Source organism: Calypte anna, chromosome 2 (assembly GCF_003957555.1).
Source record: "Calypte anna isolate BGI_N300 chromosome 2, bCalAnn1_v1.p, whole genome shotgun sequence".
Taxonomy (NCBI): Eukaryota; Metazoa; Chordata; class Aves; order Apodiformes; family Trochilidae; genus Calypte; species Calypte anna.
Window position 1 is genome coordinate 144,358,400 of NC_044245.1, and position 144,179 is coordinate 144,502,578.

At 37.8% G+C, this 144,179-nt stretch overlaps 1 protein-coding gene across 1 annotated transcript; it reads left to right on the plus strand.

The window, feature by feature from the left end:
- The first annotated feature begins 13,690 nt into the window (after nt 1-13,690).
- On the plus strand, nt 13,691-99,492 carry KHDRBS3 (KH RNA binding domain containing, signal transduction associated 3). Its single transcript, XM_030445145.1, is given in 10 exon segments — nt 13,691-14,193; nt 40,256-40,374; nt 50,769-50,885; nt 55,720-55,866; nt 62,262-62,401; nt 71,477-71,606; nt 71,608-71,670; nt 81,832-81,914; nt 95,061-95,119; nt 99,081-99,492. Coding segments are annotated over 10 exon segments (1,038 nt in total). The 5' UTR covers nt 13,691-14,105; the 3' UTR covers nt 99,173-99,492.
- The last annotated feature ends 44,687 nt before the right edge of the window (nt 99,493-144,179 follow it).

Below are 144,179 nucleotides of genomic sequence, written 5' to 3' on the forward strand. Positions count from 1 at the left end.
ACTTCCCTGGGGACCTTGTTCCGTTGCTCAGTTGCCCTCTGGGTGAAAAACCTTTTCCTGATATCTAACCTAAACCACCCCTGATTCAGCTTCCTACCAATTCTGACCCACAGGAGTGAAGGAATCAGTGCCAGACCAATCTCTTCCCCTTGTGAGGAAGCTGTGTTCTACACTGAGGTCACCCCTCAGTCTCCTTCAGACTGAACAATCCAAGTGACCTCAGCCACTCCTCATAAATCAACCCCTCCAGCCCCTTCACCATCCTTGTTGCTCTCCTTTGGATGCTCTCCACTGGCTTCATGTCTTTTCTATAATGTGGTGCCCAAAACTGCTCACAGTACTCAAGGTGAGGCTGTACCAGTGCAGAGTAGAGTGGGACAGTCACTTCCCTTGGTCACACTGTGCTTGATGCACACCAGGACACAGTTGGCCCTCCTGGCTGCCAGGGCACATTCCTGGCTCATATTCAGTTTGGCATCAACCAGGACCCCCAGGTCTCTCTTCACAGCACTGCTCTCCAGCCACTTATTCCCCACTCTGTACTTGCCACCAGGGTTGCCCCATCCTCCGTGCAGAGTTTGACACTTGGCCTTGCTAAAGGGCAAGAGATATGTAACATATAATTGATTCACAAAATAAATAGTCAGTCTTGTTTTCCAATAAGCACAAATTGCATCACCCCTTTGAATACAGAAATAAGGTAATAAAACTTGGGATTTCAACTACTTCTACTGCAAAAAAACCCTGTCTTAACAGATTTCAACAGATGATTTATTACATGTTGCTCACTGACCCTATTTTCAAGCAAATAACGAAACCCCAACCCAACTGTCCTACATTATGCTCATGGAAAGCATTTGTCTTCTTTATGGAAGGAAATCAAAACACAGGCTCTAAAATCACCAGACAACCTAAACCACAAGTAGCACCAACTGGGTTATGACCACTTATTACACTCCGGCTACTGCCACATTGTCTTTAAGTTACAATTTCATCAAACACTTACAGCTTATTCATTCCTTTTCCCAATGTGTTAATAAGTTAATTAAAAAAACATTTTCTTTCAATGCAGCTACATTTCACACACTACTTTGCAAAGCACTTCTTTTCCAGTAGCTCTCAAGACCCAGTCAAATCAGCCACTGCAAGGGGTACTTTAGAGTTGTTCTCAACTCAGGATTTGCAAAAAATTGTAAACAAAGAAAACAGATTATTTTTTATAGGGAATTATCTTGTCTCAGCTTGTTCTACTGCTGCATCTGTGCATTGTTGAATATTATAACTGAAACAAAATTTTCCAAGAAATTCCTCAAGAGAGGAAATTTTTAATTACATATAGCATAGGAAACATCTAGGGCTATATGAGAGCTTCAGTTCTGGGGATCATACAAAACCTTAAGGATCACGATGGATTTGTTAATATGACATAATATGGTCTTTCACATTTCCAGTGCATGTTAATTTTTATTTGTTTTAAAATTTCTAATATGAGAGGCAATCCCCTTTTTGGTGGCTTGGTTCAAAGGCTCTGGAGAATCAGAAACAGATTCAGATTTCCAGGGCTGCTACTTTCTCAGTCTGGATAAAGAAACATATTATAAATATCATTAACTGTTTGTGAGGCTTTAGGGTTTGGTGATTTTTAATGGTGGAGTCTGATACCTTTTTTAAAATAGGGTTAGAAATTATTCCAGTAAAGACTCCTGCTGTATCAGCAGATCTGGATTAAAGAAATCAGTGTAAAATGATGTATGGGTTTCTTTTCTTTTTAAAAAAACCCACAACCTCAAAACAAAACCAAACCAAAAACAAAATAAGAAAAACCTGAAAGAAAACAAATTGAGAGTTCAGTGTAAGCAAGAAAAAGCTAGCTGCAATAAAGATTTTATGAATGCTAAATTAGCTTATAATTTGTTCTTTTTTATTCCTGTGTCTCATATGCTATTTTGAAATTACATACTCAGTGTAATTTTATGTCTTTGAAATTAATATGGGGACTAAATTTTCTTATTTTTAATACCAATAACTCACGTAGTTGAATACTTTTCTTCTCCTGAAAGGCACAGACATTATTCCCCTTAATATCAACACAGCCACAGCAATGAAATGCCATGAGTCCAGATCTTTTAATCTCCTTGATATGGGTGAACCATCCTGTAAGATTAGGGCCACAAGTAGTCAAATGATTTTGATTTTATTCTTTGAGAAGGAAACAACTTACTTGTTTCTCAAATTACAGTGTTAGCTTTTCTCATCTGATATCAAAAAACTAGACAAGCCCTACCTCCTTTTAATTTCAGTTTTTTAATTAAATTAAGGACTTTTGTCTTAACACTAAGATAGCAATAATACTCTCCACATCTATTTTCTGAGTTCATTCCATTTGGAGCAATTTTAAGATTGAATATTGTTTTTTGAACTTTACCCATCCCATATTGCAGTGCATAGCAATCCAACTAAAATGACTGAAGCATTAACATTTTAATTATGAAGACTTTATTCAGAATTTATTCTTCAAAAGCTCATAGCTTTCATGTTAACCTTTCACAAGTGCCTTCCTCTGGCCTTTCTATTCAGGGAGACAAAGCAGACCATTAGTCTGCAGCAATTTTATTGCAGTGGGTTTAAATAAAAAATCAACTAGGCCATCAAACTTTTTCAGCTAAAAAGAGGTTAATTGGGAGATAGTATTGCTAGTTTATTTTGATTCATTGAAGACTGAAACATTCTAATTGAATGGTTTGGAAAACACATGGATTCTTTCATGTCAGATTAACTCATTCCACATTTGAACAGATATTGTGGTGTCAGTTCAGCACCTTCTTCAATGAGCCCTGAATTAAATCATTCTTACCACTGAAAATAGTATAGTGGTGGCTAAAATTAGATTTTTATCTGATATTTAATTTAAGAAATCAAAACTAGGCGCTTGTAGAGAGACCTAGATTCTAATAAAATAAAATAAAATAAAATAAAATAAAATAAAATAAAATAAAATAAAATAAAATAAAAAGAAAAATTGTACTTATTCACATTCTTTAGGGTGAGTGGACATTAAAAAACAAGATGCAGGATGCATAAGAGCAACCTGCATAACCTGAGCAAGTGGATAAATATTATATATGTTGTCTTATAGCTTTAGGGCAAAAGCTCAGGTTGTACAGTTAGGTCTGTCCTGATGCACTTGTATCCCATAATGTTTTACATCAAAGGAGATCTCTGCAGGTATAAGAAAAAGCCCTTACTAGGTTCATTGTATCCAATTCTCTGGCAAGGCAGTTCAGCAGCTATCCAGTGTCTCTTGGAGTCTTTCCTTGGGCAAACTGTTGGTTTAGATGACCTTGTGGGATCTGTTCCACTCCGTTTGCCTTCAGTTCCCTACCATGCAGCTCACTGTGAGGCTGTAGTGTCAAGGAAAATAATGTTGATTTTTTTTCTGCATATAGAGGATAGAAGCATCTGCCAAAATGACCTTTTAAAAAGCTGCAGCTGACCACTGGCCCTTTGTGTCAAGGAAACTTGAATATTTATATTTTTCTCCATATGAAAAAACAGTGAGACTTTAAACACTGCCATAGCTAAATACCATAATCTTAAAATGAAAGCATATGTTTCTTTCACACATTCCCACTTTTATGCTTTAATTTGTCCCAGCCTACCTGAAGTGATTTTACTCAAATTAGATCTGCTACTAGTATAAAATTATAGCTGTGCTATTTATGTGACATTAAAAAAAACAAAATAGAAATGAGTACACTTAGGATTGGATATTTTTCTGATTGCTTCCTAATCTGCTGTGGAAAAGTAATGTAATATGGAACATAAGAGATCATGTGTTTATTCTTATAGCTTTAATACAGGATATTGTGATAAAAAAAATTAAAAAAAAAAGGATGCAAGAATGAAAATTAAAAATACAATTATTTGTGTCATCCAGAAGATTGTATTTGTTTCATAATATAACCAAGAATATGGCACATTTACATAATACATTCTATTATTGAATAACAAATGCAAAATTTTACCTACATATTGGATCACGTGCACAAAAGATCTGTGGCAAAATAGCATAAAAAAATCACAGTAATGAATGAAAAAAATCAGCAGGTGAGAAACTTACGGCTAGGGACTCATTTGTTCTTTAGGGTTCTTATGCTAATTTTCAGGACTTGCTGCAGCAGCAAAGTTGAGATTTAGGATGAATGCTTCAATAACTAACTACTAATGGTATAAAGATATACTTAGCTTCTCAGGGTAATTTAAAAGACCCATTCATGTCCTACTTTTCAAGCATTTCTCTTTTACTTGAACTGTATAAGAGGTAAACTCTTCGGAATTCAATAAAACTTAACAGCTTGATTTAGAAAACAGGAGTAGTTTCTTTGGGAAATATTATGTTCTAATTCTCAACTAATTTAAAAAAATAAAAATAAAAATAAAACCCTATCAGAAGCCTGGGAGTAAGACCCAGAATTGAGGTATTAGCCCATTGGTGTATTATATTCACAGAAATTCATTCTTGGATACAGCTAAAGCCTTACTAAGCATTCCTTACCCAAGCTCACTTTCATGGTTGCTCACTGCCAAAATAAGAGAGTGCATTAGTAAAGCTCTAACTATTGATTTTTAGTAATATAGTTTTGACAAAAGATATATTTCTCAATTTAAGTCACTGAACAACAGTAACACAATGTCCTAAATTATGAAGGAAAATGATTAGGTGGGGGAGAGAAACTACATTTGAATAAAACCTTTTAGCAGGAAAGCAAAGGCATATTTTTGTCTTAGCATTTCACTTCATGCACTGATCTATAATGAATGAGTGTTGCTTCTTACTTTCCCTCCTTTTGCTAAAACTTCATGCTTGGAAAAAAGTGTTGTGATATTTGTGAGCATATGGTCAGCACAATGGATTCCTAATTGAGCTCTAAATTAAAAATCTGAAATCAGGCCATTCTCATCCACTGAATTCTCAGGCATACATCGTAGAGAAGTTCTCTTCTTCTTCTCACAGTCACGTTTTCTTTTACCATCCCCCAAAGCAAGAGCTCTCTCAACTCTTCTTCTATTGCCTTATTCTATATGTTCTGTCTTGTTTCCACAACACATTTAGGACTCAAAAATGTGAGACATTCGCTAGAATTGCTCTCAAAGTCTCAAAATACAGTTTCCAACTACAGAACTGCCAGTCTGTATTCCCAGAGCACTTTCACCTGGGATTTATTAAAGCTCAGGTATTTTTTCAAAACGTAACTGGCTTGGGTACTTTTGTAGACTTTTTTTTCTTCTACATCATAAAAAATCCAAAACACTCTGTAATTATAACCTGTCCTTCTGGATTTTTTTTTTAACAGGACAAGTGAAACTGATTTCTACCACTTAAGATGAAATTTGGAAATTATCAAAGCTCTTTATACACTCCAGAAACCCCATGTGCAAATGGAAGCTGTGAGTCAGCTAACGAGATACCACCTTGTAACTGTACATCTAAAATGAGGCATTGTGACAGATGTTGTAATAACTCTCCAGACTATTTTATCTTAAATACAGAAATAAATATGTGGTTACTTAATGTAAATATTAGAAAACATATAATTATTGCAAGCAATTCAAGATTACTATTCTAATACAGTATCATATAGCAGAGTAGAAACTTTAAATTTCAGTTCATGTCTAATATAAAAAAAAAAACAACCTAAAAATTAAACCAGCTTTCCTGATATGGAAATAACCTGGTTTATTTATTGTCCAAAGCAAGAAATACTAAACTTAAAGAGATAACACTTATTTACCTTATTGTAAGTATTTACAGAAATTCATTTTAAGTAAGAAGTTATTTTATTTCCACATATAAGACCTAACCACAAGGATTAAAAATTTGCCAGATTTAAAGAGTGATTTCCTTGTAAGACCAAATTCATAAATATAGTAGTTGACACAACTTTGCCTTGCCAACATAGGTACTTCCTTCTTCCATTACTAATAATTATCACGATAGATGCATCTCAAATGTTTTTTTAAAACAAGGGGTTTGCATATACTGGCTACCTGCTTTGTGTTGTTACAAGATCAGGCAATGAGACCTGTATGTAACACTCATACCAACACTAGTGAGGTATTGATGGATGGCTTGAAACAGCCACTGCTTAATTAACTCTCTGATGTCAAATGTTTGGTTGTTCCTCTCTCTTAAATCTGCATCACAAAAGATACCAAAAACATAGAGTACTGAGTTGGTTGTACAACAACATAGTTGGTTGTAGGACAGATACCTGTTCATCCTCTTTCACCCATTGCCTACAGAATGTGCAGAAGGAGCAGACTCCTGTTTCTAAGCAAGATGAATGGGTTACAGGGCTTTAGTATTTCCCAACAGTTCCTTGAGGTCTCTACCACAGCTGCTGCTTTGCTTCAGAATCTCACTGCAGATGCGGACTTGAACGTCACTTAAAAGTTTTATTACTTCTGTGTGCACTTTGGTCTCATCATAGTCTTGAAAGTTTTCATGAGGTGTGTTCTAGCTCACTCTTATACAAGTAACTGGTGCAGGTCAACTACAATCCTCCACCTTCCAGTATTTTAGAAAAGATTTTTTTTCCCAAACTAAAATGGAAATGTTCCTGTTACCTTTATTCCCCCTTAACAGAAGCATTTTCTGAGACTGCTTCATGATTACTGTGTCTGAGTTACCTACGTTTAAAAGCAAATGCATTAAACTACCATCACCAAATGCCCTCTATTATGCAATGACTTTAGCTTACCTGAGCTCTCTAAGGATCTGAGCAGTCTGAACGATGATATTTTCTGATATCCTATCAGGAGAAAGGAAACTACCTAGAGTTTTCATCCAGAATAATGAAAGAAATGAGCCATGGTGTCATGGTTTCAGACCGTGGTAGATCAGAAAAGAAATATTGCAGAAAGTAGTGGTATGTAGAAGATATTAATGGAGTAGATTTCTTTCAGGGATAGGGCAGATAATATCCTTCATCCTGAAAAGGCACTCGTTCCACTAGGTAACAAGGAAAAAGGCAGGGGTATTTTCAAAGCTCAGATGTTCAGTAAACTCATACAAGAAGAAAGGAAAACAAATTATGATTCTGGATAGAGTTCTGCTTATTTTTAAAGAAAACGTCACCATACAAAGACATGTTTTGAGACACACCAAGGTCTTACTAAGAAAACTGATAAGTTATAACTGATGAGGTGTTGGTAGTTAGGAAAGACAGTGTGAAAAGCAGGCTTTTAATTGGACTCAATATAAGAGGAAAAAAAAGTAGTGACAAAAGTAACAAACAATTTCCCACTGGAAAAAAATTCCCTAAGAATAAAAAAGAATATTTATCTGCACACAAGACAATGTGCAAAAAGGAAGAAGACAGGTATAACAAAGATAAGCATGTACTGGATTTGGCATCACCCACGTTTAGAGCAATAAAAGAGGTGAGTGGGAGGACCAGATGCATCAAGGTCTGTAATACATCTCAGCTGTCCAGCACTTGAGAAGCCAGTCACAAAGTGCACGAAGCAAACCACCTCTCTAAAGATACAAGACAGGAAAATAGGAAAATAAGGAGCACACAGTTTTGCAAAAGCAAAATGCAGAGGAATTTACCTGTAGTACAACATTCATTTATAGCTACAGAACGGGATCAAGAAAGGAGTAAGAGAGACATACTTATATACAAACATGATGTCAGAGAAAAGGAATATACAAAAGAAGTCTTTTCACCATGATAATATTGATATGTTTTGCATCACTAGAATGATATAAAGTGAGTATTAGCAACTACTGTCAATATCTTGATTTTTAAAAAATAGATACACAAAGCCAATAGTGGGAGAGAGAGATGTAAAATCACTGCACCTTATTTAAAACAAAATTAGAAAATCATAGAATGAGATTTAATAAATGACTTTTAATCTTACAAAATACTTCAGAGCAGGGAAAATAAAGTTCCTCATGATGCCTACAGGCATATCACGTAATCAAGGTATATGTGTATGCAGTTCCAGGACTATGTGCACCATTACAACTGCCATTAGCAATAATTCCTCAAAGGAATAAATAAATCCTCTGGATCATGACATACATGAATATAATGAGAAAGGTGGTGAACTCATCACACTGTATCACTCCAATTACTGCACTAGAAACTGGAGAGACTGTTCTGATACATTGTGTTAGCTTTTAAGACCTAAAAAGAACAATAAGGTGGAATGCTAAAATTCGTCTGCTACAGATGATGTAACTCTTTTCTCTGCAGGTCTCATAGTACGTGCTAAGTGTTCTTAAATGGACACCAGTAGTTCAGGCCAGGCAGAGCGTAACCATCCACTTTTAGTTCTCTGAAAGATGGCAGTCCAAGAAAATATTATTTATTATTACTGTTGTACATGAGAATTTTAAAGAATGCATAATGATATACTAGAAGGACTGTTTGGAATTAGCCATAATTGATACTATAATGAAACAACAACAACAAAAAAGATTATGGAAAATTCTAATGTCACATGCAAAGGTACAAGGAGATGCAATCTAAAATTCAATTACACTTGATGGAAAACTGGTGTTAATAATTTTGTTATGGCTAGGAGTAGAGATACATCTGTTTCACCAGAGTTAGTGCTTAAAGCAAGTAAAAATATTTTCTTCTTACAAGAGGTGAAGAACATAATGATGATGATGACTAAGACTAGCAGAAATCTAGAGCAATTGAGGAGGAAAGGATGAAAATGGTACTGGGATCACAGTCAAAATTATTTCACAGATGATGTTTTCCATAATATGAAAGACTTAGTCATTTATTGGTTCCATAGTAGTATCTTAGATCATTCAAGGAAACACAGTGTAAGCCAATACATAACAAGGAGAAGAAAAGACCTTCATTAATGTAAAATTATGTTTATCAGAATGGTAGTTACATGTAGACACTATTATTGTGGGGATTTTTTAACCACACATATGGGTACAAAGGACTTCTCGAAACAAACCATAATCAGTTCACAGTCAACAAAAATCTTGATAAACCTTTGGCTATTTCAGTGCTGACTCTGTAACACAATATAAAAACTACAAATGTACAGCTTGAATGAGGCATATAGTTGTTTAAAAAAAATGAATAAATCCTTTGTACAGAACAGAATCCTGTCCAAATCTTCTCCTTCCTCAAGGCCACCTAGAGCCAGTTTCCCAAGACTAGGTTCAGGTGTCTTCTGAGAATCTCTGAGCAGGGAGACTCCAACCTGTGCCAGTGCTCAGCCATCCTTACAGTTAAAAAGTACAACCTGATGTTCAGAGGGAACCTCCTGCATTTCAGTTTGTACCCATTGCCTCTTGTCCTGTTACTGGGCAGCAATGAAAAGAGCCTGGCTCTGGCTTAATGGCAATCTCTTCAGGTACTTATATAAATTAGTAAGATCCCCTCTGAGACTTCTCCAGGCTGGACAGTCCCAGCTTTCTCAGCCTTTCCTCACAGGAGAGATGCACAGCATCTCCTTCAGCATCTCTGTTGCCTTTTGTTGCACTTTATCCAGTATGTTCATGTCTGTCTTGTTCTGGGGACAGGACAAACACCAGGACACCAGCTCCTTTCCTTCCAAGCTGCTTTTCAGCTGGATGGCCCCCAGCATCTGCTGCTGCCTGCTAGGTGCAAGACTTTCCACTTCCCCTGTCAGCCCATTTCTGAGAGTTAGTACCATAAAACAAGGTATACACCAAATGGGAGACTTGGATGCATACTTGCAGGAAGAAAGTATCTTGCATCAGGAAAAAAAAGTCTTTTATGAAAGTTCTTTGCCACTCTTTTCTGACACAGTAGGAACACATAGTACCAAAAGAAAAACCAAAAGAAAAACCAAACTTGTAAAAAAAGAAACAACCTTAACATAGCCAATTCTATGATTCTATGATTCTATGATTCTATGATTCTATGATAGCTGATAAGTTTCATTAGGGCTGAAAATAATCTAACCTTTGAACTATGGGCTAAAAGGTATGAAAGATGAAGACATGAATTTTTAGAAGAAAGCATCGAGATCTTTTGAAAACGATTCATGGCGGATGTTGTGATACGACAGTATAATCTTGTCTATTTTCTCATACTTTAATCCACATGTAACTATATAAAAAAGGAAATGGCCAAAGGAATTTTTAAGAAAAGGGTGCAATGGTAATTTCCATGTGCCTAATAGCAGTTGGCAAGTGATACACTGGAACACTAAGGAAGCCTACTTAGCAACATGCTGATCAGAATTGTGGTGAGTCACATCAAGGACATATTCACTAGATGTGGTATTTGTGACAAACTAGTTCCCAAAATAGATCCTGCTTCTATAGGTCTTCAGCTGTGTGCATTTTAATAAGCTGAAGTCTCAAATAAATAATGATTCTGTGACAGCCTGTTATGGTCTGAGCTTTAAGTCAGGACCCATTAAATCAGAGGCAGTAATTACATCACAGCCACATAAGGTTTGCCATGGTCAGCGGTGGCTTGATATGATCATACAATGAATGGAATAACACTGGTCATATGGAAAAACAATAATAAAAAAGTAGACAGCAATTTAGACAAAATTGGAAATCTTTGTGTACTTACAATATTAGGTATAAAGGCTTCATGGTGAAAACACTGCTTACTATGCTGACCCAGCAAATAAGGCAAATGTGACTTCAGTAAATTGCACAGAACCTACCAACCAGAGAGAGGATACAGCTCATTTTCATCCCCTTCACACACAGTCCTCAGACATCCCAGTGGCTGCATCAGAAGGTACAAGGAGTAAGTGAGTGAATCTGACTCCTGAGAGGGAAGGTACTAAGGTGTCCTAATGCTTCTATTGCATAGGTATTCGTTTTGACATCTGCAACTTTTGCATAAAAATTTGTAGGCACCCTGTCCAGTCAGACAGAAGGTGCTTTAGGAGAAGGGATGGATAATACTCTGACACCAGTTCTTGATTTATGTACACCTGCCAAATGAACCTCCTGAGACTACAACATGCATATAGACAGCAGAGCTGATGTATAAAAAGCTGTTTGGTTTTCTGTTGCAGAGCAGGGATAAATACATACAAATCATCATTGGATCCATGACTTTTAAACATTTGTGAATACTAAAGCTAATGATTACTGGGCACTTCTTTGGTCAAGCTGTTTTGCAAGCTTTGTAAAGGTTTCAGTAAAAAGAAAGTAATCCTTATGAAGCTGGTGCTTCTTGCCTTTTCTGGACAGAAAGAACTGTGCTAAGTGGGCTTTTTCCAGGTACCCACATCACAGGCTGCTTTCTATGGCCTGAGTCTCATGATTTCCCATCCTTTCTGTCCTCTTGTTTTATTACGTCCTAGTGAATTTCACTGGATAAAACAATATTCTGCACTTGTTATGTGCAGGTTTGAGTTTGAACAGCAGAGTAAAATGTGAATAATTTTATAATTCCTATATTATTACAAACCTAGTGAGAAACAAGTTTTCAGACATCAAATCATTCTTTCTCTACTGTAAACCAGAGGGAATTAGTATAATTTGGGAAGAAATACTGTGGTTTCTTGAAACATCAAATGTTTATTTAATCAGGTACTAAGTTCAATATTACTCTTTCCTAGAAAGGTACATTGGATTTTGCACCATTTCTAATAATAAAGCTACCTTTCTATCCGAGGTCCTGTATGCTGCAGAACAACTTTAAACACATTTTTGGCTTTACTGGCAAAGACAGGGATTATTGTGCTCCAGGTCATTCCATAAAGATTACACTCCTACATATTGGTCTGTGTCAAAGTTGCAGTTGCTTGTGTCTGCCTGTTTTACAACAGATGGCTCTATTTCAGAAGTTTTATATAAAACATGTATATAAAAGACTGAAATAAAACATTTATTGTAATCCAACTTCTCCCAGTTGCTTGTTTGTTTTAGTTGCATTCAGCAAGCTTGAGGTCATGCAGGAGAATTTTTCAAACATAACTTTTAAAATTTGTTTCTTATAGTCCTGAGTCAAGATTTATTTGGAATAGCTGTAGAGAGAAGGTATATGAAGTGTATTTCATATTGCAACATATCAGACAATAGTTTATGAGATATTCTAGTCTGTAAAGTACAACAAGAAATAAGATACCTTTATATACAGTCTTTTGGTTTCAAGGGTGAAAAAACACATGTAATTCTGAGAAGGGAGCCTTCACCTCTGCTTCCAAGATTTAAGTGAGTGATGTCTCATGCTAGTTTTTTCTTTTCAAAGCTTTTTTTCTATCCATCTCGCCAGGATATGACTAAGATGCATTGCATAACTTTTTTTTTTTTTTTTTTTTTTTTTTTTTTTTTTGGTGTGAAATATCAAAGAAAATGTGTGATTGTTTGATTCACAGAGATAAGAATATTTTCAGTACTCTTTTAACTGTATCTTACCACCCAAATTTTCTTACTGGCTTTTGCTGGTTTAAAACCAACAGTCAGAGAGAGGAAAGTGTTACTTCAGCATTATGGTTTTGGCTTCAGTGATTTAATAATTTTCCTCCGTTTTACCCTTGTGCTTTGCTTCAGAAAATAGCTGGTCTCTCTTCCTTTGGGCTTTTGCCACCAAAGATTCATTGATGAAACACCTAAGGTCTAATGAGGAAACTATGTAAAGCCTCAAAGCTAAAGATCAAAGTGAATAATGACCTAATATACCAAGTGTATCCACTGCAAAAATAGGAAAATAGGCTTGAGCCTATTAAACTTGGCTTCTCCTTCTTGTAAAATATGCTGCTACTGAATCACAAACCCACTTACGATGGCCCATCAGTGTAATTCAGTGGAAATAAGATTTTCTGGCTGGTATTTATGAAGTGCTTTGTATTACTGGCGGCATAAGTACAAAACGCTAGATTAATAGAGTACCGCTCTTCGGAAGGGGGGGTGGGAGGGGAAAGAAGTTAAAACTGCAGTATTATTCCTTCAAAAACAAATCTCGCCTTTCTTCGCTTCCCCTCCCCTACAGACTTTGAGGGGGGGTCAGCGGCATCCCTGAGCCCCTCTCACACCCCTGTTGCCTCAGGGGGCGGTCGGGGGAGAGCGGCCGGCGAGGCGGGACGCCCCGGGAGGCTCCTTTCTCCCTTCTCCTTTCGCCCCTTGCCCCGCTACCGCTCCCCTTCAGGGCGCTCCCGCCGGCCGAACCCCCCCGGATAGATGACGGGACGGTCGTGTCTTGAGGAGCCCGCGATCTGCCGGAGGGAAACAAGCACCGGCTTCCCTCCCAGGAGAGAGCCCGCTGGCGGCTCTACCCCAGGAGAGGATCTGCTGTGAGTTCTGAGGAGACACCGCGCTTCCAGGGGACCTCGGACCCTCCCTGTGAGGAGCCGCGGGGCAGCCGCTACGTCAGCGCCTCACCCACCCGCACCCATCCCACCTCCAGCTCTGCCCCGGCAGTCGGCTGCGGGGCGGGGAGAAGAGCAGCGACCAATCGAAAGCTGCGGCCCGTCCTGATTGACAGCTCACACCACCCAATAGGAGGAGGCATTGGAGTAGGCGGGGAGACACTGAAGGGCGCTCCGCGATCACCGCCCATGGGGAGGGGTCTGGGGTGGGGCAGTGGCTGGGGGCGGAGCTCGCTGTGCAAGGGGCGTGGCTTGTGCTCTATTGGGGGCGTGGCCTCAGCGAGGGTATTTAAACCTGGCGCGGCGGGGCTCGCCCGGTCAGTCGGCGCAGCGCCGGTCCTGGTGCGGGTTGGTGCTGCGCGCCCGCAGCCTCGCGTTCTCCACTTTTCTGCTTCGCGCGTGTGTGCGGGAGGCCGGGAGCCCGTCCCGCCTGGGTCGGCGGCTCCCGGGGTGCATCTCTTCTTCCTTCCCTTTCCCCCCGCCCCGTACGCTTCCGCAGAGGGATTTCTCCTCTCTCCTTGTCCGTTGTGGGGGGCGTCCCCCCAGTCCGCGCCCCTTCCCTCCCCGCTCCCGACCGGGGTCTTGCGGCGCTTCCCTCTGGATGCGTCCCCGCAGCCCCGGGCGGGAGGCGGCCAGGGGGAAGCGCTGCCTCAGAGGATTTACAGCCGTCTGGAACTCGGACCCGTGTCGCTGCCTCCCCTTTCAGCGCGGGGACACCCGGCGCCCCAGCTCCGCTCCGGGCCGCCGCCGCCATGGACGAGAAGTACCTGCCTGAGCTGATGGCGGAGAAGGATTCCCTGGACCCGTCCTTCACCCACGCCCTGCGGCTGGTCAACCAAGGTGAGGGTCGGCAGGAGCGAAGCGGGACCGCTTTGTCCCGCCGGGGATGGGCTGGGTGAGGGACGAGCCGGAGTTAGTGACGGCCGCCGAGGATGCTCGGTGAGGGATTTATTCTTCGTTTCGCCTAGCTTAGTGGTTGGGGTTTTTTGTGTGTTCAGCCTGCCAATGCTTACCGGCTCCGTTCTCCCTCCCTTTGCTTGGATGCGGGGAGGAGTCGGGGGCTTCTGCCCAGCATCGGCGGCCGCTGCTCGGGCAGTGCCCTCCCTTTCCCCGGCGCTGCCCTGCGGCTCCTCCAACAGGCAGAGCATCTCCCTCAAAAAGCAACAAACACTGCCCTGCCTTCCCAGTTTTTTCACCTTTCATAGGTGTTTTTTTGAGAAAAGCGAAGGCATGATCGCTCGCGGCTTGAGTCTTAAATTATTCCAAGTTGAATTGCTGCGTGGAACAGCTTGGGTCGTCTGTGCTCTGCTTGGGCAGATTAAAAAGTCGATTAAACCCTCTGAAGGTTCTGCCCTTTTATTCTGCCACTGTTTTCCTGAACAATAAATAGCCTATTGTTTATTAACGTGTGAGCCTTTTTACAAAGGAGGCGATAACCTATGTCCTTTCCTAGGAACTTTTGGCTCTGTAACTAAAATATTAAGGCATCACCAATCCAACTTGGTGAATGGTTTCAAAAACACAAAAGCCTATTTTTGTTTTGCAATGACATAACAGTAGATGATAAGCGAGCCCTACTCCTCCGTCTGACATATCGGTTATGCTTCAAAGTGCTAGCTCTTTGTTTCAATGATACTGTGCTAAATAGAAAAATAATTGTGTGCTTTACAATATGATTTAGTGTAAATTTGGAAATGTTGTATAATTGTTGTGTGACTTCTGAGTACAGTTCTGGAGACAAACACTTGACACAGTGCTTGAGATGGTCAAGTGAAGTAAGTTATAAACTGCTTTTCAGATAAAACTGAATGAGAGCTGAAATTATTTCACCTTCAGTTAAAGTGATTACAAGCCGTGTTGATGCACTTGACTTCTTGTAACAGGAATAGGTCTAGATCAGTGTGTTATCTTCTATTGCATTGTTGTAGTTTTTATGTAATGGACTGCAAATGCCCATCTCTAAGTCAGGAGAGTCAATTATTGTCTGAAATATTCTGGAGTTATGGGTAGCTGTCACAGTTTAAGCCGTGGAATGCATATGCCCTATAATTTACAGCTGCATGTCCTTGGATGGTTGGCATTTTGCATATTTTATAAAAATACTACTGTTGATAGTGGCAGAAGGAGAATTATGTTAACAAACTGATATATGTCTTGTTTGCTGTAAAGAAACTTGTTAAAAGTTAGCTTGATGGCTGAGAATTTAAGGCTGAAAACAAGTGGAATTCCCTTCCAGCTAGTGAAGGAAGAATGTCTTTTGCATATGTATATTGTTTTATGAAGTTACAGATGTATGTAATTTACTGTTTTGCAAACAGCATTTATGGGACTTGATACAACTGCATGGCTGTTACTAAAATTGTGACTTTTTGGGACTATTATATTTTTCTGAGGTTCTCATAGAAATGAGAAATTAGAGGACAGACAAGTTTCTGCCTGCATTTGCAATGTAATACTTGGATTTGTGTGACTATTTTCAACTGATAAAATATATCATCAGTGAAAACATAAATGTAGATGGATGTGGATCCAATGTTTTTATTCAAGTATGCCTGTAGGGTTTTATTTGCTTTGAAAGGAAGTCTTGCACTGAATCTTTTGCATGTTACAGATAGGTAGAAAAACTAAGAACTGGTTAGCTGTCATTAACAATGTAAAATTTTCCAATATGTATGTAAAACAGATATTTTAAGCATCTGTAGATTCATAAAAAACCCAAGTAAGGTGAAATGACTGTATGATACATGTGGGACATCTATGACTAAAGGAAGAGGTGTTTTACTAAACCATTATGTCATGATGCTAACTTCATCAGTAACAGTCTTTCTAACTAATTACTCTGTGTGGTTAAATGAAGGCAATTATTAGTGGGAATGGGTATCTAATAGTTCTGGCATATACTTTACGTGTCAGGTCCACTGAACTCTTTCTGTGATAGTTTAGTGAGCAGGCAAGTGAAATGGTTTGTATAATGTTTTTTAAACTAGTCTTGTTTAGCTTTTCAAAATTGAATGAAATGTGTTTCACAGTTTGGTTTCTTTCAGGTATGTGTAAGAATGTCTTAGCAAAGGTTTTAAGTGCTTAAAATAACCAGCTTTATTATGTAATAGCATTTTGATGTCTTACTGGTACTACACTTACTATGTGTTTTTACTTAAATACTGTAGATCAGCCAACTTTCTTTAAAACTCAGGACTGATTTGTGAGAATTCAGTGGTTGAATTAGCAAATCCTAAGATGCTGAAAGAACTGAAGTGTGTGTGCTGTGTAGACAAGAGAACCAAATTGCTCACACATTTCTAGCAATGTTGAAATTTGGTTTCTAGGGAAAGGTTCTGTGTCTAGACTTCCAAAATCTGTTAATTACAGTTCTCAAATGGAAGTGGACGTATTTGCATACTATGCTTATAATTACAAGTTATAATTTGGGTACACACAAATTACATAGTTTTAAATTATACAGGGGGAAAAAAGTGGAGATTTAAGTGCTTGCTGAGCTCCAGAGTAGCTTCTTGAAAAAGAATAATATAGAGATAACTGAGATGTTTAAAAAACGCTTTCTTGGGCAGTATTATTTATTTAGATTTCAAAATTCGGAGATGACAACATTTCCTCTTGCTCTAACAAAACCTTGTTTTAAACATTTTGAAAGCATTAAATCAAAGATCACTATCCTTCATTGTACTGCATAGTGCATGGAAGTGCTGATATTACTTGTTGAGAAAATTGCTTGAGTATTTGACAGCTTGTCTCTTTGAGACACAAGTATCAGACCTATTGCTTAAATTTTTCTTTAATCAGTCATTGAAAGAAGCTGCTGAAATTTTTGAACATTAAGAGTCTTTTGCAGGAGACTAGACTATATCCTTTGCTTGAGTTAAGGTGATTTACTTGTATACTGGAACATTAAGCCTTCCTGAGAATGGTATTTTTTACTTGTAACCCTTTAAATATGTTACAGATTGGAAGTAGATTTTGCATGTGTTGTAAGGTGACCATGCTAACAGGACTAATTTGCAGCTGGCACGAGGCAGTGGGAACTGGACTATTATGCCCAATTATTATCTTAAGTTCCGTAATTGAAGAACCTTGACAGATGAGATTCTGTGAAATGGCAAGAGCTGAGTACATGTGCATTTGTATTCTTCCTATGTACAACTTTTTGCTCATTTTCTATGCAAAATCAGAGAAACATTTTTGCATGTGAAAGTGAGGCTTGTGCTGAAATCAGGCGAGGATTTTTGTGTTTATCATTTCAAGGCACTCAGCAACTTCACTTTTTTTTGAGAACTTCATTTTGAAGGCTGACTTTGCACTTGGGAGTGTATGTAAATATAGGTAAATGTGCAAGTGTAATGTTGATTGTCATAACTTTAAGTGGTGCTGTAAAAATAGTGAAAGATCTGTGAGAGCAGCATTAACTTTACCTTTTCACAGCTGTGCATAGTACTGATTCATGAAAAAACATTTTGTGAATGCTGGGTACAAAGTCTTGAACTGCAGACAGAGGAAACTAACTGGAAATAAAACATGTTGATAGCAGACATGTTTTGTGACAGGGGAGAGTGCAAAATGGTTGCCTGGCACTTGTTTGATTTGTGTAATGTTAAATGTGTGGGTGAGGAGAACCCTGTAATCAAGGTTGGATTTTCCCTATACCAGAAGGTAAGGCATCCTGGTGCTATTGCTAAAAGACAGCTTTTTAAATTCTGTGTAGACTGTACCTGTGGAATTCTTCCCTACAAGCTCATTTTAGCGACTTTGAGACTTGAGGTAATATCTTAAATTGGTGAGGCTTCTTTTAAATTGTCAACAAGATGAAATACAGGCATAACAAGCCTTGCTATCAGTAGATGGCTGTATGTGCTTAGCTGTATCTTGAATGACTTTACTGAGCCACGTGATGAGTGCTGATCAGTAGATGCTCACTGGTTCTTGTGCTGAATTTGGAGTAGGATTTCAGTAATCAAATTGAGCAGTACCTCCCTAAATATTGGAGAGAATGGAATGTAAGGGAAAGTACAGTGACTTTGGGCATCGTAGAGGATATTAAGTATCAGATTCTTTTAGCAGGTAAGGGTTAGCTTTGCAGAAATGTTTGAAGTAGGCATCTACAAATCAAGATTCCATAGCTGTTACTGATTTTAAATAAATGTCTTGGCATTGAAGAGCTTCTGGGTGCTTAGCAAATATGTTCATTAATTTTTCAAATAAAATTCTAATTTTTTACAATTCTGAAAGGTGTACTTGATTATGTAGCAAAGTGACATACATATGGTTTTTAAATAATCAGTTTGCTACTGAATCATCCACTTTCCTCTGAGGACAGGTGTGTCATGGCATGGAACAGACCTGTCAGGCTGCTGGTTCCCAGTCCCTAAAGGTGTTTCATGTGCTCTGTTGCTGTGTAATTTCATTCTCTCCTTAGTTTCTCATTGTAGTCTCAATTATATGAGCAGCACTCTTCCAGCTGTCCAGCTCTTGGAGTTGAGCAAAACACTTTATGAAGGTCATAGGTGTTCTGTAAAGCAAATACAACTGAAGAAATCTGAATCAGTTTTAAGGTTAGACAGAGCATCCTATTAATTTGAATAGTTTTGTAATTTGCTCTTTGGACAGATTTTTTTCAGACAGCAAGTCACTAAGCTGTCTTTATTAGAGATTACCTAGAAAGAAACTCCTCTGTTTTCTAGTAATCAGGCTTCAAAATAACAGTCTATGAAAATATGCAGGGGGAATTGGTTATTTGGCAGGCACAGTGTGGTGAGAAACTTAGTGACAGTAACAGGAATAGAGGCGTTGTGATGGTAGCACTGTTAAATCAGGGAAGGCTGACTTCAGTTTTATTGCTGTTTTCTTAAAACAACACTAAAAGTAATAAGAACTGAAGGGATATTTTGGAAATTGTCCCTCATGTCTCAGCCCTCCTTTTTCAGTAACACTTAGCACTTTTTTTTTAGTAATGGTTGCTTTTTGATTTTACTGCTGTGGAACTGTATTGGGAGAGTCACAGGACTTATTAATGATTGCATTCCAGTCTTCATCTCTGAAAGGCTGGGGAAGTGATTTGTCAGGTATTCCAGTCATGTTAACAGGGCTGCTGTGAAATGCAGCTGAAGATAATCATATGTACTTCACCCTGGGCTCATCTGCTCTGAAGCATGACTCTTGCCTGCAGCCACTCACCAATGAGCACATTTAGACTAAAGCTGACTTCTAATTCACTTGCACACTTACTTTGGCAGTCAATGAGAGAGATCGAATTTAAAGGTTTCAAATTTAGACTGACATGGTTTGTCACTTTCAATCCTTTTCGACACCAGCCATGCAAATTAAAACTGTAACCTTCTGGGTATTTATTTACTGGAGAAATTGGAAAGAAGGTCACAGCACTGAATGGCTCCTCTTCTGGCCTGTGGCTTGTTTTCCTTAACTTAGAGGTACTTAAATTCTGTGTATGTGACCTTTCTGCCTCCTGAGTCCTATCTGCCCCCCAGATTTCAAGTATAATTAAGAAAAAGAACCTAGGATGTGCTTGGATTTGGAAGAATTGGGTATCAGAGTTCAGGGTTGAGTAGCCTCTGTACTCAGAGGGGTATTGCATGACTTTTTAATTAGTGTTTAGCAGTTTCAGTAGAAAGCATGTTGAAATGCATTAAATGGTAACTGACACACTTAATATTTTATGCTGAATTACCTGACTCTTCTTAGCTGAGCTCTGCAGGAATCTTGCAAGGTAATGTTTACATTACTGAGAGGTTTTTTTCAAATGGAAAATTATAAAGGACAGGACACTTATACTGGGTAAGTGGATTATCTTTGTGAAGGTGTTTTTTTTTTTTAACCCTGAGACCTGGAAAGGGAAATCTCACCTATGAGAGCTGCATGGTAGGGGTGGTAGTAGTTCTGGGAATGGCTTAAAAGCCATGAGTGGGCTCCAAGTGCATCACTGGCTAGAAAATTAATATCTTTATGGCCTTTAGCTGAGGCCATAAGGGCATATGGACTAGGAATTTAATTTTCTTGTGACATTCTAAATACAGAAGTCAATGTGTCTTAATCTTTAAGAAGTTAATGGCAAAAGCATAACACTTGGAAGCTTGAAGATCTGTAGGCCTCTTGCCAGTCTGGTTTGTGGAAGTGGTCATTGAGCTGTGGTTTGAGTGCCTCACCAATGTCACAGAGGTAAACAAAGGTACAAAGAGACCCTTAAAACTTATAGTGAAATGTTTGGGTAAAAAAGTGCAAAGGAAAAAAATGAAGCACGGTGCTTTAGCAGTGGGTGTTTAACTCTTAAAACACAGCCAGCAGATTTTCCTCTTGACTCCTTTGTTTCAAAATGAGATGCATTTCTGGGTATTTAATCTCAGCTGAATTGTCAGGCTCTTTACTGAACTGTCGGGGACTGGGGTTATACCCTAGATGTGAATTCCTGGCTATTTATGGCGAGGAGGAAATCAGAAGTGGAGATGTGGAATGAAGAATTTTTGTGAAGCTGAGAACTGTATTCTTGAGTGTCTCAACAGCTGTGCAGGACATCTTACCCTGTGTTTATCCTATTGTAAAATATTCTTTGGATTGAGCTCAGCTTGGTCATATTTGACTAATTGTTCCTTTTTTGTTGTCATTTTTCATCACTTTACTGTATTGTCAAGATAAAATTAACAAACCAGAAAGTGAAATTGATTTCCTTCCTTCCTTCCTATTCTCCATTTCCAGTTGCTGGTTTTTGCTGGCTGCCTTCTGTTTATTTTGATGTGTTTATCAGGCTTTTGGCTTTAGCTCCCAGCTCAACAGCAACAAAATTGCAAGGCAGCAAACAAATGTCAGTTTAATTCTTTTAGTCAGTAAATCGTTCACTTTTTTGCCTATATAGGTGTTCTTTTATAGGTCTATTTCTAAGGAAGCATTTTTTTGGCAAAATAATTGGAAACCTAAAAGATTAGAAATCATTTCAGTAAACCTATTGTTCTAGCACTTAATCCAAAAGAAAATTTGTTATAAAAACTGCTGTACTGATATTGGTATAATATAGTGACAGGGAAAATCTAAAGTTGCAAATCCTTTGGGGATTTACTGATTTTCTTCAACCTTAATCCATTTGGATTTTTTACAAAAGGAATAGTCAGGAGAGGAAAATGCCTTTCGTGGACAGCACAATTTAGGAAGAAGTAAATTGCCTTTTTTTTTTCTCTGACACTGCTGCTGCATTTACTGAATGCATGGAGAATAAATACATCTGTAGTCTCTTACTGCTTCTGATTACCCTGTAGCAATACTCAGGAAAGCACTAAGATGTGTTTGAACACAAAGTTTTAGGCATTTTCAGCCAGTTTTTCCTGATGCTTTGGGGTAATAACAATGATTTTAAAAGATGTAGAAATGGAAGGACTGTTTTTAATGTTATCATTCTTCCTTTCATGTGTCTTTTGCAGTTATTGATAATGGACAAAAGTTTTCACTACTGGTTTCTTTTGATCTGTGTCCTAATAAACTAGAGATGGTGATGAAGCACCAATCCTGATGTCTGGTGAGCAGCTCAGTTTCTGCTCCTTGAGCTCCTTTACCCTCAGATACTGAAGATCTGATGTTTTTATTCCTTTCCTTCTGCTACCAAGCAGAAATGTATGTGCTGTTGTATGCAGACTTGAGTGATACAGCTCTATGGGGTAAAGTGGTGAGAAAACACCTTTGTTTTCTGCTTAGCTCCTAACTAATGTTAAATGGTAAATTTCACTTGTGCAAAAGTGAAAAGCACTAAGATCCATCATGTCTGTTTGGTTCTTTCATGGCTTTTTGTCATGCTTAATGATATTCTGTAGCCCTCTCTGTATCTGAAAGATTTTTTTTTCTGTTCTAGATTTGCTTTTGCTCAGTTTGTATTTAATGTTCTTGGTGCATTTGTACAGTGATGGAAGTTCAGAAACTTAGGGTGGTTTATCACATTACTGGTTACCTGAGTGTTCAGTGACCACTTCCAGTTTACTGTCATTAGAATTAAGAAGTCCTAATTTCAAGGATGATGGTAGTGTCTCTGCTGAGTCTTCTGCCTGCCTTGTAGGAGTTACCTGAAATGTTTGTGCTAAGTGGAGGAGTTTCTCAAAGTGAAACAGGTTCTTACTAGTGGTTTCATTCAGTTTCTCCATTTAAATTCTGATATGTGTGGAGCTAATCTCCTTCACTTGTGGCTTCAGCAGGTAAGTTGCAGGGGTATCTTGAGCCCTAGTTAAGACTTGCTGCTTACCCTTGACCTTTTTATTGCACCATGTGTCTACACTCTTGAAAAATGATTAGGTCTTTCTTAGCCAACTGTACAAAAGAATACAACAGAATATTTATCATGTTATAGTTTACTGTATATGTTCTTCAGACATATTTTCTGTAGACACCTGAAGTCTTTATGGTAGCTTGTTAACACCATGTCAACAAATGCTGAGAATGATGTAAATCTTGTCACACAAAATGCTTGTGAAGGAATGAATGACTTTTTAAGATCCGAGTCCTATTTTTTTTTCCTATGAATTTGGGGATCTTGGGCAATTTTGAAGTATTGGTATGAGCACACTGGAAAATGTAGAAGTGTTCCACAATGGGTTTTTCTGTAGGATACCTATGGAGCATCTTAAATACAGTGATACTGAATTTGGAAGCTATAACTTGGCTAGGAGGGTTTTTGGATGCTATTTCTGTGTCAGGAAACTCTATTGCATGTTAGTTTTAGGAGTGTTGTGGTTTGAGCCTGGCAGGTAACAAAGGACGATGTGGCTGCTCACTCCTCCTCACCCTTTTTGAAATGGTGAGGAGGAAATCCACCTGAAACCTCCTGGGTGAAGACAAGGGCTGTGAGGTTTTCACTCACCACTTATGGTCATTAGCAAAATGTACTCAATATGAGGAAAAAAAAAACCACCCACAAACCAGAGCTTAAATACTTTTCCCTACCCCTTCCCTCTTCCTGAGCCCAAAGTACTTTGTTCTTGTTATCTCTACCTCCTCCTCCCTGCCTCCCAGCAGCATGGGGGGACAGGGAGTGGGCTTCACAGTCCAGACATCACGGGTTGTTTTCTGCTGCTTCTTCCTCCTCAGGGAGAAGGATTCCTCACAGTCTTCCCCTACTCCAATGTAAGGTCCCTCCCATGGGAAGAAGTCCTTCACAAATCCATCCAACATGTTCCATCCAGTTCCTCAGGAGCAAACTGCTCCAGTGTGGGTGGCCCACAGAGCCACAGACTCCTTCAGGAACAGTCCCCTTCATGGTTGTAGGCCCACAACATCTGCTCCCTGATCCTCCACAGGCTGCAGATCCACAACTGTTCCAATGGGATCCTTCATGGGTGGCAGGTCCACACCACTTATTCTGCTGTGATCCTCTGTGGCTTGCAGTGGACAGGCTGCCATCTCACCATGATGTAGGGGAAAATATCTGTTCAGGCACCTTCTTCCTCTTCTTCCTCATGGACCTTGATCCCTCTGACATTGTTTTCCTCAGGTGTTGCTCTTTCTCCTGGTGTTTCTCTTTTTGTTGCTTTCTCTTCTCCCTCTCCTCTGCACTGCTCTTACTGCCTTGTGTTTCCCCTTCTTGAAGATGTTAACACAGAGGTTCACATCCCTTCTCATGGATGGCCTCAACATTAGCCAGGAGAGCTTCAAACATCTCACAGAGGCCACCCCTGGGGCTTCCTTCCCTGCTACCTAAAACAGTACCACACAAACCCATAACACAGAAATAATAATGCAGGTTTTAATTGTGCATGGAGTTTTTTTTTCTAAAGGGCTTTGTCAATTATTGGAAATTTCAGCCTGTGTTTCCAGCCTGATGGCAATGTCCTGCAGCTACAGTGCTGGTGCCTGGAGCCAGGGCTCCCTGGAGCTGTTGGGAGGTTGGGGGTGGGTGTCAGACCCCTCAGGAAAGTTGGGGTCTGCACCTGGGTGCCATTGGTGTTGGCTTGTCACAGCAACTCTGGCAGCCAAATGAATTCTGTCTGCATCTGAAAACACATGTTCCTTCAGAAAGCAAGTACTGGATTAACTTGAGGCTTCAGTGCTTAGAGAATCATTTTCTCAAGATTACTTTCCACCTGGATTGACTATATGAATATAAAAAGTCGATGCTCATGTTATAAAGGGTTTAATTGGTAATGTGCCTGCTGGAAATTAGCATTGGTTGCATCTTTCTGCTTGGGCTGTCCCATAGGTATTTGTCTTTATTGCTTATACCTTGGTCACAAGCTTAGGCTCAAATATAGACTGAATGATGTGGCTGTAATAGAACTACCTTATCTTTGGACACAGGGTTTCCAAACACAATTGAGATACAAATGGGACCTGAAATAGCTTTGGCCTGTGCTGTTCACTTGATGTGTACTTTAGTAACACTGTTGTCAGTCCAATTTGGCAAAGGCTGAATGAATTTTATTTTAAAAAGTTACTTTGTCAGACTTTTAAACTTTAAGCTCTTAGCATATCGCATTATTATTTGAAGGGACTCGAACACAGATCCTATGAGGAGAGGCTGAGGGAGCTGGGGCTGTTCAGCCTGAAGAAGAGGAGGCTCAGGGGAGACCTCATCACTCTCTACAACTATCTGAAAGGAGGATGGAGCCAGGCGGGGGTTGGTCTCTTTTCCCAGGCAGCTCTCAGTAAGACAAGAGGGCATGGTCTTAAATTGTGCCGGGGGAAGTTCAGATTGGATATTAGAATTTTGTCACGGAAAGGGTGATCAGACATTGGAACGGGCTGCCTGGGGAGGTGGTGGACTCTTCGTCCCTGGAGACATTTAAAAAGCGACTCAATGTGGCACTCAGTGCCATAGTCTAGTGACTGTGGCGGTAGTTGATCAAGGGTTGGACTCGATGATCTCTGAGGTCCCTTCTAACCCAGCCTATTCTATGATTCTATGATTATTATCAGCTGATTAAATGGAGAATGCTGTAATGTTACTTATAAATCAACTTAGAGTTTACAGATCTGAAATAACAGTCCTTGTTTAAAACTCTAATTGCTCACATGGTTCTAAGATTCTATGATAGCTCAATATAAGGATAATTAAAAATGCTGATGTTTCATTATCACAACTGGTGAATAGCTGGCTGTGTGAAACCAGCTCTGTGAGGTACTCTAGATAAATTATCCTTTTTAAATTAATGCCCTTGTTCAGAAAAAATGGATATGATTTGCTTTCTTAATCAGTAGATCATATTTTCTTCAGGCTTCAGTGGCATGCTGACCATTATGGTAACATTTTCTGCTTCTGAGTAGCTTGTAGGTTTTTGAGGCACTGATCCCTCATTTTTGCAGATGTCCTCAAAGCAGTGACCAAAGCTTTCAATGGCTGTTTGGTTAGGCTGGAAGGCTTCCTGTGAGGTTGGCTTGCATGAAGGTGATGCTGAGAAGTTAGCTGCTCTGGCCACTAGCTGAAGTACTCATCTTGCAACATAGCCTCCTGCTTGGTCTTTCTTCTGGGGAAAACAGTAAAATGAACAGACAAAAGTTAACTGAAAGTACTTGATATTACTATATTGGAGTAATAACCAACTAGAGTGCAAACCTGTAGTTTGTAGTAAGTAAACTTTTCAGGGTAGCTACTCATTATCCATAAGTAATTGGTGCTAATCATGTAGGTGTGCCTTGTCTGCATTTGTAGGAGGCATTTTTAGTGACCACATTTGGAAGATTTTGGTGCTGTTACCAAAGCAGAGATTTAAAGCTGTTCTGCAGAGTCATCTGAGAAAAGCTGAGTTCACAGCATCCAGAAAGCAAACAGTCCCTTTATTCAGATCCTGAAACATGGCTGTGCATACTTCTCAGTAATGGATGTCAAGCTGTGTTGTAATAAAACAAATGTTAGAGCATGTTTTTTTCTTCATTTTATTGATGACTAATTGCTATTTGAGCTGTATCAATTATAGTCAATCAGCTTTTGGTAATAACCCCACTTCAACTTACAGTATTTCATCCTCAAGACAGCTATCCTGACATGGGAGAAATGTTACATGTAACTAATTGAAATCCTAACAGAATAGTGAATGCAATTTAAAGCTAGGCCACAAAATGAGGAAATAAGAGCAGATGGCCCCTTCAGAAAAATAAATTAAAGAGAATAGATGCTCTTGGACACAGTTAATCCCTTGCTTCTTATAAAGAGGTACTGCCAATAGATAGTCACTATGCAAGGATGAAATAAAAGCTGTGTGAATTTACTGAAGAAAAAGAAATATTTTCCTCATTCCCAGCTCCTTCTCGTATTTTAGCTTTATGCTCATATTTTAAAGTTTTATCTATGGTGCACTGGAATAGTAACCTGATAACTTCATTGTGTTTTGTTTATAAAGGGATATTACAAAGCAGTCCTGGGAATGTTGTTCCATTTATATTCAATTAAGAGTCACTCAAGCTTTTCTGGTATTTTCTTGCTCTGTGAAATGACAATTGAGTCTTCAAATCCTCATGTCAAATTTGGTAGAGGTATTTGTGTCTAAATTTCTCCTAATGACTTGAGGAGGAGGTTAACTTCTCCCTTGTCGAATGTTCTTTCAAGATTTATTATTAGTAGATAGATAGACTTCAAGTTCAGTTAAGCATTGTTATTTCTTGAATGTACATGAAGTAGCTCATTCCAGCAGTGTAGTGGTTATTCTATTTGTAACTAAATCATTCCTTCAATTCTCTAAAATCAATGAATCAAGATGAAGTCAGATTTGAGACTTAACCTACTCATGAATTATTATTATATAGGAAGACTTATTCATGGGACCATAAGTATAATCATTATGACTGTTTTGTTCTTCCCAAATGCACTTTTATGCTTTGCTTCTCTCTAGTAGCAAGGAGTGGTAGAACAATATACTATATGAAGTGGTTATTGCTGCCTCAGCTGTCTGTCATCCTTTAGGCACTCAGACCCTGAATTTCTTGAGCAGCTGCATTTTTGCAATGCCTCCCCTTTGTCCCCTGTCACATCTAGAAGATAACCTGGTGCAATACTTTTGGAAACTGGCATGTCAAAATTTCCTTTCCCATATAGAAGCAATTCAAACATTATTGGACTAAGAGGTAAAGGCACCTTAGGTTCTTGGTGCTTATCCTTTTTTATTGTTTCTTAGCAAGCAGAAGTAAGGAAGGAGCAGGAACTTGGATGTACAGGATTATGAAGGCAAGTGGGGGATAGGAATGGGTTAGTAGCAGCTTTGGTGTTTTCTCAGTGCTGCTCATACCTCAGTTTATGTTTACTGGTGTCTCAGTTAGAATGTGGTTTGTTCTACAAGATGCTATTTCAACTAGTAAAGATAGTAAAGGTAGTAATTTCTACCCCAAGAAAATTCTTAATGCACACAGACCTCATAGTGTAAAAGTTGCAGTGTTTAGTAAAATCTGGGATTTTAAAATCAGCTGGATTAAAACTAAAGCAGTAGCATTTCTAAAATTAGGCAGACAACTACAAGATAATGTGGCTTCTCATACTGCAGTAAAACTGAGGCATTCCATTCTCCACTTCTACAGAAGTGCTTGGCTTTAGCATCCTCAAAATAAAATTGTAATAGAACTGAATTTGCAGTATCTTGGCTGAATAGTTGCAAAACATTATTCAGGTATCCTTATTATCCTTATTTATTTTTTATTATCCTTAACATTATTCAGGTACCTTATCATACCTATATTATAACTGTGTCTACTGGAAAGAAAGTTGACCCTGAGTTTTGAAAAATCCTTTTTTTTACTGAAGAAAAATGTTTTTTTATAAACAAATTTACCTGAAATATAGGAATTATTCAGAAGGAATTGTTCAGTTTTAGTTAAGCTAAACATGAAGAAACTTCCTTTAGAAATCATAATTCAGAACTCTTTCCATGGCAAGTAGAGGGGTACAATAAATGTGCTAAAACTGTAGTATATTTTAACTTTCTTTACAAGATAGTTTTCACCAAAGGCTTCCTGGCTTAGGTTGGTATTTTTTTTTCAGAGATTTATGCAGGCACAAACTATGAAGTTTTGTTTTTCTTTGATTTGAAAAATTGAGTATGTTCTATTAGGTGAATGCTGGAAAGCCTGTGTCTAACAGATGCCAGAGAAGTTGGAATGTTGCTTTCAGCAGTGAAGGTGCTACATGGATATGCAGATGGTCCTACAGAGAATAGGCTTATTGCAGACTTAGATTTCACTTTTTTCCTGGATAAACTGATCTGTTGGCAGAGATGTTAGTACCTTCCCTTGTGAGTTGCAGCTGGAATGAGTCCATGAGCTGGACTTTCAAGGTTTTTCATACTTTTAGGGAAGTCTGATCTCAGTCTAAAATGCCATGAAGTGATTCTACTGTTTATGAGCATTAGCTAGATAAAGTAATATTTAGAAACAGTCTAATGTGGTAGCAATTTATTTAATTCTCTGTAATATATATATTCATAGCAAATATATTTGGATTCACCTGTTATTGAGCATATGGAAGTCATACTGATTAATGTTATCCCTCTTCTAGTTAAAAATTAGCTTGGATGGTAACAGTTTTTGACATTCCATTTATATTGAAGCTCATACATAAAATTTTCACAATTTTAAGCTACACTTCCCATGGGGCAGTAGATGTACAATCTACCTTTGTAGGTTTTTCCTGCCAAGCTGTGTTAGTGCAGCAAAGGATATATGATATAATAATAAACAACTACTATCCACAATAACTTTATCAAAAGTAGTGTTTTGCCCCTTTTGTCTGATGGCAGTGGTAGTAAAGGCCTTCTGAAGGATTAAAGTTGTGTTAAAGTAATTTGGAGTAGTGAACTGGTCCCCTTTCTTCATGTACCAGCTAACTCTGTAGCTTTGTTTTATACATATGTGGACCAGAATGTGCAAATGCTTTAGGATTTATTTTATTTAGAAAATAGAAATGCATTTGGTTGTTACTGTTTTTGTAAATATTCTGAGAGCATGTTTAAAGTTCTTGGGGTTTTTTATGGATTTAAATTTGACTAATTCATTGTTACATCCCTTGACATTCACATGTATTTCTGTGGTTTCCTGTACAAGTTTGCCTTTTCACACATGCTACACATCAATAGTTTGTGCTCCAGTAAGCAAAGTTGCAGGTATGAAGTCTCAGGAATCTGAACAATTTACATGAGAGGAGCAGGAAACTTGTGTTGGAATCAGTAAACTGAGATTTATAAACTTGTACTGAGGCTGTGCAGATAGGCATGAAGGTTACTCCAGGATATTGTGTTTTCAGTAGTTCATCTTTTACAGATACCAAAGTAATGGCACTTGAGCAGTGCAGTTGTGCAGAACTTTCAGGTGTTTTTCTCAGCTTCTGCACTGAATGAAATTACACTTGATGGTAATGGCTTTGTTAGATTCAGTGTGTATGAATTTTCTAACAGTTTCTTGTGCTGAGTTTCACTGAATGAAATGTGAGAATTTAAATGTGTTGCAGGTACTTGTTACAGCCTTGTCTGTTCCTTCCTCTAACACTAAAATATGAATAATAAGGTGGCCATTTTAGACAGCATTCTGACAGCATTTAGTGTTCTGGGAAGTAGTGAGAAGAGATGTGTAATTTTGGAAGGATGTGTACACCTCCAGCTGTGCTCAACAGAGTAATGGTGGGGCTATGGAGGGGGGAAAGACTGGACAGCTGTACACCAGATCTGTCTGAGTCTGTATCTCTTGACTGCTTGAGCACAACAAGAATTTCTAGCATGCTTTCAGGTAACAAATAATGGTTTTCTGAGCCTGCAGTAGTATTTCATGAGAAATAAATCTTGGATGGAGACAGAATTGATTAGAACTAGTATTCTTTCAAAATTCCAAAGATGGAGCAAATCTTTCACTTAAAAAAATCCTTTCAAAAACAGCAGAAATGAAAGAAGCAGCTTGCTAGAACTTGTACCAGTGCTGGGTAGAGAGGAAGGATCATCCCTGTCCAAATGCTGGCAATGCTGATCTGGTGTTTGAAGTTTTCCCAGCTTTCTATTTGTAAACTCGCTGAAGCTGAAGTCTTCATCAAAGACTTGGGTGATGGGATGGATGTTAAGCAGTATTGACCCTTGGAGTACACCACTAGCATATGGCCTCCAAGCTGGAGTGGTTGTGATGCCACTAATCACAATCCTTTGAACCTGACAGGTTAGTTTTCAGTCCACCTCACTATTTCCCTAGCTGTTAACTCATCAGCTTAGAAGAGGATGGTATGGGAGACAGTACCAAAAGTCTGAGTACAGATGAAATGGACAGCATCAGCTCCTTTTGTCTTGCCTGTCAATGTGCTCAATGGAGGCTCTTTGTTTGGTATGCCTTGGCTTTCTTGTTGTAAATTTGTGCACACTGCTCACAATCACCTTGTTCTTAGTATGCTTGGAAATGGTTTTCCAGGGCTGTTTTCTGCATCACCTTCCAATGGATCAAGGCGAGTCTCACCATCTTGTTCCTGAGATCCTCCTCCTAGCTCTCAAGGATATGACTGATACTTGCTTTGTTTCAGTCACCAAAAAATGTTCCCTGCTGACCATGACATTTCAAAAACAGTGACCTGTCATCAACTCCCTCAGAATTTGTGGATGCTTCCTGAATTACCTTGTTTAGTGATGATTTTAAGTAAATTTTGATTTACAGGTATGAATTGCCTGGTTTAGTGATGATTAAGTAAATCTGGACTTGCAGGTATGAATTGTTTTCTTAGGATTTATCAATAGGATATGACACAACTGAATTAAGGGTTGTGAGAGTGTGGGGCTGCACCCTGGCCTTCTGTCAGCTAGGATGTAGGGTACTAGCAAAGCTTCTAGAGTTGCTAAAGAAAGCTTCTAGAGTTTTTATAGAAGTAGGGGAAGATAATGTTAGTTTGTCTTGCTGATAGGTACATACATAAATCTTGCATAATGCTGGGTAAACAGTTGTATACTTGTGTAACTTGATTATCCAAAATATGTGGATGGAAAATAACCCAAGGTGTATTTTGGTAGGCATGTTCCATTAACTGTTTGTTTGAATCTGTTGGCAGATTTTTAAACTGCATGGTCTTTGCTAATGCCCTAAAAAAGCCTTAAAACACAATGTTAGGGATTGCAAAGGAAGGTTGGAAGGGTTGGGATCCAACCTCCTTGCCCTGGCAGGATCACCTAGTGTATGTCACACAGGAATGTATCCAGGCAAGTTTTGAATGGAGGCTCCACAACCTTACTAGGCAGCCTGTTCCCAGTGTTCTGTCACCCTCACAGAGAAAAAGCTTTTCCTTAAATTTATGCAAATGTGGCATTTGTGATCAAGTCTGTCTGCTTTAGGGTTAAATAACTGGAAATATTTTGGCTAGTGTTTCAACATGGCAGTTATATAAAAGGTGGTACATGCTTATTAAGGGTTGTGGGTCATGCGTCATACCTATTTTTCAAATGAGATCTGAATTATGCCTTTTTTTCTTGTAAGGGTTGATGAAGGAATCAAAGAAAGTTTATTGAATTGTGCTATGTACATAATCAAGATGAAAGGATATAAAACCTTCTTGACAATTCATCAGAATGACAAGTTAAATCTTGCATAAGGGTTATGTGATAGTGTTCATACATATAAATGAAAAAAAGGAACAGCTTTTTTAAGGGCTCTTGATACAAAATAACTTCAAGTAATGTAAGAACTGTATGTTGAACACCCTTCTGAAACTTAAAGTAATGGATTTAAACTTGAAATCAGCATCCAAAGTAGCTCTTTGTCTATACTGCCAATTGTCAGATTTGTGTGTGTGGCTTTTTCATAGAATCAGAGTTGTCATGGCTGGGAAAAAACCTATTAAGATCATGGCACCCAGTTGTCAACACATTAAAAACCAAAACAAACTCAAAACCCAAAATGCAAAACAAACAAGCAAACAAAAATCGAAGAAACCCCACCATCTAGCAGTCTCAGTAGAGCATGTCCTGAAGTACCTCATCTACATGTTTTTTTAATACCTTCAGGGATGGAGACTTCACCACCTGCCTGGGTGGCCTGTTCTAGCACCTGACTACTCCTTCAGTGAGGACAATCTTCCTAACATCTAGTCAAAACCTCTCCTGGTGCAACTTTGGACCATTTCCTGCAGTCCTATTGTTATTTACTTGAGAGAAGAGGCCAACACCCACCTCCCTACTTCCTTTCAGGTACCAGTAGGCAGCACTAAGGTCTCCTCTCATCCCTCCTCTTCTTTGAGCCAAAAATCCCAGTTCTCTCAGTCTTTCCTCAGTACTTGTTCTCCAGACTCTTCATGAGCTTGGTTGCCTTTCTCAGGGCAATGCTTCAGCAAATCAATATCTTTCTTGCAGTGAAGGACCCAGAACTGAACACAGTGCTCAAAGCATGGCCTTGCCAGTGTGGAGTACAGGGGACCCATCACTGTCCTTCCTCTGTGGGCCACATGATTTCTGATACAGGCTAGTATGGTGCTGGCCTTCTTGGCCACCTGCTCACCTTGCCCTCCACCTAGACTTGGCACATTGCTGGCTCACTTTCAGCTATTTGTCAACCAGCATCCCCAGGTTCTTTTCTGCTGGGCAACTTGCCAGCCACTCTTCCCCAAGCCTGCAGCACTGCCTGGGCTTATTGTGGATGAAATGCAGGACACAACATTTGGCCTTGTTAAACCCCATGCAGTTGGCATCAGCCCATGGGTTCAACCTGTCCAGGTCCCTCTGCAGAGCCTTCCTACCATCCAGCAGATCAGCATTCCCACCCAACCTAGTGTTGTCTGTAAGCTTGTTGAGGAACCACCTGCTCCCCTCATCTGGATCATTGGTGAAGATATTGAAGAGGACTGGTCCCAAAACAGCCCTGGGGGACACCACTGGTGATGAGCTGCCAACTGGATTTAACTCCATTCACTACAACTCTTTGGGCCTGGCCACACAGCCAGTTTCTAACCTAACAAAGAATATACCTTTGTCTGCCATGACTTTCCAGCTTCTCTAAGAGAATACAGTGGGAAATGGTGTCAAAGGCTTTGAAATCCAGGTAAACAATGTTCACAGCCCTTTTCCTCATCCAATAGGCAGGTTATCAGGTCATAGAATGAGATCACATTGGTCCAGCAGGACCTGCCTTCCCAGGGCCTGATGCCCTGGCTGTCCTGCACTTGCTATGTGAGTACATGCAAGATGAACCTCCATGATTTTTCTGAATGATGGAGTCAGGCTGGTAGTTCCCTGGATCCCCCTTCTGGCTCTTCTTGTAGAAACAGGATTGTATTATCTATAGGCTGTTGCTCAGCTGGTACAGGTGGATAAGTACAAGACTGAATGGGTCTCCTCTTGGACACCTTATAGGAAGAAGCATAGGATGCATCAGGCTTCAAAGAAACCTCTAAAGGGGCAGACTCCTGCTGAAGCCAATGCTTCTTGCAGTATTCAAGTGGGAAAGTTGCTTGTTCCTGAAGGAGGATGGAACAGGGGAGTAATTTTATTATTTTTATTCTTATAGGATGCAGCATCCACATTTGAATTACTCGACTGTAGGATATTGGGTACTGTTTTTCCACAGATATATATGTTGCTTTTGGAATTTTAAGTTATGGAGCAAATGAGCTGGCAGTTATTAGATCTCTGACTGTGCTAATGTACAAACATTCATGTTTAAAGATTTGTCAACAGCAGGTAAATCACATGGGAAGTTTTAGCACTTTGTTATAAATTCAGAATCTCTCTTCACAATAAGAAACAGTAATTTTCAGTGGAGTAGGGTGGGTAAATGGGGCTGAAGCTTCTGTTTACATGTTGGGTTTTGTTCCTGAGCAAGACTGACTGAATGTCTGTTAATGTCTTAGGTGTTACTTTTGACAATTTCTACTGTGGTACTTTCTGTTCTATTGCTGATAGTAATCAGTCTGAACAGATTTTAGTGTAGTCATATTTGATGTGAAAGTAATAGGTGTTCAATTAGTTTTGAATTGCTTAAATAAAAAGGCCTATTCAAAATATTTGTCATACTTGTGACTGAAATGTATTTTCAGAACAGTGCAGACAGTACTACTTAGACTGTAAAACAGAACTTACAATGCCTGTGAATGCAATTTAAAGATTGGGTTAAGTCCAACAGGAATATTAATTTGAGCATACTGAATGTTGTAGACATCATTCTAGCATGAGCCACTTATTTTATTGTAAATTCAAATCAGATTCATTGTCAGTTGGTTCTGCAAAATTAAGGTGGCATATAAAAGTTATTCTAAATTCAACTGTTGTAATGTGCATTTGTTGAAGCAAATTGCCATGTTTCTTGTGTGTGGTTCTAGCTCTTCATGTAGTAGTGCTTATACCAGTCAAGAATTAGGACCTACCATGGAGGCTAAACTTCTGATTTAAAAAGGCTTTTTGTGCAAAGTATGAAAATGGCAACAGGGGAGAGTGGGTGGAGTTTTTTTAATATCAGAGAAAAGGGGGTGGGTACATTTAATAGTGCAGCTACATTTATTTTTTCTTAATTGCATTTTTGACTCAAGTATTTAAGACTCATTCAGGATGCATGTCTGTGTAGCCATTCCACATATTTAACTCCTTTATTTTAAACAATTTGAGCTATTTTTTAATTTGCTTGATTACTATTGTTCTGTAATTTGGAGTCTTTGAAAATACCCTAACCAGTACTTTGAAAAATCTCATGTGTAAAAAGGGTATTTGTCCAACCATTTACTTATATCAATGTTTAATTGCTGTTCTACTAATTGTAGATTGGGTTTTTTGTTTTTGTTCGGTGGTTGTTTTTTGCTTTTTCTTTCTGGGGGAGTGGGATGCTACCTGCAATTCAAACTGAATTCTGTAATTCTTGTGAATGTATATGCAGAGAAACTTGGCTATGCTCAACACTTTTTTTCAAACAACCAAAACCAAGAGGTTAATTTTACCTCTTCTGTTTAGTGCAAAAATTGGAAAGTCATCCAGCTTCATACTGAGCATGAGGACAGGGACAGTGAGTAGTAGGTCTTTTAGGGGCTGCCTTCAGAAAATTTGTGGGCTTCATTTAAGAAAGCCTTTTGAAATATATTATGTACTGTGTTGATTATAGTTCAAGTTCCTGTTGCTTCACAGCTGAAAGACAAGAATTATTTGCTGGAGAGGTACTGTTTCAGATAATTTTTAATTGCCCTATTAGTGGGGGAGGAAATAAATGAGTTGAGTGTAAGAGATGAATAATCTGAAGCACAGTCAGGACCATTTTATTACAACAAAGGGATAAAGCTGTCATCAAAATTAGAACTATTGTTGGCTTCATCATCCTACATGGCTGCACTTTGGATTCAGCAGAATAAGTAATCAAAGGACTAAGCATTAAATCAACAGCCAGCATAGCAGACGTTTTATCACTTGGCTTCATTGCAAAGGTTCTTACTTCCAGTATTTTCAGAATAGGGGTGCTTAAAATGTTGGTTCTGAGATAAAGTATGGGGTTTGCCACAAAAAAAATTTTCAGATAGGAAACGTTATAGAATGGGGGATAAGTTCACACATGGTAGAAAAATTTTAATCTCAATGACTGTCAGAAGTACTTACTGATACTCTGAACTTGCAAGGATTGTGGGGAAATTTGAGGAAACTGAAGCAATAAAGTCCATGTTTTTCCTCCATTAAGGAAAAACGCTTGTTCTGAAATTCTGCTGCAACTGACTTGAAGCTTGTCCTCCTCTGGAAGCTTTTCTCTTGGTCAAAGTTTGTCTGTGTTCCTTAAGTAAAGTCTTTATGAAATGCAGAATTATGTATCAAAGGATTTTTTGTAGTACCATCATTTTTCTTTTTTTCTAATGTGAAACTAAAGAATTGTACTGTCAGACCAGATATCTGTCTTGCTCAGTGTTGCATTTCCAGCACTGGTCAAAAGAGTTTTTTCAGGGATTAAAAGGTCAGGGAAAATATATCAAGATATTTCTACACCCTTCAGTTTGACTTAAAACCTTTCTGAACTGGAGATACTGTGTTTTTTCTAAGTCAGCATTGAAGTTTTGAGAGTTGTCTGAGAAATACTGTTATTTTGGGGGCATGCTTCAGTAGCTGTATAACAGACTTGTTTGGTTAGTTTAGTCTAAGTTTTCATCTTTCATTCTCTAAGCTACAAGCTAAAAAACCCACAAAAAATGAAACAAGAATTGCCCCAATAAAGCAAAATATATGGGTGCCGTTGTGTAGGGTTAGTAATTTCCCAGTCATCTTCAGTATATTTCTGTCAAGAATTATTTAGGAATATTTGTAAAGAATAATGTTGTTAAAATAGTTTAATCTTAAACAATAGTGGGGAAATTATTTTCAGTTAAATTGCTGTTCAGTTCTTCCATCACCACTATATGTTCTGAAGCCACATCTATTTGGATGTCCTAAAATTTAAATGTTGGATTCTTCTTCCATCTGAAGTAGTAAAAAATTATTAAATCCTAATAAATATGTACCAGGGTAAGACACATGAAACTATTAGTATTTTCAGACAAATTTACCTGGTTCCTTTTGGAAGCACTGTTAAGGAGAAATACAACAAACGTTTTCATTTACTTTGAATTTGGCATTTGATCTTGTATTGATAACATTGATCTGCAGACAAATACACAAAGCATTACTTTGTTCAACATTAAACTCCAGTATTTATATTGGCTTAACAGAGGGAGCTGGAATTCTGGCTTGTAGTTCTGCTACAGGAAGATTAATTCTACCTAAAGATTAACATAGAACAATTCTACGTTTTCATTATCTGATGCATCTAGAAACATTATTTGGTGAATTAACTGAGGAGTAATCATTGCTTAGATCTCTCTACTATGATTAAATTTAAAGAAAATAATCTGTGCAGTTATTACTTCAGTTAAACTCCTGGACTGTTGTATTAGCAGCATCCTTGGTCTGAGAACATGGGTTTTTAATCTCTAGCATTATAGGAATCTTTAATCAGACATTTATTTGCTATTTGTGAGCTAGGAGATGTCTAGCTTTGTATAGCTAAGCAGTACAGAATGTAATCTAAGGATTAAGAAAAGGAAAATCTCCCTATCCATTTGACCTTGAAAATTTTATTGGATTTCCTGTGTGATCTGGCATGATTCTTTTTCCCTAATTATCTAAAGTTTGATGTATGTGATAGATACTGAATGAGCTGTGCAGATATGGGTAAAATTCTAATAGTTAACTTTTCTTTACCCTTAACTCTAACATGAATATTAAATATTCAAGACAATATTCAATGACAAGAAAATAACAAATCAGAAAATGTGCTCTTAATGTAAAATCTATCAGTAATTCAGTAGACTTGACATAATTCACTCAAAATTTAGGATGAATAAAGAAAAGGTTTTTCTTAATAGGGATGATTAAAATTTTGTAGCTACTTGGGGTAGGAAAACTGATCTTCATAGTAATGAATGGATTTCTTTTGATATTTACTTTGGCCAGTGGAGTGATCACTCCAATCAGTGGAGTGATTCCTAGAGAAAGAATGTTGTTTCTACAACCTTTTAAATTTCTTTGTGTACTAAGGAGCTCAAAATAACATTATTGTAGCATTATACCTATCATTATGCAAGTTGTTTCAGTCAAGTCCTTCAAATAATGAATTCAAATAAGTTTAACCTAAAACATTAAATACAAATAAGGGTATTGATCTTTGAAGGAATTCATGCAGCTGGGTCTTCTGAAGAATGTTACTGAGAGATTGTTAGAACTTGTCCTTAAATCTTAGATTCATCAAGGTTAAAATGTACTTTGAGACATCCGAATGTTCCTGAAACAAAACTCACTTTTAGGTGTAATTTTTCATGCCAGCATCTAAGAATGTCCTTAAACCACTGTTCATTCATGAAGTTGTGGTTCTAATACCCTGCTACTCCTAGAAATGCAGTTTTCATGACTTCATGTTTCAGGTGAGCAGGGGCATTGCTGTGCATGTTATACTTTACAGCTGTGTACTAATAGTCTGTGACTCAAGAGGACAAAATAAATTAACTTCACCAGTTCATAACATTATGGGATTTGATGTTATAACTACTTTTATTTTGTAATTTTAGATTATTTCAGAAAAAATCCTTCACTATATCAGTGATTACAGCTACTTCTGTGCACTGGACTGTTCTAAAATACCACATAGTGCATTAGATTGATTTTTAATCTTGAATGGAGCTGAACTGTACTTTTCTGATTTTTCTGAATCAATCTTACTCTGAATATTTGAGGTCATATTTGAATATTTCAGTCATAACAAAATGGATGTATTTTATTACAATTTTAACATTTCATATTTCTTGTAAAGTGTTGCTGAAGAACAGCAGACTTCTGATCAAGTTAGAACTTTCAGCATTTATACTGCTAATACTGTACACCAACTATAACATTAAAAATCAATGTCATGTTTGTTTTCCACCTGTAAAATGTACAAACTTCTATGTATCTTGTTTTGATTTCCAAGAGGAATTGAAGAGCCCTTGTTCCATCCGGATGCAGGGGTGTTAAAAGTTCTCTTGTATGAATTCTGTCATAGTCCTACACTCATGTCTGAATATTATATGCAGAAATTTTGACTTTGTAGAAAATTCCAGGCCCCTGCTTTCTGAATGGGAATGTCATGCCTTATAAAATTTCTTTCAAAGCCTTCAGGTAGTCTTAGGTTGGTTGGGCTTCCTTGGTTCTTCAGTTACCAAGCATTAACTTGAATAAAAGCAGTTGTATTTATTTCTGGTTCTGTGCTAGTGAGGTGAAAACTTTCATGGAAGACTGAAGTTTCAGTTGTTGAGAAATATGCTTCAATTACAGTAAATGGGAATGAACTGGTATTCATTGAACAGTTGCTAAAAGTGTCTGGATTTTTTCAGTCGTAAGAAACCACTGATTTCCTACTCCTGTTTTTCTTTGGAAATACTTTCAAACCATGTTTTTTGAAAAGCATACACAAAGGTTGATTTCCTGTTTTTAATTACATTTTTGCTCTCAACTGCTTGTTGCTGTCTCCTGTTGACATAAGATCACATTCCCCCTGAAGAAAATTCAGGGTCTTGATAAATGTCATTAACTTCTGTTGCTTAGAGTACAGTAGAAGGATGTATTTTATTGTGCAAAAATGTTTGAACTTTTGTGGGGACAAATGCTAGATACCCATAGAATACCATCTGTTGCACTTACTGGATTTTTGTGTATCCTGTGCTACGTTTTACATTGCAACTCAGTGTGTTGGACTCCAGTCCAGTGCAGACTTCAGGTAGTGCTTCATTTTTAGTCCATTCATGCTCATGTTTCCCCACCAATGAAATGAAATCTGCAGTTTTTCATTAGCACATTGGGAAATCTCCTATTCCGAGAGAATTATAATCAAGCATCAGTTCTGTATATACCTCTGGTTATGAGTCATGTAGTCTGAGTTTGAACTTCTAAATATCAATCCTAAATATCATTGGTATAAAACTAATCTCAGATTTTTTTGGGTGTGATCTGTGTGCCTCAATTACATTCCTGAAATTCTGAAAGATTGATTTGACATTTTCTCTTAAGTGTGCTCTAGACAACCATCATTAAAACACTATATTGGAAACAAAGTATAGATGGATAAAAAAGTCAAGAATTTAAACATAGTATAGCTTTTCTAATTTAAAAATGAATAAAAGACTCTAAGATTAGTGTTTGCTGCTTAAGCCATATCTAATATGTAAATTTACATATATTTACATACATGTAAATGTAGCTTAAGCTAACAGCATTTAAGATGGTTACAATGCTATTTCAAGGTACTGATATAGACATGAGCATTAAAAAAGCCTGAAAAAGCCAGACACCATTTAACCCATTGACCTGTCTAAATAATCATAACGCATTATTCCATATGTACTGCTCCATACAACATTATTCCTAAAGATTTTAATTTGTATTGCGTTTGAAGTATCTCAGCTTTTAGGTTGTTGTATTAAACTGGGAAAATACCTTTTTTCTTTTAACAGAAATTGAAAAATTCCAGAAAGGGGAAGGAAAGGAAGAAGAAAAGTATATTGATGTAGTCATCAATAAAAATATGAAGTTGGGACAAAAAGTTTTGATTCCAGTAAAACAGTTCCCTAAGGTAAGTGATTTTTACTTTTGATAAATCTAAGTGGATCTAATACCTTAATTTGTTACATTTTCAAAAGTATTAACAAGCTCTGCTATTACTGTTCTGCAGTTGCTTCTGTAGAATTTCTAAGGTAGGAATGGCTGTTGTTGGAATAAATGTGGGAAAGTGGGCTGGTCACGCAAAAATATAGTATGTTGAGAAAAGAAAAATTATTCACTTTCAGGTTAGCCACATTTTCCTCTTCAGAATAGCAAAAGAAATGAAATATTTGATGCCAGGCTTTGAAACTTACTTGCTGTAGGTAGAAGTGCAGAGTAAAATACCTCATTAAAGGAACTCACTATATAAGCTCTTTGCTTTGTTGCAGCCATTGCCAATCTTGAATTAGTTTTATCTGCATTATGAAATTATGCTGTCTATTCTGTATGAGTAAGGACTTAGTATCTTTGACCACTATGAGTCTTTACTGCCCAGAATTATACTGCACTAAAACAATGCTACCTGAAAGCATTTATTCAACATTCAATAGGCTGCAGGACTTTATTCTTTTGGTTCCTTTTTTAAATTTTAGTATTATTATTGTGGAAACAAAATGAGCAGGTTCTCGCTTGTTTGAAATGCCTTTTTTCCTGCTAGGAATTTCAAGACAGCTTCTGTTTCTGTTCATGGAAGAAGGGAATTTTCTTCCTCCATTTCTTCAGGAAGACTTATTTTTTTCCTCACACTATCAGTGTTTTCCTCAAAGATTATGATGAGTAACTTGTAGGGACTGCCTCAATAATGTTAGTAGTTTTGTGAAATACTGCTTTACTGAAATCAAGCCTCTATTACCTTTTATATGTGGGTATGCCTTTGGAACTGTAAAGTCATCTTTATGACTGGAAAAGGCTATATAGAAACATGAAGAAACAAAAAGATGGGAAAGTAAAAGGAAGGGGAAATTTACATGGTCAGTGTTTGTAACCAGGATGTTTTTCTAATAGATTCTGAAATGCAGAAACTTGAGCTCAAGGGGAAGAAAGCAAAATAGAAACTAAAAGGGAAAGACTACCTTTTGAAATATACTTCTGCCTCTTTATGTAGTGTCAGCTTTGAAGGACTAAACATTGCAATTCTTACTTTGTGATAGCTTTTAGGAAAGCCCTTTATTCAACAGATAGGTATGATTTGCTCTGTGCTGTGTCCAGTTCCAAGCATCCTTCAGGAACAATATCAAGGTGCTGGAGTGGGTCCTTCTGCTCTCTTCTGAGAGCAATGAGGCTGGTGAAGGGACTAGAGGGAAAATCTTATGAGGAGAGGCTTGGGAAGCTGGGCTTCTTGAGCCTGGAGAAGAAGAAATTCAGCCTCTACAGCTACCTGAAGGGAGGTTGTAGTCAGGTAGGGGTTGGTTTCTAATCTACCAGAATAGAATTAGATCTAAAGAGAACATAAACAGATATTAATTCCTACCCCCCACCCCTCCCTTCTCCCCAGGCCCGGATACCTTCACTGCTGCCTCCCCTCAGGGCACAGGGGACGGGCAGGGGGGGTTCAGGGTCAGTTCCCCACCTGGTGTTTCTGCTGCTCCTTTCTCCTCAGGGGAGGACTCCTCACATTCATCCCCTGCTCCAGCTCGGGGTCCCTCATGGGAAAGTCCTTCAGGAACCCCTGGGACATGAGGCCCTCCCAGGAGGTTCAGTCCCTCAGGAACTGCTCCAGCCCAGGCTGCCCACAGAGTCACGGCTGCTGTGGGAACAGTCACCTCCTCTGGCACGGGGTCCTACATGGCTGCAGATCCACATCTGCCCCACCATGCTCCTCTGTGGCAGATCCACATCTGCCCCTCTGATCCTACATCAGCTCTCCATCTGACCACCGTGATCCTTCACAGGCTGGAAATATGTCTGTCCTACTGTGGCCCTTCAGTGTGTGCTCCCTTGTGCTCCTCCATGGGCTTTAGGGGACAGCTGCCATCTCACCATGGGCTGTGGGAAAATCTCTGCTTGGGCACCTTTCCCCCTCCTTCCTCACTGACTGTCTCTGCTCTGCCATTGCTTTCACCTCCTCCTTTCTTCTGCAGGTTTTTGTTCAGATGGCCGTGGGTTTTTTTTTGTTTTGTATGTTTTTTTTCAGTTTCATATTCCCTGTCTTGAATACTCACAGAGGCACATTCAGCTTCCCATATCTGCTTGTCCTGGGCCAAAGGCAGAGCCCAGAATTCAAGGCAGGGAAATTTCCAGCACATTCTCACAGGAGCCACCCCTGTGCCCTTTCCCCAGCTTCCAAAACACCACTGCCCTGACCCAAGACACTAGATATTCTCTGTTTATAAATATTTTCACTGCAGCACAGGACGGCTCAATTTTTCTTAAATTGCCATTTTGTTACATATAGACTAATATTTATTCAAGCTTACTCATTAAAAATTCTGCATAGTCAAAAGGAAATTCAAATTACTTGCTATAGAGTAATGTGGGAGGTAAGGATGAATTCAGACTCAGGACAGGTAATGGTGAACTTCTCTGAAAAGCTTATTGTAGGACACAAGCAGTCACTGCAGCTTAGTATCACTTGTTTACCAGGACCAGGCTTGTGGTTTTATTCCTGAGACCTGATCACTCTAAAGATGTTGTTTGACCTGATCACTCTAAATATGTTGTTTGAAGTGTTGTAACCTCAATGTGGCAAACAAAGCCTTATCCTGGGGTACTGTAGTCTGCAGGGAGGGACATGAGTGAGAAATGCCTGTATAGAGGGGAACAGTCTTTTTGCATACTTATGTTTGCTCTAAAGACTAATCCTCTTCCTGTTAAGTGTTCAGAGGAGGGCTGAAATTAGGAATCCTTTATCAGGTCTTTTGGGGTAGATATGAAATTATTCCAGTGATCTCTGTCTCAGTGAGATGTATTTCAAGTGCTTGCATTGTATATGCAAATTCTGCAGAACTTCAGCAGAAGGTATTATGTGGTGCTTATAAAACCTGAAAGGGTGATTTACAGAAATGCCTTTTGCTTTTCTGCTATTCTTTTCTGTGCATGTATGCAGCTTCCTAGACAAAAATGTGTTAGTGCAAAGTAAGTATTATTTGTTGAATGTCCCAAATAATAGCACCTCAGAAAAAAAGATTACAAGATTTGGTTCTGATTATTATCACTTTTTTCTTAACTTCTGATTAGGATTGTTGACAAATGCTTCAGAAGAATGGAAATTTAGACAAATATGGATGAAATCCATGTAAAAGAGCTTTTCAGCATGTGAATATTGAAATTTAAGTAGTTCTAGCAGGCTGATATTGGTTTCTGTATGCCTGCACTCCACAATAGTGCTGTTAGCTGTTATGCAAGATGCTGAACAAAGACACCTCCAGTCATTTAGATGCTGTAGGTTTTCTGCTTGTGAACTGTTAATCTGCTGTTTGTAGCTGACCAAATCACTTCAGGAATTGATAAGTCTGTCAAACTAACATAGAGGTACTGGTTGGGTTGAATCTGACAAATTTGGATATCAAGAATTTTTTTCAACTTCATGAATAGTACTACCCCAAATAAATGATCCTCCCTTTAAACAGGATTTTTAAAAGTTATCAGCAAATGAAACTAACTACAAATATAAACAACTCTGATAGAAGAAACTACTCCTTTGTTTATATTTGTCAGTGATGACTCCAGCAAGCAGAGATGCCTCTACTTTATATCAGTAGGATTAATGAAGTTTCAATCATCATTTTTCTCAAAAAAAGTTAGGTATCTGGACCAAACCAGCTTACATTACAGCATTATATCCATTCAGGCAGACCTGTCACCAGGTTAACTAAGTTTCCTTTAAGTGTTTCATTGTGTTTTTCCTCTTAACTTGTCTCTGACTCCTTGAATAAATCAAAATTATTTCAACACAGGTCAGGCAGTCCTAGGGCTGATCTGATCAGCCTGGCATTGCAATGCCTGCTCACATTACCTGACCTGTCAGATATGTTCTCATATGGGCTCATGGCTGGGTCCTGTGCAAATTCAGCCTCATTACCTCTGACAGCCCTGGGAGGTGACAGGATAACTGCAGCAGAAAGCTATGCAACTGAAGGTCAGAGCAGCTGTGTTTCTATTGGAAAAGGATCTGGTAGACCTCAGATTCAAAAGCAGGTGTCTCACTTTTTTCAGGCATCTTTGATCTCCCCAAAAAAGACTGTTTCTGGTCATCTAAGTGTGCAAACAGTTGAGTATCTGTGTTCACGTGTGTAACTTGCTGCCTATCTAACAGCTCTTGGTTGGTTCTGTGGTCTTATTTATTTTAAAATCTGTGGTCTTATGTAAAATCTCAGACTTAGTTGGCCTAAATGTTTTTCATGTCTAGACCTTGATAGAAGGTGATAGAATAACCAAGACAGATGGAATTTTATCTGCTTTATGAAGCAACTTGTCAAGATAGTTAATCCCAGGAGTTATGTTTGGTTTCTGCTTGAGGCTAGTTGTGCAATTGAATTAATTTCTTGATTTGTTCTTCACAAACTCATGTACACATTAAAAACCCTGGAATTATTATGTCTTGATGTGGTGACAGTCTTACCTGGCAAGACAAAACCTTGTGCTCTAGAAGTTAATCTACAGATTACAGGTCTGGTCAAGTATTTTCAAAATCTGACTGAAAACAATGTTAAGATTTTTTCAGGTTGGTCCAGCTCTACAGATTCTGAGAAATGTCTGTGAGTTGCTGTGATATGGAAATTAATCTGAGATATTTAGGTGAGGCTTCAATATGCCTTAGTAATGCTGTTGACAATCCTCTTGTAACTGGGATGTGCTGCAAGCTAGGATTAAAGAGGTTAGGGCTTTCATGCAAACGTGTAGGAAAAGGGCTGACTTTTTGAAGTAGGATTTAGTTCTCAATCAAGTTACCTACACGTAGGGGTGCATGTGGATGCTGGATGCCTAACCTATAGTTAGTGGAATGAGATCTTGCCAGCTTAGGCAAAGGAAATCAGAGTGATTTAATACACTTTGCTCTTTGGTCGGCTGAATACCTCAACTGACTTCAGGTCAAGTGTGAAAATGTGACCCTTAAACCTGTACTTGTGTTACATTTTATGCTTGAAAATATTCTCAACTTGCACAAGCTTGATAAAGGCTGAAAAAATGAACTGGCGGTGGAAGGTGATAATGTGATTTCTTGGTGAAAGAACTCTGGATCTATCTTAAAAGTATGAAATTCCAGCAAGTATGAAAGGTTTTCATAGTTTAGATATGTACAAATGAGTCAGAAGAGTGTCACCTCCCTCCCATGCATTTAATTAATATGCATCATGAAGTAGGTTAGTGTCAGGAATCTCATTGTTTTGACAGTTTAGTGAAGTCAAGTGTCCTGAAACTGAAGGAAAAATAGTTTTCATGGGTGATAAATGCAGTTGCAGATGTTTTTTCTATGTTATGGATCAAAACTATGGGAACAATTGTTTGCTATGTGATGGGCAACCATTTAATCATTCATCATAAAACTACACTTAAATACTTGGTGAATTTCAGAATTTGGTAAGAAATTGTCTGTGTTCAGTTGCTGGAGTGATACTTCAAATAAATATTCTCAAAAGTCACTGATTTACAGAACTGGTGTCTGTTGGAGCCTTTTAGCTTAATGCTTATATTGGAAATAGTCTTAAATGTCATTGTCATGTGCAATAAATCTGCAATTCTTACATGGACTCATGGAGAGATGAATGTCTTAATCACATGACTAGTTAGAAAACATTTTTCATAACAATTAAATTCTAAGGGCTTCCAAGAAAATGAGAATTTAGTTGTATAATCATAAATGATATGGAGGAACAACATCAAATGTAATACCAAGGGTAGCTTTTGAGCAGCTTTACAGTAATTGAGCTTTCTGTTGTGAATAAATGTTTAAAGACCTATTATTGTGGTTTGTGAAGAGAGTAATTTGATGTGGCAGAGCATAGATGCTTCAAGTTTTTACCTTTCTATGTGGAAACCTTATTTTCTTCAGATGAATAATACCAATCTTGATGTTTTCCTGCTTTCAGGTCATTGTGAGGGAAAATGCTCTGAGTCTTAATTTAACTATTTTTATTTTTTGTTGTGACCCTATCACAGGGGAACCATTGCAGAAAACTAATATGCTAAGAAAGCTTTCTGTGGCTTTAATGATAATGGCTTACTTAGAGCTTTACAGGAAAGAATTTGGTCAAGTGTTTATACTTTCACTAAGTATTTTAAGCTGGATGAACCATTCTCAGCAGACTTGTCTTGGTGGAGATAAACAAGGATTACTTTTTCTATTATATCTCCTTTTCTGTAATATATATATATTTTAAAATGCTGTAGCCTTGGCATTAATTCCTTTTCTGTTGACATTCAGAGATCACATACTTCTGAAAAGAATGTCTCACTTGTATACTCTTTGTACATGTGTTTTCTCCTGAACTGTTTTGAGGAAATAGTTTGAAATGGTGATCTGGTAAGGAAATAAATCTCTAGGTAACTTTTAAAGTTGTATTTTGATTTGGGGATACTAAAGAAATGGGTGTTATGTGGTCATGTCCATGACCTCCACTGTACTGTATCCGCAAAAATGCTTCTTAAAATGAGGATTTATGAATATTTTAAGAGGAAGCTATTTTCAGTCAGGCAAAAACCTGATTGATTCCTTTCTATTAAGATTTTTTTCTATTAAATTTACAAATTGGTGATTTTGTAGCTATACAACAGTTGGAAGATAATCTGTGTAAGGGAAACAACATGGTTTCTGTATAGGTAACCAGTATTTGTGGGCTAGTGGACACCATGACCAAAGGGTAGAATCTCCAATATTTCTGGAATTTGGGAAGGATCTCTTGTACATCATGGTGTATCTTTATCCTCGAGCTGAATGAGAGGTGTAGATATGGGAGAATCTGCTTTCACTCATCAGAAGTTTTATGAACTAAGAACACCCCTTAACTCTTGCATCCTTTTTCTCAAACTAATGGTTTGTAATGATGTAGGACTGGAGTGTTTGGCTTGAACTATATCTGAGGTTATGCTTCCCATCTTTTCCCATCGTCTCCTCCCTGTTCTTTTAATCTGTATCCTGTTTTGTTTTTTTGTTTAGGATTGAATTGGGTATTTTGGTTGGGTTTGGGGTTTTTTTTTGTTTTTTTTTTTTTTACAAAGTTGCCTTGAATGTTTTTTTTATAACTTCATTTTACCATGTTTGGCATAAACTTCAAAGGTAGTCTTAGAAGCAGCTTGGAGATACTCCAGATTATCTTCTGTATACAGACTGTTCAAATTCAATGTTAAGGTGAAATATGACTGTGCTGTGCTAGGTAGAAGGGTGGCTGAAGTCTGTCATGTCTGATCATGAGCCAGAACTAGTAAACGTGACTGGTCTGACTGGTACAGAGCTGGTCAGACATTTTTTGGTACCATCCAGTGCCTCTAATTCAGAGTTTATAAGCTTGAATTCAATACTAGATATGAACTTATTTTTGTTCTTATGCTCTTGTGGGCAAATAAACTCCAGGAATATGAGGCATGGGAAGCAGCCACAAGACTTCTACATGAGCTGTCTTGTGTAAGAGCTGACTGGCTTACTTGCTTCTGTTTGACAAGCAGATAGGCTGGATTTGTTAACTTTGTAATTAAAATGTATCTTAGTGTGGTGGTTTTCTACCCTTAGGTTTGAGTCCCTCTACTCATTGATTGGTGGGGATAAAGAAGGGTATAAATAATGGTAACTTGGTGGCTGATATCTTTGAGTGTTTCAATAGCTCTATGACGTCTTTGAAGATAAGCCTTTGCTAATCAGATATTCCCAATGTAACGTAAAAAGGGGAAAGAGCAATAGTTTGAACAAAAAAATCTGGTACCTGTTCAAAATAATCTGCTTTCTACTGAAATGATTCATTCAATATCAAAAAGTTTTTACTTATTGAATAACCAACTGAAGTATTCCAAAGCTCTTCAGCTTTGTTATGGGGGAGCAAAAAGGTTTTGGCTCTGCACTGTAAGCCATTTTTTAGTAACCTTGAATGTTTGCCATGTTTTTAAGTTACATTTAGAGTTACAGTGCTTTTGAATCAGCAAAATTTCCTACTTTCCTGGCAGCACAGATTTCTCATGCTTCAGACTTGTCAAATCTAATATTTGGAGCCTCAGTGCACAGGAAAGAATAGCTCAGTGGATCTCAGGATACAACTAATACATTTTCATTTCATTAAATGTGTTATCTAGAACGTGTCCTTTGTCCTGCTACTTGTATAGCTACCATAAAGTCCACCTTCAACACTGGAGACTGGTTTTGAGAAGGTCACAATTTTTGGTAGTATTAAAGCTTTGTAGATCAAGTTATAAAAATTATACACAACTTATTAAAATATTTGGCTGTCATTAAAATAAACGAAGCAGCTGAAGTAAACGTGCTTTGGAACACTCAAGTATTTTCTGAGCACTGAACTTTTAGTTACTTATATTGCATATCAAGTGGGTTTTATTTCAGCTTTGGTTATGCATTTCTTTGTTTTCATTTGTCGTTTGTATTCTAATTATCAGGGAGTTGTTTGGTCCAGTTAAGAAGTGATATTCAGGCTACACATTGCAGTTAAACACATGCTTACCTACTCCTAAATTGCAGTCAAAAACTGAGTAGAATTTCATCTGAATATTTTAATTTAACTATGTAAGACTGCAGGTACTCAACATTCTGAAATTTCACCACACTTCACTGTGAATGGAAGGTACATAATTTTAAATTCATGCAGTGTTTATTTTTGTTCCTAATAACTTTGAAGGCTATTTGGAGTAAACATAAATGATCTTAAGTAATGATTGAAAAAAATTGATGGTGGTATTCTACTAAATGAGTGATTACATTTGAACTTAACTATGAACTCATTTATTATAAGTAATGATCCTATAAGCAAACTGTTGACGAGGAGTTACTGACTTCTGAAAGTTCAGACTTGTTAGGAATTACTTCAGTTTGTTTTCTTCCCTTGCTTCCAGAAATAAGACAGTCAGAAGTTGGAAGAGACCTGTAGAGATGTGGTCCAACTTTCTGTTGAAATAATGACTAAATTAGACTACTCAGTGCGAGTCATGAATATTTTCAGCAAGGGAGATTTCTACTACTTCACTGGACAACCAATTTCTGATTAATTTTTTCCTTGTCTATGTCTTAGGGCCTATGAAGAAAAAAATTGAATATACCTCAAAAAAAGAAACTTCCATAAATTGCCTGAGGATTTCTTGAAATTTGCCCTGATTTCAGAAAATACTAGTTCATGTAACCCCATAAATATATTAGCATCTGGCTACAGTTATCCATATGCAATTTTACTTTATTGTATCTTGGTTCTAACTCAGGTCTATGTTAGGAACTGAATTTGCAAGTTCTAAGGGGTGTCTTGGTTTAGTGGTCAGGGTAAACAAAACCCACAGAATGGAATTGCTCTTTATTGCTCCCCTCCACCCACTTAGGGGAAGATAAAAGTGGAATAAGGAAAAGAGACCTAAAGGTTGGAAGCTAAAACTATAACAGGCTTAACAAAATGGGGAATTGATGAATCTCTTGGTATGAGGTATTTCCTAGTATCTCTTGGAACTTTTCTCCTGGTGTATGTGACTGGGAACATATGTCCTGTGGAGCAGTGTTCATGAGTACTTTCTCATGTCCCAGCTCAAAGTCCAGTTTTGTGTCCTTGGAATGACAATAGTTCTCCCTTTTTGTTTTCCTTTGTTACAAATTGGATTTTGATACATATATTTTTTAGCAAACTTTCCCCCTGAAGCACCTTCTGGTTTTGGTGTTTTCTGTGACTAGAAATGGTTGGGTTTCTCTAGTCTTCCTCACTATTTTTTACTTTCTTCTCCCTGGTTACTTTAAGGGCTTGATGGGTTTTGAGCCCTTCTGTTTTCAGTGAACTTCAGTGGCAGTGGGTGTTGAGTGGTAGTTAGGAAGATCTTGAGTGTTTATTCTGGTTTGGGGCTGGATTTATATGCTTATGTTCTCTGAATTTAATTCTGTTTGTTTCAGTGTAGGCTATATTGTATGTGTTGCTGTATTCATAAATCTTCAAGGGACGATAAGGCAATTAGGATTCTTTTTCAGAGCTTTGGTTGGATTGTATTGTATCTGAGATTGCTGCTTTTATGGTTTTATATACCTGCTAACAAATGCTGAAAATTGAATTGCAGCTTGAGCACATCTGTTCTCATTGTTGAATGTGATGAACAGTTCTCTCTATATTGTTTGAGTTCTTGGAGCTCAGATCTGTTTCTCTTGACACCTGGTGAAGCCACTGATAGGTCTTACATATTTGAAATTTAGTTTGTGATACTTGTTTTTAGCTAGAACAGTTTTTTTCAACAAAATAGTATGCTTTGCTTGTTCATATATGCTTGAAAATCTAATTAACTTAATGATCTTTTCTCTTACAGTTCAATTTCGTGGGAAAACTTCTGGGTCCACGTGGCAATTCTCTAAAGCGCTTACAGGAAGAAACACTGACAAAAATGTCTATTTTGGGAAAAGGTTCTATGAGGGACAAGACAAAGGTAAGACCTGAGTATGCTAGTGGAGTGTTTGATACCTAGATTTTATTTTTTCCTAAAATCTTTGGGGGATCAACAACACCAATGACAAAGTGGGAAGCAAGTAAGAAACACTGGACATCCTTGTATTAGATTCAGATGGAGTCTCTTTTCTCTGAGGAATCTGCTCTCACTGAGTATTTTGAGGCTATCGTGAGTTGTATTTAGGCCTCCCCAAAACTGTGGTCCTTGAGGATGTAATTAGGGCATCATCAGTGGCATGTTCTAGATGGGTCTTATATAGCTTGTGATGAAGCTGTCAGTGGTCTCACTTTGGAAGGAACCTGAGGCCTAGATAGATCTAAACATTTTTATGTAAAATAGCACTTAAAGTTTGATTTTAATATTTAATTACATTTCTAGACAAGACACAGCTGATGAAAGGAGATAAATTGTAAATATTTCTTTGGGAAGTGTTTGTGTATAGTGGACATGTCCATTAGAAGGGCCAAAATAGACACAAGAGAAGCCTTTAGCTTGATGAGATGTATGTACACATCAGTTTCACTCTTTACTGTAATAAATCTGACTAAATTTGTAGCAAATAACTATGTCAGTAAGAATATGTCACCTGTCTGGTAAGCTGCATGTTTTAATTGGAGCATTCCTAATGATACAATTTAAAACAATGAACATATTTCTTGTCTGTAGCACACCATATTTATAGTCTCCAGTGAAATATTTCTGTGGTTATATAGCCTGAAACTGTGTGCTATAAAGATAGGTAATTATGTCCATATAGAAAAGTGACTTAAAGGAGTTGCTTCTCAGTTTCCTAAACTGTATTTTTTTAACATCTTTCATCAGAAAAATATATTATAATCTATAGTCTGTTAAGAGCTTGATCAGAGGCCATAAGTTACTTTATTCTCTGCAATTTAAGTGCCGACTCTTAATTAATATCTTTATTAAGTATAATTTACATAAATATGACTTAGATTTATGCAGCCACATTATCCTATAAAAGTCTTGAAGAAGAGAGGGATTTTTTGAATGGGGGCTGTTATGCAATACATAATACAGATAAAGCAACTTTAAGATTTAAGTGTTACACAATTAGTGATGAAAAACTACAGTGTTAGTAACTTTGAGAGGAAATAAGACAGTTCAAACAGAAACAAGAATATTAACTATTCAAACTGAAAAGAAAGAGGAATAAGTAAACTTGCTATAAGCCAGGATGACAGTTGGTCTCCAAATTCTTGGTGAACTTTCTCAGTTGTGGAGTTTGGTATTTCATTATCACAGACTTACGAAAGCTTCCTGAAGCCAAACTTGCACCACAAAACAGCTGAGGATCTGATTTATTCTCTCTGACAAGTTCATTGCAGCATATTTGCTGTAACTGGAGCTGAGACAGCATATGCTGTGTGTCTACTTAGTGATGCTGATAACATATTCTGGGATGAACTGATTGTTGGAAGCTCAGGATCAGATGTTTCTAAACACTTACATGTTAATACAACTGATATATTACCAGTTTTAAGTGAGTTGTGATTATTATTATTATTATTATTGTGATTTTCCTCTTTCCTGAGGAAAAGTGACAGTAAGCTTCATAGACTTCTTTAAGCTAAATTTCTAAATACTTAGTTTTAATTTTTATTTAAGATAACTCAAAGGCTTATGGAAAAAAGCTAATTGATACTGAAGGTTGATAAAGTGTAGTAAATATCACCATTTCCATTTTGAAGTTCTCTAGGGAAAGATCTGGATAAACAAGAATAACAGATAAACCAGGATGACATTAAATTAATTTTGGGCAGCAGTATATCTCCAGCTCTGATTATAATTGTCTTTGTAGAATGTCCAATTTGGTTCCTAGCAAGAGGTTTGGGTTTGAGAGAACATTCAAGGAAGGTCTTTTTTCTTCCTGTATCTTTGTTCCTTAGTCCTTAAACTGAGTTCTAAAAGTATTGAAGGCTTCTATTTCCATGTCCTGGTAACATCTGGAGTATTTAATTTATTTGGGATGTACAATATCTACAATCACTGTTCCTTCTCAGTTAACATTTTTTAAGATGTGCTGGGACCTCATCACTGACCTACCTCTAGACTATTCAGGATTCCATGAGGCTATGGGAGAGGGAAAAAGTAAGAAGGCCCATTCTAGAATTTCTTGATTCAGTTATAAAATGGCTTTTATACTGCAGTCCTGGAGAAGTAAGTTAAAGCCTTCCACCCCATGTGTTACCAGTAGCTCAAGAGTGGTATAGACCTTTCACTCGAGTATTTGGAATGGTCTATAAAATCTGACAAAAGGCAAATTTATGGTAACATTAAAAATATCTATTTTACCTATAAGGTAGTAACTAAAGAAACTTAAAACCTACATCAAAGGGGGTATAGTGAAGATGGAAAGAGTACTAGGAGTGTGTTCTGATAAACATTGCAACTCGGCTTCTGATTTCAGGGCTGATATCTTGTTCTTGATAGCTTGGCAAGTATGATAAAAGGTAAAAGGCTCTATAGGCAGAGTAGAATCAGGGGCAAAGTATAGTAACTGTATTTGGCATATTGAATAATGCCTTATGCTGCTGTGAATCATAAGCTGTGCCTACTATTGAGTTTTGTTCTGGCCCACAAAGGGATGAAATGAAAGAGCAAAAGGCGCCAGGTAGGCAGTAGCTTTCTCATAGTGGCTTCCAGAGTGCAGCACTGAAGGGATGGGTTTGCCCTGACAACAAAATTAAATCAGGTTGTCCAAACCACGAGTTGTTTGATGTGATAGATCTTGTGTGAGAAGATAGAGATTTAAAAGGCAGTTTTGTTCTGTTTTGTTTTAAATCAATGGCATTCTTGCTGTGTCTCCTCCTTTCAGCAGCTCTCAAATCTCCATTGCAGTAGAGGAAAAAGTTGTTTCTGCCAGCCAAGCAGCATCCACATGCACTTGTCAAGCTTAGGCCAGATATGTACAGCCAAGTAATGGAAGGCAGAGGATTTTGTGGGAGCTAAAATACTGAAGGATAGTGGAATGGAAATAAGCTGTGGCTGCTGTGTTGGTCATCACAGGGAATAAAAAAAAATGTTGAAATGCTTAATGTGTGCCCAGTGTGGGAGATCTAGGCCAGTGAGTGAACATGTTCTCATTCATGTGGTGTTAAGAGCAGTGTGGTGCCAAGTGGTGTGAGAAGTGAAAAAAAAAAAAAATTTAAACAGTGAACTTTGCAAACAAAGGGAGAAAACAGCATGAAGTTCTGACCTTAATTATGGGAATGATTTGAGAACAACCTGCACTAAATTTCATATGTTTTGTTTAAATTGCTGTTTGAAATGCTTCTTCACCTGACACTGCACATTAAATTGTGATATTTATTGCCTATTGCTATCACTAGGCAAGTTGATTGATAACCACACATGATTTTTAATTCTCAATTTTCTGCAGAGCTGATTAACTGCAGTGATTTTTTTTGCCTTCAAAAAAAAAGGGACAGGTGATGCTTGATAGTATGTATATACTGAAAAAGGGTATGAGTAACCACTGAAAAACTCTAGCTTCCATCTAAATGATTGTTTACATGTCTTAAATAACTGTGCTTATTTATTTGAGAAACAGTTCCTATTGAAACTCTATGAGGAGTAATATTTATTAGTTTACTTCCTGTTTTTAACATCTCTTTTGTATGGACAAGGTAATTGCTTTGCTGACAAAATCTAATCCTGATAACTCTGGCCTCTTAATACTCCTGTATTAAGCTGTGGATTCTCTAAAAGCTACCTATAGATTAAATTGATTTGTAACTTATTTTTTTAAACATCCCTATAGTCAAACACAAAATGATGATTGTTATTTATGAGAAGCAGAAATAGATTGTCAGTTATAAAACTCAGCCTGTAATTAAGGCGTGTGAGTGGCTTCAACTATCATTGAAGCTATAATTTTAATAATATAAAGAGTGAAGTACTTACCTGGTATATGCTTGCCATATACCATAAGTAGTAGAGGAGAATTCATAGGGCATTGCTTTTCAGATAGCAGAACTGCAACGAATTTGATATGAAGTTCTCTGGTAATAAAATTAAATTCTTTTTAATGATGGCTTAGCCTCTTGGGAAGCACCAGTCAAATGCACATTCAGGTTTGTGAATGTTTTGTCTCAAATGTGCAAGCATCTGAAAACTGAGCTCTGCTCCACTACATGGAAAATTGTTTCTCAGTCACAAGTGCATTGGGTGAAGCAGAATAAAAAAATGTTCTGAAATACCTGGTGAACTCTTTTTCCCTCTAGTGCTCTGCCTTTGTCTTGCATGCTGTTAGTTTCATGTCCAACGAGTGTAGTTCTGTGGAGGGTGTACTCACTAGGTAGAAATCAGAGAGCAGAAAATAAATATCTGGGCTGTGCAATAATACTAAGAAGAGACTGAAATAATATTGATGAAAGAATCTTGCTCTTGTGGAATATTAGATCAAACTGTTTTCTGAAGACAATAGTAATGAGAAACAAGGCTTCAAGTTCATGGTATGGTTTTCTGCCTTATGTGTGAAGCTGGTACACTTGGGAATACTCCTGGGAATGTTCTCCCTTGTGCTACAGTTCCTGTATATGATCAGAAGCTGATGTGTCCTATTTTGTTGCTAGTCACTTACTGGTGACAAGCAAACTGATACTAATCTGGTATTCCAATGACATTATTGATTTGAAGTGTATCAGAAGTGTGTAATTTTATACTTCCTTTAGCTGTTGACATCTGAACATGAGTAAATTGTATGTGCAAATGCCTCCAAAGCAAGTAACACTTGCACATTAATATCTTGAAAATAAGGTGGAAAAAACCAAACTTTTTTCTTATCTCCTAGGAGGAAGAGTTGAGAAAAAGTGGAGAGGCAAAGTACTTCCATCTAAATGATGATCTCCATGTTTTAATTGAAGTATTTGCTCCACCAGCAGAAGCATATGCCAGAATGGGACATGCATTGGAGGAAATCAAGAAATTTCTCATCCCTGTTAGTATTTTTTTCTTAAATTTTCTAATACTAACTTACTGTATGATGGTAAAGTCATATTGCTTAATTTCCTTCACCTGCAAAAGAAGATGCGTTTACAAATACTTCTCAGTCTGTTGAAGGCAGCTATTGGGTAAATGGCTAACATTCTACATACATTTTCCTGGCATGGGCTATTGTAAAAAAATTTAGTCTTTCTTAACTGGTTATGTGCAAAGTACTCAAGTTTACAAATAACTGTAAAAATCTAAAATATGGAAAATCAGCTTTCTTAGCTTAATGCAGAACTTAACTGTGTTGGTGCACCTGAAGCATCATCATGAGTTCTGCTTCATTAAGAATAAATTGGAAGTTGTAGTATTGCTCCCACCCATAAACCTAGCTTAGGGTTCAGTGCTGGGAGTTAATACTATTTTATCTTCTATCTTTATTTATCACACAAAGCTAGTAATACCTGGGTTATATTTGTCTTATGTAAACTTCAACTTCTGATATATGGATGTGTATAAAATGACATGCAATATCCAATATTTTGTACTCCAGGTTTAGAATATTCATAGGCACTACTTTTAAATGGTTTCCAGTGTGTTTATATAAAACATTCCTTTATTTGCTTCTCAAGTAAGAACCAACCTCAATTGTTTTGCAGTATTAAACTTCTCAGAACAGTCCAAGCTCTGGAGTCGAGGCATTTTGAGGCCTCTTATTATGGGAAGTTCCTAACTGTGAACTCTGAGCTCTTTAGTGAACATTCTTCTATTTGGTTATCAAATGAAAGAGTATGGAAAGCAAAGAATGCTTAAGGTGCAGTGACTTCTGATTATTTTCACTGTCAAAAATGGTACCCAAGTTTTTTTACTGATTACTGTCAGGTCTTGGGAGTCCTGGCTAAGATACCTTTAGTTACTCAGGTGTGATTCTGAGGGGCAAGAAGACATAAATGTTGTGAGAGAATCTAGTCAGTGTAGCTGTGTTCAGGACCAGCTGGGGGTTCCTGACCTAAGGTCACTACAGCTTCTTGATAGTACAGCTTCTAGTTGTACTCCAGGTTGAAGTAGTTGGTGCTCATGACTTGACTGTGGCACTACATGCTTTTGGTGGAATTTGGTTTGTACTAAATCTGTACTAAAGATCCATGGAACCAAGTCCTCAAGTGACTGGAGTAGAGGATTTGCTCCTTGAGTTTTTCTTCTGGCTTGTTTTTGTCTGAATGAATGTTTGTTTGTGTACCCCAGCACCACTGCATAACATGAACCAAAGCATGGTAAGTAATGTTCATCAGGAGGTTCATTTAGGAATACATCCTGATGTGACATAACACTAATGTAGATGCACCATAAGACAGTTTAACCCACTGTGGAAAGTGTCCTGAGCATTGTTTCATAACTTTGCTTCCAGGTTCCACGTGGCTTTTGTCTTGATGTATATGAAGAGCGAAATAAAGATACTACTGTTTAAACATCCTAACAGAATAGGTAGTAGTTACTTAACTGGGTATTTGTAGGAATGTTGGGCTTTCATAATATCAAGGATTACTGTATTTATGTGATTCATTATTTGATTGTGTGACAGGATGAGTGAGAATTAAGTTCTTGTTTGTGAGCAAACAGCTGTTTTCCTTCTAGATGAAAATACGCTATTTGGTAAGTGCTTTTTGCATATAGTGAAAGTAAGGATATACCTGATCCCTGTGCCCCCTTCATCAAAAATATTATTTCTCTTGAGTGTGATTCACCTAATGTCTAATTTATTCAGTAAGTTTATGAAAACCTACTGATTTCTGCTGTTAAGCCTGTAGAATTAGATAATGAGCAATTTCATTCATTAGCTGTCCACTTCTCCATCTCAGTATTGCATCTTTATTTTAGTGAGCTAAACTGATACTACATAATCTTTTCTGAATTATGGGATCAAGACAGCACTGTCTTAATTTCCCTTTGGTTTTTCAAATGTAATCTTATCAGAACTGCTCTAAGTGCTTTAATCTCTTGTCTCCCCACCCCTCCTTGCAGCCAAGCCAGGAAGCAATAAGGAGCAGCTTTGTCCTCTCTAGAGCTACAATTTGGTTATCTGCTGCCAAATACAACTTCATTTTTATTTTCTATAATGTATTTTGTGGCTTGCTTAGGAAATCACCAGTTTTTTTTTCAAGTAAGAAGTCTTGCTATCAGCATAGATGATTACGATCTTAATTGTTTTCCTTCATGTGTAAGATAACTGTACCTTCTAACAACTTCAGATGCTCCTAATTTATAAATGCAGTCATTGTTCAGTGTTCAGGTCAGGCCTACATATGCAATCACAGTTGGTGCTAGAATGTAGGCTACAAAATATTCTTGTAGTACACAACTATAGGAAAAAATGTCTTAGCCTCTCTTTAGACCCACAATTTGATCTACCTTGGCATTGAAGTTCAAACAGGTGCAGAGGAGTGCTTTCCTCTAACCTATTGGTATAACTGAAGACAAAAACTGACTCAAGATTGGTTTTACCTACATTTATCACTTTGCCTTGACTTTCACTCATCTTCTGCAGATAGAACTGTGGGGTTTTGTTTTTTTTTTACTTCAAGTCTTATTTTGTCCTCTTTTAATTAGATAATCCACTTATTCTGGTCAGAGCCTCTGCTTAGCAGTCTGTTCATCTGTTAGATTAGGGGGTGTTGTGATTGGTATTAATTTGTCAGGACAAAAAAACAGGTACGTGCACCCTCTTCTTCCCCCCAGGTCCTGTATTATATCATGATTACTTCTAGCCAGTAGGACTTTTTTTAGTATTTTGCTTAATTTTTCAGTAGTGCTAGTCATTGTTTTGACAGCCACATCATTAATTATGCTTTGCTCTTGGTTATCAGAGTTTTCCTTGACTTTAGAGCAAGGTATAAAAATATATTTGAGAGAACAAGCCATAGCAGTCGATTTACAACGTGAGCAGAATTTACAACTTCTTCCTGCATGCTCAGTTTGTAAGGTGTGTTGATGAAATGGTGTTAAATGGCATTTAGAAGAGCTGGTGGGCTTTGCAAAGTCTCACACATTTCGTTAAGCAACCTGGCAAAAAATGAAGGTGTCTGTAAAGGTGGCTGGAAACGTGATGACTTCTTACTGCTCACTGCCAGGATGAAGATCATCTTGGGTGTTTTGCAGAACTATATAGAGTTTTGCAGGGATCTGTCCTGCCACTAAATAAAACAATGTTTTTACTAATAGTTTTAATGGTAAATTAGAATAAGGTTTAAGTTACAGATGATCCCAAGGAGATATTGATAAATTAGTACAGCTGTTTGATATTCAACAGCAGCAGCATTTGGCTGAAATGTCACCTTTGTCTAAACTGTACAGGGGAGGAGGGAAGCCTAAAGGGTTTCCATTTCCATCTTGAGTTCTGGGTGAGGAAGAGATTTGTCTCCATGAGTGTGCTGTTTTTCAGCAGTGGGCATTCATTAATTGACCATCTGTTACTTTCAATTGATGAATCTTCTTCAGTGTCTAATGAATCAACACTGCTTGTCATGGTTTCCTTGTTCTCTCCCTTTGCTCTGTATCTTCCTCCTGCTTCTGGCCTATGTGATAAGGACAATATTTTCTGTTCTCTGCCTTTGCACAGTGGAGTCCTTTTCTGTGGCTAAGGCTGCTGGTATGCTTAACACTTACAAGCTACAGGAAAATGCAGAACCATCAGGGAGAAAGGAAAGAAGAGCCCAACATGCACAGTGACAACCTAAGCACATCTTGGTTAAGAAATTAAATTAATATCAAGTGAACAAATATTTTTTCAGGCGTTGAATTTGAATCAATATGGATGTGATGTTTGGGCCATTTGTTGGATAAGGAACTGGCTGAATGGTCACACCAAGAGTTGTGTGAAGATGTGCGATGAGTGGTGTTCCTCAGGGGTTGGTACTCAGACCACTGTTTAACATCTTTGTTGGTGACATGAGACAGTGGAATCAAATGCACCCTCAGCAAGTCTGCTGATGACACCAAACTGTGGGGTGAACTCAGCATGCCAGAGGGAAGGGATACCATCCAGAGGGACCTTGACAGTCTTGAGAAGTAGACTTATACAAACTTCATGAAAATCAACAAGGCCAAGTGCAAGGTTCTGCACCTGGGTCGAGGCAATCCCATGCATGAATAGAGGCTGGAAGGAGAAAGGATTGTGGACAGCCTTGAGAAGAAGGACTTGGGGTGGTGGTGGACCAGAAGCTCAACATGAGCCATCAGTGTGCACTTGCAGCACAGAAAGCCAACTGTGTCCTGGGCTGCATCAAAAGAAGCACAGACAGCAGGTTGAGGGAGGCGATTCTCTTCCTCTGCTCTTTGAGACCTCACCTGGAGTACTGTGTCCAGTTCTGGAGCCCCCAACATAAGAAGGACACAGAACTTCTGGAACATCTCCAGAGGAGAGCCACTAAAATAATCAGGGCTGAGGCACCTCCCCTGTGAAGCCAGTCTAAAGAAGTTGAGGTTGTTCAGCCTGGAGAAGAGGAGGCTCCTAGGTGACCTTATAGCAACCTTCCAATATCTGAAGGGGGCCTACAAGAAAGCTGGGGCAGGGCTTTTTAAACAGGGGTGTAGTGAGAGGGCAAGAAGAAATGGCTTCAAACTTTACATTTCCCTTGATGAAGGGAGAAAGTGGGTTAGATATTAGGAATAAATTTTCCCATGAGGGGGCTGAGACACTGCAACAGGTTGCCCAAGGAAGTTGTGGCTGCCTACTCTCTGGAAGTACTCAAGGCCAGGTTAGATGGGGCCATGAGCAACCTGGTCTAGTGGAAGGTGTCCCTGCCCATGCAGGGGGTTTGGAACTAAATGATCCCTAATGTCCCTTTCCAACCCAAACCATTCTGTGATTTTGTGAATTCTGAGAAGGATGTCTCTTGGAGAACTTATAAAGAAGTTACAAATATTGAGTGAGTATCTGTATAGTAGTTGGCCAGAATAGTGTTGAATTGCCTGTTTCACTTCTACTTCGTGTGGTGGTTTGGTTGTTTATTGGGTCCAAGCTGTTTTGTAATGGAATGTTTGTCAAAAGCTTCAATTACACAGTTTGAAACTGCTGATTGTCTTCCAGACATTTTTCCTTCATCTTGTTTGCTGGTTGGTTTCTGCTGCTAAATAGAGGCTGATCTCAGACAGGCAGTTGTGAGTTAAATTTCAGAGTGTGTTCAACCCAGTTTGTACAAAATGCTTTTATGGTGTCACTTTTAGAACACCAGTAAGTATCTTCTACAATGGTGTGTAAGGGCGAACTGTTTCTGTTTGAAGAAGTTTAGGAGAAGCAGAACATGTCAAGGATAATTGAGATCTTTGAATTCATGGAAGTTTTAATCTTCTCTCAATGCAGTTATGTTTCAGAGTTCTGATTCAAGGCTGCCTGACAGTCTTTTGATACCTACCTCGTGCCTGAGTATAATAGATTTCCAGTGACAGATTTCCAGCACATCCTTTGTTTTTTAATAGAATCATAAAATGGTCAATATTTGAAGAAACATTCAGTTTTGAAATGGAAGGATTTGTAGAAGAGCTGTTCTATCACAAGTATAACTTCATTTTTATTAGAGGACCTAATAATGTTTTGATAGTTTTAATACAAACAAGTGAGTAAAATACTTTTGATTCACTTTTACGGATGCATTCTTCAGCTCTACTTTAAGTACAGGGAAAATGATTGAAAAATCTGGATAGCTCTAGTTCATTGCTTTATCTGTTTTATTCCTGTGATTTGCATATTTTCGAGGTTGGTTCAGGGTGCTTTCTGTGTTTGAGAAGTACTGTATTAATTCCATGTAAATAGCTTCAGCTTTCTTGATAGAGCTCAAGAGATGATTCTTGCAGAATAAGAAAAAAGCTGTCTTCAGCTTGTTTACTATTGCATATTTTATTAGCTATTTTAATTGAATCATTGTGTCTGTATTGAATTATTTTCCTTGTTTATTCTTTTGATTTTAAAAGTGTAGATGTCTGTAATCTATCCCTTCTTCATAAGGGGCTGTTATCAACAGTCTGTTTATTCTTTACTGCCTTGCAACTCGAGACAATGGGATTTTTCCTGCTTTTAACACTATCATTGTACAGCTGGAACTGCAAAACTTGATTTTTCTGGTGTTTCCCCCCCTATAGCATTTAACATTGGTATTTAAATTGATGAATCTTCACGGACCTAATATGCAGGGGGAAAGAAAAATGATGTCTGATCAAATACTGCAATTCATATGTAGAATTCTTGCAGAAATTCTAGAGTGAATAATATGCCTGGAATATTATGCATGCTAAACTTCACTAGGATGTTCACTTTTTAGAGAGAAAACTCACAGCAGGCGTGTTTGCTGATACTAACTTGATGTGGTGGTTTAACAATGTTTATTTTCTGACTCTGCCCCACTGCTTTAGGACTACAATGATGAAATCAGACAGGCACAGCTTCAAGAGTTAACATATTTAAATGGTGGTTCAGAAAATGCAGAAGTTCCAGTAGTTCGTGGAAAAGCATCAATTCGAGCAAGAGGAGTACCAGTTCCTGCTTTGTCCAGGTAAGTTTATCAATTGCTGTAGAATTTCATTTTAAGTCTAAATTTTTTTAAGCTTCTCCCTTCAAACAGAAGCAACCCACTCCCCCTAAAATAGATCAGCAAAATACATGAAAGACTCCCAAAGCATGAGTGAAAGATAACTGAAACAGTCTTCATTCATTGAAGTTAGGCTAATCAGTTTAAGCTGAATTAACCATGGAGCTGAATCATGTTTTATGAAACTTGAATGATACATATATTAAACTATGTAAATCATAGAAAATATTCAGTCTTAGTGTGAGCATCTGCTTGACTTCTAACTTTCAGTTGCTCCTTAGGTGCATGTGTGCTCTGTGTATGCCCTATGGAGCTTGTGACTTTGAAAAACTGGTAAATCTGTCTTACCTTGATGGACGTGAGTTTCAGAGAAATTTGTCTTAACTCACAGAACATACGTATTCCTTTTTTACTGTATTCTGATGTTTTTGTTGTCATTAAAAGGTTATAGAAGTATTTTGGAGATAGTATTTGGGTTTAATCTCATTTTAATGGCACTTACTAGAAAATGTCTTTTGCTGGATTCAGGAATAGACAAGTTTTTGTTTTATTTGATGCAGGAGGTGTATTATTCTTACTCTAGCATCCCAGTACTGAGATGACAGCTTCGATTTCTTTGAGACTCAAAGAGTGAAAACTAAAACTAAAAGTGCATAATTATTTCTGTTACTGTACAGAGAATGTGGCTGCAGCAGCTAAGTAACTGGTTTCTGCAGTGATGAATTTTCCTTCATATGTGTCTATTTATTTAATGAAAGCTGGAGGTTTTTTGCCTTTTAAAATAATTTCAAAATAACATTCTGAATAAGCAAGTTCAAAGAAAAAGCTCCAAGGAATTACTACTTTTATACATCTTCAGAGTAGTAATGATTGAAAACACAATGCAGAATGAATCTTAATTTAGAGAATGTACATTTCTTGTTTCTGTCCTGTAAGACTGCTCTTATTTTCTCTAAATCAGCAATTGTATTCATTATTGTATTTGTCAGTAATATTGTGAAATATATCTACTCTGCTTCTTTTCTTTAAAATTGTTGAGAATACCAGTAATTATATACCAAGGTTCACTTCTTTAGTACTGTAATCGGCCATATGAAAGTACTTGCAAATTAGAGACCTCATTTGATTTTTGCAGATTGCTTTTTTGCTAATTCTTTCCAATTGATGCCTATAAGAGCTCTGCTACAGATGCTCAGTACAAAGATCCTCACATCTCTATTTCATGTTTTTTGTATTTTTCATACCTCCTTAAACTAGTGTTTGATACAGCAATTAGTTACCATTTGGTCTGATTTTATCACTGAAGTGTGGTGTAGCTATTTCCAACTACTATGCATGCATAATGAAGTTTTCATATTCCTGAGTTTCTATCATCACTGGTTCCATATTCTAGTTTTTAATCAATTATTTTTTCAAATGTGCATTTTATACTTGCTGTTACGTAGCTCAAAATCCCATATCCTGTTGGTTTACAACTATTGAAGTGTCTTCAGGGTAAATTTAAATATTATTAGCATTTAAGTTGGAGATAGCAGCTAAAAATTGTATTTGTCATCTTTTTTTATGGATGTTCTTAAGGAGACTGAAAGTTGTTTGCTTCACTTTTCCTTGCTTTAAGGCTCGTCTCAAACTCTTAAGAGACTTTTCCCCTCAAATTGAAGCTCTTATTAACACAAGATTTTCTTGAGAGAAATGCAATCTCATTGCTACTGAGATACTTAGAACCATTGAATTAAACATCTCAAAAGCAGTTGTAATGCTCTGATTCTTTTTTAGCACAAATTTATTTTAGTGGTTAATACTTCAGTTGAAGGAAGGCTTTGGTAAAGGCTTTGCCTCAGCGTTGAAGTTTTGATAACAAGCATCCCTGAGATCCAGGAGAGGTTGGAGCAAAGCTTAAAAAACTTTATGAAGTCTGAAACCTTGATACTAACCTCTCTTCATAGTTGGTAGAATATTTTTTAAATATCAGCCTTGATACATTAGATACATAAAACATACGTGAGGATGCAATAACTGAGTGCTTAAGTTCCAAGTTTTTATTTCTGAATAGCTTCACTTAAAAAACCCCTAAGTACTAATTTATGCCTCTTTTTTTTTACTTCTTATCAGACATGTTGAAACTGGAGATAATGCATCTTATCAAGTGCCTTCTTTTAAGAAGACTTGTTACATGTGTGTTTAGCTTCATACTAAAATTTTACTTTATAGAAAACAGTACTTTGTGCTTGCATACAGAATTCTAGCTTGTGCACAGGTGTTCCTGTATGTGGTAAGTAATTACCTAATGGCTGTGGCTTCATGGTAACTTTTTATTCTGCTAATTCTGGCTTGTTTTGTCCAGGTTTTCTGGGCTAAAACTTTTATGACACTAAAGCCAAGTAAGGTTCTGAGGGGTGAGTGGATGGAAATTGACGTAGAAGAGTTGTGTGTGCAAGTTTTACCTCTAGGGATGTGCTTTTCTCATCGTTGCTCTTGGGTGTGTAGCCACTTCCTTTTCCCCCTTGCCCAATTTTTAATTTTTTCTTTCAACCTACTTCTGTCCAGATGACTTTCAGATGTAATCAAGATGTCTATTTTCTCTGGTGTTTAGCATTTAACCTTCCTGCCTCTTCTGTACTATAAAAGAAGGGACAGGAGACTTTTCAGCTTTTCCTGTTGAAAGTTTTATTTCATTCCTTTGTTTTTATTGCAAACTGCCACTGTTCTTAAATTCCTTATTTTGGAGGTGGCTATAGAAAATGAAGGATCATGCCAATTAATTTTGAATTTATTGTATTAGCAAGCATACAGGATTTGTGCTGTCTGTGATGCTGTTACAGTGAGTAGCTACATGATGGAACTCTTCCATAATCAGTTTCTTTGATACATTTGAATTCCCATCCCTAATCAGTGCAATATAAATAATAAAATTACTGAAATGTTAATTGAAACTTCCAATTAACTATGTCACTTACAAGTAGAAATCTATGTTAGAATCATAGAAGGGTTGGAAGGGGCCTTCAAAGATCATCTGGTCCACACCCTCCCTGCCATGGCAGAGACACTTTCAACTAGATCAGGTTGTTCCAGGCTTCATGCAACCTGGCCTTGAACCCTTCCAGGGAGGGGGCAGCCACAACTTCTCTGGGTAACCTGTGCTGGTGTCCCACCACCCTCACAGTAAAGAATTTATGGGCAATAGAAATCTAACCTCTCACTTTAAATCCATTGCCCCTTGGCCCTGGCAAAAAACCCCCTCACCAAACCCCCTGCCAAAAAAAAACAAAACCCAAACAAACAAAAACCCCCAAACTTTGTTATAAGCACCCCTCTAAGTATTGAGAGGCCACAGTAAGGGAGAGCTCATTGGGTTGACTTTGAGAGGAATTGTACTGGAAAGCAGATCTCTTTTTCACTAAGATGAGGAGATGAAAATGTAATTTCTTATAAATCCAACATATAGGAATAGTCTAATTAAAGAAGTAGCAAAATTGTGATTTAAACTTGTATGTGACTGGGATTTTTTTCCCTTTTCCCATTTTTTTATTCATATTTCTGGCTGGTATCCTAATTTTTGAGTGTGTGTCACTATCTGGGGAAAAATGAAACTGTTTCAGTAGTTCTAGGTTAGAATTTGTCTTGTATTGCAGAAGTAATATGAAGTGATGTGGATCACTGCTGCAATATGTCCTTCAACTTCCAGTTACTCTCCTGTCATATGTCTGGAATGAACTGGTTTCTATTTCTGAACTTTTTTTTAAGAACATGTAGGTAGTATACTACAAAAGATTCTGTACACATTCTGATACTTGACAAAGTCAGTTCAGGGTCCAGGACCAAGGCAGGTATTCTGTTCAGTGTGTTTTGTTTCTTTATCTGTGATAAATTTCCCATTTTTCACAAAATTAAAACATGAGCATACGTATTACTGTTTACAAATTAAAATGTGAAATAAAACTTGCATAAAAATTTTAACTTGAGTGTCTCATTAAAAAACAAAACAACAAAACCAGGAATAATCCTAGCTCTGGGGTGGCATCCAGATATCAGTGTTCAATATTTTGATGCTGATGTTTTAAAATAACAGGTTTGTTATTTTTCAGATGTCCAATTGAAAACCTGTACAAAAACATTTACTGTTTGAAGAACATTGAGTGTAAGTGGCTGTGCTCAAAAGAAGAAAATATACCAACATCTGGTAACAAAATTTGTTAGATCCATTTCTTGAGCAGTTTAAAGCCCTGCAGAATGATGAATACTAAAATTAAAGAATTTCAAGTGTTTCCTTGTTGTTAGTGTTAGGGAATTGGTCCTAAATTTCACAGGTATTTTTATTTTAGGGCTATTCTTTCATTTACTTCTCCCTCTGGAGGAGAGAGATTGCAAGGAGCTTCATATCACAAACTCACTAAAAAAGTGGAGGAAGGCTGTGAACTGACTACTTGTGATTTCATAATCAGGGTAATTTTACTAAGTCATTCAGTGCAAGGTGAAAGTTGAAATAACAATATAATACTAGAGACAAGACAGATTATAAGAATATATGGCTGTAGCTGAGGGGAGCTGGAAGGGTGTGTGAGCTCGATGCTGGGGTCAAGGGCAATTAGTTTTCTGGAAACAAGTCCTAGAAGCACTATAGGACTGCTATAAAGTAGAAATGTTATTGTTGCTATTAAAGGCCAAAGAGAAAGTATTTAAGTAGTTTTCTATGAAGGTATTTAAGTTATATGACTTGGTAAAATACTATTTTTGTGGCAATCGATGTTTAGTACCTGTGATTTAATTCTATGTTAGATCTTTTGTGCACAGTTTAGCATTATGTAGTCTAAATGGTATTAAATTTTCTTTAGAATGTCTTTCCAGAAATCAAACTCTTCATTAAAACAACCAGGTGTTAATCAGTTACAAGATGCAGTGATTAAGTGATATTTTACTTACATAGTAAGATAATACTTTTCAGGTTTTTATACATCAATTTCCTTCTATAATTACAAGTCTGTATTTAAAAATCCACACTGGTACATTCAAACATGAAAGGCTTATTTCTCCATTCTCTTATGTATATGTGATAGCTTTATAGGAATTTTTCAGTTTTTTTTTCCTCATACTGAATTGGAAGTATAAATAATTAAAAAATTCTATGGGGGTAGGAGTCAGGTTCCAACAAAAATAGTTTTCATTACATTGTCCTCAAAGGGATACTTTGACATATGAGTTAAGTTACATTATTTTGTCCCTGCTTTTCTCATATGATCTGTGTGGTGAAACAAGATCTGTTAAACTAGGATTTCTCTTATTTAGTATAGCCCATAGTACCTAGATTGAAAAAGACATTTTTTTCAGTGAAGAGCCTACAGTTTAATTACCTGGCTCTGGAAATAAAATTATTTCTAATTTAACCACCTAAATTACTTGTGCATTTAATGAGGTAGTGTTATCGTCCTTCACTGGATTTCACAATGCCAGATTAATACATTCAGTAGAATCAAACCAAAGTGATAATAAGATGAAAAAAGTATTTAAAACTTTCTCATAGCCATACTAATCTTGCTTAGGACAGATATTTCTTTGAGAGTAGGAGTCAATGGGTATCACTTCATACCTCTGTTGCTAAAGCATGTCTGGTGATGACAGTAATAGAACCTGGCTATAAGCAAGGATTTCCTGAGGTGTCTCCAGGGACTGCATTTCATAGGAGCAGTCACAGTGGCTCAGATGTTAACTCAATCTGATTTAATACTTCTTGTCTCCCAGCTGATGTCTTGTGGTTCCTAGATTGAGAGTAAGGTGTGTGAGTAATTCCTGTACCTTCTCCATTCCCTTGATGTTTTTATTGGGTTCTATCATATAAGCCCCAGTTGTCATTTATAGTATGGAATACCTTAATCTACTTAATTTTGTCCTGACATGGAAGCTGTTACAGACTGGTGGTCATTTTTGACAGTTTCTAATGTGCTTCCAGTTCTTCCATGTTTTAAATTAGAATACAGGGCTGAATACACAGTAGGGTAACAGTTTTCTGTATTGTTACATTTTTTTAAAACATGATTTTTTCGGCACTATCCTGCCTGACTACTGGGCTAATTTTAGTCATAATTGTTCTATGGGCAATGGTAGCTCAGTACCCGTTATTTCGTATAATGTTACAATATAAATTTATGTGTGTGTGTGTACCTATTCAGTCCCAAGTGTTCCCTCTTAGTTTGTCTGTTTGAAATTTTATTGTCCTTAACATGCAGGTTGGGATCCAGCTAAAGATTAAAGAGATAGACATCTGAACTGTTGTAGCTCATCAAAAGATAGTGTAATTACATTTGCTTCCTCCTTTTGTTCTGTAATTTGTCTCTTGGTGAGCTGGCAGCACCACCCGTGCATTCCTCTTAAGGAAAGACTCTAGCATGGGAGCCTTCTCTGGTCTGTCTTGATTGAGTAGCAAAAAACTTCATTATGTAAATATACATACATACATGTCTTTTTACTGCTCTTCACTGGTGATTTGGAGTCAGACTCTAGCAGGTTTCCCAGTTCTAGGATGTTTTAAAGACTGTGGTTTTTAGGCATTTAAATTCTTTAAATTATCTGACCTGCTTTTCTGAGTACTTGAATTTTATTTCTCAGCATTTTTTTCATGTTAGAGATGGTATCACTTGAAATGCTGAGCCTTCTATCAATACCCATCCTTACTCTGCTGTTAATCTTACTGAGCTCCCTTTGCCCTTTTTCAGTTTTATTGACAGTTGTGTATTTGCTCTGACTTCCCATGGGATTTCTCTAAATGTGCTCCCATACTGAATATGTACATTTTAATTTTTAAAATCTTCAAGCATAACTTATACAGCTGTCATTTTTCAAATTAAGCAATACTAGAACTGATCTATTGTTTTTGCAGAGGTATGCAAAGGCTCCTGTTCAATGTGATTCCTCAGTATTTTCATGTCAGTCAAACTTCTTTAGTTCTCTAACTTAATGAAATATCATTTTGAAGTTTCTGAAAACTTGCTCCAAGCATTATACCTTGATATGAATGAAGTCTGATGGTAATTGAAGTTTCCTGTTGTTGGGTTTTCTATCACTGCACCTTTCCAATCTCTTCCAGCCTGGTGCAGTAACCATCTGTGTGGTGTAATACAGAACTATGGATCTCGGATTGTTTGTTCTTCCTCCAGTAACTCTAAACAAAAACATGTAAATGGTCTCAAAATAGAAAAAAATTATTTCCCACCTATCACAGCTCTAGTCCTATTAACTGTTTTGGAAATGCAGAAAAGACCTTCTCATCACAGATCTGGGGTTCTAATGACTCTTGAAGAATAAATCCATGCTGCCTCTAAAAACTGTACGTTTTTTTTCTTTCACTCAATGTTTTTCCATGTTTTTAAGCATGTCCCACCTTCTGCTGCTTTCACTTGCACCCTGTCTGAAGGATGCCTTGAAGATTGACCAGTGATTCTTGAGTCTTTTTACTTTTTTTTTTCACTTGGTATTGACTATTGTCTATGCCAATAGGTTCATTTCCCTTTCTCTGGCTTCACTTGGAAAGTATCACATCTGCTATTTCTTTATATTACTTCAGCAGGCTGTGTCTGGGAACTTCACTGCTCACCCCTGCCCCCACTACAATGAAGTCAAATAAGCAGCTGGTACCCTGTCCTGAGGAGGCATTCTACAGATTAGCCAAAACCAAGTAATAAGCACAGTTTTAAATCACTTACTCTTTAGGCTTGTTTAAAATTGTGACTGTGTTTTAATCAATAATTAGAATTAATGAAATACATCCTGATTGTATCAAGTATTTACATTTTTGCATTCTTCATTTAGTGATGCAGTTTTTCAAATATTAAATATTTGTGTAAAATGTCCTCTTTTTTCGTATCAACTTATCAAAGAGAAATTAAATGATTTATTTGAAATGGGACAGGAAATCTTAAAGCCAAATCTGGACCTTTATTACATAACTTTTTAAGCTGGAAATTTCTAGTGAAATCAGGACAGTATTTTTATTCAGTTACTGATCCAGAGATTAATTAGATGATGACTTGATAGGTAGAAAGGGTAGTGTAGTGCCTTTTGTTTGTTTGTTTTCTTCTATTTACCTGTTACTGTATATGATAAGGGTGTGAATATCTCAAAACAATCCTCTATGCCTACAAAACAATAATTTAAACTTAATTATAGCCCCTGGGGTGCAATGATCTCCTTTAAAAAGGAGGTGTCTTTTAGCAATGTTTTAGTCATCCTGTTGAAATGAGGATAAATTTCTCCCAGGTTGTACCTCTTAAGTCTCTCCCTTTACTACAGGGAGTCAGGAGGCAACACCACTTCTAAATGGATCAAATACTGTTGAAAATTGTTCTGATTTAGGTCTCATTTTTCAACTGTATGTTAAGTGTCCAAAGGAATGCAATGCAAGTTAACAGCTTTCATTCTTTCAGAACTTTAAAAACACCTATCCTGTTATTTCTTGTTCTTAAATAAATACAGGACATCAGGTTATATCCTATAAGCACCCTGCACATTTATTATACACTTGAATGCTTCCTGTAACAGCTCCAAACCTATTCTTTAGCACTAGAAGAAAATGTAATTTTTCTGACCTGCTCAATCTCTTCCATGCAGTGTCATCTTTGGATTGCAGGTAGAAGCTTAACACAGGATCAGAAGGGAGTTGCAGTGATTCCCTTGTGCAGGGTTTGAGTATGATATAGCCTGACAGCTTCACATTAACCTGTTACTCTATGATTGCAATTTCACATACTGGAAGTCACATTCTAGTGAAGTTGACTGATTACAGCAAATTGGTTTGGGTGTGTGTATGTGAGAATGGCTCAAGCTAGTGAGAAGTTCATCACTGAATCACACGTCTAGTTTGTGTTTTTATGCATTTATTGTGTAATGTGTTTAGCTGGATTGACACGTACAGGAAAATGACAAATGAGAAACCTCCTGTAGATTTTTCTTCTGACTGTAGCAAAGCAAAATTGTCATGAGGGGAGGGGGTTGTTGGAAATGGAGACCAAAGGTGAAGTATTTAATGGTGAGTGATTCCTGTATTCACAGGGGCCGTGGAGGAGTGCCCCCCCCACCAGCAGGAGTACCCAGAGGGGCACCAGCACCCAGAGGAGTTCCTCCCAGCAGAGGACCAGTCAGTCGTAGCCGTGGACTTCTGGCACCCAGAACAAGAGGAGTCCCCCCCCCCTGCAGGCTATCGGCCCCTTCCACCACCTCCAGCTCAGGAGACTTATGGTGACTATGTAAGTCAATGAATATGTAAGCTATTGTCTTACCATGAAGAAAGTTGTGGAATTTTGGAGGGATGATCCTAACTATCTCCTTAGGACACAGTAGAATCCCTTTAATTATTTTGAGTCTTGCACTTACATTCTACAGTAAATTTTCTTATCTTGCCACCTTCTCAGACTTAGACTGTTTCATATTAATAAAAACTCATGTTATATGTACCACCATAAAGACATTTACGGTGCACTTGGCAAAACAGTTATGTACCTCATAAAAGCATTATATCAGGTTTCTGCTGTACAAAAATCTGAAAAATCACATTGTCTGTAGAATTTTAATTGGCAACTAAAGCTGAGAATCATATCCTACTCTTCTTCATAAAGCTATCTTTGTGGTCATAAAACTGTTCAATGTTTAGAGAGTTAATATTTTAATGAAAGCTTCAGGATTGAGTCTAAAATTTCAACACTGTGCAATGTATCTCTATAGGCCATATATATATTTATCTTGATTTTATTAAAACCCAAAATACTTTATACTGTACACAACTGAAACTTATGAGCAGTTTTGAATTGTTGGGGTAAATTTAATTGAAACTGAAATTCCAGAGCAGTAAGATAAAGAAAAAAGCTTATTAAGTATAAACTATCATAATAAAAATGGATTTAGTCTTAGAGAAAAATATTATTTTCAAAGATTATGCTTTTAAAGTTTTATGTATCCCAAAGCTTTTATTGTTCCCTCTTTACACCCAAGTCTGTCTTAATGCTGTTATTCAGACTTGAGAAAAAGAAGTTCCTGAGTTTCAGAAAAAGGTTTTGCTATTGAGACATTTTTTCTTTTCTCTCTGCCTGTCCTCCATCTCCTTCCACCTCCCATCTCAGGTCTTCTTTCACCAACCACCAGACTCTCTTGGTCCAATCACAACCTTTGTCCTTTTGATCAGAAATATAATTTTTTTTTATGCGACTTCATGCAGAAAGAAGTTTAAAGTCATTTGTGCAAACATTTATACACATACTTCAACAATTCAGAAGAAATTGATGTAGTTTATTTATTTTATCAGAATTAGTATGTGAAAAATATGTATCTAAATGTGTCCTGGCTATATGTGACTTTACTAGTCAAGGTGGTTACTGCAAATGAGTGGTTTTTTCACAATGTTTTCAAAGGAATTAGTTGTCATTAAACAGCCTGTTTCCAGGGCAGTATACTAAAACACATGGTGATGTGGATGAAAATAAATCTCTTTGAATAACTTCCTATTTATATATATCTGCTGCTTATGTTTATATAGAAATGTCATGGAAATAACAGCTGTCTGGCTTAGTATCCTGATGTATACTTCTGAGAATAATTAGAAATGTTTTCTAGGACTGAATCACCTTCCAAACAGGATGACTTCACTGGGGTAGATAAATTTGAAGCAGTAATTGGATAAAGCAATGCTAGATGCTCCATTTTAAAATTACCATATTTTGTGTTTCCTTTGTTAAAATGGAGAGATTCATCAGTATGAAGTTTTGCTAGGATCTGAACCATTAGTTTCCTTGTTAAATTTAATACATGGTATATTCTTACCTCCTCATTTGTAGTAGATTATCAAAGTGTCTTAAATGTATCTTTTACAGGTTAAGTAACACAGTAGGAGTTGGTAGGAGTATTTCTCACCTGTTTTTTACTAATTGCTGTTTTAGCAATCTGAATATCTGAGCAGGTCAAGGTATCACTGTTTGCTGAGAAGCATCTGTGAAATGAGAACATCAGTAAAATTTGGGCTATCATAAGAAGTTACTTCAAGCAGCATATAGTTCCAGTACCTCGGAGAACTGGATATCCAAAGACATCACAGAGCAGCCTTTACAAGTGTTTTGGGTTTGTTTGGCAGGGGTTTGGTAGAGGGGCATTACAGGGGTGGCTCCTCTGAGAAGCTGCCAGAAGCTTCTGGTAAAGCCAGTGCCAGCTGGCTCCAAGTTGGACCCACTGCTGGACAAGGTCCATCAGTGATGGTAGTAGGACCTCTGTATCTAATAAGGCAGGAAAAAAACTTCTAGCAGCAGCCAGAGGAGAGGGGTGAGAATATGTGAAAGAAAACTCTGCAAATACCAAGGAGGTGCTCCAGGGTCTGGAGCAAAGATTCCCCTGCAGCTTGTACTGAAGTCCGCAGTGATGCCTGCAGTCCTCCTGCTGCCCGTGGAGCACATCACACTGGAGCTGGTGGATACTTGTGTAGAAGGCTGTGATGCCATGGGAAGGTCATGCTGAAGGAGGCTTCTGGCAGGATCTGTGACCTTGTGGAGAGAGGAGCTCATGCTGCAGCAGGGAAGTTGTTCAGAACTTCTCTGTTACAGAAAGCTCATCACAGATGGAGTCCCTCTGTCAGCTTTCTGCCAGCTTTTTAGTGCTCACTCTGGAGACTTTGGCCTTCTCTGCAGAAGTCATGCAATATATCAGACCAGCAGCACTATCTGCACATTCTCCCAGTTCAATATAACCAGTTTTCCCACTCTGCAGTTTTAAGTCTCACTTATGTATCTGTCTGAGCCCCAGGAACCATCCCTCCTGGGACTTTCCCATATTGTTAGTACTATGATGAAGTTTTTGAAGCCACTAAATTACAGTTCCTTATCATTTGTTGTGAACATTCTCTTTAATAGCTGTAGTATCTGCTAAGGTGATAGGAGAAATTCAGGCTTTTATGGCCAGACAAGCTTTACAATCACTGTTCTCACCTCCCCACTCTGTTAGGTGTGATAAACTTTCTCTGAAGGCTCACACCCCTCCCATTTCATGTCTACAACTGCTCACATCAGCAGGAAGCCTAGTATGACATTTGAAGCATGGCCAGGATTATTTTTATAATACTTAGATAAGGGAAATCATACTAGGTGGTTGTTAGATTTATTAAAGCACTTACAAATAGATTCAGGGACATTGTTCTCTTATTATGAGATTTTTTTTTCTACCTGTAACAAAATAATTTCCTGTATTTTTAAGATGACAATTTATTCAATTAAGAAATAGAAATTATATTTATTTTTCTAAGGTTTTTTGTAGTTTTCTGTAAGTAGGAAATTAGTAGCAGTGTGCTAGCAATTCACTTCTTCAATAGTGTCAATTCCTTAGTGAATGTTTAGTCAAACAGGTTGGAAAATAACTGATCCATCTCAGTGTCTAGCAACAGCTGCTGTTCTCTGCCTCTTCCTGTTGTCCTCTTACCAATCAGTAAGGAATGTTTGCTCTGAAAAAATAAAACTAAGCTTACAGGTTATTTCCAAGACTTGCTTCAGCATTGCTTTGGAAAGCAGTCAGATGTCAATGGTCCTCCTTAGTGTTTGAATGTGGAAAGTTGTGGCAAAGCTTTAGGTCTGTTTTTGGCAATTTTATTGAGGTTTTTGTGTTCAGACAAGGCTTTGTCAGCAGCAGATTTTGAATGCAGTGACCACATTTATAATTTCTAGCAGTTAATGCTTCAATTAGAATGCTTCAGTGATATTGCTTTGTATAATAAGAAATTAAGATGGAACATCTACCAGTAAGAGACCTAGAGTGCCCTTCTAATGATGAGGAAATTATAAGTTGGAAAAACATCACGAACTATTTCCAGTTACATGGCAGGAGATTCTAACTTAAAGATACAGACTACTTAGGAGGATGTACTGAACACTTGGATGTGAAAAAGATACTGATAAAAGCCAGTTTTGAAGAAATTTTAAAGTTTGTTATTGATTGTGTGTTTCTGGAAGGTCCTAAAGCTTAAGAATTAAGTTTTTAAGCTTTGTAGTTCCCATATATATCATGGATCCTACAACAGTAAAAGACTATGTATATACTTTTTCCCACAAGGAATGGGGAAGACACAAAAACCAAAAAAGCACAACACACCAGCTAACAAGATCTTACCCCAAACAAGGATCAGATGATGCAGTCCTGTGTCTGTAATTTTAATTGAAAGCTCAGTATTTCTCCAGTACTGAAAGGCCCTTAGTTCAAGCCCCTGTTGCAGGTTCTCTGGAGATGATGTGCTGAGCACCAGGACACTGGCTGGCCAAGCGTAAGCAGTGTCAGGAGCAGTGATTTCTGTCCTTCTGATTTTGCAAGAAAGCCTGAAAAATTTGTGGGAAGACTTTGGGCAAGTTTGTTCACAAATAACATTTGGCTAGATGGCCAAGAAAAAAAAATCCATTTAATGTTCCAATGGTTATATAATATGCATATGTTTTGTCCATTACTTAAAATAGGGAACACAAAGTCTGTTTACTTTGAGAGGCTATTCAGCTCCCCACCTCCTCAATGAGATCATATTTAGTTTAGGTTTTTTGAAAATTTAAAATTAGGATTAACATAGAAGCAATTTCTTGGAGCTATTAATGCACTGCTGGTTTTGCATGATGGACAGTTTTTAAAGCAGCCTTGTTTTTCTCATTAACATTTACTTGCTGCTTATAGTTGAAGAAAGATCTGTAGAGAAAAGAACAAAACTTTGTATAACATATAAAAAAAACCACCTAGTTTTTTATTTACCAATAGACACTTCTTGTAGTTGAGGTGGCAAAATAGAAAGTGAAGACAGGACTTGTCCAGATGACATAAGACTAATAAGTAAGTTCTCCCTGAACAGGATTAAAGTATAATTTCAGTGACACTTTGCAAGTGTCACACCATGTTTTAATTTACCTCAATCTTCTGAATATTGGTGGTTTCCTAATAGCCTGCAACATTAATTTCAAATATCTTTATTTCCTAAATTGTTTGGAGTGTGAAGCTTTTTGTTTGAGTTCCTGAGGAAAGAACTGAGGTAGCTTCATTTTCTAAGACTTTCTAAGACCATCTTTTGTCCACTTGTCTCTGTTACCTTCTGTGGACAATGTTGTGGTTTCCACTTAGGCATTGTCCCATTTTCTAAGCAATGTATTTAATGAGTTCTTTCAGAAGTGCTAATAATTTTATGAAAAACATTCTTAAAGTCAGGATGAATTCATGTAGGACTTTGGGAAAACAATGTAACATCAAAACATTATTTCCTGGCTTTTTTTTTTTTTTTTTTCTAATTACAATGTTATTTTTCATGGTGAGAAGAATTAAATGTTACAAAAAATACTTTAAAGTCCCTCAATTGTCTCATTTTATACTGAGTCTTGCATTCTCTGAGGTTTTCAGGATGAAGTGGAAAAGAAATGGAAAATACCTTCATTTTCTCAGGATTTCAGGCGATGTTGGCCATGGAATGTTTTGTAGGAAGGGCTTGAAAAGCTTTTTCACCTGCCTGTCTTGAAGTTGAAAGCTGAACTATAATATGCATAGAATATATTTTCAAAGTGTTTTAGTTTAAGCTGATCATTTAAATTGACTGTTGTATTACTGAATGAGCGTGAGTCATCCTACTGATTGACTCTGCTCCCTGCTGGCCTATGTAGACAGAATTGGTTTGGCCTGATAGTAACTTGGTTTAAATGTTGCTGCCTATATTCATCAGCAACTCTTCTTTTTTTGGAGGTGCATGAAACGGAATCCACTAGTGCAGCTCTCATTCCAGGAATCTTATTTTTTCTGGTTGAATATGAACTAACACCCTTCTAGATGAAAATCTAGAAAATAAGAGCCTACAGTCTGTGCATGTTTGCTACTAATGTCTTTAATGTTGTTACTCAGACTTTAGATGGTGGTAGCTACTCATATTTGTTTTGATTGTCCCATATTCCCAGCTGATTAAGTGAGGGAAAGATGTTATTCCCATGTAACAAAATGGCTCTTCCTTCACTTTACATTTCTAATTTGCAAAAAAAAAAAAAAAATTCTTCTTTGCACTGTACTGATGTTGTCTCATGTTGTTTGTCCTTCAAGTTAATCTCAAAGTATTGCATTAGGAAAAATTTTTATCTAAAAGGAAGGCACTGCTCTATTATTCTGTGATAAAACACTGGTGTAAATATTTATTTGGGTGAATGATGAGAGGAAGAGAAAACAACCTTTTAGTTGTAGTGATAACAGCCCTAATGTTTTCCCTATGACAGATTTCTGTAGTCGAAGAGAGCTGGGAAATTGATTTCTTATTGACTTCATGATTTTTTTTTCAGCACTGCGAATGGCCTTTTTGATAAAATGAACTTTTCACCCTCTTTTTTTCTTGTTTGTCAGTCTTGGTGGTCTTGAAATATTGTTAATGTCCCCTAAAGAGTGCCTAAGCACTAGTCTGTCATTTTCACTGCCATCAGAGTAAAATTTAAAGCCACCATTTCCTATTCTTCATGAACGAGGGGATGTTTAGAGTCCTTAATTAGAAAGAAACCCTGAGTAAGGTTTACCATGATTTATTGTGTTTTGGGTAGTACAGAGCTTTTGGCAAAGATTTTATCATCATTTGACCTGTGATAGTAACTTAATATTTAATGTATTGAAGGGTACATATTTCCACACAGCCTTTGGTTCTTTGGTTCCTGAAAAATGTCTGAACTTTGCACTCACAGTTCCTGTTGCCACTGCTGCTCTTTGGGTTTATATCCACTGTGGGCACTGTCACTGGGACAGATGCAGGTAGGGAAGCTCTCTTTAAGAGGAAAGCTAAAGGGATTCTGGCTTAATAAAGGCTTTAGTGATAAGGTTTGAAGTCTTTATGGAGGAATTTAATTTACTTTTCAGAAGAAGTTTTGTAATTCTACCTTCTGTTATTTGGGGGAAGATTTGCAATATTGAAATTGACAGAAGTCAGGAGAATTGTTCTTGATACCTTCCTGGTTGATGTTTTAAATGTTGTGTGGAAAATACCTTTAGTTACAGAATTTACATAACTATAGCATTTTCAGCTCATTGTGTCCTACATTTTTATTTTAAGCAAAAGCTTTTTTGTCAGACTGATGAAAAGCTAATGAAAGGTAATTTTCTAAAATACAGAATAATGACAGAAAAAAATGCTTCTATCCATGGAATGAAAATATGGTCTTGTTTGGGGTTTTGTATTTTGAAGTGGGAGAAGAAATTACAGCTTCATCAGTAAACTTTCTGATAATGGATCACCTTTAGGAAGAGCTTTCTAAAGATGTTATCGGAGAAGAGTCCATTGTATTGCATTTACTAGGTGGTAGGAATGCAAATGTTATCCACATGAAGAATAATATCTTTAAATAAAAAAGTACTTTTTCATAAATCCCTGAAAATTAAATGCTGAAAAATTAGGAAAAATGTATTTAAAATATTCTTACAACAGTGTAGTTCTTCTCATATTATGCAGAAATTAATCTCTACAGCAATGGTTTTCAGTGAATCTGATGTACTTTATACATACTGATGTACAGATATCTGCATATTTATTTCCTGACCATTTTCATTACATATGTGTAAAAATGAGTTATTGCCATTTAAATTGGCATGATATTTATAGTACTGGAATTTGCCACATCACCAAGAATATTTCACCTATTATTCATCACCCAAGGATATTACTAAATAAAAACACTTATTGAAGCCTCAAGAAGTCTGTCTTTTAGAAAGTAAATACTCAAGTAGTGTGGATTTAATAAAAAATGTAAAACATTGTCTAGGTCAACCTTATTTGCATCTTACTAAAAGAAAGTTTTCAAATACTGTATGACTAAGAAAACACAGTATCAGAACCTAATTCATTAAAAGCTCTAAAACAGACTTCATCTGTCCCTGCCTAATTGCTGTTTCTTGGGAATAGAACGTGGTAAACAAATGTTTTGAAAATTGTATTTATCTCTTAGTAGGACAAGCCATTAAGAGCAGCTCTTTAAAACCTCTTCTGTTTTTGCAGTATTTTGCACATGAATTTTATCTTGTTTTTAATGTACAGTTCTGTTTTTATAAGTGTAAATACAGCAATGAAGGAAGAATTGATATGTTTAAGCAGATTATAGTAATCACAACAGCACAGGTTGATCTTTTCCATGCTAAGTGAAAAGAGTCCCACATGTAAACTGCAAACCAGATACCTTCCAATTCAAAGCTTAAGAAGAACCATTTTCAAAAATATAACTTATGGCCTAGATTATGGAATTTCTCCAGAATACTACAACCACCTACATGGACCTCTCCAAATTTTTCCTTTTGTTCTGCTGAGCATCTTAAGGGTCCTCCTCTTTCAAACCTATTTTGTTTCATTTGTCTTCAAGAAGTTGTAGACACACTTTAATCTCTGAGTTGTCTATTTTCCCCTTTTCTTTCATGGTTAGTTTTTTAGTAAAATAGTGAACATAAACAGTCTGTCCTATTCTTCAAATTTAAGACTTCTCTAAGCTTTCCTTAGTGGTAAAGCTTTCCTAACAAGTTAAAAGGTTATTTTAGGCCTCTGCATTTATTGTCACTGTGGGTGTAAGCTGAGTCGTCCCTCTTAAGGAAGGCTCCTTCATGGGAGATCCTATAAGAAACCAAATGTCTTGGAAATGTTGTGGAACAGAGCAAATAAGTTGTCTCAGACAGCTTCTGCTGTTGATCAGTATGTCAGCAGATACCTGTGTATTGCATCAATACACAGATAAATAGTAAGTAATAAAGTGCTTGTTTCTAATAACTGCCAGGTAATGGTTTTGTGGGTTTACTGTGTGGTTTATCAAGAAAAATCCATATCTATATCAGGCAAAGAAAATGCCAAGACACTAATTTCTAGTTTCAGGACAGTGAATTACTGAAAGAGAAAACAATGCAGTTCCTCTTCAAGTGGGACTACTAAGCTGTGGATCTTGTCACAGTAGACATTTGGAAGAATCCTTGTTGCTTCTTCCAGAGCTGTGGATAGGCTGTCAGTAATTTCTGCCTGTAATTATTCATAGATACCTTTCCTACTAATCACTGCTGGGAAACAACCATGTTCCCTCATCTAGTTGGGTTTGTTGATTTGGAGATTGCCTGGTTTTCCCTACAAGCAATTTCAAATTACTGGAAAAATACTAGAAACACTTAGCAAGTTTATAGCTAAATATCACTTGTTTTGGGGATGTCATTGGCTTCTTCTATTGAAAGTTTTGGAAATAACTACTACTACAGTTGGGTAATCCAGCATATGTCATCCCTACCTAATTGATACTGCTAGTTGGTTTTTGGTTTGTCTTTTTAAATTTTATTTTATTATTAAAGGTTCCTTTTCCTTGGACAGTTTGTTCTTCCATGAAGCTTTATCCTTACATTGCCAGGGTTTGATAACACTTATTCAGAAAACATCAGATATATTACCTGAATTTCATTTTTATGGGTCACTTTTATCTTCAAAGTGTCTTCTCATTAGATCACTCACATCTGTCAAAACCAATAAATATACATTGAGGTCTTTGGCATATTTATATAGGATTTGGATATAGGGACTTCCCAGGAATCAGCATAAAGGAAGTGCTATTTCAACTTCTCAAATTTTTAGCTCAGTTGGCTTTATTGTTGGATGAAACAGTAAATTTGTGACAGTTCATTGGTTGTCCATCCTTCTCTGGGAAAACACAGCATCATTGGCACTTGTTTTAAATCTTTAACTTCTGTTTGGTTTGTTGATACACTTAGTGGTTTGTCCAACTTGGTGTTTAAATCTAGTGCTATTTTGGGAAGTGTGACTACAGCATGTACTTGAATCATGTAGATAAGCTGAGAGGAATAAGGAATACTTTGTTTTTTAAAGGATGTTAGAGAGTGCCACAAGTTGAAGAGTACACAGAGGTCATTCAAAGAAGTAAAACTGTCATGAGTGTTCTCTAGGGAATTTTTCTCACCCATAGTCTACATAGAATATTTGACTTATTTCTAGACAATAAATTTGATACTTAAGTCAGTTTCACAACATTTATTTAGATGTTTTGGTACCTCAGTTTCTTCTTAGATCTTTCTTGAGAACCACTACCTCACAAATTAAATTCAAGTATATGGAGACGTGAAGCATTGTACTGACTCTGCACAAGCCAGACAACTAAAAAAGTTAACTCAAAAAGTCTTTCTGAAGCCTGTTGCCAATACTTTAAAGTCATTTAAAGTATTTTAAAAAAATACATTTAAAGTATTTGTTTTGTGTGTGGCCTCCTAAATGAAAGTAGTATCTGTTAATGTCAGTAAAATTTTGCTTTTTCATGATGTACATACATCACATATGCATGTCAAAATGCTGTTGTCTTTCGTATTCTGCAGTGTTTTATGTTTCTGGAGTGTCCTTATGGTCAATATTATTTTTTGTCTCATTTCAGGAGTATGATGATGGTTATGGAACTGCTTATGATGAACAAAGCTATGATTCCTATGATAACAGCTATAGCACTCAAGCACAAAGGTAAGTCTCTAGATCTGCTGCAAAGGCATTTGAAATATTCACCAGCTGGAATGTTAATTTTGCTTAAAGATTTTCTCAATTTTATCTTGAAAAATGTGAAGTGGCTTATTATAATAACACCTGGTGTTTTGTCTCTTCTATCACATAATTGTAAAAGTCAACTGATTGAGTGTTTGAAAAGAAGCAGAAAAGAGAACTTGAAACAAAGAGTTTCAGCAATGTCAAATTAGTTTTCAAAAGTTCTGGAAATTCAAGAGAATTCAGTTGATTTATTTGGGGAGGAAGGAAGGACAGGGAGAGGATAAAAATATTTAGTAAAGGTAGTAAATCATTGGAAACAAAGCTGATTGTGTTTCCTTCTTAACCATGATTATAGTTCAGTGTTTTATCTTTATTGGGATATATAAAATGTACACCCTTTAGTTTGTTTTACTCCTTTCTGGAATTGTCTATTGACAAGTTTTAATATCTTCTTGTTTGTCTTCTTCCCTCACTTCATTCCCAACAATATTTTTAAGCACTTCTGATTTATTTTCTTGAAATATGGCTTACTTTGAAGGGGTTACTATTTGGAAAATCCATACAAGGAATACTAATGTTTCCCAACAATGGGAAAAAGGCTATGAAGTACAAACTACTTGAGTTAGGTGGTAGTTTGAACTTAATGGCAAGAAGGACTCTTTTTTTTTTTTTTTTTTTTTTTTGGAGTTTGGCTAGTTGTCCCCACTATAGGGTACTTCTCATATTCACTTATGGAAAGGGAATTTCTGTGCAATTTTTACTGAGCTGTAATTTATTCTCACTCTTTCTCTCATAGACCAAGCATTCGTAGTTTGATCAGCAGTAGGTTTTGTACTGTCATTAAAAATCTCTTGAAACTTCTGGCAAAAAAACCTTCAAATGGTTCAAACAAGAATTTTGAGAAAATGAGAAAATAAAATGTTCTACTTCTGCATTACTGCTTTGGTTATTTGGGGTGACTGGAGCTTCAAACCTTGCCCACTGGTAAGATGACCACAGTAGGAAAGGGAGATGCTGGAGGATTTTGTGATGATCATACACAGACACTCGTTAGGTTGTTTTATCTTCTGCTAAGTATTTAAGACTTCCACAATGTAGCCTGATCTGAAATGTTACAAACTGTTCAGTGAAGCTGAGAAAAAAGCTGTTTACAGCTGACATCTGCTTTGCTGTGGTGTTGAAACACCCAACTCAAATTCTGTCAGATGTCCTGGAGCAGGTCCAAAGGAGGGCAACCAGGCTGGTGAAGGGACTCGAGCACAGACCCTATGAGGAGAGGCTGAGGGAGCTGGGGCTGTTCAGCCTGGAGAAGAGGCAGCTCAGGGGAGACCTTATTGCTCTCTACAACTACCTGAAAGGAGGCTGTAGCCAGGTGTGGGTTGGTCTCTTTTGCCAAATGACTTTCAACAAGACAAGAGGGCATGGTCTTAAGTTGTGCCAGGGGAAGTTTCGGTTGGATATTAGAATTTCTTTACGGAGAGGGTGATCCGTCATTGGAATGGGCTGCCCAGTGAAGTAGTGGATTCTCCTTCCCTGGAGATATTTAAGAAGAGACTGGATGTGGCACTCAGTGCCATAGTCTAGCAACCGCAATGGTGGTTCAAGGGTTGGACTTGATGATCTCTGAGGTCCCTTCCAACCCAGCCAATTCTATGATTCTATGAATATTTTCCTATACCCACCAATACAGTCAAGGTGCAAAAGCTTAGTATAAAGTTCAAGTGTCATTATTGTTGAGACCTGATAGAATAAAAATGCTTTTGTCTGATCTTTGCCCCCTACAGAGTCTTGTAAGCTACTGAAAATTGATAAAATTAACATGACTGAAGAAACTAGCAGTGTAGGACCTCCAAAATATGAGACTTTGTAGAATGGTACATTTAGAGAGCAGCTGCTGGTAATGGATTTTTTTTCTGAAAAGAAAATTATCAGAATAATCAACTTTTATGTTGGTAATACTGTTCTGTTTTACTGCTTCTAGTGCTGGTAAATGGATTTATTGCAGACAAACATTTGGTCTTCATTACAAAGCCATTTATGTGAGCCAAAACTAAACATTGCTTGGATTGGATACTTGTTTTTTCACATTAAGGTTTTCACTGGGATTTCTTCCTGTGAACTAAAAAATTAGCAAAAAGCAATTCTCTCAAGAAATTTCTCTTGTAAAGGACTAATACATAAGAATATGTATAACATTGTCAGATATTAACTCTGTTCCTGCTAAAACCAGGATAGATGTGCACATGCTTAGCCCAGGCTGGAGGGAGATACTTCATAAAATAATTCCTTAACTTTGTATTTTGTAGTTTCAAAATACAAATATGCTAAATATCTTCGAAATTATTACTTCACTTTCCCCTCTATTTTTATTGAGTGCTGCATAATAAAACAGGAAGTGATTCATGTCCATATTTCTCATGGGGTATTAACACGTTTTCTGGCTTGGCAAAAAGACTTAGGATTGCGTTGGCAGGCAAGAAGTAATGACTGTCAACAGCCATCTGAGCTACCTAGAGCTGTCTTTGATCTGAATATCAAATAGTAGCCTGTATTGCAAAATGTTGTGTTTTTTTTTAACCACTATGAAATACTTAATTTAGGTGCATTACAATGTCATTACTATGAAGGAAATCAGGGGAAAGTGTATTGTTTTTCATCATTTAGCCTTTTCACTCTTTGCATTTTTCATAAAGCATAGAAAGGAAATGTATTTGCTCAGAGTGTATTTATGTGTTTAAAATGCACCATTTAGTGTCTAGCATGCATAAGTAGGTTTTCCTCTTTCATTTGTTAAGCTGAAAGTAGCAATCTTAAAGCAATATTATTTCTAGTACGTCTTCTGATACTAATTTCTCAGGAAGACTGATACTGATGGTATTGTGTATAAAAGAGGAAATATGAGATATAACTAGTAAACTAAAAAATGGGTTTGCTCATTAAATTAGTTGCAGAAGTTTCTCAGTACACGAACTCTTTTCCTGCACATCAAACTTGGTTTATGTTCACAATTGTTCATTGTGTGTACTATGTACATGTATGACACAGTGTAGACAGCTGAAGTACTCATTTTGTTTTTAAAGCTTTTGCTTATTTTAGTATTTCCTCTCTTAAAAATGGAAATGTATGTAGAGTTGGAAATCTTTCAAATTTGTAGGTGTCTATGATCTTGCATGACAGGACTTCTTTGTGCCCCAGAGCACCCTCCAAATTTGACCATTAATTACAACACAGCACAAATCTCATTTATTGTTCTTAATTTTTACATTTGTAATGTGCTTCACAGAAATGGCCAAAACTGAGATAGAATAGAATGGATAATGTAGAATTGTTTTTGTTGGAAAAGTCCTTTAAGATCATCAGTTCCTACTGTTACAAACCATATGTTCAGATATGAAGAAGAGCATATTCTATACTTCTGTAGGCATTAAAGCAGTTGAGAATTCACAAGTTGAGACCATACAAACAATTCTTCCTTCCTGCACCTTGACTGCTACTAAATTGTGTGTATTTAAAAGTTTAATGGCATTTTATTGCCATTATGTGAGACTGTCCTTGCTTGTGCTTGGCAATCTGAAGCTTTAGTTAAAACCTGTGACAATACTAACATCAGAGTTTTCTTTGGCCAAGTTCTCATCTATCTTAATGCCCTGTAATCCTATATTTTTTTTTTTACTTGAAAACATTTTCTTATCTACAATTGTTCACACAACAAAGGCTCAGATAGTGCTTCAGGATACCTTCTAATAGAATTATTGTTTATGGTCAAAAGACAAATATCTTCTGGAGCTGTACTGAGCTGGACTAAGTATCTTAACTGATTTTCTAAAGAGATTCAATGAAATTATATGAACAGTTATTTTCAGAGGATTGTTAGTATTTTTACCAGTATAAACTGAAGTTGTTAATTAAATGAGCTGTTCAGTATTCTTGTAAAATTAATCCTAGGTTTTTTTATAACATTTCTCAGTTTCTGAAAATGAAAGGCTAGCAAACACTTAAAGCAGTTGAGACCATTTTACCTCAGTAAAGCATAAGGAATGCTGTTAACAGCTGCAATCATTTACAGTCAATACCCAGTGTCTAAAAAGGGAGAGCAGCAAGACCAGGCTGAATGTTACTCTCATGAAGTACAGATCTCACAATATGCAGTCTAATTCCTTTGCAAGACTTTTTCTATATAGGTATTAACATGCAGTTGTATGACAGAAGCCTTTTTGGAATCTGGTAACACACTTTCTACTCTAAGTGTGAACCCCCATGCCCATGCAATTGCTGGTGCTGATATTTTCTTATGTCAGACATGCACAGATTTATCAGCTCCCCTCAGCAGTGCATGTGTATGCTTGCTTGCACAGCCTAACTGACCCTCAAAGGACGTACCCAAATCTGTCTGGAATTGTCATCCTTTGTTTGGATTTATTGCCAAAAGTAGCGGGTTTTCCAATAGCCTGGTGTTAATGCTAGACCCATTTTGTCATGAAAATACAAAAAATATTGTGGAGAAGTCTGGAGGATTTTGTTGGGTCTTCATTTAAATTTGTAGGTCAGTTTAAATATTCAGCATGAAGAAAAATTGTTTATTCCAAATCTCTGAAATGGGTTTCAAGTTGAGCAAAAGTGCTTTTGTCCCTTAGTGGCACCGTGCATGATCTGCACAAGTGTTTGTGAAGACAATAATAGGGCAAAGGGAAATGGATGCTAATAAATCAATTGGCACTGTCAGTTCACTGTTTAATGTTCTCTGGAATACATAAGATTTATCACTGAGGAATTGTAGAATAATAGTAGTGTATGGAAACAAAGTCCACCAGGGAGATGTACTACATCATTCGGATTTAGCGCTGCCATCTGCTTAATAGCATTGAGATGACTACAGAGGTACTTATGATCAACCATTCATAGCACTGACAGATGCTGCAGAGAGTTAACATGCCAGAGAACAAGGTTTATTACTAAAATTCAGATTATGTGACAAGGTTGCCTAGAAAGAATGCTGGGTTTGTTACCTCTCCAACAGCATTCAAGGTTTACTATGTGCTTTTAAGTTGACGATCAAGAGGGACTGAGTAACATGGTTTCATCTTGTCTTCCAGTTTCTTTAAAGCTGGCTGTTTTTCCTAGAAAAAAAAATTGGTTTTGTACTGATTCATTCTTTTTACCTACAACAGCAAGCTGCATTCCCAACTATAAAAGGAATAGTTTGTGTAGCTATATGCCTGTGTCTTTAGGGACAAGAATAAGTCATTCATGTAGTCATGTAATTTTGAGTTTAATTATAACTTGTAATTTTAAAACTGCTTTAGACCTTCAGGGTGATCTCACTTTTGCTCTGCTACAGAATTTAATCTAAATGTTGACATAAAAGAGGAATGATTACGAACTGGGGTAGATGCTGGCTTTGTCTGCAGGTTTTTTGCAATACTTTCTGGTTTCCACATTTGCCAGTTAATGCTATAGATTTCTCATGGCAACAACCATTGTGCCATGGGCTTAAACGCAGTGTTTCTCAGTGGCTCTTCTTGCATATCTGACAAGAGTTGCTAGCTTTTCAAATCACACCAAAAATGTGCTACATTCAAATAACTGCAAGTTGCCTGTAAGCCTTGGAGCCATCCACTCAGCCTACTGAGTTGAGGGAATTGGCAAATTCTCTTTAGTTTTATACCTGTGTTTATTCAGTGCCCCTAGCTCACTCTGTGTTTACTGGCTAATGTGTTGGGAAGTGAGAACCACATGCTGTGAGCGTTTTAAATCACTTATCTAAAAAAATAAAGATAAGGGCCCAAGGGGTAATTCCTAAGCATGTCAGAAACACATTACGAATGCCATAGTGCGAGGCCTTTTTCTTTATTGTTCACTTCAACAGTGACTGATTCAAGACATAAAATTTCTTAGAAGTAAGGAATACTGGCCATTGCTCAACTACTCTCTAAAGAATACAGCTAATAAATGTATAATAAATATTTGCTGAAATCCTTCAGATCTCCAGATGCCTGGTTTTGTACCAGGGCAACTTAGTTTTGAGTGAAGCTGAATCCTAGTGGATAGCTCTTGGCAAGACTCTCCCCATTTTGCATTAGGAACTCAGATTTTCAGGTATACTGAAACTGTGCTGCTCAGTCACACAAAAGATGACAACAGTATCAGAGGAAGATTTTCATAAAGAGCTGAGCATATGGATTGGAAATTGGCTTCTGGAAGTGTTGCTATGGGTGTTTGAAAGTTAATTGCTAACATTTTGTTTGTGATGCTCAGTGTTTTAAATTTACACTGTTATGTTTGTCAGCAATCATGCACTTCCATGCTGTATAAATATGCATTATATGCAAAACAGTGTCTGTTACTGTAGCTTTTCAAGATGTAATTCTCTGGATTTTAATGCTAGTAGCTGTTTGTGTTTTATGCTCTGACTTATAAATCAAATGAATCCCCAGCAGTTTGATTGCTGGGGATAGTGCAAATAGCTCATATTTTGCAATTGTTCTTGCTTATGAACACCTGGAGTGTATGAGCTTATTGGAGATTGTAACTCTGTTCAAATAAAGCCCCAAAAGCTTTAACATAAACAAGCTAATGTATCTTTTAACTGAAAATACCTGCCATGTGGTTTCCTGCTTAATTTTTACACTTGTATTACTGGAAGAGGTTTTCAAATTAGTTATTCAGGTTTAGATAGATTGTTTTCCTTTTTTATTACCTGCTAAAATATGACAAGATAAAATATCTGAAGTGCCTCAATAGTAGATACTTTTATTATTTTTATTGGTTTACAGGAATCTGATTTGAAACTGCAGTAAAAAGGAATAAGACTAAAGCAATTCAAGTATAATGATGGAAGAAATTTCATGAAAAATTTATCTTAACACAAGTATTATCACATGCTGCACTCATTGGAAGAAGTCTTTGTCATGTTGACATTACTATATTAGTTTACTATTAAAAAATTTACTTTTAATTTATATTAATTATACTTAGTAAAATGTTTTTTTAAATAATTGCTTTTCCTAATGACTTAGCTATTAAATTTGATTATTACTACATCTCAATGTACAGAACACAATTGAAAATGTCATTAAAAATTAATTTTAAGACTTGGAGAAAAATTTAGGTGTTATATGAAAATTAACATGGAATTTTAAATATTTGAGGAATCTAAAAACTTCATAAAATTAGGTTATTCATTTTGAGTGAAATTTAAGAATTTTAAGTCCTTAATAGAAACTCATTAATGGTAAATATTTTCAAAGTATGAAATGGCATATTGTAGTTATTAATGGTAACTTGTGGAGCTAGTCATAGCTTAAAAATATCTTGATCATATAAGAGCTTCAATTTAATTACAGTATGCTTTAATTTTATTTTTTTTTTAAATAAAGGTACTTTAAGCTTGGATGATTGAATTATCAGAGGAGAGTCCTCTTGCTATGCCTCAGCAGGATGCTGCAGCAGGGCTGCTCGATTTATTGTCTTTGGAGAGAGAACTTGAATATTTAGGTTTCCAAATCTTACAAATTAAAGTTATTCATTGAAAATAAATTTTCAAATGTCTTAAACTTTATACCTGTTTCATTGGGAGATAGAATTAAAAGGAAGAGAGACAACTTACTGTATCTATGACTAGGGAAAGGAGACAGCATGATAAATTTACACTCACAGTAGACAGTGAAGAATACGTGTGTGTGTGTGTATATATATATGTGTGTGTGTGTATGTGTGTGTGTATGTGTATATACATGCGTGCATAATGTCCCACATATATGGAACATTTTTTATTCCCTGGTGTGGAATGGAGAAAAGGGACTCGACTGGAAACTCAGTTTCTTAGAAACCAGTGTCTAGTGTCCATTGGTTGATTGAGAGAGGCATGGAAAATCAGGCTTTCTCACTTTTGGAACATATTTTTGTCACAGAACATGTTTTTCAGGATGAAGATTTGACACTTTTGCTGGTTGACAGTCAACATACTCTGCTTACTGTTGAGCAGTTATGAAAATTGCAGGTTTTTCTTTTAGACTGTCCTGTAGTTGCTTTCAAAGGAAGAAAAATCTTCTCTTAGGTGAGGAGATATCTGAGTTGACAGATGTGTTGTGGGGATGGTTGGGGCTTGGTTCTTATTTACAGGCCAACCTGAAATGCTAATATTTAGGCAGCATAACTTTTTAGTTTTTCCTATTGGTGCTTTCTTGCTTGATGTAGCAAATTTGAGATTTTACTTAGCATTTTTCATATTTAGGAATGGATTTTTTGCTGTGTTCTTCTAATTTCAAGAGCAAGCTCCTTGCTGCTGTCTTTGAGAAACCTTATTTGTACTGTGCTTCACTCACCTCTGCTACTTATCTATCTTTTCCATTTTAAGAGGTGGGATGTGAACTGGGGAGCAGGGGGAATAATGTGTTCATAGACAGCAGTAACTGGATTTTTCCGATGGTAAAACTTAGCTTCAGGGAAAACTGCATTATTCACTGCTTGGTAGCACCAGAGTGAGAATGCTTCTGGCATTTTGCCATTCTTTAGAAGTGATATTTATTAAAACTTTATCCATAAAAAGTTATTTCTAAATAGTGATGGCTAAGGAAATCCTTGAGGGGGCACTCTGGTCATCTTCTAGGATTATAGGTAATAGATTTGCTATTTGTATTATCCTTATAAGAATACAATGGGATATAATTTAAGGAAGATTGCATCATTTTTCAATATTTTATAAAGCTTTCACATTTAGGTGTCAGTTCCTTTCTGAGATCATTCTGTCTGACAGACACCAGCTGAGATGCAGGGATGAGAGTATGTACCAAAGACACTGCTAGGAAGTGGCAGGACTGTGCATTAAATAAAAAATTACCTCAAGATGCAAGAAAAGATATGGTTATCCTAAGTTTCTGCTGTCCTGCTGTTAGCTGGGTTACAGAATATAATGGTCTGGTGATCCACAGGAGCATTAGGAACAGATGCTCAACTCAAGGCAATCACAGAGTTGTGAGAAGCTTCAATACAGTGTTTGTGTTGACAACAACATTTGGGATGCTCTTCCTATTGACTGGTGATAGATGCTTTTTCTTATCAGAAGCAGCTGAGTTATGATCCTATAGGAATGATAGAAAGGGGCTTGTCCTTGCAGATAGGGTCTGTTCAGAAGTGATCAGATCAGGTTCTCTATGACCTCTTGCTAGAGACATCCTCATTTGTTCTTTCTACTTTTCTGCTCTGTGCAGCCTCTGCATGGAAGGACAAAGGTGATGCTTGTGGAGTTCCTCCTAGCACAAAAGGAAGCCTTTGTGTTCAGAAGGCTTTTTGGTCACTGAGACTGCCCTGTCTTCTTCTAAAGAGATCAGTCCAAAAGTTACTTGTGATACTAGTGTGTGGGGAAAAAACAGATTTTTTCCATTTTTTTTTTTTATCCCAGTAAGCATTACAAGAAGCTGGACTGGTTACAAAGGTTATTTTTTCACCACTGAAGACCAAAGTGTTGAATTCAGTCCTTAAACCCAGTAACCAGGCTTGTCAAATGCAGAAGTCTGGGCTTTGGTATGAAAAGCTAAAAGCTTTCCATCAGACACCTTCTACTCTCCCCTTAGCAGTCAGCCTCCCTGCCATACTGCTGGTGTTTGAAACACAGAAATGGCATAATGCTGATTTTAAAAGATGCCTATGTTAGATCTGAAGAGCCTTGGCAATCACATTTATTGTTGTATTTTGTTACCCTTATGCATTTTTTTTGGTAAAAACTCTAAAACCACATGCACTTTGAAGCTGGCATAACTGTTGGCATAACTAGGCAAATGGGCTGATGACCTATTCTGATTTCTTCATGAGTGTTACATTGAAACTCTACCATTCTGTTTATCTGTCCCTAGAAAAAAATTGGATATTTCTTGACAGAAAGCTGATAGTTAATATAGCATAAAAGGTAAGAGTTCCTTAAGACTTAATATCATGCCAAGAGCATGAATTACTATTTGTTGGGGGTTTTTCATAAAGATTTGTTTTTCCATTATCGTTCATCAAGATATTTCCAGAAGTAATCAGCTTAGCAGAAAAACCTGAGAAATTCAGGTCACATTCCATAACATCTTTGAAGGCTTATGCTGAATACATCTAAATTAAAGTATTTTTAAGACTCTACTCGCAGCACAGTGGTTGTAGAAAAAATGGTAGGAAGCTTCCCAGTCCTCTGTTTTACTAGATAAAACCCAAACTAAAAGAAACAAACAAACAAAAAAACCCCAAACACCACCTCTTGTAAAGCTTTACTTCATCACAAAAGCAGTGCTTAAATATGAAGTTGCTCTGCTCTATCTCATGTCATTTCTTAAAGAAAATGGAAACTTGCCCCTGGTTTTATTTAAACTACTTACATCTCACTTCCCACTTCCTCTAAGCAATGTAGGATTAATGTCCAGCCCTCAGCAAGTAGAAGCAGCATAGTTATGTTTATTGTTGTTTTCTAATCCTTCCATACTCTTAGGTGGTTCCAAGTTTTTAATGTTGACATAGAAAATTGAAGTCTTTTTTCTTTGTCATCTGTATCTTCTCATGTCAGCCCAAAGATATAATGCTGGGAAGGGAATTCAAAATAAGCAAGGGCTCTGTATGTGCAAAAGATCTAAATCACAGCCGATACCCAAGTGTTGATTGCACTTTAACACTTACTTGGTGGTCAAGAAGATGCTTCACTTCAGCTGGCTATACAATGTAGACACCTGGAAAAGTAAGGAAAATTAGAGAAAATGGCATCAAGAAGGCCACATCAGTAAATTTCATGTTTAGTCTTCCTGGGTTAAAAAGGAAAAGACCTTAAAAAGGAGAGAGGCATAGGAGGTAAAGAAGAAAATGAACCAATTTTGGCTTTTGTTATCCTTTCTATGAGACAATGAGAGGAATGGGAACAAAAGGGCTTAGTTTGCAGAATAAATCCTTTAAATGGGAATACAGAGTTTGAATAGCCTTCAGTCAGAATGCTAGGATGCTAAAGAACCTATATAAAAAACTATAAATGTCAAGGATTATTTTAAAACAAATATTTTGCAGAATGAGAGTTAATACAGCTAATTAACTCCTCACAACCAAACTGAACCCAGCTATGTCAATGAATATAATTGTACAGTTTAGAGGTTTGGTAATCCAGGTTTCTTTGACTGTTTCTTTTTTTTTTTTCAGGGCAACTGGAGTTACATTAACTATAACTTCATATATGGTATTAGATTTTTCTGCAATTTCTCTAAAAAAACTCTTCAGTCTTGGTTGTGAGCTCCAAGGGCTATTCAGACTCTGTTACAGATGAAACAAAAAAATAATCTTTTTAATGCTTTATTTTTTTAACCAGAATTCCTTACAGCCATCTGTATGTACCCTTCTCTTTGAGTCATAGCCTTTGTCTTTTCTGAAGGTTTGCATTTCTTTAATATGCACTTGATTTAAGAGAGCATTGCCATTGTTCAGTGAGCACAAATGAAAGCAGAATAGAGAGTATAGAATTGCACTAAGCATCTTCACTTTCTATTATAACTTGTACTTTTTAGACAATATTAATTCTGAGGACTTTGCCTTTGTTAATAAAGATGGTCATGATATCCTTTGAGTACAAGGAAAAGATTTTTTTCCTTTCTGACATTTATGCTTTTTGCAGTTTCCATGCTGTAAGATGAGTAATTTTTTGTTTACTAGATATTCAGCATCTCTGAAATGAAACCCTGCAAAAGTCATTCAGGACTGACAGATCTGAGGATAGGGCTCAGCTGCTATAGGTTTCTAAACTTGATGGAACCTTTAAAATAAATGATCAAATACTGAGTGGAAAAATAGTCAATGTCAGTTTTAAGTTGGTTGTTACAATAAAGGTTTTATCACTGGCTACTGCAGAGCAAAAATGTTATGTCTTATTCTACAGACTTTGCCCTTGCTATTCTGAGGTCCTCATATCTATGGTTTTTCAGTCCATTTAGGTGGTGTACAGCTACTTTTTTGTGGGTATTAGAACGTTCTGGTTAGGTTTTTGTTTAGGAAGCCTTAAACTAGCAATAGACTTTTTGAGATATGCATTTACACACAACAGAACTGTATTTCTGACATAGATTATTTTGTGGAATTCTAAATGTTTTAGTGAAAAACAAAAACAAAAAAAAAAAAATGCCCAAACTGAAACAAAACAACGCAAATGCAACAAATTACCCTGGTTTTGTGTTGGTTTAAAGTGAATTATATGTCTTTTTCCATATAAATGCTTTACCTGCTAATTAATTAAATAAATTATTTTTTCTGCTTTTTATCATAAATTAGTGATTCCCTTCTCATTCAGAAAGTAATGACATAGTAGTATGTTTGTGGAGTATTTTCTCAATATTGTCATCCCTGGGTCTGGCTGTGATTAGAAAGAAAAACCAATTATAATATTTGCTTTTGCCTTACAAACACATCTAAGTCATCTTGGTTTTCAGTTTCCATTCAGTGGTTTAAATACTAATAGAAATAACATTATGAAATTCAAAAATGTTTTAGGCTGTGATTATGGTATTTAGACATAATTTTGTCTAAATTTCTGAACTGCCAGTTTCTGCTTTTCTTTGTTCCTATGGTCATTTTTTGTCTGCCTAATTAAGTGTTAACATTTACATACATGTTTGTCTTCTTTTGAAGACACTGGAACTTATGCATGTGTAGCAATTCTATAACCTTCTGATCAGTAAGTTACTTGCCCTATATTGCATCTTTTCAATTCAGAGATGAAAAGGCAACATTCTTGACAATAGTTAGGTAAAGAAAAGTTTGGTTCAGTACCTACTACTGTTCTTTCATTGGCACTTGTAAGATCCTCAGCTTTCCCACCTTTAAGCATAATTTCAAATATAAAATTCCCCCATCCACATTTATGCTGTGGACCAAGGACTAAGTGATAGGAAAAAAAAACCCATCCAAAATGAGAGTAAATATTTTTTTCTCTTTTAACTTATTAACAAAGGGGACTTAAGTTGTCACTGTCACATGGATGCTTACCTTTCTTAACCTGGGGCATGTCTGAGGCCTTGAAGCTTTCTTCTTTTCAAAGGTAGAATATGTAATGATAAGCATTGCTTCTTAAAATGTAACTACTGTCTTTTATCTTGTTCTTCCTAATTCCCTTCTCCTGTACAGTGGAGCAGATTACTATGACTATGGCCATGGACTGAGTGAAGAAACATATGACTCTTACGGTGAGTAGCTTTGTAAGTAATGTAGTAATGGCTACAGTAGTAGACTCCTCAAAAAAAAACTGCAATCAAAGAAGGTTTTCCATGAGATAGTGGATAACAGCTGTTCAGGGATTCCTGAGCTGTCACACAGCTCCTCATGTCATTATTGAGAAAAGTACTGAAGGAGATCTCTGTGGTCTGTTACCTAAACAGTCATGTGAAACTAAAAACAAAAAATGAAAACAAAAATCTAAATCACATTGCAAGTACCCTGTTCATGTTGCATTCAGGGAGATCTAAGGGAAAACGGGGGTTTAGGACCTTTTTTTCAGAAGTAATTTGCAACAGAAAGCCTCTAGTGTGGCACAACTGGCACTGAGAACTTGTCACAGTGAAAAAATATCCTGAAATTCTCATCTGAATTGGGGCCTAATTGAGTGCATCTCAGACTTTTATGGTCTTTTTGTATTACTTCATTTTCATGTATCAGTCTTGTGGAATCAAGCAGGGAGTCATTATGTAAAGGTTATGAAGGTACTTTAGGTAGCTAATAGACATGAGGGCAGTGGGTTATTCATATGGAGGCAAAACAGTGAAGCAAAACACATGCCAGTGGTATAGATTCCAATTTTTTTCAAGCTAAAAATGTGTTGGTGACAGGTTTAATTAAAGTAATCTGTTACAGATTAGAAGCATAACCCACGTTAAAAGGCACCTTTGCTTAAGGGAAAAATGCTACATCTCTGGCTAGAGATCAGAGAAATATCCTCTGATAACTCAAATCTCACATTCCAGGATTGTTAATAACTTCTGTAAAAGAGTTGTAATTCTGGGTAATGGATGCTTCAGTGATTTCTAGAGCTCTGCTTAAGATTTTCTGTGGTGTATTTCTTGAACTCCATCAAAGTGCTTCCTGAAAACTAATAGGACCTCATCTTAGTTGTTGTGATAAATACACCTAATGCAGAAGTTTGCTCAATGTTGTCTGCTTAAACTAATTATTTAAGGGAAAGTCAGGTCATCAAAATAAGTCAGTTGAAACAAGTCTGTCTCCCAGCAATTTCAATTAGTGTTTGATAGACATATAGCTTAAATCTTTATTTTTCAGCATTAAAATGAACTGTTTGCCATTATAAGCCTGATACTCCCAAGACTGTTTCATGAATGAGAAATTGATAGGGGAATATATATGAAATGCCTTAATGTAAATAGAGTTGACAGATGGGGGAAAAAGGTGGATTGCAGTATTTAAGGTTGAAAATATGGATTTTTCATTGCTTTTGCATTTAAAATTGGTTTTCTATTTATCAAGCACAGCCACTCAGAATATTAAGTGATGTATTTACTGAAGTTGAGAAGAAGGCTATAAATACCTCAGAATTATTGCGGGTGACAGCATTGAAGCTTTTGCACATACAAATAAATAGCTATGTGGTTTTTAACTAGCTGACCCTCAAGAACATCTTTAGATACTAATAATTGCCTCAAACTAAAGATTCATAAGACTGCATAGGCAGCAGAGACTTGCTTAGTGCTGGCCCGGAGGAAACAGAATCCCAGGAAATGCCTGAACTTTTCCTCCTCTGAGAGGCTCAGGTGCCAATCCAGAGGATGTAGGAATAATACAATTTTTAGTATTCAAAGTCCTGAATGGCAGCAAAATGAAAACTGGAAAAAAGGTGGCTCTTTGCTTTACTGATTTGACCAATTGCTTGGAAAAAGAGCAGCTATTTCCCTGAAACTGTAACCAAGAGTCTGTTATATTTAACCCATTCCTTGCAATAGGTGCTTGAAAATTAGGCTATCATTTAATTCATACTCCTCAGCAAACTCTCTTTACAGGGTTCTTGCTTAATATAAGCCTTGCTTTCTGTGTGACGCACAAGGGGTTGCTTCTTATTCTGTTCTCAGACTCCTGTGCAACTTGCCTGAGGTACAACTTTTGATCCTTTCAGCCTTATGCCAAATTTCTATTTGTTCCTCCTAGGCAAATTTTCTGACCACCTAGGTATGACACATATATATACCACCTGGATTTTTAAAAATAGCTTGGATGAGACCTATGAAGAGATTGTGAAATTGGTCTCCTGACTCTCCGGTTTCTTGTTACCCAGTTTCAGTATCTACTGCCTGAGCAATATACCTTAGCATTCAAAGTACAAGGATTCTTTGCCTTTTGACTTTGATTTGTTACATTTGTTAATTGTCTGGAGAGACAAAGGGCTGCCTACGTGTTGTTACCATATATTTGCATTCCCCCTTTGGTTTCTGGGTTGCATTGGCTTCACTTGGGCACCCATCTCCCAAGGGCATGGCAATTCTACAAAAGTAGGTATGGAAGCACACACACAGTTTTCAGGTTTGACTGGGATTTTTTTGTTGTGTTTTTCCTCTCAGAGGTCATACAATACTGATTTGTGTTCACTTGATTAATTTAACATTACTTAAGTACACTTCATGCTCTCTGCATTTGGTCCTGTTCTCTCCCTGTTGTAACTGCCTGGCACAGGAGATCTGACTCTCATTTAAAGCAGTACTTTGCTAATTTTTGTTGATACTGGTTACCACCAGTATGTGGTAGGATTATGAAGCATTAAATATAGCACAAGTTTTTCATGGAGGAGGGGAAGAGGGTGAAAAAAGGCTGGAGGTTTGGAAAAATAGGAACATAATGAGGTTCAACTAGGACACAGATAAGGTCCTGCACCTGGAGTTGAACAACCCCATGCATCTATATGGGTTAGGGGTTAACCCTGCTGGAAAACAACCCTGATGATGAGGATCTTGGAGTCCTGGTAGACAGTAAGTCAACCACAAGCCAGCATTGTGCCCTTGTAGCCCAGAAGGCCAGTGGTATTCTGAGATTCATTAGGAAGAGTGTCACCAGTAGGTTGAGGAAGGTCATCCTTGTGAAGCCACGTCTGGAACACTGTTCAGTTCTGGACTCCCCAGCTAAAGAAACAAGGAATTTCTGAACAGTCCAAGGGAGTGCAGCAAAGACAGCTGAGGGACAGGAACATCTCCCATGAGCAAAGGTTGGAAGAGATGGGACTGTTCAGTCTGGAGAGAAGTCTGAGGGGAGACCTTATCTATGTTTATAAATACCTAAAGGGTGGGTGCAATGAAGATGGAGCCAGATTCCTTGCAGTAGTGCCCAATGACAGGATAAGGGGCAATGGCCCCAAGCTGGAACACAAGAAGTTCCATTTAACATGGAGAACTTACTGTGAGGGTGATAAAGCACTGGAACAGGCTGCCCAGAGAGACTGTGGAGTCTCCTACTCTGGACACATTCAAAATCTGGATGCAATTGAATACAATGTGCTCTGGGCAGTCTAGGCTGATCTCTAGGGGTTCCTTCCAACTCCAATGGTTCTGTAAAATTTATTTCATTGTCAAAATTTGAACAAGCAATTTCCCTTGCCCTTTTAAATTTTGTAATCTACCATCCTATTTTAGAGAGGATTTTAGAGGACGTGTATCGATGGCAGTGAATTTATTGCCTCTAGACTTTTAGAAGCCACAGGTGTTTTTAGTGATGCGTGAGGCTTCTCACTTGAGTTGCATATTTTAAGTTAAGCATAAATTGTTAGTGATGCAAAGAAAATTATTTCTGAGGATAGTTTTCCTTATACCTAATTCATATCCTCCATTTCATCTTAGCATAGTTATTTTTAGGTCGTCTACTCTAGCTAATATTTGTGTATTTGCAACAAGCAGGTCCAGATGAATGCCAGACCCCTAAGTAATTTTGCCATTAGCCTGTCACACTCCCTGATGCTCTGTGCTAAAAAAAAAAAAATCATTGTAGTGTAGCTCATATGCATTGCATCTATATTTTTGCTCAGGGATTAGACTTCATTCTGCATATCTTTGTTTCAGTAAACAAAATGCTGCTGTCTAATGCAAGATTAAGAAAAAAAAAAGGGTACTATATGTGAGAACATTAGAATGGCTCTAACTGTATATTCCCTTTTTGTAGGGCAAGAAGAATGGACCAACTCCCGGCACAAGGCACCTTCTGCAAGGACAACAAAAGGAGTCTACAGAGACCAGCCATATGCCAGATACTGATTGTACTGTCTGATGTTGTGAAATATCCAATCTCCACCAGTCCTGTATACTGTTCAAAGTAATTTTTTCTATGAACAATCCCTTTTTATTAAATCACAGAGCATAAAAATCTGAATGGATGGACTTAACTTAAAATATTTTGTTGAAAGAATAACCTGGACAGAAAGATATGTAAAACAAGGAACTTTGTTATTTCCAAGCTGTATTTGAAAAAATAGGTGATCAAAATAATAACCTTTGATTAACTAGTGTTAAACAAAAAATAGGTTTACTAAATATGTTAGTCCATTCTCTTAACATAAGCGTAACCTTTTATTTTAAAGGTTTTCAACTATTTAGTTTTTAGATTTTATTTTCAGTCATTTGCTAGATTTTCTCTTTGCAAACATGCGTAAAAAGGGAAGAAAATTACAAATGCAAATAATGTGGTATTTTGTAACTCAGTCTTGAAATGTTCTGTAGTGTTAAGCAAAGTTTTACCCTTGCTTGATACTAAATAAACTTTTGAAAGAAAATCAGTGTGTGTGAGATTAATTTTATGCTTTATCTTACAATAAAACTTCATAAATAGTAGTAAACAGGGAGAAATGTTTAAGTGATCAGCATAAAAGGCTCATATTAAACATTGCACAACTTCTTTTAAAAATTGTATAAACCTAAATGTGTATATATCTATATACTCACAGGAGCTATAACTGCTGTTTAAAGTATCCAAATGGTATGGATCTGCTTGAGTGCCACACTAGATCAAAAGATTTATGTTAAAAAAATGGTTTAAAATAGCTAATGAATTTTCTGAAAAAGATGTGACTAGTTTTCATCTTGTTGAGCATTTTTTCACTAGTGCAACTTTGGAATTTTTATGAGAATTTTGGTACGTTAATGACCACCTCGCTCCGTGCTGGAAGCAATAAACACAAAGCTTTTAAAGACTTTCTGACTTGACTAATTGAGGTCGCTTTCGTCAGAGGCAGAGGATGTGTAACCCTTAAAACGGTCTTCATTTGCAAAGGTAAATAAATCAAATCAGATTTTAATCTCACTTAATATATCTTAATATAACCAATAAAAACAGGGAGGCTACAACTTCGAAAGTTTCATTTTAGAATGCAGGAAAGACTTTGAGGACACCTAAATTCTCAGTTTAAAACGTTTAATTTGTATTAGTGATCTAAAAAGCCTTAGCTTAGCTAGCTAACTTTGGACAAATTATTCCCTTTTAAACAAATGTAAAACCTCATAACCAGTAGTTTGTAATATATTATTTTTCCATAAATTCTAGTAACTTAAACTTTACAACTGTTATCTAAAGCTTTTTGTTAATCATTAAGTTTCTATTAATTATAGCTTGATTTACTTTGTTTTCTTTGGTTTTATTTGGTTAATTTAGTAAATATATCTTCTTCTCTCTTGTCAGGAAACCCACCTCCCTGAACAGCCAAGAGAACAAAAACCTTAATCTTCTGATGCTTTGGTAGGTACCTTTGTGAAATGTGAAATTACTAGATAAACAAGAGCTTTCATTCAGGTCCTTAATACTTTACACACAAGGCTTTAAATTACATCATGATTGCATGAGCTCAGCTGGAGGCCAACAAAAACCTTTGGCTGTGTTCTGTTTCATTGGGAAAAGTCAATTTTAAACTGTCACTAAACAGGACATTGAACTGTCCCAGTGTGTGGACACTGGCCTCTGTCTTTTTGCTGAAAGGAACACAGAGCTCTGACAACACTTCAACCAGTTAAGTATTTCATTGCACAGAGGAAGGCAAAAGAAAATTAATGTAAATTTATGCTTGTAGCATTCAAATGGGAATTTAAAACTCTAATCTGGTCAGCAAACATGTCTAAGATGGTTTTCCAAAGCTGAAGGATGCAATATGTAGAATGATTTTTCTAAGTTAAGCATTTCTGCACAAGGAGCAGGCTGCTTTTTGGCACAAGTGAAGGAGAACAAGTCTATCGAGAGACACTAGGGGTAGGGAATAGCTGGCTCTGTTTCTGTTGAATTCAGGATATGCAGTAAGAAATATTTTAACTGTATTTATTCTCAGATTGTCAATGGATTTGTTTTCTTTATTTCCTCCTTGGAGTCATAGTTCTTCCTGCTAACCTTATGATCTCAGTGCCTTTAGGTGACATAGATAAATAGAGCCCTATAGTTTGAAATCCTGGGTGTGTTGCATTGCTGCTGTATCCCACAGTAAATTTGAGACTATCACAGGCTGAAGGAACTGTTTGTATACATAAAATGGCTTTAGAACAGTTTTAAGAATGTTTTAAAGATTTAAAGCAAAGGGCTCTTAATGTTAGGAGACCCTAGAGAAGATTCCTACTCTCTGGGGCTCAAAGGGCAAAGTTTTGTTACCAGCTTCTAGAACTGCTGTAGCAAAACTGAGTATATGAAATACATTTAAAAAATATTTTAATGGAATTGGCTATATCTCCATTTCTGATCACCTCTTAAATCCTGTAATATGAGTTAAAGAAGTTGTAACAAGTTTTCATTTGCAGATACGAATTTTTAAATTAACCATAAACTATGCAACTTGGGCTGAAAACTAAAACATCTACTAGCAAGGATATCTGGTAGACAAAATAAATGAAACAGAAGTAAATTTGACCTTCTGTAATATTTATCCAACTCTTCTGTTTCCATTTTTCCGTAGTATCTCCTGTACAGAGAGCAAATGTATCAGAATGCGTTTGTGCCACTTCTCTGTTACTCTGCCCTGAAGTCCTTTAAACCCTTAAACTGCTCCAGGTTCTCTTTGGGGGGGAAAAAAGTGTCCCTGTCAAATCATGCAGAGGCTGTTTGGGTGCACCATTGTGTCACAGGGTTTCATATGACTGGTATTGCTGGTCACATACGTAAATTAAAAGAAAATTCCCCTCCTGACTTAAGAGCACACCCACCCTATGGAAAAAGTGATGTTTAGGTCATGTGCCAGATGTGCATTTGACAATATGGAGTAGTCTATGGCCATATGGTGGTCCTACTGAGTAGCTGTGGCCCACCTTGATAGAAAAGTTAACCATAAGTCCAGCTTTATTTTTCTTATACTGATTTGCAAGATCTAAATTTGATACATCTAAAAGTCTAAATATAGAAAGCATGTGATATGAAATTTAAATCCATTGTCTTCCCTCTTCTAATGCTCCACACTGACATATCTTATTTCTCCTTAAAAAATGCATTTTAAAAACTCTTAAAGAAAGTTGTGTTAATTTGCATCCAGTGTGTACAAGTAACAACTCCACCAGTTCAAACAGCTGGTATTAGGTATTCTTAGAATCTACAGACATGAAGTAAAAAACTTCACTCTACAGTTTCTGAAATAACATGTACTAGCACAGTTCTGGTATTGCATTTCTGGTTTGTTTGCTTTTTTCTTTGGAGTAATCTCTGAAATGAAATCCATTAGATTTTGGACAGGGGAATAAATAATCTAAAGGTCTCTGACTTTAAAAAAAAAAAAAATAAATGAATGGACAGGGCAGCGTTTCTTCTGGGTAACCTAGAAGTATCTAGCTGTTCTAGCAGAATTTTGTATTATGACACTGGTCAGAGTGGCTTCATGTTACTGGTTAGACAAGTAATGTTAATGATTATAATTATTCATGTAATTAATTTGTCTCTATTGAACCTTTTTATCACATTTGCACTGAGTTTCAATGATAGCAGTCTCAGTAATGGTTTTCATAAACCTACATACATTTAGTATATGTTTAACTGCCTGATCCCGCTGCTTGTAATCTGACAGTCTGCAGAGAGTTCATAGTTGGTACTTACAGGATGCATGCAAATAAATTATATTTTGCTCTTTTTCAGGAACTTCTGCCATATTAATTATGGACTGCTTAGAGCATTGTACTTATCCATGTGCAGACAACGAGACAGGCTACGGAGTATGAAAATCCTGTTCAGTACTTGTATTAAAGCCTTAAAGTGTATAACAGGATAAACTTTTTAAAATAATTGTATATTTAAACTCTTCATTGTTTAGTGATGTGACAATGTTATATTTGAAGCTCAATAAAGAATTTTTATCTTGGCTCCTGTTACAAAGCAATAATGAATAATGCAACCCTCATGTTCCTTTAGTGGCTTTTTTTAGCCCAACGCAGCAAGTGTCAGAGTGTGTGAAGTCTCATGACTAGGAATGAAATGCTTTTGGAAATAGCTTCTCTAATGTATGGAAAACACGGATAAGTGAAAATGAAGATGAGTGTTTTGTGCTGAAGCTTTTCTTAATAGCAAACTGTAAACAGGTCTACTCAAAGACTGTTGGGGTAGAAAAGATACTCCAACTTGCATTACTTTCAGAAACTTGCATATCATGAAGGTGTTTTAATTCCTGCCAATTATGCTACTTATTCTCTTTCACGTGGTGTTTTATGCATAGAAATGGTTTCTGTAATATAGTCACGGGTTTTCTAGTAGTAGAATCTTGGCTGAGGCTTTTACACCTTGATAAATCTTGTAAGAGTCATGTTTCCTCAGTGCTTTCTGGTTTATATTAATTGTGATTGCAATAATTTGTAACAGAAATAAAATTCTGATAATTTCATTTCCTGTGGTCTTTGTCCTAAATACTGCCTGCAAAGTATGTGTCCCATTCCTCAGTTACACTTCCACGTCGAATGTTTTTTCTTCCCTGAATCCCAAAGTAATTCCAAGAAAAGCATGATTTGGGTCTGTCTAATTTTACTATGAAAATAAGCAATATCACTTAACAGCTTTACATCAAATACCTCTTCTTTGCCATTTATTCATAACTTCTAATACCATATATTGACTATTGAAGAATGGCTTTGAAAGTTACGGGGGTTTAAAGAAAATTAAGGTTTTCTGATAACCTTGGCACTGATCAAAGTGTCTTGAGGAAGATATAATTTTTACTACACACAAAAAACTTAGTGATGTAACAAAAATAATGTATTGTAGCATTTCTAATAGTTATGGTGATTTTATCAGTTCATCTCACAATCTGGAAGGATTTTCCCTGCAAGCATTTCTCACTGGACTACACTGCATGCTTGCAATGGTGTCCATAGCCAGCAGCAGTAATTATTTAACAAAATGCAAAATCCACAAACCTTTGAACAATCACAAGTGATACATAATAATGATTCACTTCAGACTGACAGGCAGGAACCTCTGGTGGGGAACAGCACCTGACATTTTAAATGCTATCCAAGTATAAAAATTGTATATGGATGCTGTGGAAAGAATTTAGATAAGCAAAATGCAATTTCACTTGCTGTAATTTGAACTGGACACCAGGATTACCACCACAATCTCATTTGAGGAGTGCTATGAAACTATCTAAGGAGGGAAATATCAAGACTTCCACTCTGGAGTCTGAATGCTAAAATATTTTGCTAGTGTGACTTATTTTAATATGTGAGTATCAGAGCTATCTAGCAAGTCCAGTAATTATTCTGAGATCTTGTCTAAATGCTGAGTGGCCTGACACAGGAGCTGTTAGGGTTCAGTCACTGTGGGGTGACTGGAGACAATCCAGCTGTTACTCTTGCAAGTATTTTGCTTGATTTCACCATAAGGACTGGTTGTTTCTGTGCTGTGAAGCCTGGACCTAATTTCTGCTCTTTGTTATCACTAGGTAGGGGGTTTATACATTTCTGATGAAAACTTTCTGAACGAACTCTGTTCATCATGGACACAGTTTTGCCATTCAAGATCAGGTATAGATGTGCATCGTGTGACTTTAACCTGTGTTGTGGGAACAGTCCTGATGCTCAGTTCTGTGATACCAGTTCTACAGGACGTAGCCTTACTTAAAGGTTTAGATCCTGGTACTTCAAATGAATTGTCCAATCTACATCACAGCCTTTCCAATAGTGTTTATCTTAATTTTGGGATGACCCCATATTTAAGTACATATTAAGTGTATGAATTAGTATTCTATGACTATGTTTTAGAACAAACCCTGAGGTCACATCTTGCCAAACGATGTAGCAGAGCATACTTTTAAAGTTGGGACTTCTCATCCTTCTGGGCAAAGGGACTGAAAATAAAGTTCAAAATGTGAAGTTAAAATTAATATAATGATTCCTGACAAATAGGATCAAATTTGCCCTTGAGTAGTCTCAATTTCATTTCTTCACACAGAATTTTGCAGTCTTTTTTACTAATTTAACATCCGAGTTGGATTTTTGTAGCACGTTCACAATTTTGTGATAAGAGGCCCAACGTAAAGAAGAATTTCCAGGTTTCCAACATCCAAGAAGCAGTTGCATTTGAGTAAATGCACACTAAGTAACAGAATATTTTTGAATTTATGAAAAAGATTAATTGGATGGAAGGGGCTGAGAATTATTTTTACAAGCTCAGCAATTTTTTCCCAAACAGCTCCATTTGCTTAATGGGGAGAAAAACCCCTTTGGTAACGGAAATTATTGAAGGTATTTCGTGTTAAAGCAGATATTGCTGAGATGATAAATGTTTATGTAGCCTCAGATACTTCAGTGATTTTGCAGTGCACTGACCCTTGTCTTCAGGCAGGCTTTCTCTATGACTGCAAGTCAAGAGAACATCTCTGGCAGAGTTGGATTTTAAAATGGTTAGAAAGTAGCTGAGGGCAGAAATAAAGCTGCATGTAGTTCTTTTTTAGGTTTCTCATTCAGAAAGTATTAAGAAATGTTGGCATTTGTAAAAATTAGGGTAAGTTCTTAATGGAAACTTCTACTTTTCAGCTAAATATGAACTTGAGAATTACAAAATTAAAATAATTTAGATTTAATAAAAGAATATAACAAACTTTCTCAGGATCCCTTATATACAATTATCCATATAACTCATGCTCTTTCAAGGTAGAAAGCTACAGAGTTAGAATTTCTGACTAAACAAGGTTCTGCTTGTATTACCCTGATTAAAATAGATGTAAATCAGTCCTTGGAGGCGAGTTCTTTTTCAAAGCTTAACAATTTCTTTATGTCTAGAACCATATGGTGTATAACACAGTTTAAATGTTCTTTATATTCTTAATGAAATTTAGAATCAAGAAATTTTTCACCAGAAATGAAACTTTTCTGATGGCAAAAGGAAGCTCTTTTTTGTTGACCTCTATACACTGATTTATTTTTTTTCAAATGCTTACTCAAGCAGCAGCCAATGAACTGGTAGTTTATTGTCTTCTATAGCATAGGAATAAGTGGCAACATGCTATTGCTGCTGACCTCTTTGTGAAAGATCTTGAGACTCTGAACATCTCATGAACATGAAATGCTCACTTTGTGCTTGCTTTTTACTCACTTGATAAATTGCTTTGTTTCTTGATGCTTCTCTAAGAGTTGGGGTTTCTTAATGTGGAGGAAGCTGTTTCTTGTGTTTTTTTACTGAAAGAAAGTATTCAGACTCCATCTCAAAGAATTTACTAATGTTATTAAGGATAGATTTACAAGGAAGGAAAATATATTTTTCTCAAGTTCACTTTTCTGATAATACACTTGTTAGTTCAAAAAATCCATGGATGAAAATGCTTTTACTGAACCATCCTGCAATATTTGTATCACAGTTTAAATACTGCTTTAAAAAATCAGCAGACCTTTCAGTATAGTTAATTACAGGCTTGAAAGCAAATCATAAATCTAAGTATAAACTGTGAATGCTGCCTACATGCATATTTGGAAAACATCTGACTAATGAGAATGATCAGAATTATCCACATGTGTAAATTAACCTTATTCTGTTTAGTGTTAAGTTTCACTTTTTTTACAGCACTTGAGGCTCTAAATTGAAATGCTTTGAATATAAAATTCATTTAGATATTTAAAATATTCCAGTGATTATTTTCTTATGCAGCATATTAATAAGAAATGTATGTGTATGACTTTTTCATTATTCACTTGAAGACTGTATTACTATTAGGAGTCCCTTTAAGACTGACAGAATTAAGGAAGTGTAAGTCAAGAAGCAGAGATGATCCTCAGGCAGTTACTCCTCTTGAAAGAACTGCTGCATAAATGCATAAGGGATTTTGGAAAAGTTTTGTAGTTTGTTTCTAGTGGGGCTGATCATGAGTTGCATTCACTTTTTCATTATGCTTGCTACAGATCTGAGGAAATGAAAATTTAAAAAATAATTACATTACACAACAAGAACACTTGGATGAGGGGTGTGGAGGATAGGTTGTTAAAAAGCCATCTAAATACTAAAAGCTATTTTGGATGTCTAATTCTGAAATGGAAAAGGAAAGCCTCCATAATCCAGAGTGTATCTCCCCTGAGCTAACCTGGGAAGCAATATAATAGCTCCTGATCTTTTAAATGACATTTTTCTGGCATTTGGCATAGGCTGCTCTCATTACCAACAGTTCACTCTTGATTTAGACATATTTAAAGTTAGGAGGCTGAAGTGATGCATCCTAGGTCAGAGGGGTAAGAAAAACAGGTCATACAAATGATTGGGGGTGTTTCTTCTACCTGTATTTAGCTAGTCTGGCATTGGAATTCCACATACAGTCAGAATAACTCCATTAAGTTTTGGTGATGTCCTTTAAAGGTATAAGCAGATAATTTTTGTAAATGACACAATCAGTAACCCTTGAAAAGGTCACTTTGTGTACTTCTGAATAATATTTAATGTGTGTACATAATTTAACATACTTGGTAAGGGCTCTTCAGAAGAATAATTCAAAGGACAGAAGATGATGTCTTACTGTGAGAGGCTTGATTATGCTTTATAATTGCTTGCACAGGAAAAAAAATAACAAGTACTAAATTATTCTAATCTAGCTGTGATGAAAAAGAACTAGTGCTGAGTGTAAAAGCCTGGCAGTTTTAAATGAAAAATTAGGCTCAAATGAGAGTGATTAACCACAGCAGCAAGCTGCAGAGAGAGGAATGAACTTCTGTCAGTTTTCTTGCATAGCAGACTGGGATGATCTAATAACTGTGTCTGAACCAAGCCATGGATCTTTCATTGTTGTACAATAATTTCAACCAGCACAAGAAAGCACTTTTTTTTTTTTTCTGAATCACAGGCTAATAGAGTAAGCTATGAGGGGCAAAATACCTTTATTAAAAAGGATGAATTCTCCATTTCTGTATATGTATTTTAATTGTATATTGTGCATGCCTTACTACCTTTACAGACAGTGGGCAATGGTAAATTGGTATTTACTAATCCTAACATACCAACTCTTGTTCCTCATGCGTGCAACATTTAAAAATCTTGTATATTGCTGTCATTAACCTGCATATGAGGCTTTCTGGAAAAAAGCATCTATTCTAAGTTTAGAGACTTCTCTTAATTTTGTTAAAAAAATAAGCTGGATTTTTTTACTTCTGATTTATGCATTATCACAGATGAGAATGGAAAGTCTTAAGGTCACTTAAAGAATCACTAAGTAGTATCAGCAAAAAAGATAATTTAATACAGATTTTTGAATGTGTGACAACAGAATTCAATACCAAGGTTCACTCTACGTGGAAGAGGTGTGTAGGGGCTGGAAACAGATGGGAATGATTTATATCTCAGTCAAGGTAAATATTTAATACAGAGATAGGGTAGACTGAGTCAGGCTGGAATGATTTGCACAGGAATTGGGGAAAAGAATGAGGAAGGACTTCCTGTTGAGTCATCAGGTTCAGAGTGGACCCCCTTGCTCCCTAAAATCCTCCTCAGAGAGGAGTCTAGGAATCCACTTCTAGTCAAAGATTTGGTCAACATTTTACAACTGAGGAGTTTTAAGTGTAGGGATTTCAGTGTAATGCTTAATACATAATTATGGGTCTGGTGTGGATTGGAGTAGCAGTAAATTAAGGCTAACTCTAACAAAGCACAAAATTAGGTTATATGATTTTCTAATAATCAAGAATCAATTACAATCAATATAGAGGTTAAAGTAAAAATCTAACAAAGTTTCTAATCTAAACTGTGCACAAACTCACATGCACATGTAGAGGTTAAGCTGTTAAGATGTTAAATTTTGGTACCTAATCACAAAAGTAGTTGCACTCTTCTTCCCCAGTTTACCCGACAGAGTCAACTTATACCAGCCCAATATAATTTGATTTCCTCCCCTACTTAAGAGAAATGGCCAGCTTCTTTTTCAATCAGATGGACCATCTTTCTTCATGAGATGTGATGCTGGCTGCAGCTCAGACCAGGATTTATAGGATGCAAGATGACTGCCTCTGTTCAGTACTTTTCCATGAAAGCCACAATTTGGGTTAGGCAATCTTTGGCAAATTTCAGAGTGGGGCTGTGTTCTGAGCACGAGGGGCCTCAGGTACATTCAGCTTCAGGTATGGTTAGGGAGTACCTTATTGCCCCAAACTGTGTGTTTGCACAGAGACAAAAAGGCACCCAGTTATCTGCTCTAGTAGGTAAGATCAGAAAGTACTGTATAATATCAACCTGCTCCACTTCCTATTGAAACAAGAACAACCTGAGGCCCACTGCACTTGTAACTAAAGCAAGAACAATATTGGCTGATGTTGAGGTTGCAATGTGGCTCAGTGGACATTGGGGTCCACACCACCATATTTATCTACAACTCAAGATAACAAAGTCCTGACTGAGTGCCCAGGATCCCCTTAGAGTCAACCAAGAGAAAAGAGCTGAGAGGATAACTTGTCTTTCAGAGACAGGTTTACATTGAGATCAGGTTGACTCAGCCTCTGAAATCACCTGGCTCTTCCCCTTTGACTCATGTGGGTTATAAAACTTCTTTGGATGTTTAAACCTTTGATGTGTGAAGTGAATCATGGTGACTGCAACTCATGCTTCTGTTCTAAATCCAGTTTTGTTGCTACTTTGAAAACAGCAGCAATTGGTGGTGTCTGTAAATACATAGATATTTGGAGAAAATCACTGCAGATAGCTCTGACAGGGATGTCGGTGTTTTGCTACACAGAATGGAGGGGACTATTCCGAAGTGGCAGGAGTAGGTGAGAGCATCTGTGTGTAACTCTCTTACCTGCAGTCCTTTTCTCTGTCCTTCTTTCAGCAAAGTTTTCTGCTTTGCAAGCAGAAAAGAAAGGCAGACTGCTTCTTGATGGCTTCTTCTCCAAATGTTTCTGTGACATAGCTTTCTTATCAGGATGTTTTCATCCTCAGTGTTTGTTCCCAGAACCTTCTGTTAAACATGGCTACATGGTTTTGTTTGTTTCTAAGCATCTTAAAATCTAAGGATTAACTGGAATATTGACTGAAAGGACTTGTATATACAAGAGGGAATATATGGCTATATTATAAATGTTTCTTGCTGCTAAAAGGAAAGGTTTAAATGGGATTGGCTGAAGGTAAGACTAGGGAGTAGCAAATTGAGAATTTAATTTCTATGCATAAAAACTTAGAATAATAGGCAGCAAAAGATTTCCTATTTCAGGCTAGTGCCCAAAATATTTGTATCCAGCTCCCACTAATAATCATTAGATTCTGCTCAGAAGGAAAATAAGAACCTCTAGTGTACTTATCCAGTTATCCGTGGCTGTACAAATAAGATTAGCTCTCCATTGGAATATGTGCAGGGCATCTTTTAACTAGGAGACAGAAATTACACAGCACTTCTGCTAATATAAATCTAAGACTTAATATTTCCATGCTTCTGAACAGTTAAAGAATTCACTAACTTTCAAACACTGTGGTGTTAAGGAAGAGGTAGTGCGTGTAGATCATTTTACACTACACAGAAGAGGAGCTCAAACAAGCCTGGAGTTTAACACTGGTGCAGTTTTCCATGGATACTACTGTTCCAGTATGGGTTTCTATTTCAAATGAACTTTTATAATTTGGATATTCTACAGAAACTGGAATTTTGCCAGGAAAACACTGCTTCACAGGAAAAAAAAAATATATTGGTAACAGAGTTACTATTTCATTTGAAAATAAATTCAAAAATTTCGTTGAACTTATGTATCTGAAATTTCTGACACTAGGCATGTCCTGAAAGAATTTCTGCCTTCCTCCCTCCCACTCAACTGGGCTCTACAGGTGTACACATGGTGCACCTCGTCCAGTCCAGTACTGGCTGCACTCTGGGTCCTTGGGGCACGCTGTGAGGAACTGTTTGCCACCCCTCAAACCAGTGACCTTGCAGTCCAGGTATCCAGCTATTTTGTCAATAAAACCTGGTTTTCCAGTCACCATGGAGTCCATCCAGCCTCTCTTTGTATCTTCAGACTGACTGCAAGTTTGCCATGGTTGTCAAAGTACATGACACTGACTGACCATACCTGCAACCCCAGCAGGCAGCCAGGTTTATCAGGCATGATTTGCCCTTGATAAATTCATGTTGGCTGTCCCTAATTGCCTTATTCTCCTTCACATGCATGGGAATGTACTTCTGAGTGAATTTGCCCCATAACCTTCTTAGATAGCAAGGTTAGGCCAGCCAGCCTGGATCCTCATTCTTGATGATGGCCTTGATATCCGGGAGGTATCAAGAATACTATTCTTTTGCTTAATATTTGGTTTCATGTATGTCATGGGGGCAGGAGGCAATGGGATGAATCTTCTCCAAAGTCTTCCTGTATTCTTCATCATCTACTACACTGTACTACTTACTCAGCCTTTACTCAAAACAAAGGTAGTTGGGAGGAACTTAAGATTACAGATGTCCTTCCTCCTTTTCATTTTTAAAAATCCATGAAAATGAGGTAAAATTATACTACATGATTCCTTGTTGCTGCTTCTTAAGTGAATCGTGCTAAAAGAACCAGGTTTATTTATCTCTTTTTCTCCCTCAACTATCAGGCCTTGGCACCATTACAACAGTTTTGTCCAGTCCAGACTTGAAGGCTGCTGTAAGTATTGCTGAGCTTTTCAAAGGTACTTAGAGCATCAGGGAGGGTAATTCCTTTACTATATATCCAGGCTTATGTGTTCCAGGTATTTTGGAACCACATAATGTGATCTCTAAGTCTGGACAGTAGTTGTTTTAGGTTATTTTATAGACAGCTGTGATGGAGAGCCACTGAAGAAAGAGAGAGACAGGTGTGCCAGGTATGATTTTGGCTTGCCTGAGGAACCTGAGAGCACTCTTTTATGCTAGAAGCCTCATTTTGTTGCCTGAGGTTATCTGATATCTCCTTGGTGACCCCCACGAACTGCTTTTGAAATAATTGCAGTTGTTAATATAGTAATAGAATAAATTTAGTAATGAATAAACAAACTGGAGATGAAGTCTGCGCTCCCTCCTCTGTCTTCTCTCTTGTGCAAACACAGACTGTAAGTGAGCTGATTATAAATAAGTTCCCAGTGATCAGCATGTTAGGAGGAGCTGCCTTCCTCATGGCTGCCACACTGCCAGACCCATTATTGGCATTCACTGATGAGCCCCTGTTCTGCACATTCAAGTGGAGGATTGCGTAAATGGAAATGCTGCTAATCAAACAGTGCTTGAGAAATGCTGCTACTTATTAATCATTCCTGCAGATCTTTTGTTCTACTACAGGTACATCTAGAGTCTGGGCAACATTTTCAATTATATGCAAGCATTTATTTTTCAAAGAGTTTCTTAGTATTAAAAAACAAAACAAAATCCAAACAACCAAATTGAAAAAGAAAACCAACCAACCAAAACCAAAAAAAACCAAGCCCCACACCACAGAAATCTAACTAACTGTAATTAATTATTTTCTTTCATTTGAACACCTGCAGCATTTCACATCTAGTGGTCAGAACAGAACACTGCATTAGTTCTGTGAATGTATTGCTCCTCCTATTAGCTCTGTGTAAGACTTGAAAAAAAAGCCTCAGATAGATTTTAAGAAAGGCCTCCTGATCCATCCGTATGTTTCAAAAGAACAATAGTCAGAATTTTAAGTACATGGCCCTTCTATATTGTAATTTCATTAAGATGGAGCAAGCCTTAAAAGATTTGCAGCTTTAATTTAAATAGATAACTTGCTCAAGTACAAAACAAATAGAGTTTAGAATTTTGAGTCAGATTTGCAAATCAAGGGTGTAGTATTTATCAAAAAGAAAATAAGTTCTCTTAAGGTTATGGGTCGAGATAAAGATAGGCAGATCACTGTGGTGAATTGACCTTGGCTGGCCACCAGGTGCCCACCAAAGCTGCTCTACCACTCCCCTTCTTCAGCTGAACACAGGGACAAAATCTGACAAAAGGGGTCACAGCTCCAGATGAGGACAGGGAGATAGCTCAGCAATTACAGTCATGAGTGAAAACCAGACTTGATTCAGGGAAACTAATGTAATTTACTGCAAATCGGTATCAGAGCAGGATAATGAGAAACCAGAAGAAAACATAAAAACACCTTCCTCCCCAACCCCTCCCTTCCTGGGCTCAACTTCATTCCCAGTTTCTATACCTCCTTCCCCTGAGCAGTGCAGAGGGATAGGGAATGGGGGCTGCAGGCAGCTCATTATACTTAGTTCTCCTGCTCCCACCTCCTCACTCTCTTCCCAGGCTCCACCATGAGGTCCCAGTGAAGGAACCAGTGAGCCCATGAACCATCCAGCTCCTCTGGCATGAGGTGCCCCACAAGCTACAAGTTGGATATCTGCTCCATCATGGACCTCCATTAGCGGCAGAGGACAACCTGCCTTACCATGCTTATTGTATCACAATGGATGTGGAGGAATCTCTGCTCTGAAGCACCTTCTCCCCCTCCTTCATTGCCATTGCTTCCTGGAGGGTTGCTTCTCATTTCCTTGATCCTCTCCAGTATGCTGAACATCAGTATTTTCCCCTCTTAAATACATTTCTAGAGAGGTGCTACCCCTGCCCCTGATGGACTTGGCTTTGGCCAGCAGTGGGGCCATTCTGGAGCAGGTTGGATGGAACTGGCACCACTGGACATGGGGGAAGCTTCTAACAGCTTCTCACCCCTGTGGCCTTCTCTTCACTACCAAAACCTTGCCATGCAAACACAACGCAGTTACTCATCAGTTATCATCGCAGGCAGAACAGACTTGACGAAAATGAATCTGATTTATAGTCGATTAAAACAGGTCCACGGGTGAGAAAAAAGACAAATGAAAACACCTTCCCTCCATCCTCTTTCCTCCAGTCACCCCTTCCCTCCCGGCTCCTCTCCCCCAGGGCCGCAGGGCTGGGCTGGGGGTTGCGCTCAGTCCATGCCAGCCCCTCTCGGCCGCTCCTCCCTCCTCACACCTCTCCCTGCTCCAGCGCCGGCCCTTCCCCGGGCTGCAGTCCTTCAGGGACAACCTGCTCCCGCCTGGGCTCTCCACGGCCCCAGCTCCTGCAGGAAATATCCCCCTGCTGCGGCCTGGGGCCCTCCCCGGGCTGCAGGGTGGGTCTCTGCTCCAGCGGGGGCTCTCCAGGGCTGCAGGGCATCCCTGCTCCGGGACTGCAGCACCTCCTGCCCTCCTCCTCCCCCTCCTCCTCCTTCTTCCCTCGGGCTCCCTCTGCTGCTGCTGCTGCTGCTCCCTCTTTGGCTTCCTCCTCCTCTGCCTCTGCTGCCTTTGGTCCTTTTGGAAACCTCTTTCCCCCCTTCCTTCCCCCGGTGCCCCCAGCTTGGCTGAGGGGCTCAGCTGTGTCCTGCGGTGGGGATCTTGGAGCCGGCTGGAACTGGCTGGGACTGGATGGGACTGGATGGGACCGGCTTTGTGCAGTACGGGGCAGCCCCGGCTTCTCTTCACACTGCCCCTGGCAGCCCCCCTCAGTACCTGGACACAGGCACCTTTTACATCACCTTAAACATATTAATAGCAGTCTCAATCTTTAGATATGAATTTTTTAATGATTTTCATTTTGTAACCTGTAGTAGGTGAGATCCGTCCCTTTTCAACACAGCAGAAAGAGCGAGGAGCAGACTTTCTGCTGCCTCCTGTGAAGCCGCCTCTCGCTGGACCTGTGAGTGCCCCTGCCTGAGGAGCCATGAAATAAGCCTCAGTCCTCTGCAATAAATCTCTGAAATTATTTCTGATCATTAGTTGTGTTTACTTACCGACATGCTGTGCTCCAGGATCAATACTGGATTGTTATGGTACTGCATAATGCAATGCTGCAATAATGGGGATATAAAAAAATAAGGGGTATTGACCTCTAGGTGAGGCTTGCTTGGATAAGTCCCCTGCTCCTCTCTCACATACTGGTGTCTGATTAAGATATTTAAGCATTGCTTGCCACACAAAGCTTGAGATGTCTGGCTTGAATGCCACAGTACTTGGTGCTGCCAGACCCTCCCTGGGTCTATGTACAGTGGAAGAGACCAGCAGGTTTCATGCCCAGTGTTGCAAATGGTTTGTTGGTTGGTTTATTTGGATTTTTTTGTTGTTGTTGCTATAGATCAAGCTTTCAGAACACAAAAGCACCTGTTAACTGCTTTTAATTCCTTTACGTCAGCCTAAATTTTGCATATGAAGGCCACCTCTTACTCTCCTGAGCTAGTGACAGGCTGGCATACTCCTACCATCCAAACTGGTCATGGAAAAGCTATCTGTGCAAAACAAGCATCTCTTTGATGACTTAAACCTGTGAAAGGATGTAACAGATCACCAGTTTCCTGTTTATAGCAGCAATATCTGTCACAAGAAGTGGTTCAGTATTCCTTTTTGATGCCTTTTTCATTTATCAAGGTTTTAATTAGGTATAGCAAAATTCTTTCATGGACAAACACATCACCACATCCTAAGTCTCTAGTAAAGCTGGTTATTTGTCTCTTAGGTTTTCAGCAACTGCATTAATTTTTCACCCTGAACTTCCCCCTTTGAGAAGCAAGTGAACCATATTGCTAAGCCTCCTAATGTTCATCCAGAGCCAGGTATTTATTATCTCAATTCAGGTCCCCATTGACTCTGTGGATTGCACAGCTTTTGATTCATATTTGGATGGCTGCCTTTCCTGTGGTGGTTTTTTGTTTTGTGGTGTTTTTTTTTTTTTTTTTTTTTTTTTTTTTTTTTTTTGGGGGGGGTGTGTTTGTTTTTTAATTCTCCTTTCTGGAGGCATCCCAAGTTATTAGTACCAGCAAACTGGGTCTGTAACCAAATGTTGCTCCTCAGTGAAAATGTATCTGGAGTTATGACACCAGAACAACACCCATAGCAGCAGTATCAGAGCAAAGTGCCCTACGAGGCAGTGGTTGCCAGGCTTCAAATAAGATATCAAACCTCAAGCTTTGCCTCATAGGGATGTTTAAAGGCCCTGTGGTATAAGAAGCCTAATTCCCACCTCTGTCCCAATAATCTGGATGGGTAATGACTGCACAGTTTGACTAACTATGTTCCTGATGCCACTGTGCTTTCAGGTGCAATTTTTCCTCTCCTGTCAAGTTCCTGTGTGGCATCACTGTGTGGTGTTACACAGCTGCTTCTCTTTACTCCAGAGACAGCTGCATTTCAGCAGAAGACAAAGCAATCACTGTTCTTGGAGCATGTGAAATTCCCTGCTGCTAAAGAACTCCTAATCTTTTTGCCTTATTTGACTTCAAAATCCTTTTCAGACATTTGCAGATTTAAGAGCCGTGGTTTGGATATTGGCAGGGTTGCACCCTTATAGTGTTATATCCCTGTAGAGTAGTTCTTTCACCTTCCCCCACCAAGAAAAATAATTTAGTGATCTGTTCCAGAAGAGGCAGGCTTTCAGGCTTATTAAATCAGACTAAATATTTGCAATCAAATTTAAACATACTGGAGGTCATTTGTACTTGAAATTAAAAATAAAACAACACAAAACCAAAAAGCCTAAAGATTCTACCAGATATGGTCCTTTTGCCTGTTCTTGGGATGACTTATATTTAGAGTTTTAATGTATTCCTAATGTAATTTTTCAGCTGGCTTCCACAGTTTATACTAGAAGAAGACCTAGCCTGAGTGTTTTGGTAAAATTAGATAATTAAGCAAATAATTTATTATACAAATGAGATGTTTAAAAAAAACAAACACCACAAACCCACAAAACATAACCAAACACCAATAGCTGTTTCCGAAGAACTATGCACCATCTTGGCAATTTCATATAACACAGAATGAGAACAATGAAAGAAGAGTTCTCGATTGAGATAATTCATTCCAGATTAGGCCTTTGGGGTAGGCAAGGTTGCTCCTTCCTGCCACAGAGAAAAGTCCAGTCTTGAGCAGTTCCTGGTTTCCAGTGTTACCCAAGGCAACTTAGAAAAAAGTGTTAATTTTCCAGGCCCTCAGGGCTGACCTTTGTGTATATGCAGCTCACCTAAAAGAAAACTGTTCATAGAAAGGCTCTCTGTGCATATGAGGTGATCCTTCCTGCTTCATAATCTCCATAGTCCCCTTTATCTTGGCTGTTTTAATTTTTAAATTAAAGTCAGGACTGTGGCAAGGAGGGGTTGGAAGTGTCCCCACGATGTGGGATAGGTATCTGAAGTGAGAGAAGTGCTGTGTTGTGTCTCATAAACAGGTCAAGAGATGCCACAAACCTGATTCATTTCTGGAAACTGGGTAATAATACTCAGTGAGATGATCAGAGCCTGTTTTGGATACAGGTTTGAGTTAGGAGTGAGAGTATTTTAGCTAGGAATACTCAATAGATGATCCAGACAATCAAAGCCAATTGCTTTTAGCCCTTAGCTCACTTCTATTGCCCACCTGTCAAGTTACGTTGCTATGGGACGTTCTCTTTAATGTTTGTTTGGGCCATATATTCACCTATAAGAAGAGAGCCATGTCCTGAGTTTATTTTTTTTTCTCCTGAACATTCTAACTCTCATTTGAACCAACTCTAATTGCTGTCTGCACATTACTGACTGTAAAAGCAAACACTGAAGTCAAGGGTCACACCAAGAGGGATGGCTCTGTGGACACAAACCAGTAGAGCACATTAGATTTACATCTGATGCATTTTTTTGTTTTGTTTTATATATTTGAGAAAAATAGAGTCCTTCTGACCTTTACAGATGATAATCTAACACGTTAAATTCTACTGCAAGTAATTAAGCCTTAGCTAAACTACTATATGCATTGAGGGAAGCACAAAAAATCCCATTCCTGCTTCTAGTGCCCACAGTTGTTCAACAGAGGAAGTTCATTTGTGCTTTCTCCCAAAAAAAAAAAAAAAAAAGCAAATCCAACAATTCCTTCCAAAGCTAGATAAAGGGTTCTCAAAACATATTTAAAAGGCCACAGGAGACTGTGCATGCCCTTCCTTTCCTTGTGTAAGCATTGTGTCAGCTCTTAGCAGTGCTATTTCTAGGAAACTGTCACTGGTTTTAAGGTTGAATTTTTCAGTCTCCAGCTACCAGCACTTGTTATGCCCTTGTTAACAATGTCAAAACTAAGTTGGCAGGGTTTGAATGAGGCCAGATTTTTTACCAAGTGTTTTAGTTTAGGAAGCCATAGGTGATGAGAATATAACATTGTCTGAATAGTCGATGCAAATCTAGGTGGCACAGAGCTATCTTTCCCCAAACTGCATAGCATGGCACTGCATGAGTGCCAGAACAGACACAGCAAAGAAAGCTTTCTTCAGATGGAATAAGGCCAGCAGAATCTGCCCCTAACAGCAGCAACACTACGAGGAGAGTAACTATTAGGAGAATAAACTGTACACATAATACATATGAAGGCTTCGGGGGGGAAAAAAACCCACCACAACAACAACAACAAAAAAACTGTCAAAAACCAAAGAGTTATTCAGGTAAAAGGTGTCCTTTTATTTAAAACTCCCTGCATTGCTCATTAGCTAGCATGTTCACAGAGCTGCCTGTGCAGACGAATGGATATATTGTGCTTCATCACAGAGAACAGCACCAGGGAAGAGAGAGCAGCTTGCCTGGTCTAGTGGGATGGAGAGCTGTGCTTAGCAAAGTCAGATCTTTTGGTCCTTTTAATAAAATGGCAGTAATTTGACAGTAATAAACATGAGGCTGTCAGTGTAATGTAGCAGTTTGCAAATAATGTTGACATTATCTTATGCTTCATGTCAGAATGTGGGTCTGCTTTATCAGCTGATTAATGGGGAAATTGGATGAAATTCTTTAAATCTGACAAAAAGGAGCTTGGATTCCACTGAGAATAAGTAGTCTTTTGTTTTCCTCTGTTCCTTGTAGTCCCTGGTAGTGCTTTTTCATCTTCATTTTTTTTTTTAATCTCTTTTTGAGCATTTGTGCAAAGCCGTGACAAGTTGAAAATAAATGGTAATGTTCACTAAACTACTGGAAATGACACTTAAAGAAGTCCCAATATTTTTTTCTAGAAATGCCCCATTCTGAAATAGTGTAACTTTGGTTTTTAGTATAGGTTTTTCAGGGGCTCTGTTGTGTTCTGGTTTTTTGGGTTTTTTTTAAGGTGCCTTCATCATTAACTTTTGTCTACCTGCCCTCACAGCTTGTGGCTATTCCTACCCACTAGTGATCCAATACAAAGGAAGACCAGCCTCACAGGATTCATTATAAGGCTTAGAGAATTATGAACAGAGAAAGTTGCCAATATCTTTCAAAATCTTACTTTTTTTTTTTTTTTTTTTTTTTTAAGGTTTTCCTAGAAATGCATCTGAGTAACTAACAGGCGTTGGTGAGGTTTGGACTTTGCTTACTTTTTGTAACTATATATGACATAAATGCATTTCATGCCATTAAAGATGACAGTCAGAATCTGACTATTAAGGCATGTATTCAAATGCCAACTGTTATGAACTGGCTTCTCTTCAGATGGGAAAGTATCACCATCTAGTATTCCCCTTCAGATGTGTTTGAGGAAGCTGCTGGAAATAACTACAACTCATAATGGTTTCTGTGTGTGCTGAATGTGGAAAATGACAGATCTTCCCATCTGTCCATTCTCACACAAAGGGAGTATCCAGCACCAAAGTATCCATTTCATAGGGTCATCAGGTATGCAAATCAAATATGAAACCAGGAGATCTTTATTCCAACCTCCTTCCAGCTATGGAATCCTAAAATATTTCTTAGAGCTTCATCCAACTGGGTCTTGAAAACATCCAAGGATGTAAAAGGCACAATGTACCCTGGCAAACAGCTCCAGTGCCTGGTTATCTTCATGGGGAAAAAGATTTCTCCTTGTATCCATCTTTTTTCTGAGCATGTTGTCTCTCATCTTCGTACCATTCACCACTGTGAAAAGCCTGGTTCTGTCATCTTGGTGACCTTCCTGTGAGTACAGGGGCTGCTGTGAGGTCCCCCCAAAGCCACCTCTTCCCCAGGCAGAACAATGGTCATCCCTCAGCTTCTCCTTAGGGGATTCCAACTCTGATAATCTCAGTTGGCTCTGCTGAATTGTTTTAATTTATTGGTGTATTTTCTGGTTTTGAGCTATTTAACTCACATTTAAATCAGCTGAAATATAATCTAAGCCAACCCCTTAAAACCCCATGGACCTGTCACAAAGTTCTGAGACCTGTTCTGTGAATGATAGTCACTTGCCCTTTCCACCTTTGAATCCATTGGACATGAAGTTGGGAGCATCTTGGTTTCTAGGTGAGAAATGCAGATGCATTATCAAACTTGAGCAGAGGGGGTATGGTCATTCAGTGGCAATCATGATTACTACCTTGACCCTTAGTTCTTTTCCATCAAAGGTGGAAAAAACCTCATCAGAAACCACCTGATTTTGCTAGTGTGAGATTGCAGTTACGACTCAACTGGGAATGAGTGTCAATAAGTGTTCCCAAGAGGCACTTGACACCCTCTACAGGAACACCAGCAGTCAGTATTAAAAATCAATTAGCATTTCCACAGTGCAACCTTTGCCATACAATGCACAGTGACCTTTACAGGCCAGGGAAGAGTCAGTTTAATGTACTATATAATGCCAGATGGTAATGCCTTTCTTCACTTAGGTGGATTGTGATTAAACTCAGTTTTCTCAGCCACCAATTGACCTTTATCCATCTCCTGTAATTTAGTGGATGGAAGTTGTTAAAAGCTAACAAGATTTATACATCATGTTGTGACAACTTCTCCTTATAATAAGATTCAAATGGGCAGTGAGGCACATCTGAAATGCAGTCATTTCAAGCAATTTTTGCCTTTGTCCAGATAAAGGAGAACTTGTTGCAATGCAACCAAGTTACTTCTGTGTCCATCCTGTCCTACGTGTACATTTTCCATTCAGTGAGAACGTGGTTATAACTAGTCCTCTTTTCACTGCTGGGCTGTGTTGGAGGTGTTCAGTAGATAAAAGCTTTACGTTTAACAGGAAAAGGATGAGACATTTGCCATACCCAGGTGGTGTCCCAGTAAACATGGAGAGAGTTTACCCTCACTCTTCACCTTTGGCAATTGGTCTGTATTCAAAGTAGTTGATACTGTGCTGAGCTGTAGTGCAAGAAATAGCCTTTACACTAGTTTTTTAAACTCTTTTCTGATGCAGGGGCTTCCCGTGATCCAGACATTTCCTGGCCTTAGAGGTCTGGCAAATGTGGATCCAAGGTCAGCAGTAATATGAAGTGTTACAGTACACTCTTCCTTCTCCCATGATCCAGTATTATTCCAAATAGTAGTTACAAGTAGATTACTTCAGTTTGTTTCCTCATTGATAAATCCATGTTAGAAGGAGGACTAGTTGATATTTCTTTATAAAATGCATATATTTATATTTGTTCAAACTTTTGAGTTCAACCTGAAGAGAGATTTATTATGTACGATTGCCGTTAAACTGGGAACATTTGCATTTTACAAGACCTCAGCATGTATGTGGCACACTCACCTTTCCTGCTAAGACTTCCTAACAAATAGTTTCGGTTTCTTGTAAATGTTCCTCACAAAAACTGCCTCCAGGAAACAGTCATAGGATACTGAATCATGAAAGCTGGCTTAAACGAAAACTGATTTGAATTGTCCCCGTGGAACAGGCTGTGGTTTACTCCGGAGTCCAGTAATGCAGGCACAGCATTCAAAAGGTATTTTTGAAATGGAACAGCATATCTTTTTAAGTAGTTATTTTGCTTCAGCTTTTCTCCATATTTCCATTTTATTGAAATAGCCTTCTTCCCTTGCTCACCTTCATTTTGCTCACAATGTCTCAAGTGGTGCCTGAAATTCCTCCCCTATTGCAATCATCTTTTAGAACTTCCCTGTGGCAAAACTTTCCTTAAGATGGTTTTATTTTCTCTCCAGACCACAAAGATGCCAGCATATGGCAGTGAAACACCACCACTGAGTTATTGCCTCTTTTCATGGTAATTAGTTTAGACTTTTGAACTACATCTACCCTAGCTAATTGAATGGTGCCAGGGAAAGTTCCCAGGGATAGGAACTTGACTGCCTGTCCTGTTAAATGATTCCTGTTACAATTTTAGCCCTAGCCAGCTGGCTAGGGTTGCCAAATGCATCCTGGACACAGTTTGGGAACCAGCACAGACCAAGGACCATTCCCAGTTAGCAGTTTGGATATGCCTATCCTGTTTCACAGGCTAGGAGAGTTTAACAGGACAGACATAGCCAAATCTGTGCAAAGGAATGATCCTAGACAAGCAGCAATGTGTCCCTTTCCATTTTTACCTAGAAAAAAGAACCCCAATTACTGGTCTTAGGAAAGATTAAATGTTTTTTAACATGTATAACACATATCTTGAGAATCACTAGAACTATCACTTTCTGTGATGGACGAATTGGTGCTGTTCATAAATCTTACTTTCCAGTTATTGCTTATGCACATAGGTGCACATATTGCATGCATACATTAGACCTGCTCCACAGGTGGATCAGGACTGTGTAGTGAAAGTATCCACTGCCTAGAGAAATTGCTTGTTGCAGCAAGTAGAAGATATATGGTGAGTAAGAAAGAGAAGTGTAAGAAAGAAGAGAGAGGGAAGGGAAAGATTTCTTGACTGTCATGGTTGAATACTAAACTCAAGACCTGGGAGATGTCCTTCCACCCAGTGCAGAGCTCCCTGGAGATGCTTCACAAGAGACTCAGAACCAATAGAGCAGCAAAAACTGGAAATTTTTATTAAGTTATTATGATGCCTCAAAGAAGTGCCCATTTTCTGCATCTGCAGGTTGTAGACAAATTCAGGCTAAGCTACAAAGGGACAACCATGACTCATTCTGTTCTTTAATATAAAGGAGGGAGGAGAAGGGAGCAGAAATTATGTCTTGGTGAAACAATCATATCTAGCTTTATTGAGATTTATTTTGCAGGTATTTAAATAGACTGTATCCTGTGAGATTTTCCATCTAATCAGATGGCAGGTGTTTTCATGCAGAAACCTTTCTTTCTTTCTTTCAGAAAACCTAGAGAGTCAGCTTACAGGTCCACATATTGCTTTTTTAGATGACCACATATTCAGTAGTGATTGAATAGTGATTTCTTGTAGTGAAAGCCTTCCTGTAGTGTGCATCAACCATACTTTCATACAGATGCTGTGGCCTTGACACCAAACGCAGATGATGTCTTAAAATTGTCTTATTCTGATAAAAAAAACTATCATGTTTTCAGTGCACTTGTAAGAATTTTGCAGCAATACAGAAAATTTCATTTTAAAATTAGGAAGATTCTGCAAATAATTCTGTGTTCATGGAATGTGTAGTTCTGCATTAGAAGTTCTCTTAAATCAAACTAGGACCAATTTTTATATCATTAAAAGTGGAATAAAACTTTTGTTTTTCATTTCAAGCAACTATTATTATTGACACATTGTTAAAACAACCTTGTACTCCAGAGATGTTCAATTATATGTCCCCAGAATGTAATATAAAGGGTAGCAAGTATTATTGATCAATTTCATAATATAGGTTACAGTATTCACTTTAGAGAATCACTCAATACTAGTTATCAAAATATATGCAGAGGGCAGGTGAAGGTTATGAAAGTGTCTGGAGAACAAGCTAACAAAGTATAAACTCTCAGCTATGAGTTCTGTGCATGACTTACTGCTTCTAATAATGTAAATATGTGAATATTAGAGGCCCTATTGATCATCAGTAGCTGTGTTTCAAGTCAAAATTTAACAAAGGTAGTTAGACAAACACAGAAAATAATAGCCTATGAATCTAGGTAAGAGAAGTAAACTGTGAAGCTTAGTGTCCCTTTGAAAAGTCACTAGTAGAATAGTTTTTTTCTACTCATGGAGTATCTATAGAGGGGAGGAGAAGTAGTATCATTCTTATTTGTCTTAGATTTTTTCCACAGTGAGAAGTACTGCAAGCTCACATATTTTCTTTTTAATGCTATTATAATTTTTCTCAGTGTTCTTAACATCTAGCACATATATGTTTGCTTTCACTGATGTGAAAACCAATGGGCTGCACCAATCCCAAGCACAAAACCAGATTAAGTTGAGAATAGATTGAGAGCAGCCCTGAGGAAAAAAGACTCGGGGGTGTTGGTTGATGAGAAGCTCAACATGAGTTGGCAATGCGCACTTGTAGCCCACAAAGCGAACAGAATCCTTGCCTGCTTCAAAAGAAGCATGGCCAGCAGGTTAAGGAAGGTGGTTCTTTCCCTTTAACTCCACTGTCCTGACCCCGCTTGCAGTGCTGTGTCCAGTTCTGGAGCCCCAAACACAGGAAGGACATGGAGTTGTTGGAGTGAGTCGAAAAGGGGGACACAAAGATGATGAGAGGGCTGGAGCAGCTCTCCTATGAGGGAAGGCTGAGAGAGTTGGGGTTGTTCAGCCTGGAGAAGGGTCTGGGGAGAAGTTGTAGCAGCCTTCCAGTACCTGAAGGGGCCTATAGAAAATCTGGGAAAGGATTTTTTACAAGGGCATGGAGTAATAGGGCACTCAGACTGAAAGGGTGGATGTAGATCAGATATTAGGAAGAAATACTGTACTGTGAGGATAGTGAAACACTGCAAGGGGCTGCCTAGTGAAGCTGTGGATGTCCCCTCCCTGAGTGTTTAAGGCCAGGTTGGGTGGGGTTTTGAGCAACCTGATCAAGTAGGTGTCCCTGCTTGTGGCAGAGAGTTGGAACTAGAGGGTCTTCAAAGTCCCCTCGAAACCAAAACTTTCTGTGATTCTGATTTTATCTTGTAAAGTAGTAAGAAGTTTACTGGATGGAAGGCAAATATAAGGATTCTTTCTCTGACACAAAGATGTTCTAAAACCACAAGTTATTTGATTAGTCCTTCTCTGCTTCTGTTTTCCCTTTTATCACCTTTCTGTTGCATTAGAAACATTTATCTAACTACAGCTGCAAGCTCTAATGCCTCATAATAAAAATGAGTAATAGCTCTTACAGACTGAGAAAGAATTTAAGATGAAATTTCATTTGGTAAAAAATTAACCAACTGTTTAACAACAAGCAAATAAACAAAAAATAATATCCCTCAAAAAAAAACAACCCAAAAAACTTTGCATGAGTAATGAATTTTTAAAGATTCACAGTTATGAAAATGCCCAAAAATTCAGACTTATCTCGAAACTAAAAAGGTTTTTATACATGATACCTTTAGTCCACAGCAGACCAATTTCACTGAATTTACATTGGTGTTTGCAGCTCCTCGAGCTGAAGGAGTTGGACTGAGTCATCCAGGTAATGAACGTGGTAGCGGTCAGTCAAGTGGCCTCCTACCAACTGAAAAGACAATCCCCTCCTTTCCTCAGGTGGATGTTGTCAGCCAGCCACCTCCAATTGTAGGCTGTTACACACACCCAGTCACAGCAACTTTCACTGTCCATGAAGAATTAGAATTCCTTTCTTTACTACAAAAAAGAGAAGAGAAGGAATCATGGCCTATCAAATGGAAATTAGCACATTGAGCTCTGTGTGTTTGCCATCTGTGTCTGGCAGGGTAGCATATTCATTTCACTGAGGGAAACATATGATGCACTGAATTACAGGAGGGGAGAAGACAGAAACCTGAACCCACCTGAGCCCTGTAAAATTACTTTTTTCCAAGATGTGGCAGCTTTGTCATCTGTTACAGTGACTTACAGATGATAACAAACACCCTCTGCGTGGAGGCAAGTCTAACTCTCCTATTGATTTGCCCCAGTCCTGTGTGCTTGTTTAATAAGAAAAATGTTGCTTGAAACTGAGTCTGATAATCTTAAAGATGTTATTTACTTTTTGAAAGGTGAGCTGGATTGTGATTAATATGGTGAATAGATAAAACCTAATGGAGGAAATGCTGCTTTCTTTCTCACAGTGGTCCAGTCCTGGTGCAGAGAAGAAAGTAGCAGTTAAGCCTGAATTAAACACTCTCAGCTTTCATTTTTCATGCAAGGGATTTTGATTTATTTATTTATTTATATCAATGTATAGGCCCCCATTCAGTCACAGGAGCTAATGTCATCCTACTGCACAGAATGGTAATGAGAAACTCAGCTCTTTGCCAGTACAACTTCTCCACTTCCCTCTGCCCATTTCCAGAGTCAGTCTCAGCACTGGGCACCCCTCCCATTTGGTGATAAATAAACAACATGGTACATGTTTTGCTCTGATCAGAGGCACTCTTCAGAGACAGTGAAGTGAGTGCTTGACAGTTTCTCAGTTTCTTTGCACTGGGAGACTGTGACAGGCAGGGACCTTGTGGCATCAGTGTAGTCCATGAGGAAGGGTACAAGTGAACCAAGCTGCCCTATACATATCTCTATTCCTCTCATCTTATTTCCTTCATCCCTCCCTTTTTAACCAAAATCACATCCCACCAGTGCACCAAGACTCTCTCAGCAACTCCTTTTCTTAGGAGTCACCTTAGTATGGGACCAGTCACCCCCTGAGGATCTGCTGCCTGCCATCACTGGAAAAGGGGATCATTTATTACAAGCTGGCAGAAGATGCAGCTTCTCCTTGGGAAGTGAGGCAGGATGGATCCCAATCTGTGAGTTCTGCCTTTACTTGCTGATTATCACAAGGGGCTCTAATGTCCTCCAACAGCTATTGTTGTAGGAGGTCTGTGGAGCCTTTACTGCAGAATATACAGCAACAGGAATTCTTGCTATTGATTAACAACAGCTCAATATAAAAGTCTTTTAGGTAGCAGAGCTATACTGGAACTCCAGTTGTCCTAATGCTGCTGATTCTCACAGACAGTGTACTGTTCATTACACACTTCCTGAGCTTACCTTCCTTTCCCTGGAGATCACAGCACACATTTGTCATGTCGTGCAAGAGCATACGAACACCAGTACTCGCTTTGATTTTCCTCTTGGCATCCCAGCTGGGCAGTGATATGTTGTCTTGTCATGCTAAACTACCACTTTGTTTTGATATTTTTTACACAGTGACACAGTATTTCCCAACATCTTACCTTGAGATAGGAGCTGGGCCTAAATGGGTGGAAAAAACTTTGTTGAAATGTTCTTGTTAAAATGGGAAAGTAAACAAAATAAAAAAAACCTAATGACTTTTTATCTGTCAGTGCTCATAAGGGAATTTAGCTACAGCATAGTTTTGTTTTAACTTGTAAATTTAAACAGATGGCAGCTTTTTACATTGTCAAAGTATACAAAGTTACTTACCAATAAGCCATCTACTCAGTATAGTAAAATTTGTACCATATTCCAAATAGGATCAAAAAAGAAATTCAGTCAATCTAAAGAACCTTTCAGTATTACTTTTTCTTCCTGATTCTGTGAATTCTCACCAGAGATTTCTTTTTCTGTCAGAACTTGTTTAGCAGAAGGAAGAGAGCAAAATTAAATTAGTGACATACCATTGCCAATATGATGCAGTCATGAAGCACAGTGAAAGCCCACAATAACTCATGATGATGGGCATCCCTGCCAGTAAAGTGCAGTTAAAAACATTGCAGATTTTTTTTGTTGGCTGTTTGATTGTTTCTGTTACTTCTCTCATTTGTGATAGAGTATGAAAGAATAAAATACACATCCGAAAGGTCCCAGTACAAAAATGGGACTGGGGAGTATTTTAAGTAATTGAGTCAATTGTTTAAGGAAGTGCTGCTGTGCATGCATGGTGGAGCATCCACTGATGTGGAATCCTGTATCACAATGATTGTTCTCATTAAACAAGTTTATGTGGCTGAAGAACTCATAATATTTCCCTCCCATGTAGATTCTCTGGTGTTTAAATTACACTTGAGGTTGGGGTTCACTGTTTTTTCCTTGGGGAGGACATTAATTGGCTCTTCCTTTATGTATTTCTACAAAACATGGAAGAACAGGGTAGTTTAAATTTAGGTTCCTTTCCCCAGTCTGAGATCAGAATTTAATCCATGTCCTTTTTGCTACTTCCTCCCTTTATGCCCCAGTCACTCTCCCATCTTCCAAGCATTTTCTCCTTCACTTATCTTCTCCTTTATCACATATATCTGAATAAAAACCTGAATAAAAGCCCTAATTGCCTCTTCAACTGGGAGTGACGTCCCACGTCACTCCTGCTTTTATTAAAGACACTGTTCACAATCTTTGTCTGAAGTGGTTGCTGATATATAATCCTACTCTTCTCTTGGGCTTTCAGTCCTTAGTTATCTGCAAATTTAGGTCCTCAGCTTTCCTAAACTAAAGGCTTTAGCAGCCATTCTAACACACCTGCCCAGATTTTGCTCAGACCTTGTTCTGATTAAGCAAGTGTCATGGTTTAACCCAAACCAGGACAGCAAGATACTTCTGTGTCACCTCCTCATCTACAGGTTTGCCTTCCTTGGATCTGTGAAAGCCACTGCTGTCAGGAGTGGTCTCCAAGGCTGCTACTTCAATGACATCACCCCTCTCATGCCATCTTCTTCCATTTCCCTGAGGATTTTCCTTTCTTATTGCAAGAAAACAAAAACAGAGTACCAATTTACCTTAACAGAACTAACTGAACTTTACTGAACTATCCACCCAGCCTTTTTCAATCAGTATAACAATGTCAACTCCTGCCTCCACTCCCCCCATGACCTGCCACCTTCCACTTGTTGCCCTCTTCCTTACTCCTGTGCATTTCCCATAACAAATGTCAAAATTCATAGCCCCATCCCCACAAATATCCTTAAAGTCTGTCATTATCTTGAATCCTACAGACCATAACATAGTGCAGCCACCCTCTCTGCAGTCTGAATTTTTACCTTTGTTTTCTTGGTTTCCCCACCTAAACCAGATGTTCAGTTTCAGCTCTCCTGTGAATGGTTTTGGGGTAAAAGAATGCCTTTTTGTTGTCTGTCTGTGCAAAATATGGACCAAAAGGATACCTGGTCTCTCACCCTGATGAGGGTTTCCAGGGACTAACAAAGATAACAATGAAGGAAGGACAGTATCTCAGAAAAGTAGATATTACATAAAAAACAGAAGAAAAAAAAGTTTTGCATTTTAGTTATATTTTTTCCTGGTATCAATTACTTCTTATACAGTTTCAGGCCAGAAGTAATCACTTTCATGGCCCATATGTTGTATCTTGAGGTGCTTAGACAGATGTACTGTTGCCTGGGTAAAAAACTGGCTGGAAGGCTGAGCCCAGAAAGTTGTAGTGAACAGAGTTAAATCTAGCTGGGCAGTGGTCACAAGTGTTTTTTTTCCCTAGAGCTCAGTGTTGGGGCCAGTTCTCTTTAATGTCTTTATCAGTGATCTGGATGAGAAAATCGAGTGCATCCTCAGTAAGTTTGCAGAAGACTCCAAGTTGGGTGGAAGTGTTGATCTGCCTGAGAGTAGAAAGGCTCTACAGAAGGACCTGGACAGGCTGTACTGATAGGCTGAGCCCAGTCATTTGAGTTTAAACAAGGACAATTGCCAGATCCTGCATTTTGGTCACAACAACCCCATGCAACACTACAGGCTTGGGGAAGAGGGGCTGGAAAGCTGCCTGGCAGAAAAGGACTTGGGGGTGCTGGTTGATACCCAGCTGAATATGAGCCAGCAGTGTGCCCCGGTGGCCAAGAAGGCCAACACCCTTCATGCAGCATCCATCATCCTGGCCTGTATCAGAAATAGTGTGGCCAGCAGGACTAGAGATTGTCCCCCTGTATTCAGCACTGCGGAGTCTGCACCTCGAGTCCTGTGTTCAGTTTTGGGCCCCTCACTACAAGAACATTGAGAGTGCTAGAGTGTGTCCAGAGAAGGAAAAGGTGGTGAAAGGTCTGGAGAACAGGCTGAGTGAATTGGGGTTGCTTAGTGTGGAGAAGAGGAGGCTGAGGGGAGACCTTATCATGCTCAACAAGTATCTGAGAGGTTGTAGTGAGCTGGGGGCTGGTCTCTTCTCCTTAGTAACAGGTAGCAAGACAATAGGAAATGGTCTCAAGTTGTGCCAGGGGAGGTTTAGGTTTGTTATTAAAGAGAGTTCTTCACCAAGAGGGTTATAAAACACTGGAATATGCTGCCCAGGGAGGTGGTTGAATGCCCGTCCCTGCAGGTGTTTAAAAGATGTGTAGATGTGGTTTTTAGGGACATGGTTTAGCACTGGACTCAGTAGATGTAGGTGAATGGTTGGACTTGATGATCTTCAAGGTCTTTTCCAACTAGAACAATTCTGTGATTCTGTGAAAACTACAAATCTAAAATATAACTTTAAAAAAGTATAATTCCCATTTTGACTGATAATTTTCACTTGGTAGAATGTGCTACTGTTTGAATACTTCTCATTAAAAATTGATTATTTTTTTTTTAAGTTTATGTTTTCTGCTGTGGCCTTTTGCTGCTAGATAAGAAACATCTCTGGTGATTATACTACCTCTCAACTCATGAGTTTCCATTCCTAGGTATGCTATCAACCATTGACTTTCATAAACCTGACTCAATACCTAATGTAAAACTGTGCAGATGTGGGTGTTGATTTCTGTACTGGGCTTGTCTGAGATGAAGCTAATTTTCTTCATAGTAGCTTGTATGGGGTAGAGTTTTGGATTTGTGATGGAAACAGTGTTGATAACTCAGCAATGTTTTAATTGTTGCTCAAGGCTTTTTCTGCTTCTCACCCCACCAGTGAGGAGGTTGGGGGTGCAAAAGAAGAAGTTGGGAGCTGACACTGCTGGGACAGCTGACCCCATCTGGTCCCTAGCATCTGATGTCATGCTCAGCAACAAAACTGGAATATGTGGGGGGAAAGTTTACCAGAGTTTTTCTAAATTTTGTGGTCCTGATTCTGTTCCCCATTTCACTGTAGGTATGAGTCTGGGGGTTACCTGACCATCATAGCTGACTCCACCAATTTGTACCTGAGGTTGGAAGGCAGCTGGCTTAGCCTGCATGGGGCACTTCTACCCTTCTTCTTCTGCCAGGGTGGTTGGAAACTATCAACTAGTAAATGACTGGTTTACTGGTGATCAGTGAGAGACTTTGCATTTTGAAAATCATCCACAAATCTACTATTTGTTTTCCAGGGACAAAAATAACAGCATCAGTGCCAGAAACCAGATTATCTAGGAGCTAGCAGTGTGCCAGCTGGTAGGGCTACAATTATTAGGGACAGGGGACTGTGTTGATGAAGGGCACTGAGCCTTACTGGAGCATCAGTTATGAGGGACCACCCTGTAGCCCATAACACATCCTGATTTGTATCTTGCATATATTTTCACAGAGACTATAAATAAAAACTGTTGCCTCTAATTAATCCCATTTCAGTGCCTCTATTTTACTTAAACTTGTTAATTGAAGGGGAGCAAGTTTAAAAGGATTAATTTCGTTTGGATTTTTTTTTTTTCCTTGAACTTCATAAGGTATTTTTAGCCATTTAAAAGAAATGACGTGAGGATTTACAGCTGGGAACAATTATGAACAACTGTGCTCAAATATGAACCTAAACACCTACATTGGCTACGTTGGAAAGCGGTCTGACTTCTCAGAGAGTGAGAAGTTTTTACTTGTCCTTAGTCTCACTTGATATGGGTTTGTATTTATATTCTAAGGTGTTGGGCTGTTTTGTTTTGTTTTTTATGGTTTTAATTTTAGAACACTTAGATCAAAACACTTCTAGATCTAGATTTTTAGATTAGATTGTTAGATTTTTAGAACACTTAGCCCAAAAGACTGCTCTAGATGATGGAGGGCAGAAGATCACCCTCCTGTGTTTCTCATTTAAGCCCTTCAAGCTTAGTCATGCTTTCCCTACCACAGCTCCCACACGTGCAAGAAGCTGCTGTGTCAAGATTCACAAGTCTTTTTCATTTGACCTTTTTTATTTTTGTTATCAGATCCATTCAGCAGCAACTGTTCTTCTTCTCCCTCCCCCCCATCTGTCTGAATGACTCATCTCTTGTATCCCTTCTGGCATTTAACTTCTTAGTTGTCTGGACAGGGGCTGTTGTTGTGATTTAGCTTTATAGCATCTGGTCCTAAGGGACTCTGATCCTCAGTGATGGTCTTGCAGCACTCCTGCATTTCTCAGTGCTTCTATCTCATATAAAAGGCAGCTCAGGAAGTACCTGAGAATATATCGAGCATATAGCAGAATGACACATCCCTAGAGAATCTGATTTAAGGCCAAATCTTTGTTTTTACAGCATACTTACTTGTTGAACAGTTCAAGTTAAGGACAAAGTGTCAGCCTAAATTTACCTTCTTTGATTATCTCATGTCACAGTCTACATGTTATTTTCATGCAGTTTATTTAGACATGCACCAAATAAAGGTCATTTCCTTCTACTTAGAAGAATTTTTATTGGTTTATTTTTAAGACTGACCTTATTGCTAGAGAAGAGAAAGACAGAAAGGAAGTTCAGGAGTCTGGAATACTTTATCTTGGAGTTTATAAAACACAGTATGAATGCCATTGATAGGGCACAAGAAATGCAAAAAGAACAAGGCTCTTGGTGACTTCCTCCAAGAGATACAACTGAGCCAAGGGATAAGAACCCATGCATGCACTTGTGTGTGAATACATCCTTGGCCATTAACATCCAAGAGGATGGGTGAGAAACAACTGGTAAGGAAGGATACAGCAGGAAGCATTGGACTGGTGTTAAAAGTGCAGGTGGGGAAAGTATTAGGATGGAAGTGATGCCTGCATGGTTTTGTTCATGAGGACATAGCTCACAGGAAGGGAGTTTTGCTCTAAGGAAAAGGAGTTAGGGTGTACAAATATTTGAGTGGGGAATATAGCAGGTTGAGTCCTTTTACACATGTACATTGCCCAGAACAGAGCTGAGAATGGACCTCCAGTGCACCCAGACATGGACCTACAATGGTGGCACCCAGATCTCAGAAACCCTTTTTATCTGAAATGTCCTTCCAGTCCATGTCACAAGCTTTTTGAAGAGATTAAGGTGGGGTATTTCCCATTTTCTGTGTGCTACTTTTATGGTGGTCCTTGTCTCTATACATCCATCACAATCTCATTATAAGAGTTGCTGCTGCTCTTACATGAGGATTTAGGAGTCAGCTGTTAATCTGCTCCTGTAACATGAAGGTGGCATTATACTTATTCCAGAAAAATAAACAAGGAGAGGGACAGCTGTCAATGGGAAATTGTAAAGTAATCTGGCTTGAAAGCTGCATCTCACTTCTGCAGGAGGTGGTTCTGTGGGAGGACCAGGAGGCTTGAAATAACTGTGGCAGAGCATCTGAAATATTTAACACTAGACAACTTTTAAAATTAAAAATAAGGAAAAGTGTATTCAAAGAAATTCCATGAAGACATACAAAAAGACTTCTATTTTTAAGTACCCTTAGGTGTAATCAAAATACTGGAAGTTTTATGTCATGGGATTTTTCAGTGTTAAAATCAAAAGGGATGAAATAAATATGTAATGGAAAGTTAAAAAAAAAAAAACAGTCTGAAACCTGTCCCAGAATGACCTGTTCTGTCTTGGGTTTCAGTTTTATTTGACAAACTTCTTAAAAAAAAGGGTTTGAGACCATGTTTCATCCTCTCTCTATAACCAGAGTTAAATGCATATCATTCAGTTCAGTGTCAGCATCAGCACTGCATCTGTGTATCCTGTAATGTCTGTGACACCCTGTAGTATTTGAAGTGCATTGAAAGCAAAGAAACCTCTAAGCCAAAGGGTTGGTTAAAGAAATCTGCACCTAGATTTTCCCTGTCCCACAAGTTGCCATTTGTGTGCTTGGTGACAATTACAAAGATTGCACAAGAAACACATCATTTGCTTTTTGGTTCCTCCTTCTACTGGCGGGGAAATTTCCTCTTTATCTTTAAAAGTCAGCCAGAATATTGGGATTTCAAATAAAAATAAAAAAGAAAATGACCAAACAAACAAAAATCTCCACAAAATTAAGTAAGAAATAGTTTTTTATGTTTTTTTATGAGTGGAAAACAGATTAATAATACTTCAGAATAACAGTATGTTAAATTATACAAGATATGATTCCTTTTTAAAAAGGAACCTATGAGCACTTTTAAAAAAAAACCAAACCAAACAATAGATATACTATGGAGGTAAAGAAAAAAACAAATCTTTTTCAAAATAATTATTCTGGTGTCAAGTGACACAACGTTCAGAACCATGGCCTGAAAATGTCAGTTTAGTATGAAAACTAACACAGTCCATACAGAGAAGTGTCACAGTCAGATTTCTCTGCTGTGTACAACATAGTCCTATGCTAAAATGTTCAACTAGACACATTACAGGAGGTCCTGCAAAGCAGAAATTCTTTGCAATTTCCATGGTATTGAGCCCAGTAGATTGATGATTTAAACAAGCTATCTAGGTTTCCAAGTAGATATGTAATCAGAATGGAAATGCACTGGAAATTTTTTTTATTCATGCTACGCTGCATTTATCTCACCATAAAGACACTTTGCAATGTCCTTTTCTCAGGATCAGTGCTGAAATGTCATTCTAGCTAATGCTTTGCATTAAAAAGGGCATATTCTATGAAACGTGAAGTTGGCTCTCCTGCCAGTTTAAAAGAATCAGCCCTGATGGAAGATAAAATTAAAAAGAATACAGAACTACATACTCTTGTCGTGGAAATGTCAGTCATGGCTTCTGCTTTGTGGATATGAGGTGGGGTGGGAGAAGCTATTTTAAACTTCCTAACTAAACAAGGGAAAAAAAAAAAAGGACAGGCTGGCAGCAGCTGTGAGGCAAAAGTGCTTTATATGGGCAGTTCCCATTAACCTCAGATACTGCATTTTGAGAAGTTGCCTGATAATGGCTAAGATGATGGCACATTGTACTTGCTGCTACTGATTGGAGAAAGAGTGCAGCTGATTTTTCTTTTTTTTTGGCTAAAATAACAACAACAATAACATTGCTTTTTGTGCCTTATCTTCCTTTCTTCCTTATCTTCACTCATGCTACCTTTAGCTATTGTTTAAGTGAAGAAGTGATGTCAGTCAACATAACAAAAGTACTTCCTATCTGGACACTCTTACATAATTTAAAATCAAATTTATTTCATATTAAGGCAGGTAGGAATAGTATCTAGTGAAATGCTAACTCTGCATTTCAGTGTTTCATTTTTTCTCTGTCTCCTCCTCCTCCATGGTTTGGTCCCATTTGCTTCATATTGCATGGAAATGGACTTCATAAAAAAGTAACTGGAAATTAAAAAAAGTCCACAGCTGAGACCATGCAATGACACTTGTCTGGCTGCATCCTTAACAAAATGACATCACTTTGCCTGTGTGCGAGTGCTGGTTCAGCCTGCTCCCAGGTTTTGGATAAAGGAGTCTGGGTGGGTAATTCTGAGAACTGATGTTTTGAATTTTGTTTCCTGCTTCTAAGAGGAAAAATAACAATTGAAAATTAGCTGAGAAAGTGTATTTAGCCTTGTCTGAGGGACTGACAAAGAGGAGCTTCAGAAACCCTGGAGATTCTGAGAGCACAGTGGTCTGCAAGCTGGCAGGCAAGGAGCTTTGGCTCTTGAGCATCCATTGACCTATCTGGCAGGTGTGCTGTGAAGAAACTGGGAATCATAAGAAACTGCAATCTCATGGATGAGCAGGTAGACTGAAAGGTTTAAATAGGCAAACTGGCAGGGTACACATGCAAAGCTTGTAAAACTGTCCATCTCTTCAAAGTTGCACAATTCTGGATAATCAGCAAAATCTAAGAAGAGATAAAACTTCAGCATTACTCTGCTTACACTTTTTTGGTCTGTATCTCGATAGAAGCAGTAGAAAGAAGTTCTCCTTTTCTCAAAATATTTCCAAAGAAATAATATTACATACCATTATCTCTCAGAGTAGTGTCCTTGACGTTAATGGAATAAAGGATCCATTTGCTTTAATGGAGTTAAGTTCAGACTCATCTGTAGTTTTCCCATTTCTATTCACTGCTTGTATCACCCACAGGAATTGTTAAAATGTTGCTAAGAGGTTAGATTAGCATAAGGGAAATGGAGACACAGGAGATGAGATCCCATATGGGTGAGCTTGACTCATCAGAATGCATAATCAAGTGTTTATCTGCCTTTTCTGGCTACACAACTATTCCTAAGTTTTTAAGATGTTCATCCAGGTCCTAATTAATCAAGGTAATCAAGGAAGATAAATCAACTAATCTGTAAGATTTTTTGTTAATGGTTACATTAATAGAAAAGAATTATTGGGGGCATCAGTCTAGCTGATATTATCCTGATTTGGTCATAAACATGTTTCAAAAAAGCATCCTGCCCCTGACAAGGTGCCAAAAATGCCACCACTTCTTACTGTGTACAAACTCTCAAAAGAAGGGTTTTGTCCTTCCCCCTAGAGACAGTTTTGGCTCTTTATTGACCATGAAGTTTTATGTCCTTTGTACTTTTATTCCCCCTTGCTTTTGCATGCAGATTACAACCAAATCTCAAGGGGATGTTGCCACATCAAATGCAGTCAGTAGAATTTAATTTCCTTTAATGATAATAAGAGGATATTTACATATACAATAACATAATACAGCATATCAGAGTACTCAGTTCTGCATACCTGAATTTGAAGAAAAAAGGGGTGCCCGTGCACCCTGGTGTTATTTGTTACAGTGTTATGGACACTGTCTACAGGCTGCTGTGTCTCTGCTGTTAGCTCAACTTTGATGATTCTCCACATTCTCCATGTACAAGATTAATTAGTTATCCCACAGAAGGTTTCTGTTTTCTTTAATTTGGTAATACATCCATCTGTCAATGCAGATTTTCTCTGAAATCCTCTGCATCTGTGAACTGTCCATTTTCAAACAGCTTTTTTGACTATGGATCATTGACCACCTTATATTTTGCTTCAGATGCAGATTAAGACCAAGTGTCTTCACTTCTTGATTTTCTTTTTTTTTTCCCAAGTGTGGTTCAGACTAACCTTAAGATACTCTTGGTCACATTTATGTTAAGTTTACAAGATAAGCATCCCTGGAAAACCAAGTTACTAAGCCGTATTAAAAGAATATGTTTGTGTATATGTATGTGTAACACTTTTATAATTACTGTGTGTCTAAGTGAAACAATTTATTGGCATTTATCAAAATTGTTTAATGAAATTTGTTCACAACTCCTTGGGTTTCAGCCCAGCACAACCAAAGATTTTCTCCTTATCCCTTTCATTTTACCTGGAGAAGATCTCTCGGGTAAACTCTGCTTTGCTTTGTCTTACCTCCCCTTTCCCAGGGCAGAGGCTGGGGGGGATGAGGGGCTGCTGACAGAGCCTCTGCACAGTGATACCCAGGCTCCCATCTGCTCAAGGTTGTTGCTAAGGAACGTCTGCTGCAAATAACAGCATCTCCTTCCCCCACCTGCTCCCACGCTGGCTCCAAGGGCTTTTCTCCCTCTCCTTGACTCCACAGACAGGGAAGCACCAGCTGCTGCAATAAAGTGTGGAAGTTTTCATCTTTTTTTTTTTTTTGATCCCTCCAATCACTCCTTAAATCTTTCAGAATTTAGGCACCTGCTGCCACCCCAGAGGCAGCCTTTTAGCATGCTCCCTCCCCACCATGTTCATGTGCTCAGCTTTTTCCTTGTGCTCACTTCCTCACCTACTTCTCCTTGATGTGGGCTACTGCATCCCAGTTCAGGCCTGCAGACCCAAATGCCTTGTGCTTGGATTTACAGTGATAGGGAGAGAATTCTTGTAGCAAGTTCCCTTTCCTCCCCTCTCCCTACACAAATGCAGGAACTAATCCCTTACAAGAGCTGTGATTTCGATCTCATAATTCATGTATGCTGAGAGGGAAATAAAAAAGCCTGTGTCAGACTATCCTCATACTTTAATGATTACTCTGTTTGAATTAATTATACCCCTTCTGGTATTTTTTGAAAGGTCTGTGGCTGATGGTGTAAGATTTGATTTTATAAGAACAGAAAAGCCAACCACTCATGTGATTATGGAATGATATACAGTTGAGCAAAGATTCTTTATCTGTACTGAGAGCTAAGAAAAGTTCATAGGCAGAGCACCCTACTATGAATAATCTTCTTATTTCTAATGCCACCCAGCCATGCAGACTTAAAGATAAGTACAGATGAACTAAGAGAGGCTGAACTTATTAAATGTAATGGAAATGGACTTTAAATTTGGTGAATCAAAATTTTGCATTAACTTTTTTTCTTTAATACACTTAAATTGCCACCATAGCAGATCCATTTTCCTCATCAAATTAGTTAAGTGAGAGATGAAGTGATGCAGGTTCTGATTTATAAAAGAATCAGAGTCTTCAATATGAAGCAAGTGAAATACAGAAATAGCTGTTGCAAAGCCAGGCCTGGTGCCAGGGAAAAATGAGGGCTTTTATTTTTCAGAAATTCTTCTGAAAGGAAAGTTGTATCTCCAGGAACATCTTATAGTCTCCTCCCAGTACCTGAAGGGGCCTACAAGAAATATGGGGAGGGACTTTTTACAAGGGTAGGTAGTGACAGAACAAGGGGAATGGTTTCAAACTGAAAGAGGGTAGATTTTGATTAGTTATTAGGGAGAAAATCATTCCTGTAAGGGTGGTGAGACACTGGCACAGATTGTCCAGAGAAGTTGTGTATGGCCAGTGTTGAAGCCCAGTTTGGATGGAGCTTGAAGCAACCTGGTCTAGTGGGTGGTGTCCCTGTGAATGGCAGGGGGTTGAAACTAGATGATCTTTAAGGGCCTTTCCATCCCAAACCCCTCTGTGATTCTATATTCTGACAATCCTATGTACCTCAGGTCCTCCAATCTGATTTATTTCCTATGTCAGGCAGTGCAAATAAACATCCCTTAGCTGAGAGGAAGAATCTTGGAGGAAATGTGATTTGCATCAGAGCTGTTGCAGGAAACTTTCCATAGGTGATGATGCTTAATGCAACTCATTGTAAGGCTGGTGCTGCTGGAGGGTGCAGGGAAGATGGGGAGCTGCCCCTGAGGATTTCTGGAAAGTCTATGACACAGCATGGAATTTGTCTGCAAAGACCATGGAGGGAGAGACTGCATGGTCTCTGCTTGCTTCCCCCACCCCATCCAGAAACGTGAAGGCTGCAGCCCTCTCAGAGTTGGTGGTCTTGGTAGCCAGGACCATTTCCAGAGACTTATACAAGACAAACAGCACCAGATGGAATGAGGGAAAATATGAGAGATCTATGGTTAGAAGCAGTAACTCCTCCTGCTGATCTCATACCCATCTGTGACATATATACTGATGAAATTCCCTTTTGCATTTTATGTAAGAGTCATAGTACCTCAACAGCAGCAAATCAAAGCAGACAAAAGAATTCCAGCCAGAGGTGAACCCATCGTGTGCATGTTGCAACACTTCAGAATCAAATAATCATCAGAGAAATCAAAAAGATTGGTGTGGTTTTTTTTCTTTCATTCCTATTTAATTTTAATTTCTTTTAGAAAGCAAACACCAAGAAGCCCAAACCTTTAGTTTTTCAGCAATTAGTGACACAGTGTGTATTTAAAATATTGTTAACATCAGCATAATTATCTGGAAGTTTTGGCCTTGAAAAAACACTTTTCTGTTTAAAACCAATTTGATCTCATCTATGCTGTCCAGAGTCATGATTCCATCAATAATAAAGTGCACGAATAGCTTGCCTCTGGTTTCTGTCCTCATGGGTCAGATGTATCAGCAGGTTTGGGGGACTATAAACACTGTGGTTCTTCTCTTAATTAAATAAATAGTATTTCTGCTAGTAATTTCCATGGGAACTGGATTTTTCAATTAAATGTTTCATATTTTAGGGTAATTCCAAGTCTGTGGGAGTTACGCAGCTTTAGACTACACTGGTAAAACATGTCTCTTGAAGTACATCCCCCAAGAAAGCTGATACTATATAAAGTACCTCTGTTTAGCCACTAAAAAAAATGAAGTGACCCAAACTGAAGCATCTCTGCCGAACAATATGTCACAGGGACACCCCATCTGACTCCAGAGGACTGAGACATAGATCCAGATTCTATGGTGAAAGAGATTTACAAAGCAGCTCTAATAACAGTCATTAACCCTGTTGCCTTGTGAAGACAGGTGCTTTCTCCGCCGTGCTGGAAGATGGTTTCCCTTCCTTCCTGTTTTGCTTATTGCAGCTTCTGTTTTCTGATGTTTTCAGAGATGGTGGAATGAGGTAAACATTTGAGTTCTTTTCCCTTTGGTGTCTCCATTAATTTTTCTTTAGGATGTATCAATTATTGATATAGCAAAATAATTTATCTCTATAGCCTGTATGTTCAATAATCTAACCTTGAGGTGCCCAAAATTCTATTTGTTTCTCAAATAGAAGGGAGTTCCAACCTCTTACACAGGGAAATATATCAATTTAAATACCAGCCTAGGTGGATGATCACTATTATGTGATTACTTCAGCTCACATTCCACAACAAACATTTCAAGCATTGGAACAGGCTGCCCGGGTAAGTGGTGGAGTCACCATCACTGGAGATATTTAAAAGAGGTGTAGATGTGGTGGTTAGGGACATGGTCATTGGTGGACCTGGTAGTGCTGAATTAATGGTTGGACTTGATGATTTTCCAGGTCTTTTTGAACCAAAGCCAATCTATGATTCTATAAAGAAAAACCCCAAACCAACAAACCAATGAAACAAACAAACAAACAGAAAAATAGGACTGTGGCTTTTGTCTCTGGTTGCTCTGATCCATCTTCCACTGTTTCAAAGATACAAACAGAATAATTGTGTATTAAGGCTGCCAACTCCTTTTTCCCTGTCCGTAACTGAATCCCTGCTGTGTTAAAGTGAGTAAAGAAATTTGGCAGAAAATAAACCCCCTTGCAATCTAGCTGACCCTCCGATATTAGAGGAGCTGAGGGTAGCTGGGCTTTGATTCTGAGTGATGGGCAATTCCCCTTTAGAAGGCCAGAAAACAAGGGTCTGGATGCACTGCTGACTCCACACTAGGAAAGAAATTACCACAGATATGTGCTGGAATTAGATCACGTTTAAACGAGATTTCTTACCAACAAGACTAATGAATAGTGTGATTTATTAAAACAATAGTGTACGAGTTCTTTTGGATTGCCAGTGATAGATCCCTGTCTGCAAAAAAGAAGCACGTGCAAAATACCTAGGCTGTAAGGACTCTATAGAGATTTTTTTTTTTTTAAGGGGGAGGGGAGCCTGGCCAGAAACCATGGGTGTAGAGATTTATGCTACTGGAGACTCTACAGAGAGAGAAGTGAAAAGGAGAAGGATTACACTAGTGTTCAAATCTTACCCAGAGGTGTCCCAAAGAGGGGGAAGAGAGGTTCAGCCCATCGACTGGTCCCAGAAGTCAGGGGTGTCCCTGCAATGATGTCTTCCCTAACATCTCTTGCCCCCCCTAACTATTTTTATATTGTTTTACCTGACAGGTGGAGCTCAAGTGGCTCTAGCCAAGCATATCTTTATTGTGACTGGTGCAAATTTCTTTTGCTTTGTGTTTAAAGGTGAAGGCTACAAAAAATTCAGTGCGCAACCTCTGTGAGGGGTGGTCGCACATTGGGGTGGATAACTTCAGGGCTGAAGATGTGCTTTTTAATATTAAAATGACATTATAATGAGCAAAAATACACTCCAGGATCAGTATTTGTCAAAGGGTGGCAGGTTGTTGGCACAGGGTATCAAAAGTGCAGTTAGTTGGTATTGTTGCCACAGAGCATGGCTGCAGGGTCTCCACTCCACTTCAATTTCTCCTGGAATTAGCACATGGAATGCCCCTGACATGGTCACATCTATTGTAGTCATGGGACACTGGCAACATTCCACCAGTTCTGAATGCTGTCCCTTTACTTAAAGAGCACAAATGCAGTCTGGGTCATTTCTAGCAATTATTCCACAAGCCCCCTAATATTCTTGCTAAGGAACCGATTATAGGGTGTGCTGTTGGTTGGGTTTTCTTCTGATTTTTTTTACCATCTGTCTGCTGTGAATACATCTGAATTCCCTGGCTTCACCAGCAAAAATGTACTCAGCAACTCAATTTTTTTTCCTCTTCTAATTATCCTTTTAATTTGCTTCTGCTCAGCTCCCACACCTACTCCCCCTTACCAGATTGTTTATATTTTTCTAAAGAGCTTCTGAGAATTGCTTTTCCTGTTCTTTGCACCCTTTCCCTGCTTCTCATTCCAGACATTGCTGTCTCTTGTCCCCTCCCTTGCTGTGATTTTACAGGAGTGAATATGGATCATAACCTTCCCAACAGTTTCTGACAAATTGCCCCACATAGCAATAATCTATTATATTAAGAGTATTTTCCTGTTACTGAGCCCTCCCTGTTCTGCATTAGCAAGTGGGATAGATTCCAATAATTAGAAGGAGTTTGGTATCAACCAAAGTACTTAATTTCTGGAGATACATACTTCATACAGTGGCACCAGCAAGGTACACAAGCAGCTGCTGAGATTTGACTCAAAACATGCCTGTTAAGTAATATTTGGGTGGCTGGCAAAGTGCAGTCCAGAAAGCCATCACAGGACTGACTCTAGGAGCAGTGTATCAGTGAAAGATTTAGGAAAAAAGCCTGTCAGTGACCTACTCAGCCTGGGGGCTTGATCTGGATATGGCTGCAGACAGCTATCACAAGATCTAAATGAGATTGATGTCTCTCGCTCCAAAATCACATTTCCATGATGCTTTTCCAGGTACCACCTGGTGACTGGTGACACTTGAACTGTCTTGCATCCTCTGATGTCCTTTGGCTCAGAACATCTCAGCCCCTGCCTCTTGTCTGACTGTAACCAGGAAGCAGGAAGGAGGCAGCACAAGGCTGATATCTCCTGAGGAGCTCCATGCAGCATTTCAGATCTTGCCTAACAGACAGTGACAGAACTGGGTTCCTCAAGAAGCTGTTGCTGGTGGTTTTATGCAATAGCCAACTTCATAAACATTTATAGATAACTGTAAAAAGCATTTTCTATAGGTCTTGAATATAAATTGCTATGAGTTTCATACAACAAGCATTATATACGTAGAGCAAAATACATGTGAGGCATTCATAACAAATTGTATGAACCAATATTATGTGTAATAGTATAAAAACCCCAATAAATATAAAATATAGTAATATGTGTTTCTATAATATAAAACCTAAAAAAATATCCCCAGTGACTGGAAGGTTCATCAAATAAAATTATCTTAGCCTGGGGTTCAAGTGTCCAGTCTCTATCTCCCAGTGTGATTTGTCCTGTCTGTGTTGGAAGGGCAGAGAAGGGAATATGATAGTGATGAACTTCAGTCCTCTGTTGAAGCTGAGAATCTGTACAGAGTTCAAGAGTAATTTTTAATGCAAGTAGAGAATATCTTCATCATCAAAGGAGTGGAGAAATCCCTGGTGGGAAGTGGAGAGGGAGAGGGATGTAGTCAAGTTTGCAATTTTTCTTTTATGGTAAAATTTCACTGTATAAATTATGAAAAGATCCTCTGCTGCACGTTCTTGCTTCTAGGTTGATGTTCTTGGGAACTAAACCCCCACAGTACTTTGAACCTCCTGCACCTTCACTCCATCAAGGAACTTTCTTTTCGCCTTTTCTGAATACTTCTTCATTGTCTGTGAGACCAACCATGAAATCAGCATATGTGGGCTAACAACTGTGTTATATTTGTATATATATATATGTATATATATTTGTTATATTTGTATATGGATATTGATGCTGGTGACTTAAATTTAACTTAAAAATTAGTTGGCTGAAGGTATATAGAGAGTTTCAAGACTGCAGAGAAAAAGGAAGTAGTAAGGATAATACTAGGATAAGACATAATGGTGTTACAGAGTGATGTCTCTAAAAGTTTGGATGTATGTCAAGAATAAACCCGGAAATAATAACCTTGATGCTGTAGAGATAAAAGTAAAAAGCAAAAAAAACCAAAACAAAAGCAGAGACAGTTTAAAATGAATTGGGTAGCTCTGGTAAATAGATCAAAGAGGTTTAAAGAAGGCCTGAAGCTGGAATAAAACTGAAAA